Here is a 107,603-nt window from a genome sequence, read left to right as displayed (position 1 = left end):
CAGTTCCTTGGGTCAAGGGGAAAGTGGACTCAATGAAATCTTATTCAGGGGGATAATGCCTGCTAGCCCCAGGTTTAGTGCCCACTAGTAACCAGCATCACTAGTAACCTAGCCTGGCTCCTTAGCTGGTGACTGCAGCCTCTGACTCAGTGTTTGAACACTATTGGGGTTATGAAATACCAGATCAGATTATTTCCCCATCTGACCCAATATTGTCTACTCTCACTGGCAGCATCTCATCAAACCATCAAGTAGTTTATTGGGTTCATTGATACAAAGGAAGGAACTGTACAATACTAGTACAGTACTGACTTTGAAACCAATTTGGCATCCAAATGAGAATGAATGTGAGTGACTGTGCACATTAGTTGGCAAATAAGTCATGGTAGGCTGCTAGTGACTGTTTGAGTTCATGAGCAAAAAAGATGGCTAAGTTTTTCAACTACCGGTACCTAAAACAGCTCCTTGGGATGATAACATGTATGCAGTGCTGGAAGAGAAGCAAATGTATTCAGTGCCAGCAATGCCAAGAAAAGGAATTAACATTTAGTCCTATTTATCATTAGTTTTCGATCACAACCTCTTCATCAACAAAAAACCAGAGATCTGCCTTTATTTTAGTCAGTGAAAGATGGAAAAGTAATTAAGTATGTACAGTCATACCTCAGTTTAAGTAGACTTTGGTTTGAGTACTTTCAGTTTAAGTACTCCGCGGACCCATCTGGAACGGATTAATCCACTTTCCATTACTTTCAATGGGAAAGTTTGCTTCAGGTTAAGTACAGACTTCCGGAACCAATTGTGTACTTAAACCGAGGTACCACTGTACACCCAAGAATCCAAGACTTGGTAGTGTGAAAGTTGATTAACATTTCCTGTATGACTCAAACATTTCTGTTTACAGTTTATTTTCTTCATACTTAGGTTGCTCAAGACTTTCTTCCGTAGACATAATTGTTAGGAGTTGTCCATCTTTCGTGTTTTGACTTGCCGCTTAAATATTCTTTTTATTACAGAAACTTCAGAGTGTTAATTGAAGTATAGATTTGTGTCTATTATTTAGAGTGTATTCAAGCTCCAAGGCAAGATTTAAGCACCATTTTTGCAATGTCACCATTTTAGAAAATGGTCATTGTCGCATTCACTATTCTAGCTACTGTAAGTTGAGTAAAGTTATGGGAAATGTCCTTGGTGGCAAATGTGTAAAATGAAGTTACACACACCTACTTTTGAGGGCCACACACAACAACTTCACATTTCCTCACCCTGTGGTTTTTGTTTAGAAAAATAAGATGAAACTATGGCTTGATACCTTCCTAACTAGGAAGGGAAGCTTCTAATCACATTCCCTTGCAAGTGATATGCCATTGCATCTGAATGCAGCTGTGCTTTTGCAATACTGTCTATGATTTAATCACACACATGCTATCCGATTATAGCCGAGGTTGGGCGTTCCATTTACCTGTGTGTAAAGAAATGTGCAAATGAGTGTGAGCGTATGCTGCCAAGTCTTGCTCCCTCTGGGGCATTGCTCTTCATCTTGTAAGATTGAGGATGTAGGGTAGTTCTGAAGAAAGGGAAATTCTCTACTCATGGAGGCTTCTCACATCATTTAGAGCTTTGCACAGGGTTTGCCCTGAAACTTGTAGAGGGCTGTAAACATAACCAAAGTCAATGTGCCAGAGGAGGCAGGATATTATTATATTACTTTATACTGTGCTTTTTCTATATTTATGTGATAAATAAATAAAATACATGCAGGACTCTGCATAAAGGAGACTAAAGCAGAAAGGTGGTGGGGGGACCAATCAAGGAAAGTGAGAACCAGGATTATCATAACTACTAGAGAAGTGTTAACTTCCTGCAGGGGTCCCTGTGGGCCTGTGGGTGCAATTTGAAAACTGTCATAGGCACCACAAAATATCCATTTGGCAGAAGAAAAACTGAACACCCCCTGAACAACAAAGCAATGGAGAAATTAAGGCAAATTCCCAAAATAAATGAGCTTTAAGAAACCACATTTACAAATAAAAATTGGGTGGGGTAGGAGGTCTTGGTGGGTATCTCGAGAAGTGTCTTCGTGCCATACTTGAGATCCCAGGATTTCCACATGAAGCCTCCAGAAGGGGGAGGTAATGCTCATTTGGGACCCAGTAATGCTAGAGTGAGCCATAACCTGCTGAGGAAGGAGACACTCCCAGCAAATTAAAGTCAAGCCATCTGTAGGCAGTCTGCTGTTGCAAAAAAGAACAAGCTTTTGTATGGGCAGAGCTTGGGACAGAAAATGTGCAGCACATCGTGTGGGGACTTGTAGTACAGTTGTATAACATCTAAGCTGAAAGGATGCTGATACTGTATTGGGGGACATGGCAACAAATGAATGTTAATGATCTTAAATTTACCTCTTCATTCCTAATTCTTATGCACATGGAGAAAATGACCTTCACACACTCAATTTTCAGAAGTCGTCCATATCTTCCCCTTGTAGGGCATCCTTTAGGAATGGAGAATGAGCACCATGCAAACCCATGTTTTACTTCACATATAATTTTTCCTATCACCAACCAGCTGAATAGGTTGGGGTTTTTACACACTGACCTGGTGTGCACTAAGAGATTGGTATAAATAAATAATCCATTTTAACCATGCTAAACAATTTGGATTCCCTTCTCTCCCCTATTCCAACACGTCCATCTGGAAATGACTGTTGCATTGTACCAAGGCAACACGGAAGGGTTAGAAACAGGTTACATTGCAGAAAGCTGACATCCAGCAAGGGGTAGAAATAAGGAAGACAATATAAGAGCAACTGTGGTCCTTGGACCAACAGTGGTCCACAAGTGTCATTCAGGTGGTCCACAGCATGCTTGTAAACCATACAGCATCTAGCACAGTGCATTAAAAATGCTACAATGGGCAGAAAAAATCCACCAAGACCCTTAGCATTTTTCAAGTGGTCCATGGAGTAATGTATTGTGAAGTTTAAATGTTGGGTGTATGGGGTGTTAGGGGAGCGGTAGTACCTCTGATGTGGGACACGTTGTGCTCCTTCTGGGGTAGTTTGTCCACCTTTGGTCCCTGCGCTGTGATCACCTCTCACCTTTGGATCTTTAAATCTGTCAGCATGAGACAGCAGCTATAACTTGGGAAATGGCTATGAGTGGCCGACTAAACCAAATGAGGGTAGCAGATGGTTCTCAAATCCTCGGTGAGCCATGAATTTCCCCTGCAGACAAAAACAGGCTCTGGCGGATTGAGCGAATGAGACCAATAGTGGGTCCAACAGTTAAGAAGGCGGTTATTGCAAGTGCTGTAGAGGGAAGTGAGGGGCAGATGGGGCTCATCAACCTGGAGAAGAAAAGGAAAACTCTGATCCTAAACCTCTGTTGCCTTGTGGGATATCTTTGGGAGAAGAAAGGGCTGAGGAGTAAACCCTACACAAATCTGGAGTAGAGTCCCTAAGATGGTTGGATGGCACCTTCTATGCCTCCTTCCGGCAACTCCTGCAGCCAAGCTGGTGCCAAACGTATTGCTCTGCTTTCCTTTGGGACCACATCAGTGAGGCTTGTCTTGTCATCTAGGCAGCCCATGACCTGGTGCATAGCAGTGGGGTGCGGTCAGTGGGGTAGGGGGACTAGACCAGTCCCCTAAATGTTCCCAGTAAATTAGAGTATTAAAGACTGGTGCCTCCTTCCCAAAGCCTGCGTAGCTTCTGTCCGGCTTAGGGAGGGAGGCGCGATGCTCCGACAAGATCCAACAGACCTTCCGCCACATTCCCAAAGCCCACCCAGCTTTGGGAATAAGGTAGCAGGGCTCCAGCATCCTGTCAGAAGTATTGCGCCTCCTTCCCAAAGCCTGGGATGCTTCTGCCCAGCTTAGGGAGGGAGGCACAATGCTCACACACGGAACGGTGAGCCCCTCCCAAGCTGGCGCCTCTGGCCCTAACTGTTACCCTACAAAAGAATTCACCACACACCACTGCTGCACAGGCTTGTGTCCCAGGGAGGTCACAGTGGTGCTGCTAACACAGCAGTTCGACTTCACCCCCAGAGGCTCACTCCATTGTCTTTCAAGACGGGCAGAAGCCAACAGCCAAATGTTGGACAGCCAGATTCAATGAAAATATTTCCTATCTTGTTGATACTACGTTCCCTCATTAAACAGAGAAAGGAAGGGATAATGGATTGTATTTAGTCTCACACCACATGGTATGTATGTAATAGCAAAATAAAGCAGTTCCCCCTCAGCAATTAAAGAAACCTAGCATTCAAGAACCGGTACTTACTGTTCACTACGGGAAAGTACTATCTTCATGCCTTTGCTTCAAGGCATACAGTATTGTGTCATTTTCAGTCAGCGTAGGAGGAATTTTTCCAGCTTTTTTCCCACAGCATAATGAGTCCCAAAGGCACACCGTGCACCTAATTCAGTTTCCTTCTATGCCTAAGAGCCGATGTGAAATTTGTGGAGCAGGGCAGAATTTCTTCATGTATGCAAAGGTGTTTTGAACCCAGTAGCTGCTTGTTCTGAACATTATTGACACGCCTTACAAGAGTTGAGAGTGGTATTGGGAGAGGTTTCACTTTCCATGGTGTTTTGTGGGCCATGTCTTTCATCCCACTGATACCTCTGATCAAACAAAGTTTTTACTATTTTAAACAACTCAAATCCTCTTTATAAGAGGCAGCATTGGACTGTGCACACACAGTGAGCAGGGTTTTCAAAGTGCCTCTGGCACTGAAAAACTGTTGTCTTCTCTCCAACCCATGTTGTCTTGATTCACTGAAGGATACCACAGTATTAGCTGATTTTTCTCACCTAGCAAAGTCTATCTATAAAGCCAGAGTTCTTTTGCCTACTTTCCCCCCAAATGCATCTCTTACCCTTTATTCCCCCCGTCCTCTTGTATTTGGGGAATGATGCTGGCGATTCAGATAAGAACAGTAGAAACAGTGGCCCATGCTTCCTATTCTTATAAATGTCAGACTTTTTTATTACTATATATCAATTAGACAGCACCAGCATGGTGTTTTACAGAATTTCATAAACGAAAACACAGACAGCTCCCAAGGAGCTTAACTTCTAAAATATGATATTTTTTTTTTTTAAAGCCCCAAATGAGGGGGATTCCAAGCCTGTAGAGGAGGTGGGAAGACAAGCTGGCAGAAAAACATTACGCTAAAAGAAAAGTGAGGAATTAATAAAATCCCACAGCGGGGGGGGGGGGATGAAATACTATGTTGTGCTAGTAGAAACTCGTTTCACAACATATTTTTCTAATTTTGTATCTGAGATAGCTGCGCTGCTGGCACACTTGCAAAGACATTCCATTGAACTTAGCAGGCCCTGTATCAAGGCAAATTTATTTGTGATTAATGCAATAAGAAGGGACACTCAAATCGCTCTTGAGCACTTCCTGTAGACTTCAGTTAAGACAAAGTAGTCCCTCAGGGAACATGGGATTTATAGTCCTGGAAGGCAGGACTACAAATCCCATCTTCCCTGACCATTGGCCATTGCTGGCTGGGGCTGATTGGGGTTAGTGTCATGGGCAGGTCAAGTCAGGGCAGTGCAGATGGAGGACTGGCCAAGCACCCAGGGGAAATCTCCAGTGGGATGTGGGAGCCTCTACACAGAGTGGGGCAGTGTTAGTGAGGATCCTGCAGGGTGAGTAGCTCCTGCAGCTTGCTCTCTTGCCTTGTCCAGGACTGTTGGAGCATCTTTCGGACACTCCCGAGATGCAGTCAGATACTGGGAGTAGTTCTGCCTACCCAGGATAGATGTTTCACCAGCCTCAGCTACCTCTCAGGAAGCATAAGCACTAGGAGAAGCCAAAAGAGAAAGGAACAGAGCGTTCTACCTACTAAGCATGGTGAGAGGTTGTGGAAACGCTTGCTGCACCACAATAAGCCTGTCTAATTCCTATAAATGGGATAGCAAAGGGGTGTGACCATGTTGAATCAAGGTCTCAAGCTCTGGCAGTTACAGCACCTGCCTTTTTGAAAGCTGTATTTAGGACTGACCATGTGTATTGCATGAAGTGCCTTCAGCAATTTGCACGTGTACCACAGTAATCTATACACATTAAGCATTGGTTTATAATTATAAACATTAAAGGATCTTCAGCAAGTGGGAGCCAGGACAGTCGGAGTCTGACAACATCTGGTTGGCTATCCGTGCCAGTTATGCCATCTGAACTTAAAAAGCTATTGTGAAATTGTTGCACAGAGAGGCAGGCCAAGGTCGGTACTTAAAATGCAGATTTGGAGAAGAAAAATACAAGGGACCAGCAGATCCAAGTGTGAAAGACTTGCAAAGTGGTACACTGCAAAATGTGTGCTGCACTTTAAGAACAGAAAAAGGTTATATTTGCATCAGTAGGAAATGATCCTTGGAGGAAACTTCACCCACCCACCGCCAAAAAAACAAATGTCTGGTTTAGAAGAGCAGACCCTCCAAGTGTCCCTATTTTCTAGGGACGTCCCTGATTTAGAGAAGCAATCCCAGTTTCTGATTCGATCCCAGAATGTCCCGCTTTTCCACAGGATGTCACTATTTTCATTGGAGAAATGTTGAAGGGTATGGAGTTATCTGACCCCTGAGCCGTCTGAAGGGAAGGTTTTTAAAAAATGTTTTATTGTGCTTTTATATATGTTGGAAGCTGCTCAGAGTGGCTGGGGCAACCCTGTAAGATGTGTGGGGTATAAATAGTAAAATTATCATTATGGAATGAGCATCGTCCCTATTTTCATCGGAGAAATGCTGGAGTGTATGGAAGAGAGATATCCCTTAGCACTGCAGCAGGGAAGCAACAATTTATATTCCCCATCCGCATCTGCTACAATCCGAATGGTCAGCCTCCCTGACTGATGCTACTTGCATTAACTGTGGTTTGGCCCTCACTCATCCGGTGCTGAGTATACAACACACAGTCTGCCATGTGTCCTGGCTCACAGCCTATGTGGAAGTGTTTGCCCAGAAGTAGAAATGGGTGGGCATGTGCCAGTTTACTAACAAATGGTGACAGGGCTCCCCCCCCCCCAGCCGTTCTCACTGCATGTCTGAAGCAGCACAATACTACTTGAGGCTACACTGTGCTTTCTTAACCTATGTCTCTCCAAACTGTTGTTGATCTAATAGGAAACATTTCTCGCCACATTTCATTCTGACCATCCTTCCTAGGGTCATGGGCCAGTGGTGGATGGGGCCAGGGGCAAAAGTGGGTGGAGCAACAAGTGTTGATATTATTATTTATTTAATATATCATGCCTTTCTCCCAAGTTGGGATTCAAGGGGGCTTGCAACATTTAAAACTTCTCCCCATAGGATCTTACCTGGACCCAGCGATCATCATCTGCGGCCCTTCTTCATATGTCTCCCCCCATGAAAGGTCCAGAGGGTGACAACACGAGAACGGGTCTTTTCTTTGATGGCTCCCCATTTGCGAGAATGCTCTCTGCAGAAATGCTTGCCTGGTGCCTTCATTGCATATCTTTAGAAATTACTCTTTAACCAGGCCTTTGGCTGATTAACATTCTATGTCCTCTTAAATGTCTTTCTGGGAGAATAATAATAAGAATAAGAATAATATATTATTTATACCCCGCCCATCTGGCTGGGTTTCCCCAGCCACTCTGGGCGGCTCCCAATCAAATATTAAAACAATATAGCATTAAGTATTAAAAGCTTCCCTAAACAGGGCTGCCTTCAGCTGTCTTCTGAAAGTAGAATAGTTACTTATTGCCTTGACATCTGCTGGGAGGGCGTTCCACAGGGCGGGTGCCACTACCAAGAAGGCCCTCTGTCTGGTTCCCTGTAACCTCACTTCTCGCAATGAAGGAACCGCCAGAAGGCCCTCGGTGCTGGATCTCAGTGTCTGGGCTGAATGGTGGGGGTGGAGACGCTCCTTCAGGTATACAGGACCGAGGCCATGTAGGGCTTTAAAGGTCAGTACCAACACTTTGAATTGAGCTCGGAAACGTACTGGGAGCCAGTGTAGATCTCTCAGGACCGGTGTTATGTGGTCCCGGTGGCCACTCCCAGTCACTAGTCTAGCTGCCGCATTCTGGATTAATTGCAGTTTCCGGGTCACCTTCAAAGGTAGCCCCACATAGAGCGCATTGCAGTAGTCCAAGCGGGAGATAACCGGAGCATGCACCACTCTGGCGAGAAAGTCCGCGGGCAGGTAGGGTCTCAGCCTGCATACCAGATGGAGCTGGTAGACAGCCGCCCTGGACACAGAATTAACCTGTGCCTCCATGGACAGCTGTGAGTCCAAAATGACTCCCAGGCTGCGCACCTGGTCCTTCAGGGGCACAGTTACCCCATTCAAGACCAGGGAGTCCTCCACACCTGCCCGCCTCCTGTCCCCCACAAACAGTACTTCTGTTTGTCAGGATTCAGCTTCAATCCATTAGCCGCCATCCATCCTCCAACCGCCTCCAGACACTCACACAGGACCTTCACTGCCTTCACTGGTTCTGATTTAAAAGAAAGGTAGAGCTGGGTGTCATCTGCATACTGATGAACACCCAGCCCAAACCCCCTGATGATCTCTCCCAGCGGCTTCATATACCGGTAGATATTAAAAAGCATGGGGGAGAGAACGGAACCCTGAGGCACCCCACAAGTGAGTGCCCAGGGGTCTGAACACTCATCCCCCAACACCACTTTCTGAACACGGCCCAGGAGAAAGGAGTGGAACCACTGTATAACAGTGCCCCCAGCTCCCAGCCCCTCTAGACGGTCCAGAAGGATGCTATGGTCGATGGTGTCAAAGTCCGCTGAGAGATCCAGCAGAACTAGGAAACAGCTCTCACCTTTGTCCCTAGCTCACCGGAGATCATCAACCAGTGCAACCAAGGCAGTTTCAGTCCCATGGTGAGGCCTGAATCCCGATTGGAAGGGACCCAAATGGAGAGAATGCTTTTTTTGTTTATTGTTTTTTATTATGTATTTTGTGTTCTCATTTTGTATTTTTATGCTGGGAACTGCCCTGTAATCTTCAGACGAAGGGCATAATAATAATAATAATAATAATAATAATAATAATAATAATAATGCAAGGCTGTAAGGAGAAATAGCCACCATCTATTACCCAATGATCTCACTGCCCTTTCTACATTTGAGTGCATGGCTTAGAACTGTCTGTTTCATTTAGGTACCTGTTTAGACTGCTTAATGGATGCAGGTGGTGCTGTGGTCTAAACCAGTGGTCTTCAACCCCCGGGCCACGGACCGGTAGCGGTCCGTGGATCAATTGGTACCGGGCCGCCTAAGGATCATTAAATACAATTAAATTAAAATTATTAAATCAAAACAATCTAAATAAAATATAAACAATAACACCCCCTTCAGCGGGCCACAGTAAAATTATCAAACGTTGACTGGTCCGCGGTGATAAAAAGGTTGGGGAGCACTGGTCTAAACCACTGAGCCTTGGGCTTGCCAATCAAAAGGTTGGTGGTTCGAATCCCCGTGACGGGGTAAGCTCCCATTGCTCAGTCCCAGCTCCTGCCAACCTAGCAGTTTGAAAGCACGCCAAAAAGTGCAAGTAGATTAACAGGTACTGCTCCGGCGGAAAGGCGTGTGCTGCTCTGGAGTTGGTGTTCTGTTGTGCCAGAAGCGGCTTAGTCATGCTGGCCACATGACCCAGAGAAACTGTCTGCGGAGCGGACAAACGCCGGCTCCCTCAGCCTGTAAAGTAAGATGAGCACCGCAACCCCAGAGTCGTTCACGAGTGGACTTAATGGTCAGGGGTCCCTTTAGTTTTAGAATGCTTATATTAATTGATAGCTTCACTTCAGGATTGATGGAACATTCTTTCTGTTAACATCAGCTAGTGCTGTGGAAGCTGGAAGAGGAGGAGCAGACAGAGGGTGAAGAAAGAGCTGTGAGTGTAGGGGGACCTTTCCCCCATCCTCTGGACCCCCTGGGAAACTCAGCTGCACTTGGAAATGGGTATGGAGAATGCAGCTGAATGGGACACAGCTGAGGGCAGCCTGAGGAAGTACCATCCATCTGGGGCCTGCCCATAAAAAGCAAGTCTAGAGCAGGCATCCCCAAACTGCGGCCCTCCAGATGTTTTGGCCTACAATTCCCATGATCCCTAGCTAACAGGACCAGTGGTCAGGGAAGATGGGAATTGTAGTCCAAAACATCTGGAGGGCCAAAGTTTGGGGGTGCCTGGTCTAGAGTGAGAGACATGGGGGGATGTCCGCTGTTTCTAGGAACTCTTCTTGTTCTGAGACTTTTGAGAATTTGTTTGGACACTGGGTGAGAACCCAGGGGCCGAGAGGGAGGGTGTGTCAGAGGGAAAATGAATTGATATTGATTTATAGATGTTAGTAACTTTGTATTATTGTAACATTTTTATATGCAGACTAGCTGGCCTGGTCACACGTTGCTGTGGCTCATCCCTGTGACTGCCCCCACCCTGTTCCAACACATGACCTATTCATCCTTGTGATTGGCCCCACCCTGTCCGATCCATGACCTATCCCGGCCCCTCGGCCCAGTCTGCAAAGCGGAAACGAGATGCTGTGGAGAGGGAAGGTTGCCTAGCTGCAGTACCAGTGTAGCCATCACTAGAGGGCGCTGTTTTGCAACCTCTCCTGTGCTCCCAGCATCCCTGGCTGTCTGAGTTTTGTGTTCGGGAACAGTGGGTTTTACCTGCATTACCTGCCATAGGTGTGACATCTATCTACGCAACCTGTATATGGTCACTCACATATTCACTTGGGACATTTGTCCAAATTTGAATGCAATTGGTCAAGCAGTTTCGGAGAAAAGTGGAGACTAACCCACATGGCCAGTTTACACACACACACATATATATATATATATGCATATTTTGTACACCACTTAGAAATGTTTTTAATAAAGTAGGTAGTATAGAAATTAAATAATCAATGGTACTTTTAAAAAATTGTTTGTTTTACTTTCTTTTTGTTATATTTGCAAATAAAAATGCGGATGTTGTGCAATGAATTTTTACTCACCGTAAGTTCATTGAAATTAATTAACATGACAAAGTTGGGCCCAGAAATTTAAATGGGTCTACTCTGAATATCTGGGAATAAGTCTACTGACTTCAATGGGTCATGTATATATAGTCAACTAAATTTTGTTCTGAGTATAAACGTAACAGCAAAGACCTATGCATGTCTACTCAGAAGTAAGACCCATTAAGTAAGTTCCTAACAGCAATGTATACACATTTAGCTGGAAGTATGCCCTAGTTAAATTTTCAGTACAGTACTTATATGCCGTCTCTCAGAACTAACCCTCCCAAATTAACTCAAAACATATTGAAAACACATCTATTAAAATTAGTGGGGTACATCTCCAAATCATAGCTGTCAAGTTCTCCCTTTTTTAAAGGGAAATTCCCTTATACTGAATAGGCTTCCTCACGAGAAAAGGGAAAACTTGACAGCTATGCTCCAAATAAATATGCATAAGTTGCTCAGTAACAACCATCAGGGAGCTGCAGGAAATCATGGCTGATGGCAATTATTTCAAAAACCATTTAATTCCCACTTAGTGTCACTAGATGGCACCAGAAGACTTTTTAAATATTTCAAACACCAATTCACCCGAGCTGTTTTTTAGAATTGGAAAGTACAGTATAAGAAGGGCTTACCCTCTGTGTTTTGTGTGAGTGGTGAGCATGTCTCCTGGCTGAAAGAGAAGCATTCAGAGATGCAACAGACAGCCTCTTCTGTGCCAACCCAAATCTCATTACAGTATTTCGCTAGAGAGCAGGGCTGGCCCAAAACATTTTGCTGTCTGAGTAAAAGGACAAGATTGTGTCCCCTTCCACAGTACGCACAGAAGCTGATCAGAGTAGTGATTAAACCTTCAGCACCAGTGAAGGGACAGCATCTTCCACGGCACCTGGGGGCAGCAAGTTAGCTACATATAAGGGAGCACCTGCAGCTCTGTCCATCAGCAAAGAGCTATAGTCATCATCTGCCTCACTGTCTAATGGTAGGGCCAGCCCTGCTAGAGATGACCTGGAGCTTCAGAATGCAAACTTTCAGGGTTTCCATTGACATCCAAACAAGACATTACAGCTACATGCATACTTCTTAGACGCAGAGCATGGGTTGTGCCAAACAGTGGCACATAGTGGGGACTTTGATTTCATGGGGAAACGCAGTGGATTTTAGGGCAAGGAAGCTGCCTCCCTCCTCAAGCTGCCTAGAGGGGACATGTGGGCTGTGTAAAGACCAGACAATTAAAGCCCAATACTTCTTCCAAAGGAACTATGGGAACTGTAGTTGACCCAGCACAGGCCTACAATTCCCATCATTCTCTGGGGATGTGATGTGCTTTAAATGTATGCTGTGCACACAGCCTTTAAAAAATGGATACAAAAGCAGGCTGCTGCTCCCCTTTCCCACAGGCCTTTACTCAGCACTGCCCTACCAAGCTGGGCTTGCTTTTAGTCTTGGAGCCCTGGGAAAAGAGGTGAGCAAGGGTACCTCCTGCCTCTTCCACTTCAACTTTTAAAACTACATACATTGGTTTGGCTTCTACGTGACAACAACCGAGAGCTCAAGACCATTTACTCTGCATCCAGCCCACTCCCACCGCTGATTGGGAAAGCGATGTACACACCTTAGCCACAATTCATATCTATCCTCTATCTGCCCAGCCATTTCTTATGAAATGCTGTGTTTGGATGAGTTTTCCTGAATTGAGAAGGAAAAAACAACAACCTAGCTGCTTGTAATGTTTACAGAGCCATATCATGTGTACACCACCATATGGTTTGGACTTTTATTCAAGGTTGAACTTTAGCACCTATATTTCTCATTTAAATACCTTTGTGTGAAATATTTTTCTTATTTGCGTGGCTTTACATAGATTAACAGCAACCTTACATTTCAGCGCAATGTCGTCATGCTATCCATTCAGTGTGTTTTCCTTCCTGTCCGTCCCAGAAGTGTTTACCAGAACAATCTGTTGTTAGCTAAGTGCAAAACCATTTCCTTTTTTGTGGTAATGTGTGCACTGGTTTGGAGGTGCTGTGCCTCTCTTTGAATTCCATTCTCTCTCTCTCTGGTTTCTTTTCCTATATGCCTTTTATAATCTTTAATACATTTTTGTAATCCTTTTAGAGTATTTTTCTTTTTACTCTTTTGCACATTTGTATTATATGTACGTGACTGTAAGTTAGAGGAGACATTATGGGTTTACTTTAACCATTTTTATTCTACATTACCCAGATTTGTTTCTGGGGATTCCGAGAAACCTATGCATTACTGTGTCAATGTTTTAGGAACCTTATTTCCTGCTCCCACCCTACTGAAGGTCCTTCCTAAGGGAATGGCATGTATATTTTGCCTTTTATCCCTCTCCCCCTCCCCTCTAAATAGCCATCAAAAGGTTTCATTAGGGCACTGCTAATCTCTGTAACCATCTCTTTCAGGATTAGAGGGCGTAACTCATTTAGTCTGGAGTTTGAGGCTATCAAGCTGTGTTCAAATGGAATTGCAAATATCCTTAATTTCTTTCTACACACCCTAGAAATGTGATTCAGTACTGGCCTTCCTCTGCTCTTTTTGTATGGAAAAGACATATTACACTTGGTTTAATTTTTCTGCCCCAGTTAAGGAATTGGCCATTTCTCTAGAGTCAACTCTAGAGGCAATAATCTCATCCACTTCTCTTTTAGGTAAATGTATTACAGAGCAATGCAGCAGTTGTCTGTTTTCACATTTATGGTGCAACCCGTTTGCTCAGAAGTGAGACCCACTGACTTCCTTTCCTGCAGGTGCACTTAGGACTTCAGCCTCGGTTATCTAAACCTTAGTGGTGAAAACAAAACAAAAACCTTACCAGAATTTATATTTCTCTTAAATGGGGTGAAATATGAATTCAGAGTTTTTTCCCCCTCCCATCCTGTCAGTAACTTTGGGTTGTTTTGTTTTGCATCATGTTATTTAAAGATGCCCTGCAGGGCTGCTCTTATAACAACGTTGTGTAATGCTTGTGGGCATCTCTATTCTTTCGCTCCCTTAGAAAAGCGAGTAGACCAGAACATTTCTTACAGTGTAGAGGCAGGAAGGCGAATTTTCTATATCTAGTACAAAAAAGTGGCTTATTTGGCCTCCTAAAGAGGGGTCTCACACTTCCTGCTAGGGCTGAGCACAGGTTCCAGCTGAATCCCAGGTTTCGAATCAAATTGGGCCAGTTTGGGTCAACTGCAGATTTGGCCTGAACAGGTTGAGGCAGCTCTGAATCACCCAAGGTTGGGTTGGGCCCACTCAGAACAATCTGGGGTTGTCAAAATGGGTGGTGGTAGTCTGACAGCAAGGGGTGGAAGGAAATGTGCAGGTAGCTCCCCCATCCTGACCATGAGGCACACGTCTCCTTTCACCACTCCTGACTGCATGTTTAGTTAGGATTTAAAACCCTAATTAAACATATGGAAAGGAAGGGGAAAAGAAGGGGACACATGTCTCATTCTCCTCACTCTCTAATGTATAACTGCGCAAAGCCCCCAAATCAGTTCAAGTTCTGGATCTGGGTCAGGTTTGCCACAGACCATCCTGGGTCAGATCAGGGCCACTCACAAATGTCAGCTTGAGCCCTGAATCTTACATTGGGGGTAGGTATGCACAGGCTACTGTTCCTGCACCCACACCCCAGGCTGCCAAACAAAAGTTCAGTGGCATAGTTTAACAGCAAACTTGCATTTCTGCACAATATTACCGTGCTAGACTTGGTAGTCTTGTCTATGGTAACAAATGGTGTGTACAAATGTACACATTCTGAGTGGTGAAGCTGCTCTGGAAGTGCACTCACTGCATCCTTGTCAAATGGTTGTTCTGTCGCAAGACTGAGAACAATTAACCAGATCTGGAAGTTTGTTGCAGAAGCCAATAATCCACAACACTGATTGGCTCACCTCTGTAACGCCACAAAACACGTCGTCATCTCCTATGAAGTTCAAAAACCTTTTTTAAAGGTATATGCTACTCCTGTGGATGAAATTAATGAGTTTGAGACTGCAGATTGTAGAGAATCTTCTATTGAAATCTTTATTTGCCTTCAAATTGGAGGTCTTTGGCCCCATAGGTAGGCCTACCTATCTTCTCAATTCAAGGCCAGCAAAGAATATTTAAAATACGGCATTATTTTCCACATTCTCAAGGCTCAAACACATTCTGAGTCTTTCTTTCTTTCTTTCTTTCTTTCTTTCTTTCTTTCTTTCTTTCTTTCTTTCTTTTCAGCGGTTGTGTTTGGGTTTCCAGTTCTTCACAAGGCTCAAATTTATGGTGCTTGTCTTGGTTTTCTTTAATTTCTGTTCCCTTCACTTATGCTAGCTGACAAAGTATTTTTGACCTAATTTACCCAAGTGCTCATGTAATAGGCATTACATTCATCGGTGTTGTTTCACTGCGCACCACGAAGCTACACATCATCAAAAATATGTGCTGTTTTACAGCTGCTTATTCAAATGTTTAATTACTCCGTACAATAAGGTCACCAATAGTTACATAATTTTAAAGAAGAAGCAGTATTTTAAGAAAGTGACCTAGCAATACGGCAAAATAATTATGTTGGCAATCAGATATTATTGTCTGTCTGAAATATAGTTTGTTTGACAGTGTCTGGGAACTCCGAGGTAAATTTTCCTAGTTGCTGTGTTCAATCCACCAGGCTCAAGCACTGTGGCACCTTTCATTGAGGAATGTCCTCCACCTGGAATGTCATCCCTAGGGAGGTTCACCTGAATGAATCATTGCTTGCCTTTCATTGGTTGATGAAAACATAATGTATAAATGTCTTAGGAGAACCTTGGCATTAAATGGTGAGCATGTGTCCTACTTTACAGAAGACAGCCCTATATTTGCAGGCCTGTGAATTCAAGGACAACCTTCTTATTTGAAGGCAGCTTCTATTCGAAGTCTAGATTGAAAATAAAGACCCCAAAGAAGAAACAGCAGGGCAAGGCCAACCTTTAGCACCTGAACAGCAGACAGATCACCTGGTCTCCTTCCCCACTTGGGTGAGACGTATTATAGTTCTATTTAAATCATAGTAATTATTTCTATCTACAGTATACATAAAAATCAGCATGTGCAAATCTGAGTCCTCTTTAGTCCCCTTTTTTGACAATCCATAAGTGGTCACACTATGTTACAGAATCATAGAATCGTAGAGTTGGAAGGGACCATGAGGGTCATCTAGTCCAACCCCTGCAATGCAGGAACCTTTTGCTCAACGTGGGGCATGAAGCCACAACCCTGAGATTAATAGCCTCATGCTCTACCGACAGAGCTATCCCGGCATAATACGCTGCTGGAACATTGTTTTTGGTCTTATGTTTTTGTTCTTCTTTTCTCTGGTGGTTTTACCATTTGTGTTTTGATACTGCTGTTTTAATTGTTTAAATTTTAAATTGTCTTAAGATTTCTGTTGTTGTTGTCCAAGGGGTCCTAAGGACAGGAAGATGGCACATGAAATGGCATAGATAAATAAAACTGATTCATTGTAATCTATGGAGGGCTTGCAAGGGCAGCAGTTGGTGAACAGTCTTCCTCTAATTGTTGAAGAGGGCACATGACTATCATAGTAACTGCCTTTATATTAATTGCGTCACTTTCTCCACTTAGGCTGCAATCCTTGGCAGCCACCTGGAGGTAATTCTCTGTTGCACCATGTGAACATTCCACCAGCACCAGAGGATTTCTACTTCTGCAACAAAACATTCTTCTCACCATGCACCCTATAAATCAGTTCTAGGAGCTCCCTCCTTCTTCTAGAGCATATTTGGGGGAGTTGTGGAACACACACAGGGGGAAGAGTGGGGGGAAAGTCTGTCCCGTTGCAAAAACGGAAATTCTTGTGCTGGGGGGATGTGCTAGTTACCATAATAATAATAATAATAATAATAATAATAATAATAATAATAATAATAATACCATTGAACTCAGTGGAACTTAGTTCTGAGTAGACATTAATGAAAAAATGTTATAAAAGCTGTTGCAATCTCTAAAAAGAGAACACTGCTTGAATATATATCAACATTTTTCCCCTTAATGATTTCAAAGCATCTATAAATGCATTCCTGCCTGTGCCTACTCAGAGGTAAGTCTCACTGAGTTCAATGGATCTTATTCCCCATTAAGCATGTAAAAGACACTAGTGTTTCCTGTTTGTGATCCAGCTGTTCTATTCATAAATGTGGTTATTCTGTGTGGTTTTTCATGATCATATTCTAGAAAATGAACATGAGACTGTCTATGGAACTATGATTTGGAACAGATTCTCCTTTCCCAGGAACTATGATAGTGTGACCTCAGGAGAGGTTTCTAATTCTGCTTTTTTCCCCTTTCTTCTTCACTGGTGCGTTCTGCTTTTGGTTATTACACAATCAAACTCAGTGGTAGGGAAATTATTCCAGTCATTCCAACATAATTTGTGTTCGGGAAGAATTGAAGCCACAGAAATTAAAAACTGTCATTGATTCTTGTTCTGGACAAACCTGTGTGGAATAGCTATAATTAATTACAAAAAAAGCTGCTAAAAACAGTACACAATACCTAGCGTCGTATTGCAACAAGTTGCATATTTCACCTCTTTCCCTGTTATCAGTTCTGATCTCTCATTATGGGTTGTCCTGAAACTATTACTGTGAACATTCACTAAAGGGAGCGCTTTCACGCAGGCACCTTGTACATCATTAGCAGATAAGGGAATTAGCAAAATTGTATGTAAACGTAGGCGTGTATCACTCCGGCTGAGACTTGGCAGTGGAAGATTTGGAAAAACAAGGAAAGCATGCTCCACTCCATAGGAGTTGTAATAGCTCACAGGAATGTTGGCAAGCTCATCCAGGTGAAGACAATTAAGGTATCCTAGCAGATCTGGAATGTGCTTGGAGCAACCACTGGCTGGCTATAAGGGAAGGAAGGAAGGAATGTGTCCTGGTTTGTCTTTACTGGAGCTTGCATAGAGTCAGTGCAAGCCATCTATTTTCCAATACAAAAAAAGGGGGGGGGGATTTTGTGTTCTGACCCACCTGAACAGTAACCATTTCACCTTATTCCGACAGAGCTGATAATAGCCACAAACCCTGCTCTTAATCCTAGCTTAGTTGCATTGTTTTCTGTGGCTATGAAGTGAGAAAATTATCTCCACCAAAATGCCTGCCTACATATTCTGTAATTGTTTTTCATTAAACCCAGCAGAGGCCCCCAGGCATCCATATTTCCTCATGGAAAACACTCTTTGAGTGTTACCTGCTCTGCATGCCTCGCTGCCTAATCACAATCCAGGCCCTTGATTTCTAAGCGGTTAGCAACTCAGCCACAGCGCATTTCCTGTTATTGGTTACTCTACAAGACTTTACCACCTAGGAACTGTGTTTTTCACCTATTTTCACTGTAACTGTCTCTCTCTATATAAGATAATCAACCAAGTGTTATTAAGGGCAGAGTTTCACATTATAAATCAAACAGTTTTCCCATCCTGTCACAATGTCACACCCACCCACCCTGGGAATTTGCTAGTGGGTGGGTAGGAAGCAGGTGCTTAACCCTTCTCCTGACCTCTGATTGTCCCTTGCAAAATTGGTGGGCTGAAACCGAGATGTAGTACTTCACCACAAAGGTGAGATTTTAACTGTGTGCTGTCTGGCCCATATCTATTTCCCTTTGTCACTACATTATCTATATTTTTGGTTTCAGATCCCAGCTGGGGGAATAGGTTTAAAAACAACCTGTGGGTACTTTTTGAAGGAAATAATGGATGGATAGACAAAAGGGTTAAGCACCACTTCACCCTATGTTAGCACTTCATTAGAAATATTGGGGACAGGATTCCATGCTTGCTTCACAATGAGTTGCTCTGCCTTTAATCCTCTAATGAATAAAATGGTAATAAATCATCTAGGTAATTGTGTGTAGAGATAACCAGCCTCAATCTGAAGTGCTATATAAGAATCTATTCAAAAATAATACTTTGATTCCCTCAGGTGGTGGTCAAGATTCCTGTGTAAGTATGTTGTAGAGATGCTGCAGGCTCGAGATCTGCTCAGCAGGTGTCTTGAAAGTGACAAATTGGAATGCCATGCTTTCTAGTCATGGCCAGTTTTTAGAATAATCTTTTTATCACAGGATAATGAACAGAAGGGAGGGAGACAGGGAAATGGGGTTGTGGTTAAGATGGTGTGAGAAAGGATGGAGACGTTTGCTGAAAGAGGCGGCATGGAGGCAGGAGATTCTCCCCCGGCCTGCTGAGTGAGTGTGTGCAGATGGACATTAGGCATATTTCCCAGCCGAAACATTGGTTGCAGGCCTCTAGTCAAAGTGTGAGCTCCACCACACATCTACCAGCTGTAGCTGAACAACAACGTAAATTAAATGCAATTTGTTAATTATTTGTAAGTATCATATGCACATTGTTGTGTCTTTCTGGCTCATTAAATGTTTTCCATTTTGTTGCTGGGTGTTGAGCTTAGTTGTTCTGACTTGAGCTATGGAAGTCCCCATATCTGTCTCTCTGTCTTTCTCTCTCTCTCAGTGAACTTTACCATTGGCTAGACTTCCTAAATTATATACAGGGCTTGACATACTTAACTTCCTAAATTATAAGCAGGGCTCAGCAACAATCATGTTTCGTTACTAACACATTTTTCCCCTCATCCAAATCTACTTAATAGATACTGGGACAGCCATATTTAAGTTGATTTCCTTATTAAGGGAAACACATGGCACGAGCAACAGAATGTTTCAGGGTGGACTGCTTCTCTTCAGGGTGTCCCACAGCCTGTCATGTCCTTTTCCAGGATATTCAATATCACTCTCCTTCCTCCCAAGTTTCCATTCCCCTCAACCCAACCGTTGTCAGTGTTCCAAGTCCATTGGTTTCATCTTTTCATTTGATTATTAGCCATAATGCACTTACCCAGTTGGAGTGAATCAAGTTGAGATTCAATCCAGCTGGAGTGAATCAAGTTGAAACCTCCATGAAATAGCCCAACTTCTGTAACAGAAAGAGGAAAAAATGTTTTAGAATAATGCAAGTGCACCTACAGGTTTTTCTGTCTCTCCTGAAGCCCCCAAAAAAGGGCTTACCGGTGCATATAGTGCATATAGGAATAATGGTTTTCCTGTCCTTTTCTTGAGGACCTCTCTCTTAAGGCAGATGTGTCCTCTGTTATTTGCTTTGACAGGTTCTAGTTCTGTAGCAGAAAGTTATAGGGGCATAGAAAATTTATTGCTTTCCACGGTTCCTCTACACTGGAATGTTGTTCACACTAAAACAATAACTACAACTCATATAATACTAAGTCATATAGTCAAACCAGTAACTGAATTTAGAGCAACTCTCCTCTGAGGAAAGATTTGGGAACTTTTAATTTAGAAAAAAGGAGGGGAGAAGATGTAAAAAAATATGTATGGTATGGAGAAAGTAGATATTAAGAAGTTTCCCCCCTCACAATACTAGAACTTGGGTTCTAGTACTGGACAAGCAATGGACCCACCTCCCAAATATGACAGCCATGTACCTATAAGCTCTCCACTTTCCAGGATTCAATCTCAGTTTATGTAGCCTACTACTGCATCGAGGTTCATCCTGACTCAGATGTAATGGAGAAGTAGAGTTGGCTATCATCTCCGCTCTAACAATCCCAATGACCACTCCTAATGGCTTCATACAGCTTCATAGCACTGGGGAGAAAGTAGTCATCTTCTTCTTCTTTGGTGATCACTCATAGCCAAGTAAGATTGTCTTCCATGAACACGGTCTTAACAGTGAGTCCGTAAGTGACCTTGGAGGCCAATTCTGGATCCACACGTCCTTCCACAGTGGGGAAATAGGATTCAGGATGGGAGTTGATCATGGTGAGGGTTTGCCAAACGTGCCTTCCTCTTAGCATGTTTCGTCCTGAGTTCGAGCGTCTTCAAAGCCCATGACACCTTTGGTAAAGGCTGTTCTCCAATTGGTTTTGATACCATAGTCAATGGTACCAAAAGCTGCTGAGATATAGAGAAGAAAGCAGGGTTGCACAAGTCTGATTTGGTCCCAAACCCAGCCTGAACCTATGGATCCAGATAATCAGTCTTATCCAGGAATGTCTGCAGCCGTTCCTCCAATCATAGAATCATAGAATCGTAGAGTTGGAAGAGACCACAAGGGCCATCCAGTCCAACCCCCTGCCAAGCAGGAAACACCATCAAAGCATTCTTTACATATGCCTGTCAAGCCTCTGCTTAAAGACCTCCAAAGAAGGAGACTCCACCACACTCCTTGGTAGCAAATTCCACTGCCAAACAGCTCTTACTGTCAGGAAGTTCTTCCTAATGTTTAGGTGGAATCTTCTTTCTTGTAGTTTGAATCCATTGCTCCATGTCCGCTTCTCTGCAGCAGCAGAAAACAACCTTTCTCCCTCCTCTATATGACATCCTTTTATATATTTGAACATGGCTATCATATCACCCCTTAACCTTCTCTTCTCCAGGCTAAACATACCCAGCTCCCTAAGCCGTTCCTCATAAGGCATCGTTTCCAGCAGGGCAGTCTTGAGCAGGTCGCGCGCCCTGGTGCTGAGGGGCAGAGATCGCTCCGGTGCCCCCGCCCTTGCAGGGTGCAGTATGGTTTCCGCGCGGCTTTGCCGCGCGGTGCCCAGCCTACCAGCCCGGCACCCTGGTGCACCACCCCACCGGGGGTCTACCTAGAGCCGGCCCTGGTTTCCAGGCCTTTGACCATTTTGGTTGCCCTCTTCTGGACACGTTCCAGCTTGTCAGTATCCTTCTTGAACTGTGGTGCCCAGAACTGGACACAGTACTCCAGGTGAGGTCTGACCAGAGCAGAATACAGTGGTACTATTACTTCCCTTGATCTAGATGCTATACTCCTATTGATGCAGCCCAGAATTGCATTGGCTTTTTTAGCTGCTGAATCACACTGCTGACTCATGTCAAGTTTGTGGTCTACCAAGACTCTAGATCAGGCATGTCAAACCTGCGGCCCTCCAGATGTTTTGGCCTACAACTCCCATGATCCCTAGCTAGCAGGACCAGTGGTTGGGGAAGAGGGGAATTGTAGTCCAAAACATCTGGAGGGCCGCAGGTTTGACATGCCTGCTCTAGATCCTTTTCACATGTACTGCTCTCAAGCTCTCTTTCAATTTTTTTGCCCAAGTGTAGTACTTTACATTTCTCCTTGTTAAAATTCATCTTGTTTGCTTTGGCCCAGTTGTCTAATCTGTTAAGGTCATTTTGAAGTGTGATCCTGTCCTCTGGGGTATTAGCCACCCCTCCCAATTTGGTGTCATCTGCAAACCTGCTCAGGGTGCCCTCAAGCCCATCATCCAAGTCATTGATAAAGATGTTGAATAAGACTGGGCCCAAGACAGAACCCTGTGGCACCCCACTAGTCACTACTCTCCAGGATGAGAAGGAGCCATTGATGAGCACCCTTTGGGTTCGGTCAGTCAGCCAGTTACAAATCCACTGAATGGTAGCATTGTCTAGCCCGCATTTTACCAGCTTCTTTACAAGAATATCATGGGGCAACTTGTCAAAGGCCTTGCTGAAATCAAGATAGGCTACATCCACAGCGTTCCCTTCATCTACCAGGCTTGTAATTCTGTCAAAAAATGAGATCAGATTAGTCTGACATGACTTATTTTTCAGAAACCCATGCTGACTTTTAGTGATCACAGCGTTTCTTTCTAGGTGCTCACAGACCGTTTGCTTAATGATCTGCTCTAGAATCTTTCCTGGTATTGATGTTAGGCTGAATGGGCGGTAATTGTTTGGATCCTCTCTTTTCCCCTTTTTGAAAATAGGGACAACATTTGCCCTCCTCCAGTCTGCTGGAACTTCGCCTGTTCTCCAGGAATTTTCGAAGATTATTGCCAATGGTTCTGAAATCACCTCTGCCAGTTCTTTTAATACTCTTGGATGTAGTTCATCTGGCCCTGGAGACTTGAATACATCTAAACTAGCCAAGTATTATTGTACTACCTCCTTACTTATTCTGGGCTGTGTCTCCCCTGCTGAATGATCGGCTCCATATTCTTCAGGTCGGGCATTGTTTTCTTTTTTGGAGAAGACTGAGGCAAAGAAGGCGTTGAGGAGAAAATAATTCTTTATTACCAGACGAGAGTTCTTATAATCCATTGTTACTACCATCACCAGGTTACAGCACTGGTGACTGCTAGGTAAAGAGGGCAAAGAGGGAGTGGGAAAGATATTGAACTGTACATATGATTTTTCCTAAGCAGCCTGCTCTTTGGCTTCAGGTTTCTAGTACACTTGCAATGGTGAAGCCCCCTAGCCTACGTCATCCATAGTCAAACATAATTAAAAAGATGCTAAGAAATAAAGATAATTGACTGATAGGTGTAGGAATGGCTGTGATGAAATGGCAGTTCCCAAACCTTCAGCGGTGACTGATTAATAGACCTGTCATAAACCTGAGGTGGAAACTGTTGTATTAGAAGGAATTATATACATTTCCAAAGTTTTCATGATAAGAAGTTGAAAGACTGGGGAACTTTGCACAATCAAATGCTTGGAGTTTGATTTTAGAGCAGCTGTGCCAATAGCTAAATTGGAATCATTAGAACGATGCACTCAAGTCTTTAGTGGGTAGGTTTGGCTAGAGGAAAGGTAAGGATCACAAAAAAGTTTTGTTTGGATGACTGAGCTTTGTGGTGAATTGTGGATTAGGGGCCTCACATTCTTGAAATCGTGCAACATCCACTACCATCAGAGGAAATGTTGCTGATAAAAAGGAATGCAGATTTGGGGAATTAGTTTATGCCTCTAAAATGTAAGCAGAAAATCTAATGAAAATAGTTGACGTGTTCTGGAATCAGTATCCTTGAGATTTTAGTGGAGGGGTGGGGGAAATGATTCCTGCCTTCATTAGCAACAAAGCACACTTAACAAAAGGGAGTGTAGCACCATTGAAGACCACTCCACTGAATAGCTAGAGCCACCCTGAACAAAAAAGCAAGCAGCCCATTGCTCCAGGGGGCCTCCAAGAGAAAGGGGATAACAGCCAACTATATTCATTTCTTGGTACCCTAGCCAATGTTAATAGGCCTGGCACTAGGTTTGAGAAGGGGCACTGGGCATGGTGCCTCTGATGGCTCTTGGGTGCCCTGCCTTCCCCAAGCTTACCAAGGAGCAATAGGGGTAGCGGTGGAAGGCAACTGTGAAGTCTGGCAGTGGTGCTGAAAGCATCACAACTCCTTCTCTTTCAACCCAGTGCTGTGAAGAACAAGGCAGCTGCTGCCAGCACCTTCATTATGCCCAATGCCTCTTTGCCTCCCATCCTTGATATAGTGTATTCCAATGTTTGGGGACCAGAGGCATTGGGGATAATCAGGGCATTTTTTCAGCTGGAACTCATCAGAACTCAGTTCCGGCCCCTCTCAGGTGGGTGACATCATTATAAGAGAACAAGGTGAGTTCCGGCATCTCTTTTTCTAGAAAAGAAGCACTGAGGATAATGAAGCTGGTAACAGCGGCAACCACATGCTTCAGCACTTCTCTTTACAGTGCTATACTTCCTGGGTCAGGACGTCGCCAGCACTCCATGTATCAGCACACGCTCGAGGTGGTAGACATTTTTGCCTACCTGGGTTCCACCATAACCAAGAACCTCTCGTCGATGCTGAGCTGGACAAGCTTATTAGCAAGGCAGCTATGGCAATGGCTCACTTTTTCAAAAGGGTATGGGAAAATGTGGTATTAACGTTTGGACCAATACCAAAATGAAGGTCTACCAAGCTTGCGTGTTGAGCATGGTGCTTCATGGAAGTGAGTTGCGGGCAGCTTACAACCACCAGGAGCAACGCCTCAGTACCTTCCACATGCACTCCATCAGGAAGATTTGGGGCATCACATGGCAGGATAGTGTCTCAAATAAAGATGTGCTCTTCTCCTAAGCCCACATTCCCAGCATGTTCGCACTCCTGTCTCAGCGACATCTATGCTGGCTTGGTCATGTACACAGAATGGAAGATGTCAGGATCCCCAGGGATGTGCTCTACAGGGAGCTGTCTTCAGTCACTGGCAAACCAACTCTGTGTTACAAAGATGTCTGCAAATGTGACATGAAGGCTGGCAACATCAACCCCACCGTTTGGGAATTACTTGCGGACAACTGCAGTGCCTGGAGACAGACAGACAGCTTGTGCATTCATCCCATGACCGCTGGGAGGAGTGCAAAGAGAAGGAGCAGCATGGTGCAGCTGCAGCTGCACAACCAGCCGCCTTCATCTGTCCTAGCTTCAACAAAACATGTCTCTCATGCATCGGTTCCTACAGCCACAGCAGGTGCTGTAACCTTCCAACAGTTTCACTTCACCCCCAAAGGCACACTCCTCCATTGTCAACTGAGACAGACAGATGCCCAAGAACAACAACATGGTTAAAAATAAAGGAGGCTGGTGTTAGCCAGAGTGGAGCCTGTGGCCTCTGGCATTTGCCCACCAAGCTGACAATGGCCCTATTAGCCCAGTCATGGCCACATGTGCTGATTTATGCACAATGCTGACATAGCTGCCAAGTTTTCCCTTTTCTCGTGAGGAAGCCTATTCAGCATAAGGGAAAATCCCTTAAAAAAGGGATAACTTGGCAGCTATGAATGCTGATTATGCATATTTGCATACCAAGCAAGGTTTTTCAAAAAGAAAGAAAGTAGTGAGACAGTCAGGGGGCAGAAAGGACAAAGCAATGCTGCCTTTTGAGATACAGTATCACAGTTTTAGGGAGGGATTTTTAGTCGGGTGTGGGAATCTGTTAAATTTTAGTGTATTTGTAATTTTTATTGTTTTTGGTTTTATTGTTTTATTGTGTTTTTTGTGTTTTTCTTTTGTTCTGTTCTTTGCTGTTTATACAGAGGTTTTATTTTGTTTTTAAGGGGAGGGGTCAGGGCTGCCCGGGAGGGGGTCCCAGCAAGCAAAATGGCTGGGGCAGATTCCACAGGGGGTGATGCACTGGGACAACCGATCTCAGTGGTCACGGGTAGGAGGAGGAGTTACGCTAAGACCAGACCATGTCATTACCGAGGAGGCAGACTTAGTCGTTGTCTGAGGACTATCCCTGCCTCCGGGTCTGGTCCTGACCGGACGGATATTGGAATCAGCAAGGGATACCCACATGACCTGAAGGTGCTGCTGTGCAATGCCAGGTCGATGATGAATAAGACCACTGCCATTCACGACCTGATTGTGGATGGAGGATTTGACCTGGCATGTGTGACAGAGACCTGGTTGGATGAAGCCGATGGGCCCGTTCTTGGCGCTGCTTGTCCACCAGGTTTCTCTTATGCACAGCAACCCAGGCCATCTGGGCGGGGAGGGGGGGTTGCAGTGATTTTTAGGAAGTCATTAGTTTGCACCAGGCGTCCTATTGGTAAGACGGAGTTTTCTGAGTGCATGTTCTGGAAGTTGGGCAATAGGGGCAGTACAGGATTCCTTTTGGTGTACCGACCTCCCCGCTGCACCAAGGATTCCCTGCCCGAGCTGCTTCAGGTCGTGTCGGATGTGCTCCTGGAGACACCTAGCTTGGTTGTCTTAGGGGATTTTAACATCCATGCCGACACGACCTTACAAGGAGCCGCTCGGGACTTCGTGGAAAGCATGGCCACCATGGGGCTGTCCCTGAATAAGTCTGGCCCAACTCATAGCCGCGGACATGCCTTGGACTTGGTGTTCACCTCTATGGATGTTGGTGATCTGACATTAAGTAAAAGCGAAACAAAAGAAGTGCCATGGTCAGATCACTTTCTGGTGCAACTGGACTTCTCCGAAACCCTTCCCCTCTGCAGGGAGGTGGGACCGATTCGGATGGTCCGCCCCCGCTACTTAATGGATCCAATTGGCTTCCAGAGAGTGGTAGGGGATGTTTTATCCCATGTCAATGGCCTTTCAGCTGATTCCCTGGTGGCCCGCTGGAATGCGGAGTTAACCAGCGCTATTGACTGTCTGGCTCCGAAGCGCCCTCTCAGATTGCATGGAGCCCGGACAGCCCCGTGGTTTTCCCCGGCGCTGAGGGCGATGAAACAGTCGTTGAGACGGCTAGAGCGCCGGTGGCGGAAAACTCATTTTGAATCAGACCGGACACGGGCTAGAGCTCAACTTCGAGCCTACCAAGTGGCAATGGCGACAGCGAAGAGGACCTTCTTCACCGTCTCCATCGCATCTGCAGAAAACAGCAGCAGGAGACTCTTCCAGGTGGTTCGCAATTTAGCGGAACCACCTGCTCCATCCGGGCCCAGTACGGGCCACATGATCTCCTGCAATGATTTTGCAAAGTTTTTTGCAGATAAAGTCGCTCAGATTCGGGAAGAGGTAGACTCCACCGTGGGAGCAGGGCCAGGGCGGGGGAGTGCTAGAGTCCTGTCTAGTCAAGTTTTGTGGGATCAATTTCAATCTGTTACCTCCGAGGATGTGGACAGGCTGCTTCGACGAGTGAAACCAACCACCTGTCTCCTTGATCCTTGCCCATCCTGGCTTATAAAAGCTAGCCAGGAAGGGCTGGGCGATGGGCTTCGCGGGTTGGTAAATGCTTCTCTCCATGAAGGAGCCTTCCCAGACCCGCTGAAAGAGGCGGTTATTAAACCGCTTCTTAAAAAATCATCTTTAGATCCGGCCAATATGGCCAACTATCGCCCAGTCTCAAATCTTCCATTCTTGGGCAAGGTGATTGAGCGAGTGGTTGCTGAACAACTTCAGGCACGCCTGGAAGAAGCGGACCATTTGGATCCCTTCCAGTCAGGATTCAGGCCTCATCATGGGACTGAAACTGCCTTGGTCGCACTGGTCGATGATCTCCGGCGGGCTAGGGACAAAGGTAAGAGCTGTTTCCTTGTTCTGCTGGATCTCTCAGCGGCTTTTGACACCATCGACCATAACATCCTTCTGGATCGTCTAGAGGGTTTGGGAGCTGGGGGCACTGTCATGCAGTGGTTCCGCTCCTTCCTCCTGGGCCGTGTTCAGAAAGTGGTGGTGGGGGATGAGTGTTCAGACCCCTGGGCTCTCACTTGTGGGGTGCCTCAGGGTTCTGTCCTCTCCCCCATGCTTTTTAACATCTATATGCAGCCGCTGGGAGAGATCATCAGGGGGTTTGGGCTGGGTGTCCATCAGTATGCTGATGATACCCAGCTCTACCTCTCTTTTAAATCAGAACCAGTGAAGGCGGTGAAGGTCCTGTGTGAGTGCTTGGAGGCGGTTGGAGGATGGATGGCGGCTAACAGATTGAGATTGAATCCTGACAAGACAGAAGTACTGTTTGTGGGGGACAGGAGGCGGGCGGGTGTGGAGGACTCCCTGGTCCTGAATGGGGTAACTGTGCCCCTGAAAGACCAGGTGCGCAGCCTGGGAGTCATCTTAGACTCACAGCTGTCCATGGAGGCACAGGTCAACTCTGTGTCCAAGACAGCTGTTTATCAGCTCCATCTGGTACGCAGGCTGAGTCCCTACCTGCCCACTGACTGTCTCTCCAGAGTGGTGCATGCTCTAGTTATCTCTCGCTTGGACTACTGCAATGCGCTCTACGTGGGGCTACCTTTGAAGGTGACCCGGAAACTACAACTAATCCAGAATGCGGCAGCTAGACTGGTGACTGGGAGCGGCCGCCGAGACCACATAACACCGGTCCTGAAAGACCTACATTGGCTCCCAGTACGTTTCCGAGCACAATTCAAAGTGTTGGTGTTGACCTTTAAAGCCCTAAACGGCCTCGGTCCGGTATACCTGAAGGAGCGTCTCCACCCCCATCGTTCTGCCCGGACACTGAGGTCCAGCTCCGAGGGCCTTCTGGCGGTTCCCTCACTACGAGAAGCCAAGTTACAGGGAACCAGGCAGAGGGCCTTCTCGGTAGTGGCACCCACCCTGTGGAATGCCCTCCCACTAGAGGTCAAAGAGAACAACAATTACCAGACCTTTAGAAGGCATCTCAAGGCAGCCCTGTTTAGGGAAGCTTTTAATGTTTGATGGATTTCTGTATTTTAATGTTTGATGGATCTCTGTATTTTAGAATTTCTGTTTTGTTGGAAGCCGCCCAGAGTGGCTGGGGGAACCCGGCCAGATGGGCGGGGTATAAATAATAAATTATTATTATTATTATTATTATTCCAGGACATTACAAGAGAGAAAGAAGATTTAAAATAAAATTGCTCAGGCATTAGTGGACAGAAGGGTGCTGTTTTTCCCCATTGGCAAAACATCACAGATTAAGTCCTCTGAAAGCAAAACATCCCTATAGCTACCTCAAGGTAGCTGGATCCAACTCAACAAATGTTGCAATTTTTGTGCCATAAAATTATCACCTGGAAAGGCTTGTACATTAGAAGATCTCAGAAAGCTCCACACATAGTCTGTGTCTCTTATCCCAAGAAAATATATGTTGTGTGATTACATCCTCAGTGCCACTAATGCAGGGGTGGAGCACCCTTGGCCCTCTGGATGTTACTGAACTACAAATCTTATCAGCCCCAGCAAGCATGGCTAATGGCCAGGGAGGATGGAAATTGTAGTTCAACAGCACCTGGAGGGACAAATGTTCCCCACCCCTGCACTAAGATCTCATGCCAACGTCACATGCTGTTGGTTATATATGGGCTCACTCACTTTATCTCTTTTCTTGCCTTACTATTGTTAACCCCCATGCAATCTTACGTCTGCGCCGGCTGTGGTTCTTTCCCCCTTTTAGCTAATACATTTTGCTTATCCTGGTTTGTGTTCATCAGGATTGTTGCAGCTGAATGCACATGCACATGGTGGCTTATCATTACATATTTATTTATATAATTTATATACAAATCTATGCTCTCTCCGCAAACTGCTCAAAGGAACATAGGATGTTCCCTTATACTAAATCAGACCATTGGTCTATCTAGTTCAGGATTACCGGTAAGCTCTCCAGGTTTCCAGTAGCCCCAATTTTTTTGTTGGAAAGAGAACCTCCATCACAAATATTGTGTGCATAAGACCCTTCAACAGACACAGAAAATGTATAATTATTGTGGAGATAAACCAAGTTAAGTAACTGAGGATCAGAAGTCCCACAGGCTGGGTAGAAGGACTATTGCAGAGAGAGAAGAATCGGCATTCTGCAAAACAGCTACAATTTCTGCTGAGAGCTTTCAGGTTAAAAAAAAAAAGCAATTTCTCTTCTTTTGACCACAACAAGCCTTCACAATCAATGCTGCTGCAATGATACCCTTTCAACTCCACTTGGCTGAACATTCTCTCCAAGTAAAAAAAAAAAAATTAAAAAATTAAGAAGCTGATTGGTGCCCTGATGTGCGGGTGTGACACAAATTAATGATAGCATTGTATGCCTCCTGGCAAAAGTAATCTAGATTCCTGTTTGCTAATGGAAACTCACAGGAAGCAAATTTAGTCATTGATGTCTCAATTGTTAGCCCATTGTTTGACAGCAGAAGCAAATGCACATTTTTGTTGTGTACGGCTTTCTGTTGTTGCTGCTGCTGCTGCTGTTGCTTCTGCTTCTGCTGCTGCTAATTTTAAAACTCATTCTGTTCATCTTGATGTAGGATATACATAGGTAAACACTGCAGTCAAATATATAGAAAATATCCATAAAACCAGTGGCAGCTAGAAAAATATTTTGGGGGGAAACTGGACAAATACTGAAATGCAGCATATTCAGCCACTTGCTTGAAGGATAAAGAATACCACCAGGGTGGAATGGGAGCACTGAAGCCTTGGCATTTTAGAAGTTGTCAAGTACTTAAGCACAAGAGAACAGAAGCAACACATTATGTCAGCTGTTACTCTTTCCCTAATCAGTGAATATTAATGCAGTGTTATCCTGAAGAAAACGGATCACCTTGAGTGTATTAAAAGCAGGGTGTGTTCTCTGCCATTATATAATTTTCCCTGGGATTTTTATTTTTACTCTGTTGACAGACAGTGTAACAACTTTTTGAATTAAGTAAAAAAATAAAAGACAATCAACCCACAGCTTCTACAGTGCAAAGGGTGGTGATGCAAGCTGTGGGGATATAATGACTCCTTGTGATAACATTCCACAATAATCTTGAGACCAACACAAATATTTCTCAGTTACGCTGTGCTCTGCTGAATTCCTGCCCTCTGTTCAACAAGAAGAGGAGCGAGGATACACAGAGAAAGGTTCCCAAACCCCACTACTTTTGGGAGGATTTGCTGCCAAAGACGATTTTCTGTAGAACTATAATAAATCTCAAATCCTACCCAGAAGCTAAGATTTCTGTATGTCTGAGGCTGCAATCCATGTATTTATTCTTAAAATGTCTTAAGCAGAAGTTTCCAGGGTGGTGTAGAAAAGCGTGTGTGAAACTATTCACATAACTTATGAATACTACATGCCGACAATAAGCAGGAGGATAAAAACATAACTCTGAGGAGCAGAGGAGGCAGTTTTAATTAAGATACCATCTCAAATGCCTGAACAAGTAGGAAAATATTTGCCTGGTGATGCTAAAAAGCACCAGACAGGTCGTCTTCAGGAGGGCATTCCGTAGTTGGGACACAGAAAAGGCCCTCTCTCTTTTGTGACCACAAAATGTATCTCTAACCGCATAGAGGGTGTTGGACTAGGACATGGGAGACCAGAGTTCAAATCAGCCATGAAGCGCAGTAGGTGGCCGCAGATCATTCACTGTATCTCAGCCCAACTCACAGGACTGTTGTGAAGAGGGGGTGGGGAGAGCCATATACATTACCTTCAACTTCTTGGAGAAAAGGTGGGATATAAACTGAAGAAGAAAAAATTTGGAGACCTTAAGACACAGTGATATAAGGAGAGGCATTTATTCAGGTACCTGAGTCCCAAGCACCTTAAATTGGGCTCAAAAGCAAATGGAATTCAAACAGGTATAATATGAGCAATGCTGGATATACCAATCAAAAATCTGACAGCTACGCAAGCGCTGCACTAACTGAAGCTTCCAGGGCATCTTACAGGCAGTCCCAGGTATAACACATTGCAGAAATCCAGCTGGGAATTTACCATAGCAAGGTAAATTATGAATCACCATAGCAAGGCTATCTCTGTCCAGGAATAATTGCAGCTGGCAAACCAGCTGAAGCTACTTCAAAGGCACTCTCTGAGCCACCCAAGACTTGTGCTTGAGTGACAATGCTGGATCTTCCAAAACTGTGTAGCTGTGCTCTTTTGGGGGAAGTACAACCCCATGGGGAACTGGTTGAACACCCATTTCAGTCCCACACAAGAACTACCTGCTCACCATGCCTCTGACTTGTCAGGATTTCACTTCAGTGCATTGGCAGTCATCCAAGCGGGCAGTTCTGCAAAGAAAAATTACGAGGGTTTTTGTTTGGTTTCAGAGATCAAAATGTAGGCAGGTTGACATGGAAGCTAATCACTCATTGAGTTTACATTCCTTAGTGGGGCAAGTGTTGGGGAGGGGGACATGGAATGAAATGCTTTATCAAGGGAAATACTTCACCCAGCATGCCATCCATTTTATGGCATTCGGTACATCAAGGAGAATAATAAAAACGCTGGACATTTTGGGTTATAAGCTGAAATCGGGTGACTTTATGACTAATTACAACATTTTTAGATATATAAAAATCAGGGTTCCTTTACTTACTTTAGGGCGTATACAGAACACCTTGTAATAAGGAAGGTTTGAATGTTGCACTACGTGAACCAAGTCCTTCCTTGTAGAGTTAGATTTTCCTTTGCACATGCTCTAAGCAGTAGCCCTCCTTTCCAATTTATTCCTAAAGGGAAATCGATTTCTTCCCCACTCAAAGGCAGTGCATTTCCCCTCTACTGGGTTTTCTGGAGTCTTTAATAGTGGCAACACGGGTAGAAATTCAGCTGGTAAAGCTTTTAGTCACAACACCTCTTTATTCATAGGAAAGCATCATGCACTGAAATTCTGCCTGTCATGCAACTGCTAAAGGACAAGTGTTTTGTCAGAAAAATAAGTGGAAGTTTCAAGCTACTGTAAAAGGTAAAGGTAAAGGGACCCCTGACCATTAGGTCCAGTCGTGACCGACTCTGGGGTTGCGCGCTCATCTCGCATTATTGGCCGAGGGAGCCAGCATATAGCTTCCAGGTCATGTGGCCAGCATGACAAAGCCACTTCTGGCGAACCAGAGCAGCCCATGGAAACGCTGTTTACCTTCCCGCTGTAGTGGTTCCTATTTATCTACTTGTATTTTGACGTGCTTTCAAGCTGCTAGGTTGGCAGGAGCTGGGACCGAGCAACGGGAGCTCACCCCGTCACAGGGATTCGAACCGCTGACCTTCTGATCAGCAAGCCCTAGGCTCATTGGTACTGTGGTCTATTGTCAGCTTTCAGCTTTGAAGCCAGAAGACATCATTTTAGAATCTCTGTATGTCACCAGTTTCCTCAAAGGTACAACCATTTGGTTCAAAGTGATGTCCAAGCTCTTTGAATCTACGACAGCAGCTGTCATGAGTCTCCAGTTTTTGGACCCCCTATGGACCCGGGGTAGCTCAGCCGGTAGAGCATGAGGTGCTTAATCTCAGGGTCATGGGTTCAAGCCCCACATTGGGCAAAAGATTCGTGCATTGCAGGGGGTTGGACCAGATGACCCTTGCGGTCCCTTCCAACTCTATGAAATGCTGGACTCCAGTTCCCATAAGCCTCAGCACATAGGGCCAATAGTCAGGGGTAAACAAACTAGTACAGCAACATCTGGAGGGACGCTGGTTCCCCAACCCTGCCCTAAGTCCCTGCAAGAGGCCTGTGTGATATTTTAATCATGGCTGCAGTCCTGTACTCAGGCTCCCTAAATGTCATTGAAGGTAATGAGAGTTAAATGGTCTTTCTGTGTGTAGAATTCTATTCTTATTGTTATTATATTACTTACACTGATATCTCACCATTTTCTCCAAGGAACTCAATATGGTGTGCATTGTTCTCTCCCTCTTCATTTCATCTCCACAAAAACACTGTGTTAGGTTAGGCTGAGAGGCAGTGGCTTGACCCAAGGTCACCCAGTGAGCTTCATGGCCGAGTGGGGATTTGAACCCTAGTCTCCCAGGTCCAACACTCTAACCACTACACAGCACTGGCTTGTAGACCGGATCTCTACTGAAACATTAGATATTAAAAAACAAAAACTATTGGTACATAAACCTTGCTTATGTGTGACTGGACCTAAAAACTCTTCTGCCGGCACAGCAATGCTTGGATGCATATCAGGTTCCCCCCCCCCCCCGAGGAAATAATGTCCCTTCTGAAACTTAGGTAACTAACTTTCTGCATGACAAAAGTGCTATATAGGATACCCACAAGTGCATGGACATACTCTTGAGTACATCACAGAAACTTGCCACATTTGATCAAAGGTGGGCTTTTTCTTTTTTCTTTTTTGCCTGATGTCTGAAATATTAACATGCTAGTCTGCTCCTTAGTTACTGTTCTATTTGTGCCTGTTGCAGCATAATATTGAGCGCTGGCAAAGAATGTGCAGCTGAACGCCAAACAAAATAGTTGAGATTGGCATAAAAAACAAGACTTCTTACTGCATGTTTTGTCCTGACCTCCCCCACCCTTCTCCTGAGAACCAGTTTTTTTCCTTTTGTGTAAAAGGTGGGGGGGGGCAACAGAGTGAGCAGAGAGGGGAGGATTTGCCTTTCGGCTTGTCCCATGTTTGTAGATTGATGTTCACTCCAGCATAGTGCAGGTGCAGGGAAAGTACACAGCCTCCAAACAATTTTGTTTTGTTTTTAATGTGCAAAATAGAGGGGCAGTGTTGTGGCTTGCTTTCTGTAGTTTGTTTTTGTTTAAATGGGACAGGATGGTTGCTTCAGTAATAATTACTTGGAAAAATAAAAGAACAACCTTTAAAAAGCGGCATAATTCACTGCACATGCCCCATTGAAATCAATAACAGCTGGGCAGGAACCTTCTCCTGCCCATGTCAGTAGTGAACTTTCTCCTGCCCATGTCAGTAGTGAAGCTGTTTCTGTCTGGTTAGAATTTTGCTTGCACTAATGCCGCAAGAGCAGATGAAGCTCCCGTTCAATGCCCTATGCTAATATGCATCGTTAACATTTTCTACTAACAGAGCCCCATTGCTTAGATGGACTTGGAATCCCTTATCTGCTTTTGTGGAATGCAAAAACATATGAAAACCTAAGCACACACAACAGAGCACGATGTCTGTTCAGATCCATTCCTCCACAGAGATTTATGGACCTCTCATCTTTTAAAAAATCTATTTGGAACAAGCTGGCTGGATGTGTTGCAAACACATGTGAATGGGGGCAAATTCAACTGGATGCAATTTCATTATCCAGAAATAAATATTAAGAATGTAAGAGGAGGCCTGTTGGATCAGACCGCAGGGCTATCTAGTCCAGCTTCCTGCCTCCACAATAGCCAAGTGGAAGGTTTTGTGGAAGCCACAAGCAGGACATGAGTGTAACAACAGCACTCTCTCCACCTGTGATTAGGGTTGCCAGACTCAATAGAGGACAGGACTTCTGTGCCTTTAATTGTCCTGCTCTCTTTTGAGTCTGGAAACCTTAAAGAGAAACCAGCAGACCCTTTGTTTAATTTCCAAGCAAAGGGTCTGCGGGTTTCTCTTTAAGGTTTCCAGACTCAAAAGAGAGCAGGGCAATGAAAGGCACAGAAGTCCTGTCCTCTATTTAGAGTCTGGCAACCCTACCTGTGATTATCAGCACTGCCTCTGAATCTGGAGATTCTGTATAACTAGTGCCTGAGTCTATTACGTGTTAAAGCTACCTAACCAAGTGGTTTTTGCCACCCTATTTTGGCAGCAAATTCCATCAATGAATTATGGGCGTGAAAAAGTACTTTCCTCTAATCAAGTGAAATTCCGGATGAACTGAAGGTTCGTTTAAAGGCACTCTTTGCTAAATGCTACATTCCTTAGAACTCTTTCACTTTTAGAAAAGGAAAAATATATAGAAATGTATTAAAAACATATACAATTATTTTGGGTTTGGGAAACGTGAACTGAAATCTGGAAAATTTTCTAAAACAATTTTACTGAATTGTTCCCTAAGGGCCATACCACTCTGCCAAGTATTGGGAGTGGGTTGCGGCAGTTAAAGCCCAGAAGGCTAAAGAGTTGTTTAGTGGAAGCAGGCAGAAAACAATATGTATATGCATCTACAATTCTACATAGTGGCAGTGGTTAAGAAGGCAGAAGGGTTGGTTTACTCTTTCCCTTCTCATGGGGCAGGCTGCATGCCTTCACAGAGAACACTGACTTATTTTACACAGTTCATGGTTGAACCGTTATTACCAGAACCAGTAGAGTGGGCTACAGGGTAGCTGAATATGAAAAAGGACTAGATAAATTTAAATAGAGGGATGAATAACTATTAGAAAGTTCTAAAGATCCATCCTATTGCATGAACGTTATGATATATTCATAGCTGCTGCTGCTGCACTCTTTTCTATCTCTTCCTTGAAACCTCTATTACAACATACCTGCACTGTACAGCTCCCACCCTTCCACCTCATATCATTGGCTGGAAGGGCAGGCACAGAGTGATGATGTCATATCATGAGTTGTATTGTTGTTAAGCTTTGCAGACTCAGGACCCGTCTTTAGCTCAGATATGCATCTGGGGACCCACTTCTTGTTTTCTTGCTATGTATTTGTATGGCTGTCGTGCTGCTGCCGTCACCCACCTTACCGGTAGGTCATTCTGTGATCCAGTAGTAGTTCCCAACCCACCTGCTGTTATAATGGACTTACAAGGGCAGAGGACAAATAAAGTAGCAGCAGTTTCATATCTACAGAAGGCAGAAAATCAGGAAGCTGAGGACCTTATGGCATTTCTGTAGTGATTTGGTGAATTCCTTTTAGCTCCACCTTGAAATTTCATAAATACCATGTGCAGCTTTTAGCGACATTTCTGCTTCCCTTCTTAGCCTCTTGTTTACTTAAGTGTCCCAACTGAAATCTTTGCATAAAGCTCCTCATGTATCCAGATACATTTGTGGTCAAAAAGTTAGGTCTAAATGGAATATTTATGAAATCCAGTAGGGCTGTTAGCACATGTCTGAAAAACTGGCAGAAATTCATAGTACTGTATTGTATGATGAAAGGGCGATGAGGAATGTTTTTCTGTCATTCATGTGGTGGACAGATGAGCAGTGGATTCATCTGGGGCAATTATACTAACCAAAATGTGGTTGGTAAGGGCATAGCTCTCATTTCATGCCATTCCCTTACCTCTCTGAAACATTGATCTTAAAAAGTAAACTTTGCAACAGGGACAAAACATCCTGGAACATGGAGGAATCTGGAGATCAGATACTGCAATTGCTGCTGAAGCCATTAGTTGTGCAAGCTCAGTTTCACAAGGATAGGAAATCAGAGGTCCCCAAAACAGTACATAGCAACATAGGAAACTGCCTTATATTGAGTCAGACCAGGATTTCCCAAACTTGGGTCTCAAGCTGTTGTTGGACAACAATTCCAACCAATCCTTAGCTAGCAGGACCAGTGGTCAGGAATGATGGGAATTGTAGCTCGAAAACAGCTAGAGACCCAAGTCTGGGAAACTCTGAATCAGACCATCTACCTCATCGTTGTCTATATCAACTGGCAGATGCTCTCCAGGGTTTCAGGCAGGAGACTATTCTATCTCTGCCTGGAGATGGCAGAGATTGAACCTGGGACCTTCTGCAGTGCAAACCATATGCTCTACCACTGACCATGGACCACACATGGAATTATTTTACATTTGTTTACTCTCACTTTATTTTGGCATTTATAGCACCAATCAATCAAAGGAACCTATTTCTTTTGAATCTTTCTGCATTTGGTGCCTTTATTTGTTCTTCCCCTAGATTTACTATTGGCAGAATTGATAGTTTGCAACTCTGTAATGGATTTATATATTTACAAAAGCTTTTATTTTTAATTTAATGTTTTATTGCCATTTTTTTGAGAATCCAAATACCAACCAACGTTTGGTTTAAGAAATAACGCACAACGAAGTGGTGCACAAAGAGCATTCTCAATACAAACACAGTGTCACATACTAAAACTCAAATGTAACACGATTGCAGGTACCGGCATCCCTGGGAAGCCAGCCTAGCTATTGGGAAAGGGGCAGGCGTTTGTTCACATAATGAAAAGAAACAAAGTCAAAGCGAAGTTACTGCCTTTTGATATGCCTCCCACAACCCTTCAATGTTTAGTCAGTTGTTCTGACAGTCCCAATTTTATTCATCCAACTATTTCAACAGGGCAAGACTGGGACTTTCAAATGATTCGCTATTTCTGTGCATGCAGCTGTTAACAACAAGGCAATCATATTTTTAATGCATTACCCCCCAAATTCCTTTAATTTAGCAAAGAGGTACAGAGGAAAGAAAAATGATGGATTAACTACTAAATGTCAGCCGGTTGACCCTAGACCTTATTCTAGGGTCAACTATGGTTAAAATCAGCTTATACGCATTGATTACTATGGGTTCTGAAATACAGGGTTTGGGGGGGAGTTTTTTTCCTGCTAATAAGACAGTAACCATATGACTGTCAAACTCAAAGAAGACCCATTGAAACCAATGATAATTACTGAACTAATTTAAGTCCATTGGTTTTAACGAGTATGATTAGTCAGATAGAGAAATAATCCATATTCTAATCTGCATTAGTTTTGTTCATTAACTACTAATAAATGTGCAAGGCCCATACAGGAGTGTGGTGCTAGGTTTCAAGACCAATGAGCATAGCCTTACGGCATAATGGCACATTTTGAAACTTGTGCTTTGCCTTGATTCTGAAGGCTGCAAAAGACTGCATTTTTCCCTGAAAGCTGCATGCCCTCTTTGCAACAGTACTCCACTGTTATTTGTTAAGGAGGACAAAGTCTAGGGATGTCCTTGGCCTTATGGGTAAAATGAGTAATAGTTCAATGCCTTGATTTTGCAATGTTCTACTTTACCCAAGGACTATACATATTTCTTGAAATTATGGGTAAAGCAGATCATTTCAGAAGGGGAGGGGCTTAGAATGGACGGCATATACTCAAGGGTAGCAAACACAAGTATCTTATTGCCTTATTGGCAGTCAGCCCCACTGGTTTTAGTGCTGCTTATTCCCAAGGTGTGTATATGTGCTTAGGATTGCAAACCAAAGCGACTTGCTTGAAAGTGTTTCCCACTAAAATCCATTGGAGGTTACTTCCACTTAATTGGCTGGACCCAGACTTAGTCATGTTTAGAGTAAAACCATTGAAATCAGTAGGAATTCAGGTAGTTGTGGCTAACCCAGTTCCCATGGATTTCAGTGAGTCTGCTCAAAGCATAATATGTCTGAAAGTTTAAAATTTCAGAATTCCAGAAGATGCACGGGGAGTTGCTGACGAAATACAAACCCACCCGCAATCTCACGCTCACTATGGCTCCAATAGCAGAAATGCTTACTGGTATTTTAAGGTATTTTAAAGCATCATGTATAATAATTAATAGTAATATATGATAATATTTCATAGGTCGACAAATTTTTTAGACTTTAGAGTACCTTAACCCCGATGCTCAGCTCTTTAATGCATTTCCTGTTTTTTTAAGGTACAGTATTTTAAAGCACTCTGTATGTATAATGATACCACATTATGGCATTTGATAGATCCTGCAGTGTCTTGGAATGCCTTTACTTTTTCAGCTGGAAAGAACCTACTGTTCAGCCCTCACATGCCTTTCTGACTCTTGTAAAGCTTATGAGAGCATGTGTTTCCAGTAGCTCTTGGCTAAACAGAAGCAAGTTTTCAAGAAGGTTTGTTTCAAGCAAGAATAACTGTGGAGCAATCCTCACCCATCCAACCTCCAGCGATGCATGACAAGCATAGCCAACAAATGCTGATGTAATAGCCCCCAAAGTACAAACACTCTCTTTTATTGTTGTTAAACAGGCCCACTATTCACTGCTTAGGTGGTCAGCTTTTTCCAACCTTTGACCTTTTACCAAAGACCCATTCCATTCAACTCACACTTTCCCCCTGCATGCCTTTGCCCTCTGTCACTGACTTCTGCATTTCGGATTGCTGTATGGGGCTAGTATTTCATGGGCATCTCAGATAAACTGGGCTTACAGATGAACTACTGTGTGCTTAAGATATGGCTGGATGCAAGCAATCATCTGGCTGACAAGAGGGCCCAGCTGCAGCTGAACTCTTGAGCAGGAAAACGAGTGCCTTTAATTAAAGCTCACCTAGTGGAGCATATTGCTTAGCCACAGCATGAAAAGAAAATGAACGAGTGAGAAATACGTTAGAAGCAGACTGAAAGCAATAGGAAAAAGGTTTGAGCAAATAGCAGCTTGTGTCTTTGTCTGCAAGTTAGTTTTAAATTCTGCTGAGAAGTTAAACCAAATTGCTGTCTGATGCAGCAAAGCTGAAGGGTTGAAAGATTCCCCTCATGTCTCTAGGTATGCTCAGAGTGAAGAATTGCAGATTCTTGAGAGAAGACCAGGATCTTAAAAGGTATGGGTTGGTCATGGTTCAGCTTTAAGTGGAGGGAGCAAAGGCCAAAGAAGATCTACCAAAGCAACCTTGCATGCTTTAAAATTAGGTGCTATGTACCACAATCATTGGTGCACCCACAGCAGCATAGCTGCCAAGTTTTCCCTTTTCTCGCGAGGAAGCCTATTCAGCATAAGGGAAAATCCCTTTAAAAAATGGATAACTTGGCAGCTATGCAGCAGGGTTAGCCAACCATGCCCTAAGCCATCCATGTTATTGGACCCCAACTTCTGCTTTCCCTGATTTTAGCTAGCTGCCAGTTGCTACCTTTGGTCAGGCAAAATAGGGGACTGGTCAGGGGCCCCTAAAAATTACTTTACCTAGTGCAGAAATGACTTCATTACAATGGCACATGGGGTTTACAGTGGTTTATTCAATAAAAAAGAACAAAAGCACTATGATTTACAACTGTAAGAGAAATATTGCACATTGCATATATAGCTGGGACTTGCTCTCCAAGTCCGACCAAACCCCACCCCCTCTGCCTATGCAAAAGCTCTCTCTCCTGCACCGGACCAGGCCTCTTTTGCTCTCCGACCTATCAGCCCCCCCCCCCTGCCTGCGGAAAACCTGAGACTCCACTATAGCAGGCCCATGCACTGCAAACTCCCTCACTCTCTGTGACCCACACTCTGCCTGCACAGTTTTGAGGAGGAGCTCAAATACGTGAAAAAAGGCACCCTATTTCAGGTCCAAACAGTTTTCTGCAAAAAAGGACATTCACGGTTTTTTTGGGATGGATGGCAACCCTAGCTGGGGCTGATGAGAGGTGTTTGACTCCAACAACATCTGGAGAATACCCAGTCCTAGGGAAACATTATAGATACTCTGTTGGTCTGTCAGCTATGAATCAAAATATGGCACAATGGGTTGTCCAAAGTGTGTCATGTCATAAGGAATAGACATGCCATACTTTTAACACTATATAATGTGGTGTTGCTTTGTTTCTGTAGATAACATGCATTCAAATGCACATACAGTATTGTACCATATTTACTGTTGTGCTTGAACAGATGTGCAGGCTAGCTAGCTTCCCATGTGCCAGCATTACTATGAAGCCTAGCAACTCACGAAGGATTCAGCTACTATGTCGAAGTACATTTCTGGCAGCACCCATATCATTTCCTGGATTATCTTCCTACCCCAACCCATACCACCCCTGCAAATGCAAAACAGAAGCCATCAGACTTCAGGGAAGGGCTATAGCTCAGTGGCAGATCATCTGCCTTGCATGCAGAATGCCCCACATTCAAGTCAAGTCAAGTCAATTCAATTTTATTCAACTGTCAGTCAGAAATAAACATTTATTTAATTTATGGCATCTCCAAGTAGGACTGGGTGGGATTTGCTGCCTGAAACACCCAGAGAGCTGCTGCCATTCAATGTAAGGTAAAGGACTCCTGGATGGTTGTCCATTCAAAGGCAACTACGGGGTTGTGGCGCTCATCTCGCTTGCAGGCCGAGGGAGCTGGTGTTTGTGGGGTCATGTGGCCATAACTAAACCACTTCTGGTACAACAGGACACTGAGGAGTGCAGGGAGCATGGAAACACTGTTTACAATAGACAATACTGAACTAGGCAGTCCTAATGGTGAGACTCAGTACAAACAGGCAGCTTCATTCCTACTTACTGGTATGTCAGGCCCTCCTATTAGGCAGAGTGAAGCAAGCCACCTCAGGCAGCTGATTTTGTGTGTCCTGTCCTGCAAAGGCAGGAAAGTCTGAAGCTTATCAACCCTTGCAGGATAGATATCGACATGTATTTTTAAAAGACCTACAACCCAAAATGCCCCCAAAATTCAAACGGGACAGAGATTTATCCAAGGCATGTGCCAGAAAATGGGGTCCCTCTCTGGTCAAATGGAGCCAATGGAGCGTGTGGTGGCTCCCCCCCCCTTTTCTTCCTCCCTCCACCTCCTAACAAGGGGAGATTTGAACACAGCACCAGCCGGGCGTTCGCTCTCACACGTGGGTGGAGCCGAGCGAGCCCCCCCTTCCCGAAAAAGCCCCCCTCGCGCCTTCTTCGCCGGTACCTGCTGCCCGATTAGCATAAGCCACGCCTCCCCGGGCGCGCTTAGCAGCCCAATGAGAGGCGCCGCTTGGAGATCGGGGCGGGGGAGTAGGGCACATGCCAGCTACGGGGCGGGGCGGGGCCTTGGGAACTGTTGGGTGTGCGGGTGGCGGCGTTGGCCAGTTTAGCAGCAAGCAGCGTGTGTGTGAGTGAGAGAGCGAGCGAGCGAGCAGAAGAGACAGAAAGAGTTCAGCAGGCGGCGGAGGGGATGCGGCGGCCGCTGCTGATGCCGCCGCTCCTCCTCTTCCTCCTCCTCCTCGCGCCCGGGGATTCGGAGCCACCGGCAGCGACCTGGCGACGCCTCTGAGAGCTGCCTTCGCGTCTCCCGGCGCCCGACAACCTCTCTCAGCTTGCCGGGTAAGGAGGACGGGCGGTTTCGGCTGAGGGGGAGCGCGCGACGGGTATTGGGTTGGCTGCCAACGTCTGTCACTTCTCCCTCCCTCCCCCTGGGTGTGTGTGTGTTTTATTTTTCTCCTGGGGCGCTCTGTCCCCACATGCAGTGGTTGCCCCGCGCGCAGTGAGGCAGGAGAGAGAGAGAGAGAGAGAGGCAGACTCTATGAGGGGTGAGGAAGGAGAGGAGATTTTTCACCGCCGTCGCTTCTTTTCGCCTCCTTCCCAAACTCTCCAGTCAGGTCCTGAGTTCGCTTTTCTGGGGGTTGTGTTATACGCAGACACCACACCACACCTCGCCCTTGACAATTTCCCTTTTCTCTCCCCGCCCTCGTTTCGGGTGCGTGTTTCCACACCAGCCACACTAGCCAGTTCCTCACCCCTCAAATCTCTGCCCTTCCCCCCCTCCGCCCTATTTTACACCACGTAGTTTGCTCAGTTGCTATTTTAGTTACAGCCAGCCCCGTCCCCTCTCTCTTTCACTCCCCCCCCCCGTGTGTGTTTTGTAGCCGGAGCGTCTCCTCCTTTCGATTGTATTTAAATCCTGGGCATGGACAGTAGCAGCGGGAGGAGGAGGAGGTGGACGTGCGATTTGGCAGCTGTGGCTGCTCAGGCATGGGCCGGAGAAAGGGGGCCCTGGACTGCCTTTTGCAGCTGGGAGGAGCGGTGCGCAAGGGGGGGGGGAGTGAGAGGTTGCGGGCGGGCGCGCGCGCGCACCCACACCCCCGCCCGCGCATGGCCAGGAATGCTAGATATTCCTTTGAAAGGGGCGGGGGCGCTCGGGCGCCTCGCTTACTGAAAAGGGGTGGGTTGTTTATATGTTTCCAACTACTCACAATATGCTTGTCAACAATTACTCAGTTTAGTTTTTCTCCCCCTTTCTGTTCGCTGTAACTTGCCTTGCTAGTTCTAGCCTTGATGGGGGAAACTTCTGCTGCTGCTTCCCGTCCTCGTCCCGCCCCCCCCCATCTGTCCACTATTAACTCTGGGCATGGTTATGGGAACTGGGCAGCCGTATGCATTGGGTTTGGAGTCAGACCACTGTAGCCTGCAGGCCTGATATATGCATGAACATGCATAGAGGGTTGACCCCAATATTAATTTAGGGACATTATAGGTTGGTGGGGGAATGTAGGTACAGTAATTGCTTTCCCCTCTTTTGTTGCAATTAAATACTGTACATATTGTCAAGAGTGAAGCTGTGCTCTTCTCTGACAAAGGAGCAATTCAAGAGTATATGTAATCTTAAAACATCTAGATGCAAGTTTTATGGAAAACCCATATCTCAAAATAATACATGATGTAATAGTTGCAAGTAAGTCCTGAAAGCCTAGCTGTTCATGGAAATGTTATTTAATATGCAGTGTGCAGTTGACACCATAAGATTCTAAAACAAGTGTGTATATTCAAAACGAAATAGTTGTCATCTTTTTAAGTGTTTGGGGTGAGAGTGAGCTCCAGAAACAAGCCTGTGATGAAGCATTTTAAACACTTTAAGATGAGAATGATCCTTAATGCAGCTTGTCAGGGCTCCAAAATACAAAACCACAAGAGTTCTCTCTGTATAGCAAGTTCTGCTTGTCACACTACTAGTCATGTTTTAAGAGAAGGAAATGGTTAAGTGGAAGGGGTAAGATTGCAGAACAACTCTGCATATGGCAACTTTGGAAGGTTGCACAAAGCTTTTGCATAACAGTTTAAAGGGAACTTCTCCTAGTATGATCTTCTTTCCATAGGGTTAAGTGAACCAGTTACATTGTTGACATGGTTGGTTTTCGTACTTCGTGACCGCTTCTCAGTATGTATTATCATGTAGTATCATGCATGTTGCTTTAAAACAAAGATTAAGTAGTTGCAGGTATGTTTATGTATATGAAATGCTTAGTGGAAGTGGTCAATTATCTGGCTCTGTCCTGCTTAAAACTATTGACTGTAAAAGGTCTGGAATTCAGATTTAATCCTAATTTCTTGTTTAATTATTTCTCCAGTAAATTAATGAAAGACATTTGTGAATCCAAACTGATAGGTGTTTTTCAGCCAAATCACAGTTTCAAGTATTGCTTGCTTTGTAAAGCTGTGGGAGAGGCATACATTACAGCAAAAGAATTTGATCAAGTAAATGTGTTTTAATCAGCTATTGACAAACCAAACCATCTCTTCAAAAAGCAACTGAGATTTATAAATCACTTTATATTTCAAAAATAAAAAGTAGCTTTTAAAAGCAGAAGTATTTCATCTTGAATTTTTAACAGTATCTCTTTAGGTGTTATGGGGAAATATTGGATTTAATTGATTGTGACATAGAAATTGATTAATTGAAACTTGTGTAAATGAAGTCCTCAGAGGTTTGGTTTAAAGATTTAAATATTACAATTTTCTAAGTGAAATACACAATTTTTTATTACTATAACTCCTTCACATTATTACCATTTTAATATTGACATTGTAATGAGAATACAAAATATATAAATAGAAATAAAAAATGGTGCTACTAGAAAATTCTTAAATTTATTTATATATATCTTGACTGCATCAGACCAACACAGCTACCTACCTAATGAGAATACGTTATCCATATTGTGTACCTGCTAAAACTTCCACTTTGGCCAGTGCTCATGCTTCCATGAAACATGCAATCATTATTTGCAGTGTAACAGGCATGTGTCTAAAGCTGAAGCACGGCATGGCGGCGGGAGCAGTGCCTCGGAGGTGCGTGAGGCGCAGTTGCTTAAACGAAGCTCGCAGCGCGTCCCCAGGGCAGCGCGTGGCTCCAGCTTTCCAGCTGGGAATGGGGCACCAGAGGGATCTCTGAATCACGGCGCTGGATAGGCTTAAGACGACCCTGGAAGTAACCTAACTTATTTTGGTGGTGAAATGCATTGAAATATGTATTTTAGTACTAAAGATGCAGGATTTTTATAAAAATAAATTAAAAAAATCCACACACACCTTTAATTCTAGTGATACTGTGCTCCCCATATCTTTGAAAAGTTCTGAAATCAAGTTTCTTTGTGCTTCGGTATACAGCTTCAAATCTGGAAATGGCTTGATAAGAGTAGCACATTTTAAGATAATGCAGTATGGAATATATTTTCAAATAAATACTACTGTTACTGCTAATATACTTCGGTTATTTTAAGAGTTTGTATGTGGGCTGTGTATGTTGTATATGTGGGATTGTCTTAATAGAATAACGTTTTTAATATGAAAAAAGTGTATTCAACAACTTAACATTATGATGATGTATTCCTGTTCACTTTTCAACTGACTCATATTTGTTTCTTTTTTTCTTCCCTCAGGACACTATTTTGCTTGGCAGATGGACCATAAGCAACACTGAATGTTAACTCTGGAAATTTCATAAGCTCTGCAGTGGCTGGGATGTTGCGACAGAACGGTGGTGGCAACAAGCGTGGTTTAGGATTAACCAAACTGTCTACCTCCAATTTCTTCACCATCTCTAATTCAGGAACCTGGGGGATGGGGCGCAGCACCAAGAGCAGTTCTTTGAGCAGCATTAGCTCCAACTCGGACTGCTATGACAGCACTGTTGTGGACCCAGAGTACATCATGCAACTGGTGAATGATGTCAGGAAATTTGCAGATGTTCTACTTTATTTGAAAGAAGCCATTCTTTCAGAAGGTGTGTCAGCTGCTTCTCAATAACTCCCAATAGTTTGAAATTTATTTGTGTAGCTAATTTCTTACTTGCTAGCATATGAGCAAAGAAATGCTTAGAAGGAACAGTGGCTGTCTTTTCTTGAGTATATTTTGTGGTATACAGGAAGTTGTGGTTTTTACTTTGCTAACTTCCGCTGTGAAATGTTGAGCAGGTTGTTTTGTAAATGGCCACGTCATAAACAAAACTAAAGCTTCATTAAAAAAAACAACCTTTAAAATTGGCATCTGGTAAAAATGGAAAAATGTTTAGACTCACGGACATCTTTTGAGATATTGTTTTTTTTCTTGAGGGGGTAGTGGCACCATCATTTGTTAAACAGTGGCGAAAAGACTGGTGGCAGTGTTGTAGCTTTGGATTTCCTGATTAAGCAGTAGAGGTTTGGACTAGATGGCTTGCAAAGCCCCATTGAATTCTTAGAATTCTGTTTCATACCTTTGAGCTAAATTATGCCAATCTTCCCATTGTTTTGGTGGATAGAGAAAGATACTTCAATTCTTCTTTGAATTCTGATGTTAATGGGTAAGAAACAAGCTGATTATACTTGCTTTACTGGTGATGTACAGTAGTATGATTTAGACCAGGGAAACGGAAACCTTTTCATCCGCAGATCCACGTTTCCTTTTGGTCAGCTTTCCTGGGGCCATTTCCATTGATAGGTGGGAGCAAAAGGCAAAAATGAGTGGAGCAATACTGTTGAACTGTTTGCTAGTTTCTTCACACTTGCACATCCCCCTCTATCCAGGCAAGCAAGAAACATCATTGGAGTTCCATGAACACATTCCAGCCTTGTAAAAACACCAAATGAGGGTGCAAAACAGGGCTGGGAAGGGGTGTGTGATCTGGTGAAAGTTCTGAGGGCTCGACAGAGGGGCATGGAAGGCTGCATTTGGTTACTGGGCCTGAAGTTCCCTATTCCTGATTTAGGAGGTCTGAGTTTATCACTGATTTAGCTTATAGGTAACTAGCTAAATATCTATTACGTTCCTGTTTGAGCTGAAATTGAATATCAGTTTTTATTACAAAATACATTTTAAAGAAATTCATAGCCTATTTCAGGAGAATGCTTAAACAGTTGCTCTGTAAAATGAGTGAAGTAGGTCAGAGTAGCGCTTACTTGAAATAAGGGGGGGAAATCTAACAGGAATAAATATAACTTATAATATTGCAGATGTTGAAACTTTCAAGTGGGGATACTGTTTCTTTATTGTATCCTCTGCAAAGTAAGATCTGAATTCAGACAAGTACGGTAGTTTTCAGTACTTAATGGAACATAATATTCATAATATAGGTAAATAAGAAGCTGGTACCAGCTAACCTGGCATGAATTCCTTTCTAGGAATATTTTCTTTTTCTTTCTTTGTAGTAGATTCAAAGCGAGCATTGTGCTTCATAGACCTGTACCTTAGCAGAATAAATTTATGAGATGATCTGCCAAATGCCCAGTGAGATTGCTTTTGAGCAACAATGATACATTTTCCTTACTTCTTATGCTGCTGTCAACAAATCAACAAGAAGTGTGTCCTTATTCTTTTGTTTGAATTCAAAAGTCCCACGTTCTTGTCAATGTATTATAGCAGTTTTGCCTCATCTAACTGAATTAAGTATATATATCCTTCTACTTTTAAAATCAGAACTTTTCTAAGCTTTACATTTTAAAGGAACACAATGCCATCATCTTACCTATACATGGGCTTTGTTGCAGAATCAGCAAACAACACTATTCCATTGTGTCGAGAGCAAGATCTAGATTGTTAGGCATCAGTGAGATCTAAACAGTACACTATGAGTATGAAACTTGTTTCTGCACATTAAGACTTATTTCCTAACAGTCTTTCCCCACTTTTTTAGGATGTCTGAGCTTCTGTTAATCAGCATACAGATCTCCATTTAGGAGACTTCTGTGCTTTAGGGGAAATAGTGCTGTCAAAAGGAATTCTCTGTGTTGTATCCTAAAGGAGCATTTATACCCATAACCTAGTCTTGACATAAGAGTCATGGTACTAAAATGTAAACACAGAAGATTTGTAGCCTCCTAGAAAATTTAAGTGAGAAAATGCATGCTCCTGTGCTTGTAGGTTTTTAGCTGCAAGTTTGTGTCTCTGTGCCTTCATTTACAGTATGTGAAGGGCAGCTTTGGTTGTGAACCCTACTTGTACATGCCTGTGCAGTTCCAAGAGATAAATATTCCAAAATACATTGAATTTCTGCTTGGCCCAGTAATAGTGTGAATTCGGTTGTAGAATGAGGTGTGAAATTATTTGGATTGGAGATTCTGAAATGGGGGACTGCAAGAATTCAAAGTGAGGGTTGTTGAATGTCTTGCTTACTTCATCTTTTTGCCCTAGACCTTTGCATAACTTCTATAGACAGAAGAAGGTGATGTGGAAGTAGTGATAAATTCTGCTGGCCATTGCCTCTGAACTCATAATGTTGATGTTTGGCCTCAAAGAAAGAATGCAGCCTCTTGAGTTTGGCTCTGGCAGATCAGTACAAATAGCTAGGCATTACTTAGTGAACATGAACCAAATTTTCCTAGTCTCCCAAACCTTTTAGCTGTATGGCTTTTGATTTTGATGACGTTTGAGGATTTGGTAGGAGTTCCACTCTTTCAGTAAGTACAAGTTGTCACTACTACTGCTTAATTGCCATCCTTGCTTGTATATGTTCACACAGGCTATAGATAGGCAGAATGGGATTCCGACTCACAGTTGCTTTCATATGGGCGTGTTGTGGATCATGTGGATCATGTTGTGGATAGTGAAAGTGAAGAATACTTTGGAGGTTGGTGTGTGTTGCCATAGACTTCACAGCCTTGCTGTTTGTGATGTAAAATTGAGCACGTGTGGTGGTCATATTTAACACATACTCCATAAGGTATGATTTTGAACAATGTTATTTGGCTTGGTGATCTACATTGTAGAGGCATAAAATTGTTTGAAACCCCACTCATTGCTTTTTCCGCCATACTGATTAATGCCCAAATAGCTCAAAAGCAGTTGAAGTTGGAATTAATAGGTGGGCTTAATAATACAAACAAGGAAATGCCAATTTATGAATGAAAATGCCAATTTATGAATGTGGATTCATAAATGACAGTATTCACTGAAACTTGGAATAAAATACTCCTAAATTAGTTTTAATTACATTTGTATCCCACCCTTCTGCCAGGAAGCTCAGAACAAGTTGTAGTTGGGTCAGGAAAATTTGGAGCAGGATATACAGTAGTTACTCAACTTGATTAAAACTACCTTATGAACTTTATAGCTAAGCATGGCTTTGCCCAGATCCATGGCTAATATTCTGGTCAATTCATGTAACTGCTGCTAAATGTGAGGGCTCTTGAATAGACTGAGGCACTGCATAGCCGTTTGCTAAAGGAAATAATTGAGTAGTAGTGGAAGAACAGGGAGTTATTGTGCTCTTAACCATTAACTTTTAAAGATTTAATGGTTTGTAATTAAGCTTTTAATCTAGTGACATTTTCAGCTAAATCTTATATGTTGTTAGCATTTTAGTATGGATCAGGTTAAAACTCATAATTACATTGAAAGTACCTAAAATTTTAGCATCATCTAATACTTCAGAGCATGGGGTATGCAAGTAGATTCAATTAATTTATATGCTGATCAATATGCTGTTTCTATCATGGTCATTTTGGCAGCATTATTCCTTAATAATCATGGTTTGTTTGGCCACCTGACACCCAGACACTCACCAAGGCTACAAACGCATGTGGTAAGAGCTGCTTGGAAATAATTTAAATTTAAGAGAAACAAGCCATGGGTAGTTTTTTCATTTGCTGGAAAACTTATTGGATAAACTTGTGGTTTGTTCATCAAACCTTGGTTTGTGTTATGTGTGAACCAGGCCATTTCCATTTAACAAAGTACTCCTATTCTCCAGTGACTCTGTAGCCATGGCATTGGTGAGGTGACCTGAAACAACCGTGGCTCAGTGACAGAGCATCTGCTTTGCATGCAGAAGGACCTAGGTTCAATCTCCTGCATCACTAGGTATAGGTTGGAATGTCCCTAGTCTGAAACTATGGAGATCTGCTGGCAGTCAGTATAAACATATCTGAACTAAGTGGATCAATAGCCTGAATCAGTATAAGGCAGCTTCTAAGGATGAGTGGAAACCCCAGGTTATCAGAATCTTTGAAGCTGTGTGGAACCTGACCTCAGGTTTTTGGGTTGGGGTTGGCATAATTGGGCCACAGTGAAGAATTAAAGCAAGGGGAAAGAAAGAGCCTATGTTCTGATCTGTAGGTCTATATGATCATTATTGGAGGATTCCTCCTCCCATCCCTTCTCACTATGTGCTTTTAAACTACAGTATGTGCTTTTAAAGAGTTGTTTCCTAGGGTGTAGTGTATGCCTGTGAATTTCCTCCACAGAAGTACCAAGCATAGTATTGCCTCTCCGAGAGAATGTAATTACAAATAAATCAGCAAATTAACACTTTTCTCAAAACCAATAATTCTGAAACAATGAGGTAAAAATGCAGCTCTGTAATCCATCAAATCATATTTTATGTAATGGTCACAGACTTCTAGGTTATCAGTAAACCAGATACCCACCAGTATCATCAGGACTTTTACATGGTATGGTTTGGCTGCATATCATAGGTGCTTCAGCTATTATAATATCTTGAAAGCTCTCTTAAGGGTTTGATTGTGCTGAGTAGGACACAGACTCTGAATGGCAGCTACTTAGAATTCCAATTTGAAAAATAGAGCGTTGTGCAATCCAGCTCTGAATCATAGAATTGTAGAGTTGGAAAGGACCCTGAAGGTCATTTAGTCCAACCCCCTGCAATGCAGAAATCTAATCTAATCGGTGCTGGGTATGAAATTAATTCTGTGGCTCCTCTGATACATTGGGTGATTATTATTGAGTAAGGACAGGGTACCACTCCAAGATTAAAATTCATCTGACCATTGGACTGCTTGGTTTTGTTCCATGTGATTTCTGTGTGTGTGACTGGCTCTGTACAGCTACCATTGTGTGCCTTATTAAATTTATTAAATGCTGCTAGGAGTGGATATAGTCCTTTCTGCATGTGACTGAATTGCAAGAGGCAACCACAAGTTTCAATGACTAAGTGAAAATTGCTCCATTATGTGTCCCATGAGTTCTGTCCTTCAGACCTTTTGATAACTAGTAAGTGAAGACATCTAAATATTTATTCAATTCCTTTAGCTCTCTTACAGTGCTTGAAGCTTTATTTCCTCCTGTCTGTGTCTTTAAGCTGACATTTATAGGGCATCCCACACATGCGTCCTTGACAAAGGGAAACTCCAAGCCAAAGGAACTTTATTGCTATATCCAGCACCTGCAAATATGGTAGCCATAAACCTAAGTTTGGTAATCAGTGGAGAGAACATCTAAATATACTTTCTTATTGGATTAACATGTTGGAAAATAACTGTGAACAATTCTGAGAGATTGATTATGCTTCTTCCAAAATACTATCAGGCTAGACTGAGATTCTGCAATAGTGTGGTGGGTACAAGGCTTGGCACAAATACCTGCACATCCTTCCCAGCAAGCCACTATAAAAACCCAGGCAAAATTGCCTGGCAAAAGAACCTCACTGCAAGTGGAAAAAGAAACATGAATGTCAAGCCATTGTGGCTACTAGAAAAAATGTTTGCCAGCAAACATTTGGGGATCTCTGATAGGGGATTATTTGGGAACACAGTACATTTTAAGTTGATGTAGATTTAGGTAAAAATATCAGTGTTAGCCTTAAGTGTTAAAGGCTGTATTCAGATAATTTCAAGAGTACAGTATAATGAATAATATAGCTCTGTTTTAGTGGCTCAGATTAAATCTATGTACTATCAAAATTACCTGTGAAATCCATGCAATAAATGATAGCTTAGAGTTCCAATTAACTTTTACGTCTAACGATCTAGCTGACTTAAATTGTGACCACCACCCCTTCCCCCAATCGCATACTCTGCATTCCTTCTGAACAAATGTTCACTTGTTGCTATAGTGTCAAAGATCAACAGTTGGTAGGGGTATGTTTCATGAGCAAGTGTAGTTAAGCATTTAAACTCAACTCCTGTGGAGGAACTTTTAATACATTTTTAACTTAAAATGTATTCTAGTATAGTATTATTAAGGCAAGAAACTTTGTTAGCAGTATTCTGACTCATTCCTATTTACAGTTTTAAAATACAGGAAATGTTACCCCATTCCCTTTACTTTTTTCAAAAGATGCATGAAATAGCATTGAAAATTACTCTTATTCAAAATGCCATATTAGCTTTCAAAATTGCTCAGAATTTTTTTAAAAATCTGAAACTGGTGCACTCTGAGGCTTTTTAACAAAATGTGGCACTTGAGAGACTTCTATAATTTAGTAAAACAATTTCCTTAGGAATCTTACATTTCTGTATGTACACATATATTAAAGTCTGTATTAGTTTTAAAATGGTGTTCACCACCATTCATGCAAACAGATCCCAAGGACCTATGTAAACTTGGCATCTATTCTAGGGTATGTTTTATGCACTTTTTTGAGTGGATAATTAAGGGTGGTGAGTAATCTCCCTGAAATTTGATTGTATAGCTGTTAGCATTATCTTCAAATATAGGAACATCCTATACCCACTTAGCTTGGGGAAAGCCCCATTAAACTCAATGAGAGATACTTGAGTAGACTCACGGGGTTTTGCTGTTAGGGAAGAAGATGGGTGAAGCAAAATGCTTTCAGGAAGATCTTTTAAGTGCATGCTTAACTTACCCATTGAAACCGGTGTGATTTGGAAGTGCTTCATTTTACTTAGATTATACCTACGAGTTTCGAATAATGGAAGTTGGGTGAAGTCTGTAATAACTTGGAACTTCCATCTTGGTGCTCCTTAATTAAAACTACAAGTAGGTAGATCTAGTACAGTATGTGGTGTTACTGTGTACTCAACCTGACACTGACCCATGCAGCTGTTTCCTCAAATTAGGTAACATTACTTGGATAAATATTTGGGCTGGCATTTGATGTCAACAGTAAGTTGAGTAGTAAATTACTATATATAATTTTTTGTGGCATTACATGCCTTCAAAATGGGACAAGATATAACTCATCAAGAGCACCAGTGATGACTATTCCATTCCACTAGTTGACTGTCCCTGGGAAGACTTGCAGTGGTATGCAAAATTTAAATATATGCCGTCAGTAAGAGGCCAGCCATATGTAGAGTGATACTATAAAAAGCCTCTTAAGTTTTTTGAGTATCACAATGTAAATCTGCATTCTGTTCAGGAAGATTAATTATACCAAAAACAAGAGCTAAATGTTTTTAGTAACCTGTAGTTGCACCAGTTGTCTTCATGTTTTATATGAGAAATATTATCATATAATATTGTGTTAACTGTACACCAGCCTAGGTGTGTGATACTGAAGGTACTCAAACTGAGGTACCGTATGAGTGTAGAAAGGCTAGTTCTATTTACTACTTTGCAGCAAAAACTTTCAGGGTATATGCATAAGGCTTTATTTTTAAGAACACTTCTGACTTTTTATATGCAGCAAATGGTCCAAAGGCATAATAACTATGGTATCTGAAGTTTCATTAAGAAATTTCAAACTAATTGACCTATTGCTATTTCCATATTCAAAGCATGATTGGATTGGCTGACAATTGGCTAACAATCCGTTTAAGTACGCTTCGGTTTGAGTACTTTCAGATTAAGTACTCCGCGGACTGTCTGGAACGGATTAATCCACTTTCCATTACTTTTAGTGGGAAAGTTCACTTCAGGTTAAGTATGCTTCAGGTTAAGAACGGATTTCCGGAACCAATTGTGTACTTAAACGGAGGTCCCACTGTACTTTTAGGCAGGCTAAGGCAACCCCCTTAGGTAGCAAATGTTGGCATGGCATATTCCTAAGTGGCTTCAAATTTTCACTTATTTGGTTTGTTCTTATCAGCATTATATTTTCTGCATCAGGCAGCAAAATATCTTGAGTTACCTCTGCAGTAAGATACTACTTAAGGTTGACAAAGCAAAGTCCACCTCTTTATTAACACTCTGTAATCCCATAATCCTTGCTTTATGTGGTCTTTGCTTAGGTAGACTGGAAGAGAATAGCCTTTTCATTTGTTCAGTTGCTTAGAAAATGGGAAAGTACAGGACAAATGACAGGTTAGAATGCTAAAAAAATATTAATTTCAAACATTAATTGTGTGTGTGTGCATGCTGTGACTTGATTCTTTTTCTACTTTACCTTGTATTTAACATTTGAATATAGCTCCTCATATTAACAATTTATGTAGTAACATTGTTGGGCAATGTGTACACACACACACACACACACACACACACACACACACACACACACACACACACAAAATAACTTTGGCCATGATCCAGAGTACAATACAGTATATACAATGGCCTGCCATTGGGCTGTGTTTGGGGAGGAAAATCAACAACCTCCTCTCCAGCAAGATGAAGTGTTTTCTGCTGGCATCTACTGTTCCTTAGATCCCATTCTCAATTTTTTAAAGGATTCAATCTAGCTAAAGAACCAAATTTCTGGCAATAATTTCTGTGGGTGAAAAGTGAACATATGGTTAGCTGTATCATTTTGAAAGCAATGGAGCTTTGTATTTACTTTTAAAAAGAGCACCACCTATCTAAATCTGGCACTGGGAGTCAGATTTTTTGTGACTCTGAAGTTTAATGTTGGCCACGAGACCAACTAGTGTTTCGATTTTGGCAGCCTTTTGATAAAACAGGTTAATACTTGAAAACCTTAACCTATTCAGTAGAGCTTTTTTTTTTTTTACTTGAAAGCAAGTAGCAGTTCAAAGACTAAAAAAGCTGTTCAAAAATAGTAAGAGTACAAGCCTGCCCACAGAGGACACCCTACATGCATGAATATACAGCAGTTGGGGCTATTGGGGTCAGTGGGAGGGAGATCTGTAAACGTCTGTGTCCCCATACAGCCTTTCTCTGCTTGCTGCATGGTCTGATGGATCAATAACTTGTATCAAGGTGAGAGAGAGAGGATTGGATGAAGATACTTAAGACATGCACAGACCTCCCACTCACCCTGATGGTTTGCTTTGCTTCATGTGCTTCCTTAGGGTGAGAAAAACAGGACTCTGAAATCTTGGGAATTCTCTATGCATAACTGACTGAATTGTTCTATAAGTTGTTGGCTTAAAAAAAATGAAACGGTGTTATACTATATATGACAGTTGATGACTGACTACCGTTGTGTGGTGCCGATAATACTATAAAAATGTCAGCGAAGAACTGTAAGGAAATGCAAGTTTGAACGTAGATAGCTACTTAAATACGTTTGTTCCTTATGAAGCTTCAAAATGGCTTTCTGTTTCTTTTGCATTAGAATTTCTGAACACTCCACATCAGGTAAACAAAATTCCAGAAATCACTCCTTGGTAATAGCACTCCATTTTTAAAAGCCCAATTTTAGGGAGAAGTTTCTAAATCGTATATTGTATTGCTTAGCTTGCTTAAATGCATCTAGGTTGGATGAGACTGGAATATTAAGGCATAAAAAATTCAAGAAGTTAAAGGAATGAGGCATAGAACATTTTGAAATAGATTGATGAAAAGCAGCATTGTGGCAGTGATTCCCCCGCAGTGGAGAGTTGCTCTGTAAATTTAAATGTGAATGTGGAAGAACTGGCTTGCTGGTGTTTGACAAGTTGCCTTACTGAAATACTGAATTGCTTGAGGAAAACGAGGAATAAGGCATTTTTCAAGGATAAACCATAGTTGACAGCACATTTAACTGTAGAAGGTTATCTCTTGCTGCATCTTAAAAACCCTTAATTATTGCTGTTACATTTTGGTTGAAGTAATGGTCGCATGGTACTCAAGACTGAATTCCACTGAGAAAAGGAGACACCTTTTGATCCAGTGTGCTCAAATCATTGCATATTTCCATGTTGGGAAGATGCTTGCAACAAGTAAGTTCCTAAACTCGCAGCTACAAATCTGCAGTATAGAAGTGCTGTGGTTTTTAATAAACCCGTTAGCCTGTAGCTGTCCCACATAAATATCGTAATGAGTTTTTCAATCAGTGAGAGAAGTAAGCATGACAGTTCTGAACAGCTTCAGGTACATTTTAAGAGATGGAATGGCAGACCCTTCCTAGGATCACATTTATGCCACCCTGGGTTCCATGTAGGAAAAAAGGTGGAATTTAAATGTAAGAAATTAATTGTATTGCATAAAAAATAAATACCCAGAGATAATTGGTCAGTTACAGGTTGCCTTTTTATAAGGTCTTCTTTTGATATGTGAGTCAAGATAATATAATGGGATCTTATTTTGCAGTAATCAGTGTTAGATGTTAATCATCTCCTCTGTGCATTGACAGCACATAACTTTGGTTCTCAAAAGGTTGCATAGGCTTCCCATACACTTTGGGCCAGATTCAGAGTTCTTGCATTAATTTACAAGGCCCTAACAACTTGGGTCCAGGATACCTCAAGGGCTGCCTAAACCAGGCTTCCTCAAACTCTACCCTTCAGATGTTTTGAGACTACAATTCCCATCATCCCTGACCACTGGTCCTGCTAGCTAGGGATCATGGGGGTTGTAGGCCAAAAACATCTGGAGGGCCAAGTTTGAGGAAGCCTGGCCTAAACACTTACACCCCTGCCCAATCACTAAGGTCGAAGAACGGGCCGGTCCAACTTTTCATACCAAGTGGACTGTAAGTGTACTTTGACACTGTCTTGTGCTGCACACCAGGGGTGGAGAGGCCAAAATTTGACACCCTGCCCACATGCTGACTTTTCAAAGCCAGGAAAGTGAGGCACCAAGATTGGAAGGAAAACTAGCAATAGCTAGGCTTGACTTAACGTGACTTTGGAAAGGCAGCACAAGTGTTGCTGGGGCCTGGGGAAATGCCAAATGTTATCAAGGGGTGCCCTCAGGCCACATGCTGTACCAGCCAAACTTTGAGGGAGCCACTATTAGTGGTCTCCCGGGGCTCAGAAACATTGAATGAATGAATTTATTATTACGGTCACAGACCAGTTCCAGCCCACATACAGTATCAAGGAAATAATAAAACACGATACATTTGAATTTGCAATCAAATATAACAGGGACAATACAGATATAACAACAATTATAAAAAATATATAAATTAAAACTTAGTTACTAAAATACAACCTACAATTATCATTTAAGGCCTTAGTCATTATGATAGCATCACTTGTTCCCTGAGTTTTATGGCAGTCGCACAGAATTTGGCTACTCTTAACGTGATCTCAGGATCCTTGTCCTCTACCAGGGATTTTAGACATTGAAGTTCGGATTCATTTGAAGATTTCTGCAAAGCAGGGGTAATGAACACCGAACGTATATTCCCATAAAAACGGCAACGTAACAAGGCATGGGAGACGGTTTCTACCTCCATCAAGCCACAGGGGCAGACTCATTCCACGTATGGTTTACCCTCGAATCTGCCCTGCAATAAGGCAGATGGTAGCACGTTGAATCTAGCAAGGGTAAATGACCGTCTGTACTTAGGTATTTGTAATTTTGACAAATAAATTGCTGGGGGAAATCCTCTCCCATTATCTTATTGCTGGGTGGGTGTTTATCCATCTCACTCATGTGGCATTGCAGTTCCACATCCCAAATTCGCTGGCGGATTATTGCTCTAGCTTTCTCATAACCTACAGCTATCAGGGCCTGTGGGGAAAACCCCAAGCCTCTCAGCTTTTCATGCAGTGTAGCTTTCCATTTGGATTGGTAGGAATCCAGTAGGGTTAAGGGTGCCAACCCAACAGGGAAAAAGGTAAGTTTTAACCAATAATGGATCCTCAGAATCCATATCTGAGCACTAACAGAGCCCAACCTCCAAACGGACAGCTATGTTAGACACACAAGAAGGGATCCCTAGCAGGCAGCGATAGAACTTAGTTTGGAATGATCCTAAAAGAGCAAGATTTTTGAAGCTGCAGATCTGAGAGCCATATGTCAGTTATGTTAATATTTTTGCAGCAAATACCTAAGAGGCTGTCGGAATATATAGGCCCCCTTTCCCATAGAGAAATCTTATAATAACTTTGGTAGATCTTCCTGCATTTGCAATAGTATTTTTAACCTGGTAATACCATGAGCCCTTTTCCTGGAAGGTTATACCCAGGTATTTAAAAGATGATACCTGTTCAATAGGTCAATTGTCAATTCTCCATTTGTGTCTCATTCTTTTTTTAGAGAACACTATAACTTTGGATTTGCTATAGTTAATTGTTAGTTGTTCGGCATTACAATAGACAGTGAGAGTTCTCAGAAGTTTTCTTAGGCCTACACAGGAGAAGGAAATTAGAACTGCGTCATCGGTATATAAGAGGACCGGGAGAGGTGTACCACCCAATTTAGGGTGGTGGGCATTTTCTTTCTCCATGTTTCCTACGAAGGAGTTAATATAGAAGTTGAATAAAGTAGGCACAAGGACGCAGCCTTGTTTAATACCATGGTAGGTTTGGATTTCCTTGGATAAATGGCCCTGTCGGTCACACCGGACCCGAGTGTTTTTGTATAAACTGCGGATGAGACGCAGTAGGCGTCTATGTTTGAGGCACTTAGTTTTTCCCAAAGCCTGTCTCGTGATATTAAATCAAAGGCAGATTTAAAGTCTATGAAAGCTGCATAGAGAGATCCTCCTTTTCTTGAGGTATATTTTTCCGCAAGATGTTGGAGTACTAGGCCTTGGTCTAAAGTTGACCAGTTTGCCCTAAAGCCAGCTTGTACCCATGAGAATCTCTGTGTTCAGCATTGTGGCCCAGTTTTGTGGAACTCCCGGTTGAGTTCAGTTGAATTTCCATTCCCTACCAATACTTCTCAAAAAAATAGGACTTTGATTAAAGTCTGGTTTTAATGTTTTAACTGTTTAAAAATCTTTTTTTCTTATTTTATGTGCACCCCTTTTAAATGTTTGTAGTTAAACAGTATATAAATTGTGTAAAGAAATAATTCATAAATGTTCAGAAGCAGCTTTTGAGCACCAGCTGTGTGGAAAAGGCGATTACAATGCCTGTGAATATTTAGAGGGATCTATCTGGCTGCTGTAGAAGCATATTGCCGGACTAAATGGTCCTTTGATCTGATCCATCAATGCCTTGGGTTGAGTGGATATTTTCCCTCTTACTGCATTGCAGTTATCTGTACAGCTGTTTTGCTAGTTTTGTTATTGATGGATTTTGTGGTTTTACTTTATGATTTTAATATAATTTGTACTTGTTTTGTTATAATTGTGATAGTTTTATAATGTGCCTTTGGACCATTTGCTGGACAAATAAACAAACATTAAACATTTTCATGATCAGCAGACTTTCTTGCACTTAGGCGGAACTTCATTGGCTAATTATAATCTTGTACAGAACTCCCTGATGTCTACTAATACCGTAACTGGGCAATTGAGTAACTCCAAGTTACCCAAACTTAAAACTGCTCAGGCTTCTCAATAAATTTGTGGTAGGTGTATGAGTTAACAATACAGTTCTGTGTTTTGCCTTCTGAAATGAGCTCACTTGTGTGTTGGCTGCAAATAAAAATACGTAAAAATTTGAAAAAGTCTATTAAAAGTTTGTTAACCTCATTTATACATACAAATCTTCTACTTGTTAATGCAATTAAATGTGTTGGAAGTGATTCTCATTTCATATAATACTTGTCAGCTTCCTAGCATTTGTTAAGCAATTGATGATTAGATTGATATATTTAATTCATGTGGAAAGGTAGGCTATTTCCAAAATGATTCACTCAATACTCAAGTAAAATATGTTCCAGTAACTGAAAGTTCAAGTAAATAAAAGGATTAGAGCTTCCTGAAGTTTTCTTCCTGACAATAGGGCACTTATTGTGTGAGACTTAGGATGTTTTGATCTGGTCATGTTATTACAAGGCAGCTTTTGACTTGGTGATAGTATGCTAGAACTAGAGGGAAGAATGTATTTAGTACAGAAGACTATGTTTTCATGACTTTAGAAAGCCCTTGACCCATCTTTTGCCCTTGAGGGAATCATCTTAGGGCTTATCCACACTTACCCTTCCTCTCCTCTTTTCAGGCATGGTCTGTGCTTTAAAGCTCTGTTTCCAAATACCCCCTTTTTTGCTTTGTGGCTTTCCCTGTGAAAACCCATTCTTTATAGCTCAATCAGAGCCTTTCCAAATCTTACTATTTTAGGGTCAATTTAAACATTTATCAGAATTGGGTGGTAAAACTTTTCCTGGATAGTTTTGCAGCTGAGGGCAATACGTTTGAATGCCTTCTTCACTACATAGTATGTATATCCACTCACCCATCCGCACAAAACCTAGCATTCTAGGAAAGGTGTTCAACCCAGCTATCTCTATTTTATGCTAACTTGCTTTGTGCAGGTAGGAGAACTGAAGTAATACAGTACAGTGGTGCCTTGCAAGACGAAATCAATTCGTTCCGTGAGTCGTTTTGTATTGAGAAAATTTTGTCTTGCGGTTTTCCAATTTAAACAAATCAAAGCAAAAAAAATGCAAAAAAATTCGTCTTGCGAAGCACGGCCATAGAAAAATTCATCTTGCGAGTCAACAAAAAGATCGCAAAACGCTTTCGTCTTGCGAGTTTTTCGTTGCGCGAGGCATTCGTCTTGCGAGGTACCACTGTATTAAGAAAAGCAGTGCCTCCCAAGTTTTGATCGCAGCTGGTCCTGGGGTCTCAGCTATATATGCCAGTGATATAACCTGGGGCATTGCTTATACATGCAAAGCATTAACTGTATACTATAAACTGCTAAGTTGTGGCTGTGCTACTGCAACCAAATAGGTGACTCTAGATGCTCCATACACTGTTAGTACTATAAGTTTCCAAATTATTGCCCAAATTTCAGTATTTGTCAGTTGCAACAAGAAGACAAATCTTTTGGTATTGTCAATATTATTTTGTGTTATAGCAGCAAAACCTCAAAGTGAGTCAATACCTTCGAAGCAAGGCGGAACTACATCAAAGAGGCAATCTACAACACAGCTATGTCCTCCTTTTGCATAAGAGCAATAGATCCCTGACTGGTTTGAGCCCATCATATAAAGGACATTGAGCCTGTTATTGCTGCAAAGTACTAGGCTCTTGTGAGCTACAAGCGTGTGTCCTGCAAAAAGAGGCAAGGAGCGATGTGCAGCAGATTGCCAGACAATGTGCCCCTGGATAGGACAGGATCCAAACAGAAGTGCTGAAAGCCAGCTTCAGTTCCTCCCTCATGATATACCTCCACAACCACCTCTTGCAGTAATGAGAACAAGGATCCATGCCACAAGACATGTGTGACTTCAGCACTGTGACAATAACAAATGTTACTTCCATATAACAAATGTTACTTCCATGACTATAATGACTACCATGGAATTTCCCTGTTGAGTACTGTGGGGAAAGCCTTTGCTTGTTTAGATCTCAACATATTACAGTCATTCATTGGCAGGGTCTATCCCAAGTCAATGTGTCTTTAGAGCTGAGAGGTCAACATGATTTTCTCATTGCATCAGCTACAGGAGAAATCCTAAGAGTGGAGATGCCCCTTGTATATTGCCTTCATAGACCTAATGAAGGCATTTGACCTCTTCAGCCAAAAAGGACTCTTTACACTGCTCAGCATGTTTGCACTTCTGTCTCAGCGAAATCTAGGCTGGCTTGGTCATGTCAACAGAATAAATAATGGTAGGATTCCCAGGGATGTGCTCTACAGGGAGCTGGCTTCAGGCCTGTTACAAAAATGTCTGCACATGAGACATGAAGGCCCACATGGCAACATCAACCCTGCCGTGTGGGAATCCTTTGCAGATTACTGCAGTGCCTGGAGACAATCAGATTGTGTATCCACAGCAGTGACTAGAGAAGGAATGACCATTGGGAGGAGCATAGGTAGAAGAAACGCCATGGTGCATCTGCAGCACAACTAGACACCATCTGTCCCCGCTGCAACAAAACATGTCTCTCCCATATCAGTCTCTGCAGCCACAGCAAAAGTTATTTGGAAGCATTTTTTCAAACAGAACATCTTGATGCCAGCAACTATTTGGGGTTTTTCAGTCACTTTTATTCCAAAATCTAGATACAACTACTATGTACATAACACATTAGTCAAAATAGTCAGTTTGATATTGTATTACAAAATAATTTAATGTTTTGAACTACAGTATAATGTGGATTTTTATACAGAAGGCCAGTTATAATAAAGCACCAATTTCCAGATCCAGGTAGACTTTCTAAAACAAATTCATTATTAATTGATGGTATTCTGCATAGTGTAGCTTTTATGTATGTGAGATGGAAATATGTACGTACATCTTCAGATTTGTTTGGTTTCCCCCCTCCAGTGAGAAATAAAATAAACACTCTTTTCCTTGTTTAGGATTCCTTTCCATTTTAGTCCCATCAGTATTCAGTAATGTGCAGCTAATAGTGTTTTCATGACTCTCCATTAATCTAAAAGTATATATAGCATTATTTGTATCATTTGTACAGGAAAAGAATGCAGGTGGCTTTCTGGTCATTTTTGTTGTGAGTGTATGTTCCCTAATTTTCAAGAGAACATTCAGTATAGTGTAATGTGTGTTCTTTCCCTTGGGGAAATTGTGTGATGAGTTAAACTTGGATTTTTTCCAATAATTGCAGATCTGTGTGTCAGACAGCAGCAACACAATTCATTGTTTGATCTTTTTTGCTAAGTCTGCAATGTTCATTGGGGACTTTCAAATACAGAAACAACCTGGATTGTTTTATGTATTTTGTACTTTAAAGGATCTGCTAATTACTTTATTTGTCCCAGTGCTATTTTAGTTATTAGAAAAATTATATTTCCGTGTATTAATATTTTCAAACATCTATTTTCAGTGTGTTTGTTCTTTCTTTTAAATATTGATTTATAATGTCAAACTATTTTTTCCCATGTCTACGTTGGGGTGGGGGGAGAGAAAATTGAGGTGCTATGACTTGGACTATATTGAACATTTCAACTTTGTAATAACCAAATTAGAATTAAAATTTGAAGGTTTACATGAAAAATCTCAAACGTTCAGAGAGGGTGTGCATTTATGGAAGAGATTTTCATAGTGCTCTTCCTATACTTGGATCCCTGTGATACAAGTTTGTCAATATGCTCTTAAATTTGAAAATAGGTTGCAATGCAGCATGGCTGACTGATGAGGTGCAGCGAGTAAGAAAGGTTCTCTGAATCAGGACATACCAATATTTTTTTCGTGTATAACACACACACACACACACCCCGTGTATAAGACTTCCCCTATCTCTCTCCCTCTGGGGGGGGAGATAGCTCACCCCCACCTGACCAACGCTGCCAAACGAACACGGCACAGAAACTGCTAATCGTCTGCCTGATCGCCGCTACAACAGCCAATCAACAGCAACACTTGCCGCAGCCGCCCTATCACCGCTGATAACCTCCTGCTCGTGGCACAAACCAGTCCCCCGTCCCCACTCTGCACTATCCATGTATAAGACGAGTCCCAATTGTAAAAGGTATATTACAGTATCAGGAAAAAACCTCATCTTATACACCGAAAAGTACGGTAGATCTGAAAGTAACAGAAGTGGCTGTGAAGTAAGTGGCTTTGAGTTCAATTTCACCCACACATCCACCACTGGCTTAGAGGAGATAACTCTATAATCTTGCTTATGAATACAGTACTTGCTATTCCCACAATATGACAGGGAGAGAGATTTCGGGTTAACATTTAAAAATCAATTCAATGCGAACCAATAGTTTTGGGCTGGGGATCAAAAACCCTCTTTATTTTTAGATTACATTAATGAGAATATGATTTCTGACACCCGAAAAGTGTTATTGCACCCAAACTTGGTAAGATCATATTGAGAGTAGAACTCTTATCTAGGCACTAGAAATGATTGAAAATTGATAAAGATTGAGAAAAGTCAGAGATGCAAAAGCAGTGGCTATTTGTTTTCAGGTCAGGGGACACATTGACCTATGGTCTCTCCTGGGGTGTGGGTGTGTGCTGAAGTGCAAAATTAGGTGAGGCTAAAGTCTAAAAGTGGGTATGGTGAGAACTGCAGTTCTCAAGTCTACCTTCTCAGAGGCTTTTCCAGCAGCGATTCTACATTATATTTGAATCATTTTTATTATTCATTATTAAATTTGGTTAAAATATTTTTAAAGAACTTATTTAGAGGGGGTCTTGGACTCATACCCTTTTGACATAATCCATGGGTGATAGATTGTTGGATTGTTTGGGTCTCATAAACAGTGTCTAGCAAAAGAAGACCTGGCTTATACAACAGTGCTTTTCTCAACTGCATGTAATGTAATTGAAACTGACTTGGCAGGAAGTTGTGTTGAAGCTGACAGGCTTGATTATGGAACTTTATTTTGTGTTTGGATGGGTGGAATCTATTAATTGTGATGCCATTATTGTAAGTTAATACTTGTTAGGCAAAGATATTCCAATTGGAGAGCAGGTAAATTGTGTGTTTAACACCAACTTGGGACTTCTGTGTCTGAAACTGGAAAATAATTGCAGCATCTCAATAAGTTTTTAAGATGATCAACTGGCATTTGATTCTTGCTATCTGACGTGTAAAACCTTACTAAAATGTCATGATATTTTAACTGAAAAGGTCAAAGCCTTTCTAGTACACTACTTGTGTGGTAAAGCATTATTGTTTTCTCCATGATAATATTTCCAGAAAGGCAGTATTTATGGGAAATGTTTTATATCTTAATGTTTCAGCTTCAAACATTGGAAGCCTGAATTGTTGGTCTAGGACCTAAACATATAGAAATTTATTCAGAGTTGGAATTTTCATCATCCTGTTCTTCCTTGGCTTACTCTAATAAAGTAGCTTTGTCTTTTTTGCTTGTGATTTTTCTGTTGACGTTTCATTCAGGAAGGCCATCGTTTTGCCTTGGTAAATCTAGACTTGTGAATAAAAGAAAGGGTTATGGTGGCAAAGCAAATTGGAATGCAGGTAAAGTTTCAAAACTAGAATTTCTGTATTGCAGGTATTTCCTAAAATTCTCACTTGTTTTAGCTATGCCCATAATTTCTTTAATTCAGGAAGATATTTTATCTTGCTGTATTTAAGTTTTGTCTGGCTGAACAGGTTGTTAAAGTTGTTGGTTGTAAGTCAGGTCTAGTTCTTTCCATACTAGTTATTACAAATAAATTATTGTTTACACTGTTTTTCACTGCATAGTATTATAAGCCAGTAACAACAAAACAGTCTGATTCTAAAACAGTAAGTTCCTCAATATGCATAATTATATTTCTTATCCCATGTCAAGACATGGCAGGAGTCAGTATGGTTGCATCTGCAGAGACCCATGGCCTAGGAGAAGCCCCAACACCATAGCTGCCAAGTTCCAGATTGAAAAATCCGGGACCAGCAGCGGCGCAGCACCGGAAGTCGCTTCTACACGACTTTCGGACATGCGTAGAAGCGACATCTGGCACCGCGGCCATTTTGGAAATGGGCACAGCGGCACCAGAAGTCGCTTCTACGCACTTCCGGAAATGCGTTGAAGCGACTTCCGATGCCAGCGCTGCCCGATTTCCGGTGCCCATACGTGGGCAGAGCGGCACCAGAAAGATGGCCGCCGGCAGGAGCTGCTTTCCGGGGGATTTACGGGATATAAATCCATTTGGGAGACCAGCGGGAAACGGTAAGAAAATACGGGGGGTTTCCTGGGGAAAACGGGGTACTTGGCAGCTATGCAACACTGACAAAAGACAGTAGGTCAATACAGTATCACAATTCTTGATGAGTGAAATGACAGGTGTAAACAAAGCAAACAAATCCATAACACTATAGTATGTGAACATTTGAGTTCTCCAGAACTCCAGGGTGGCTAACCTGTGGTCTTGTTGGGACTTCCAACTCTCATAAGCCCCAGCTAACATGGAAATTGTTCCAGGGATGATGAGAGTTAGTCTAGAAACATCTGGAATGTTATACTGTAGATTCTTCAACCCTAGACTAGATAGTAAACATTGCAAAGGTAACTGCTTAAATTTATTTTCAGAGATAAACTGCTGTGCGGTAAACTACTGTGGGGTTAATTGCTGTAGGCCTTGCCTTCTCCGTAGGCCTTGATGCAACTTGAAACATATGTAGTACAGTACCTCTGGAATTCTCTTCCCCTAAGAGTAAAACAAGTCTGAACTTTGTTTTTGATGTTCCTTGAAAACCTGTTTGACTTTTTCTCCCAGGCCTTCCCAAATTAGTCCATTCTATTTCTGAAGCTTTTCGTTATTGTTGGCTTTAAGTTTTTAACATCATTTTATGATTTATATTATGTTTTATATTCTATTTTTGTACATCAAATGTAGGATTTGAACTGCCTTATTTTTATATTTCTAGCCACGGAACTCTTTTAGATTAAATGTGTAAATTGCTTTGTAAAACAGGTGTACGTAACTGATTAAAGGTAAAGGGGCCCCTGACCATCAGGTCCAGTCGTGTCCGACTCTGGGGTTGCGGCGCTCATCTCGCTCTATAGGCCGAGGGAGCCGGCGTTTGTCCGCAGACAGCTTCTGGGTCATGTGGTCAGCATGACAAAGCTGCTTCTGGAGAACCAGAGCAGCGCACGGAAACGCCGTTTACCTTCCCGCCGGAGCAGTCCCTATTTATCTACTTGTACTTTGATGTGCTTTCGAACTGCTAGGTGGGCAGGAGCTGGGACCAAGCAACGGGAGCTCACCCCGTTGCAGGGATTCGAACCGCCGACCTTCTGATCAGCAAGCCCTAGACTCTGTGGTTTAACCCACAGCGGTGTACGTAACTGATTACTAGTTACTAATTACTAGTTAACTGATTACTAAAAGATTAAAGCTGGAGTGTATTTTCAGACAGTATTAAAATGTCTGCTGTGTAATTGTGTTGCCAGTGGTTTAAAGTGCATTGCCTTTTTATGTTTTATTATGGGCATATACATTTGTTCTATACAGAGTCAAACCAATGGTCTGTCTTAGCCAGTGCTGTCTGACTTGCAGCAGTTGTGTATTTGGCCAACATTATTCTCTGTTACTGACTTCCTCACTTTTTCACCAGAGAAATTGGAGCTTGAACTTGGGACATTCTGTATGCATAGCATGCGGTCTACCACTGGGCTATGAGCTCATTCTTTCAAAGGCACCTCCTAAGCTATTATATGTCTCCCTATAAATCAGAATTAGTAGACTTGTATGACATTGAAAATCAGAAAGAAATAGCCATTGGCTTATGTGTATGAAGATACTTTGCTCTTAAGGCAGAATCTTCATGCTTTAATTTAATTTTTTTTATAAAAAATTCCTGCCATTCTTCCCAAAGGAGCCAAGGGTAGCAAAAAACCAAAACAACATGAATACAAATAAAAACAATTTAAAACTTTTTAAAATATTAAGAACGTACTATGCAATCACATAATATCAAGGTTGCCAGGAAGAGTATCTTTCAGCCTGCAAATGCCTTTGCTGAATCTCTCAGCAGCTTTTGATATGATCAGCCATGACATTCTAGATCAGCAGCACAGATTGGGGGGTTGGAGGCACTGTATTACAATGGTTCCACTCCTGTTTTGGGGACTGCTTCTGGAGACTAGCACTGAACAGCTGTACTTTTAGCCTCTGTCAATTGTGCTGGGGTGTGAAGCTGTTGGGAAGTGGCCATTAAAAGATTTGGGGTTAAATGTCAAAAATATGCTGTTGACACTCAGTTCTATTTCTGTCTTATATCTGAGTCAAGAGCGGCCATGCACAACCTCTTTAGGTACAGTGGTGGGCTGGATAATGGACAATAAGCTGAATCCTGATAAGATGGAGGTGTTTCCAGGCTGAGAGGTTTCCAGGTTCAGGGATTTAGGGAGTTTGTTTCTGAAGGGCTTATACTCACTCTAAAGGAACAAGTACATGCTTCTGGTTCCATTGCTTTCACTGGAGGCTGAAGTTTCCTCAGTGGGGAGGACTGCTCATCACAAGCTTCAACTAGTACACCAGTGATTCCTGTTTCTGGATAGGATTAGCTTGCCACTAGAACCAATACATTAGTAACCTCAAGACTGCGCCAGTTTGTGTGGCTACCCTTAAGGCTGGTTTCGAAGTTGCAGCTGACCTGGAATGAAGTGGCTTGGTTGCTGAGTGAGGTGCCTTTCCCAGCACATATAACACATGTGCTAAAAGAGCTGCACTGCTTGGTAGTTTGTTATTTTATTATTATTTTATTTTATTAACATATAAGGCCCCAAATAACCCAAGACAAGATTACCTGAAAGAGCATCTCCCCCCCCCCCCCCGCCCTATAGACTCATTATATCACTACTATGGCTGAAGTAGACCCTGTTGGTTGTGTTGCAACCTCCAGAGTTCCGTTTTGAGGCAACATGGAGATGGGCCTTTATCTGTGTTTGCACCTGTGCTATGGAATGAACTTCCCTCTGCAGTATGGCTGGCACAAACAATGATCTACTTCCATTGCTTATTTTTCCTCTTCGCCCAACCCTTTCCCTCACCATTGATGCCAGTTTTTAATGACTATAGTACTGTAATGATGGTGTTCTGTTGTTTTATGTATGTTTTCTTTCTTTGCTGCATTCTTTTACTGTTGTATACTGCTTTGGGATTTTTTTAAAAATGATAGAAATGTTTTTAATAAATAATACTTCTTTGATCTCCAATGGCTGCCTTCCCAAGGAACTGTAGAATTGTACCCAAAATGATTCCTTATGCTCTGTTCGAAATGGAACTGGAACTGGAAATGTGTTCTTACACATTTTAAGCAGGAGCTAGCTTGTGTAGGCAAAATAGATCCGGTCCACATGACAAACTAGTGATATCGGAGGGAAAACATATTTGCAGTGCTTCATGTATATTTTTATAGTTAAATATTTTTTTAATTTTCTTTTCAGAAAAACAAGATTGTCTGCATCATGTTGTTCATGAACGTTTGGGCGAACTCCTGCGTGTGCTAAAGGCAATCATTAGCAAGCACCAATGTCTTAATTCAGTTGATATTCTAAGTGCTGCAGGAACAGTCATCGCAAAAGTGAAAGGTGAGGAAAAGGAGAACTTTTACAACTTGATATAGTAAATAAAGTTGCCTTGTGATGTAACACAGATGTTGCTGTTAGCACTCCTCCTGTATTTACTTCCAGAGACACTCAACCATATAATTTGCCAGAGGAGGGAAATGCCAAACCAATACCTCAGACATGTGAGGGACTGCTAAATGAGGAACAGAGCTATTCCTCTCTTGATAACACACAGCAGGTGCATGCTAGTCTGCAAATTTTGGGGGTTTACAAAGTTAGATGAACACTGTTTTAAACAGTTTTGTACTACAACAGAACTGCGGGACTTAGCTTGTTCATAGTGATTCTGGAGGGACCTTTGTTTAATTTTCAGCTTATCCAAGTCTTTACTCAGACCAATGCACTCAAATTGCCCAGTGAGAAAAAAGTCATTTACTGCAATAAATTAAAAGTACCAGTCTATTTGTGTTGCATATTTTCATTTAAGGCAGTGAGTTTTATGTCTGTACAGGTAGCAACCATTGAAGACGCGTAAAGTTGGCGCATGATTGCTAACATGTGGGTTATTTTGTACTCAGAAAAGGGCAGAATGGGGGCAGGGTGGGGTGTAATGGGGTGGGGAACACTCCGCTGACGCACACAGTAGCTAGGAACAGAATGCCTGTGCGGAATGGTCGCCACTTGTATTTGAAATATATGATATGCTGGTAACTTGTATGTATACTGTTGGGTAAGATTGAAGTTAGATGTACAGGGTTTATCAGCTTATTTGGAGGAACAGTTGTTGCATAACTTTGGGTTCAAGACGGGAAAGAGAAACCACAAGTGCACGAACAACTATGTTGTGAAACTGTTGTGAAACCGTGAGACTACTATTATTAACAAATAGCAATTCTCGGGAGCTTTGCTGATCATCAGCCAGTTCTCGAGCGTATGTTTAACCTAGCCTCTGCAAGATACTCAGCCTTGGTTTTCCCCTTTAGCTGGTCCTGGAGAAATTGAGACAGCCTCTTCCTTTTCTTGGGTCTAGACAAGGGTTTCCCAAACTTGGATCCCCAGCTGTTGTTGGACTACAACTCCCATCATCCCTAGCTAGCAAGGCCAGTGGTCAGGAATGATAGGAATTGTTGTCCAAAAACAGCTGGAGACCCAAGTTTGGGAAACCATAGTCTAGACTACGAGTAGGGAACCTTACAGTTTCAAAGCCACATTTCCTAATGGCTAACCTTCAAGGGACCCAGGTGGCACTGTGGTTAAACCACTGAGCCTAGGGCTTGCTGATCAGAAGGTCGGTGGTTCGAATCCCTGTGACGGGGTGAGCTCCCGTTGCTTGGTCCTAGCTCCTGCCAACCTAGCAGTTCGAAAGCACGTCAAAATGCAAGTAGATAAATAGGAACCGCTACAGCGGGAAGGTAAACGGCGTTTCCATGTGCTGCTCTGGTTTGCCAGAAGCGGCTTTGTCATGCTGGCCACATGACCTGGAAGCTATACGCCAGCTCCCTCGGCCAATAATGCGAGATGAGCGCGCAACCCCAGAGTCGGTCACGACTGGACCTAATGGTCAGGGGTCCCTTTACTTTTACCTTTTAACCTTCAAGCTAGGGGCACAGGCCAACAGTGAATAGGGTCAAAACAAAAGTGGTAGAACCTATGTAAGCAGGGCAGAGTTGACAGAATACATTTGTTGTCATATATACATGCAGCACATAGAATCATAGACTCACAGAGTTGAAAAGGACCCAAGGGTCATCCTGTCCAACCCCCTGCAATGCATATCCATGCACATGCATGCAATATGTTACTTCTCCTCTCCCAGCAATTAGATTTCACTTTTTAAAAACATTATTCAAATCCTGTTGTCAGTGGGGGATTTTTTTTTAAATGAAGATTGCAGCTGGAAAGGGTTCTGTTGTGTCCAATAGAAGGCTTTTTTCAAGCCAAATTGCTTGGGAGGGAGGGAATGGTATGGGCTATATGGGGAGCCCTCATGGGCTGCATCTACCCCAGGGGCCACTGGCTCTTAGCTCCTGCTCTAAAGACTGTAGCCACAATTACATGCCTACCTCAGAATATCCAGGGAGCTCCATCAGTATTGGGTCTCCATCATGCCATCAGGACTACGAAACAACACAGGATTCGTGTAGATCAGCAGTGGTCAGTCTGTGGTCCTTGGGCCCACATACATCACTGTGCCAAAATCATGTCATTGGAGGAAGCCCAACAGGAGGAGAAAAATAGGAATGGAAGCTGAAATAGAGTGATAGAATGAAGAGGGGGAAAGCTTTCTGCAAGTGTTCAGTTCAGACCGCTGGCAAGAACTCCCCTTCCTCCATCTGTATCAGGTGGAGAGGAAGAAGGTGGAGAGAAGAGATGACATCATCTGCCACTGACTTAACATAAGTAGAATTTCCATAAATTTAGAAGTCACGAAAATACATTTTGGGGGGGAGGATGGAAACTTAGGGGAAATTTTTTAATATATGCCATAGTGAGGACTTCTTTTACAAGCCAATACTTATTTTACTGCTTTAAAACATACAATTTATAACATAAAATCATACTTTCTGGCATATGTATGAATTTTACATTGCACTCTTATGCATAGGGTCATAGAATTGTAGAGTTGGAAGGAATCCTGAGGGTTAGTCCGCCCCATCCAATTTGAAACTATACCAGAACCTGCTTAGTTATGCAAGTGTGCTAGCAGTTTTATTTCTGTACCACCTAAATCACGCAGCCAAATAATTTACTCAAAAATAAGACGTAATTGCACAAAAGATTGCAACCTCAATAGTGTAAATGCCTGAGTTGCCAACATTGAACCCAATGGGATTTCCTTCTGATTAGACATACAGTACATAGGATTGTGTTATTTTGTAGCAGGCTGTCCAATCCATGTCGCAGACCTTGGTAGAGAGGTGGAAAGATTGACCACAAGGGAGGCGCCAACCAAAGGGACAGGAGATGTTAAAGGATACCAGAACAAAGCAAGCAGCAATTCATAAACAACAAAGGTCCTGCATGCTCCTCTTGTGAACATAGTATCACCCCATAAGTCATAGGCAGCCAATATAGTGCCCTTCAGATACTGTTAGATTGCAATTTTCATCAGCTCCATACATCAGAACCAATGATTGCAGGTGATAAAAGTTGCAATCCAACCATGTCTTGAGGGCACCATATGTACTAGGTTCAGAAATGCATCTTGCATTTGAATATTTGAGACTCAAAGCATATGTCTATAACACAAAGAAGCAATTGTTCTCTAATGCTGTGTACTGTCTTACATAAAAATAGAAAGTGAGTAAAAAGTGTCTTAAAGCATTTCACACATTCCAAAAGATAAATTATTTAATAACTTTTTTTTAGTGTCCCTCCAAATTTTTGAGTGTGTCTGTCAGGCTTTCACATCTTATTTTTGGGCCCCTCAAAAGTTTCCTCATCTCCGTTTAAAAAATAGTCTTAAGTCATTAGCCCTAGCACTGTGAATCTTATTTTCATCAGGGATGGAAGTGCTTGTCATGATGCTATCACTGAAGCAGATCTCCTTTTTCAGGATAGAGAAAGCCTTGCTGGCACTACCAGCAAGGTGCTGAAACCACCTCATGCCATACTATCCACCACAGCCAAGAAAGCAGCTCTTACCACCGTTATAGCCTTGAGACATCCCTTGTTTGAAACCACAGAGAGCTGCTGCCAGTCAGTGTGGACAGTATTGAGCTAGTTAGGGTGGCCGCTGTGAGGGATTCCCCGTTTCCCACCCCTCACTGCTTTAACAACAGAGGCTCTCCCTGTGCTTCTATACAAACGGGAGTAAACCTCCAGTGTCCAAATTGAACTTTTCTCCAGGGTACCTCAGGGCTCTGCGTTCGAAACCTATTGCCACCAGTGGGGTCTCCCTCCCATGGATCCTTACTGCTACAATTTGACTCTCCCTTAGGCAACTATGTGGCTCCCTTGGCTTTCCTAACCAGCCCTTTGTATGACAGGAGAAAAGCAAACAGTTTCCTCTTCCACAGGAAAGCTTTGTTCTCGCCTCTTAGTCACACCTCTGAAGGTACTGAGACACTGCCCGAGTCCACGAACGTTTAGGCACATTTAATTTTATTATTTAACTTGAAAACATGGATTTCTCTGGTTCTTAAAAGTGCATATCTTCTTCTCATATAATACAGACTTGTTAATACATATCCTGCATCTTGATAATAACGGTTATAACCTTTCTTCCCATCCACCCAAACCTAACCTCCTGCTCCCTCTCTAACCCTCCACTCCCCAACCGCCAACCCCCAACTGCCTTTCAATTTAAAATGAGAGTCATCTTAGAGATCCATAGTTAAAAGTGGAAGTCAGCAAATGTCTCCTCTTTTTTGCTCTTCAAAAAATGGCACCCTAGTTAGGTTGACCAGTGGTCTGATTCAGTAAAAGGCATCATCCTTTGTTGTTTAGCTGACCAGATGAAGAGCCATAGTAGTTGTTATTTATTAAATTTTTATACCACCCTTCATCTGAGGATCACAGAGCTGTTTACAATATAAAAACACAAAGTTACACACATAACCTGTTTTGTTCATTTGTAGCAGATTTGTTGAAGGATACAGTCTACATTCTGGATCTATACAGTGGTACCTCGGGTTGCGGACCTGATCCGTTCCGGGGTGCCGTTCGCGCCCTGAAAAGTCCGCAACCTGAGCGGCGTTTTTGCATGCGCTCATGGCGAAACCCGGAAATAAACACTTCTAGGTCTGCTGCGTTCGTATCATGAAAAAACGCAACCCGCAGCAGACACAACATGAGATATGACTGTATTCCTAAAGAGTTTTAAAATTAGTCTCACTGAAGTCAGGGTCTGCCTTCAAGCATGCGAGGTAGACTTCTACTCCTATTGTTACTACTTAAATTATCCATATAAATTTATCTTTTGTTGGGGCCCAGGATAAACACTTTTGAAATGCCATTTGCATTGATAATAATAATAGTAATAATAATAATAATAATAATAATTTCTTATTTATACCCCGCCCATCTGGCCGGGTTCCCCCAGCCACTCTGGGCGGCTTCCAACAAAACAGAAATTCTAAAATACAGAAATCCATCAAACATTAAAATACAGAAATCCATCAAACATTAAAATACAGAAATCCATCAAACATTAAAAGCTTCCGTAAACAGGGCTGCCTTGAGATGCCTTCTAAAGGTCTGGTAATTGTTGTTCTCTTTGACCTCTAGTGGGAGGGCATTCCACAGGGTGGGTGCCGCTACCGAGAAGGCCCTCTGCCTGGTTCCCTGTAACTTGGCTTCTCGTAGTGAGGGAACCGCCAGAAGGCCCTCGGAGCTGGACCTCAGTGTCCGGGCAGAACGATGGGGGTGGAGACGCTCCTTCAGATATACCGGACCGAGGCCGTTTAGGGCTTTAAAGGTCAACACCAACACTTTGAATTGTGCTCGGAAACGTACTGGGAGCCAATGTAGGTCTTTCAGGACCGGTGTTATGTAGTCTCGGCGGCCGCTCCCAGTCACCAGTCTAGCTGCCGCATTCTGGATTAGTTGTAGTTTCCGGGTCACCTTCAAAGGTAGCCCCACGTAGAGCGCATTGCAGTAGTCCAAGCGAGAGATAACTAGAGCATGCACCACTCTGGAGAGACAGTCAGTGGGCAGGTAGGGACTCAGCCTGCGTACCAGATGGACCTGATAAACAGCTGCCTTGGACACAGAGTTGACCTGTGCCTCCATGGACAGCTGTGAGTTCTCCTAAAATAGTAAGCATAATGTAACTATAAAAAACTGAAACATCTCCCGTAAGTGCACTAAGTGAGTGTTGTGGTTACTGTGTTAAAACAGAGAGGCCTGGGAGAGTTACGATAGTGATCGTTAACTAAATTGCAATTCCCGAGAGCATTTATTTTGCAATACCATGAGGAGATAAATTTTTCAGGAGACTGGCATAAGTTCCAAAGCTTAAAATCACAAGGCAAAACTTAAGTGAAAAGTCTTGTACAAGGCCTTAGAGACATGGTATGAAGTTTGTGGTTTGTTCCAAAATTAGCAATTCCACTGCCCTGCCACACCCTTTCATTACTCTCCACTTGTATCTGTTTTTTCTTCAAACATCCTGTTACTTAAAAAAAAAACAATCAAATGTAATTAGAGGAAATATAAAGACTTTTAACATCTTGTATTACAAAATTTTGAAGCTTTTAAGAAACTCCAAACATGTCATCTAAAGAAATGTGAATTTGCTTTACTAACAAACACTTGTTAAATAACAATTGCAAAATTGCAGTAATCTCAAGTTTCTGGTGTCTTTGCCCTGGAACAAAGGGCAATCTGGTAGTATTCTACAGCACATACATTTAAATCAGTGAATATTTAGAAAAATATAAAGTTAGAAAATTTATTACATAGATGACAAGTATCCCTTTAGATTGATACGCCAGGTTGTTATATAAGTCCTTGAATAGTGGTTTTGTTTTCTTTAAATGGTGGTTGGTGGCGTATGTTTACATTAATCCTTCCCATTTCTGTTAAGTTGTATGCTCAGTTGAAAATGTAGAGGCAAAGATAGTTGCCATTTCCAGACATAGAAATGGTACTACTACTCATTGTTGTCCGTGCTATTGTGTGCAGCCAGGATGTCCTGGGGAAAGACTCTGTTCAAAGCTGATGTTAAGTAATATCAGTGTGCCAGTAATGGCCGAAAGGAAGGCTATAGGAATCTTTGGAGGGAAGTGTTTCAGGAAGAAGGTAGGAGTCTTGCACTTTATATCTTACATTTGTCCGCTTGCCTGTTTTTAAAAAACGTAAGTGTGCAATCTTTGTCTTGTTTGGAATTTCAGATTATGAACATAGGGCTACAATCCTAAATAAACATAATGGAACTAAGTTTTTGAATTCACTGCTACTGACTTCAAAAAATGATTTGTGCCGTGAAGGGAGCAATGAAGAATTGCTTCCAGAACAGGAAAGTGTGTGCGTTTCTTCTGGCAACATATATTTAGAGAGAAATAGTTAAACAACTTGCATTGTATATTATACTTTTCATTTTCTTGCTTTCTTTCCTGGCCTTCTAATTTCCATAGTTAACCATTTGTCTGAAGTTTGGAAATCGATTTCCTGACAGAATTTTTCTCCAAATGCCTAATGTAAAATTAAATCTTGATTTATATTTGTGTTGGGAGTATTGTAATGTGCAGTTATATATTCATTTTTCTCAAGAAGAAGTCTTAGTGCTTGAATATTATACAAGGGAAGCATACGATTTTAACAAAACTGAAAGTAGTTGATGATACCTGGCATTTTGAAAGTTTTACTCTTTCTTACTGAAAATAATGATCAGTGCAATAGAGGATTGCTTAGTTCAAGACTCATTTGTTAAAATGCTTACAATGAATACAAACATACATTCTAAAGTTTAGCAGAATTGATTTTGGTGCATATTCAATGAATGCCGAAGCATTGTTTTCAGGACGTAGAATGTATGATGAAACTTCTTCCACCACACCTAGAATTTCTGTTTGTCTAACTGTTACAATCCATGTAGTCTAAGTAGCTCATTAGCTTATCATAGTATAATTACTAGAGAGTTAATTTGTATCCATTTACTGGAAAAACTCTTCCTTTCACAGAGGAAGTCTAATGGAATATCCGGCTTAGTATATTTGTTATCTTTTTGTGTTTACACACCTGGCAGGAAACTTTAGTTTTTTTGCACAATTCATGATGTAAGCTACATGATCTTGTTCCAAATAAATTTCTTTCTTACAAGTTTCCCATTTTTAACCTCTAATTATACATCCAATGGTTTTTCTTCTATTCTTCATTTTTAAAATTGAACTGAAGATTGGGATTTGATTCAATGTAATCATTTTACTGTGATTGGTAAGAAGTTCTTCAAAGCAGAAGTGGGAGAAAGTACATGGAGATCTGGTAGATCACTGAATGGTTTGAGATAGATCAGCAAGGATTCCAATTCCCATTTAGCGCTAGCATAAAAATAACTTTCTCCCTTCTAAATTAGGCTTCTGAAATGAATAAATATTGGTGGGAGAGAATCAGGAGCAAACCCTTGTGTAAAAGGATTGTGAACTCTGTTATGGAATTGAAATCAAATTCCTGAGCAGAGCATGTGCTTAGAGGAACCCTGTTCCTTAATTCTAAGTGTATGCTGCCCACCCCCAGACTCCACTGTTTTGCAAACAAAGCAGATGGCACAAGCCTGCCCCTGCTTCAGAGTTTGAAGAAACTGTTTTCAAGCAGCTATCTGTGAAAAATGGGAACTGTTTTGAGGAGTGCCATATGTGCCAATCTTCCTAGGTATCAACATTTTAATAGTATCCTTAAAATTTTGGTCACTAGCGAATGATTGGGATGTAAACTAAACACACCAAAGCTGCTGTTTACCCTGCTATCAGTAACACTTTGCCTCTACATTTTCCACAATAGAGCAAATAGCAGCTTGAGAAAGAGAGATTACAGATGGAAAAAATGAATTTGGTTCACATTTTTAATGAGCAAGCCTAATTGCCAGGCCCAGACTTTTTTTGTAGGTCAGAATGTGGTTATCAATCAGATTATGCACTTCTCTGAATTTTCCCATGCAGTTTTGGTTCAAAACATATGCACAAAAGCATATTTTATGGGGAAATGTGCACAAAAATGTGTATTTTAGGGGTATGTGAATTGAAAAAATGCAAAACTACATATTTTAGGGAAATAATGTAGAAAAAATGCATAGTTTAGGGAAAATGATACAGATTAAATGCATTTAATGCATTAAAAACCTGCAAGAATTGATTAAGTGCATAGGAAAGAAGAATAGAAGAAATAGAGGAATAGGATGAATAGAAATAGATCCATTTATGCCTAGGAGAGAGGCTGTATGATTTCTATTGGGTAAATAGCACAAGGGGAAAGGATTGACCCTGCTCCCTCTGTGGTGCAGTACCAATCCAGATGAGCCATTCTTCCCATCCCACTCTGCAATTACTGGAAAGAAAAAGATTTCCATAATCTTGTCTAGTGGAGCCCTAACTAGTCTGATCTATTATGGGGTATTATTCCTTTATGTAGATTATATTATGTAGATTATATTTTGTTTTCCTGTCTCTGAAAAACAGTTACCACATCTAAGTCCTTTGCTAAGGGAACTTATTATACTTCCCTTCTTGTCATGAGATGTAAAGAATTCTCAGGTCCTTAAGCAGCTTTTGTAAGTGCAGAAACTTAACATTGTTTTACATTGTCAGTTTTCACACATAGTCATTTTAACATGGCATTCCTGAAGAGGGTATCATGGTAGGTAAATGTAGTTTAAAATTGTAGAAAGCAGGCTTATAATATCAGTATACTGCATTTAATGAATATTTGGGCATCTAGATGCTACTGTCAAATTTATAGATGTTCTATGTTCCCCAACAGGTTATATAGATAGCCCTGTGGTTTGTCTTGGAAGCAGTTTCATGGCTTGTGAAAGTACAATCTGATTAATGTACTCTTCTTTGTTTTCTTCCTTAGCTGTAAACTTCAAGGAAGTTAATGAAGAAAACAAGCGAGAAGTCCTAAGTGAGATATTCTCTTCTATTGACACACTGGCATTCACATTTGGCAACATGTAAGTAAAAAATAATTAACTGTTCGGTTTGTTTCCTAAAGCACCTTAAGTCTCACCTTCTTTGAACTCTGCTGCAATGTGACACTTTTGTGTTTCGTCCCTTTTGTCCATTTGTTGGTCTATACTTTACTTGTCCCCCTGCCAATCCTGTTTTGGACTACGTAGATGCTGCTCTTACAATATGAGAAAGAATGGGTATTTGTAAAGTCCTCTGGCTGAGAAACTTAATTTCATTGTGTTCTGGTCCACTCCTTTCTTGTGACTGCTTCTTCATAATCATTTCCCACAGTAGCGCTGCCTATTTGCTCCAGTAATTGCAAAGGTACCTTAAGGGCAAATTAAGAAACTATGGCTGTGTTTGGACATCTTACTAAACAATGATTTAAAATGATTTTTGTTGTTGTTGAAGAAACATGCTAATGCAAGATATTGAAGAGCATAGTCTCCCCCACACACTCTTATGCTTCTTCTGCCCTCCTCTTGTACAAGAGGTTTACTTGGAAGAAGTTTACTTGGATTAGTTTCAAGCAGACCAATTTCAAACTGTGACCTCTGAACCTGGTTTATTCAACCATAGTTAATGTTAATCACAGTTCTGGGTTCTGATGATGCTAGACGGTGCCATAAAGCAGATGTTTCCAGACTCCTCCCAGCTGCCCAGGATGAGGAGAGGGCAAACATACGAGCCTGGGAGGTAGCCAGGCTCACTCACATCTCACTGAGCCATAGTTTAACATGACAGCTGAATGCTTTCCATGTCTGCCCAATGGCTGGGAAAATATACTCTTGCCTTCTAAGTTTGGTTGACTCTGATTTCAGTGAACCAAATCTTGAACTACCAGTATAAAACAATTTGTAGTAAAATAGTTTCACATCTAGGTTTTGTATCTATTTTTTACTTATCTTTTACAGGCGGAGGACGCCTTAAATAAACCCTGAACATTCTCATGTGGTTGTCTGTTCTGAGTATTAGGTAGACATTTTGTTCTCGTATAGCAGGGCAAAGCATGAGTGAATTTTCTTCTGGTTCTCATGGCAGAGTTTCAGACTTCCTTATGGGAGATGTGGATAATAGCTCAACATTGGGTCTTCCCGTATCTCGACAAAGTCAGGTAGGGTAAAAATATTTTTTAAGTTGTTAAAATACATTTTGCATTTAGTAATATTATAGAAGAGAGCAATATTTTTTTGACTATCCAGCAGGATCAGTTTAAAATGATTTTGTTGTTGTTGTTGTAGAAATATTCTAATGCACAACTAAAACTGATGTTTTCTAAGAACTAATAAGCAGTTCCTATCTGTAAATATATATAAGGCCTAATTTAAAGTAGCTTCTCTTTGGAGGTTCTTTACTGTGTTTATACAAAAGTAGTTAAGGTGCTTGGGCCAAGCAGATCTAAAGTAGGAAGCTGCAAATTAATTGCTGTGTCAAATTGTATTAGATGAAAAGTAACTTTCAAGCCCTGTTTGTGCTTCAGCTGCTTTAATGGTACTTGGTAAATTAAGTCAATGCTTAATCCAGGTAAGATGAAGATATTGTAGGTGGGGAAACAGATTCCTCCAGATAGAGATATGCAACTAGTCATAAATGGGGTTGTGTACCTCCTGAAGAGCTGGCAGTTTGGTAGTGAACATGGATGATGCTGACTGGGGATGCTCAGGTGATAGCAGTGGCCAGGAGTGCTTTTTACCAGCTTTGACTGGCTCACTAGCTGAGACCCTATCTGGAGAGAATGCATCTTACTCCAGTTATCCATGCATACTAGTGACATCCAGGCTAGACTGTTATAATGCACTCTATGTGGGGCTGCCTTTAATGATACAGTAGTTCTGAAACTTTGACTGGTACAAAAGATGGCTACCCAACTGCTAAAGGCAGCTAAAGCATATCACACCTGTGTTGCACCACTTGCACTAGTTACCAGAGTGTAACTAATTTACTAGGCCTAATTTAAAATGTTGTTCATTTATTGCATTGTCCTATTTTTATTTTGTTAAATATTTTTATTTAAAGTTTTCTTGGTTTACAAAGGTATGTGCAGTGTCTCCTTTTTTCAAGTTACATTTTCCATATGCCAGTTTCATTTGTTGAGACACTAGGGTTACATTAGGAAGAAAAAGGGGGGAAGAGGTGGAGGGGGGACAGGCGAGTGGGGGTGGGGTCAGGAGGCGACGTTTCTAATTTGCTTAATGTATGTGTGGGGGTTTGTGTCAGCGTCGTTTGTGTGGGTTCTCTTTGCTGTTCGCTTAATGGCACTTGAAAACCTTGGTTGCAGCAAGCCAGCTGATGGGGGGGGGAACAAAACCGGAAGTCTCAAGGAACATTAGAGGAATGGTATAACCAATGTGGTCTCTGTCATTAGCAGAAAATCTTACTAAACAAGTGTCAATAGGGTGGTGCAGGCAGTTCTGCCACACAGGGTGCTGAGCCGATGGAGTGCAAAATTGGCCTTGCACAGGGCATCATATTATAGCCCTTGATGGCTACCCTTATGTGCTTATGAGGCAGCCATCTTTTTTCTTTATCATGTTCCTAGTAGGCTATTTTTTTAAGAGTTGAAGGAAATATTGGAGGCATTGCCTCTCACTCATTTCTTTTGTCCCACTGCAATCTTTCAGCAAAGAAATTTTTGCAATTTTATGTTGGCTCTTTTTGAAGCACCCCAAAGAGAATGGACTGAAAATACAGTGTTCAGTGATGCTTCCATCATATCACCTTCAGCTCTCTGAAAATATCACCTGTCGCCAGCCAGTTTTCTAGTGTGTTGGTAGAGGAGAAGCTAATCTTTTTACCTTCTGTCACATTGAGAGCTTCCTTGATTGACTGAAAGAGGTGTGTAACTGAAGTTAAGCATTTCTAATATGCTTAACCTGCAAGCAATTGGCACATTGTATGTAAACCAGATTTTATGTTTCCACTGATGCATGTTCATGCTTCATTTGTTGCACCCAGTCCACATACCATTTTGCCAAAATTGGCATCTGTTGTGCAAGCATAGAAACTGCAGTAATTGTACTTGTATTTATTGCTCTTGGGATGCTTTGTAAAATGTGTTTGTACATGTGCAACAAACACATGTTGATTATTTGTGACAATTGACGCTGTTAACCCCATACCCAGTGCCCGCCTTATATTCTAAACATTTTAAAAGCTTTTTCTTATGCCTAATAGACTTTGCCTGTCATCATTGTCCAGATTCATATGAGGTTGACTAGCTAGAAAGTCTAATTTTAAATGGTAGTGCATGTTAGTAAGGTTACCTATGGGCGCTTTATAACCTTTTTTGTATTTTCCTTTCCAATTTTATTTTTGGATGCCGGGGGGGGGGGTTCTGTTCGCTTTTACACCATAATGGATATTTGGGCATTTTTATTTCTAATGGAGAAAAATGGCAACAATACTTCCTTTGCATCCACTTTGCATGGACAGGGTACTGTGCTATTGAATTGGAAATATGTTTTCAGGAATATTGTGCAAAGTTTAAAATACACTTGGGGTCATGCTTTGGCTATGCATCAAGTTCATTCATAAATTAGCCACTTTTTTCAGGGGGAATAGTTAACTTACTTTGTTAAGTAACCAGCTCCACCAAAGCTTTAAAAGGCTGTTTGAAAATGTTTGACACCTTGAAAGGCTTTCTATACTACCTAAATTGTCTTGCCTTTTTCAACCATTGTAGATTTAAAAGGGAATGGAGTCACTGGGCAGGAGTGCTTTCTACTCCATTCTCTTGCTATGCCAGTATTGAAAAATGCCACATAGTTAGTATGTTAAGTGTTTAATCATCTGTTTGCTTAGTTGATGCTAACAGCCTGCATTTTATTGAATGCTAGTCTTTTGAAAATCTTTCTGTGGATTCCGGGGGCTCACTGCACGAAAAGGATGACGTACAAGGTTCAGGTAAGCATTACATACAGTGATTTTGGTCTCTGTTATGTTTTTAGACATGTAGAAATAATGTAGACATAATAAAATTTTCTTTTTTACTATGGGGGGAAACTACTGGTATTTAACAGAAGTGAGTTTAGAACTGAAGTTAGCCCCATTGAAATTACAAAACCTCTGTGTTATTAGAAGTTGTAGCATGAACTTCAGCTATTAATACATTTTTTTCCTGTTTAGTTCATTACAGAAGAAAGTTTTATGTTGGCCATATGATTTGTTAGGATTTAATTCTGTGACCCTTTAATTTGTTCTAAAAGCCCTGTCAGTTCAATTTAGTGTCAACTAGCATTTAAAGAGAATCTCAAGATCAGAGCTGCTTTAGTCTCCACAGTTGCCTGATACAAGCTGTGCTGTTGCTGTGTGGTCATGTCTAAAATTCACTTTTTTGCATTTGACATTTTATTTTCAGGGCACCTTAGAGCTGAAGAGATTGATAGTGTTCTCCTAAGGAACGATAATGGAATTGAATCAGCTCTGTCCTATGCTAAGGCATGGTCAAAATACACGAAGGATATAGTTGCATGGGTAGAGAAAAAGCTTAACTTGGGTGAGTGGTTCTTTCTGGCATCTAATGAGCTTTGTCATGATGGAATTAAATCTGTTGTCAGGATTGTGCTACAGACTGTCAGTAATGTGATTTCTAAATTAGTAGCTGTTCACTGAAATGAGTGGAACTGTTTCCTGTTTCCTGTGACTGAAATATTTGTAGCAAAATAGTGTCTGTGTACTGTTAAATGAAGACTACAGAGAAGTTTATGCTTGCTCTTACTGCTCTCACTCACTATGTAAAACTGGTCTTCCTTCCCTACAGAAATGGAATGTGCTAAAAGCCTGGCAAAAATGGCAGAAACAACTAAAGCTATTCTTGGCTCTCAGGTGAGTGTTCACTTAATAAAAATGCACTGCTAATAATATACACACTTTTCTGTTGATTATGGAAGTTCCACTGAATTCTTCTTTGCTGTTTCCTTTATTTGTAGTTTTTTTCTATTTAAATTCTGATGAATATTCTTCTGGCTTTTTTTTTTTTTTTGCTACTTGAAAGTAAGAAAAATTAAGCAAACTTTTTTCTTTTCTTTTACAATATTTTATTCATTCTTACAAGTGCAACTCTGGAACTAGGTTTTTTTAAACTGATCATTTTGTCTTACTAGAATGAAGGTTTACGTAAGGTTATTAAAGTAATGTAACAACTTAATTTTGTCACGGATCTGTCTAAAGCACTTTTCCCACTTAAATCAGTGGGAGAAATTGACCTGGAGGGATACTCTACTAATTTACATGTCTTGGCTTACAGGATTACATGCCATTCCAATCAATATTCATAAATGCGTTCCAAAATGATGTAGAGAACAGTCAGCTCTGGCAACAAACGGCATCAGCTCTCCAAACTAATAAATTTGTTCAGGTAAAACCAATTCTATTTAAAAGCTTTTTTACATGCATAGCTCACAGGCATATATATTTTAGCCGTTGACATTTCCTTACACAGTCATTGGATTTCTCTCATGTAGCCACTCCTTGGAAGGAAAAGCGAACTGGATAAACAAAGGAAGGAGATCAAGGAGCTTTGGCAACGAGAACAAAAGAAAATGGTTGGTATATTTGAACATAATATATTGTGGGGGGCATTCAGGGATGTCCATCTGCTTGCATAATGGAAATCTTCTTCCCCCAACATCCCCCTGTGTTTCCCCAAAATCTGCTTTGTAGGTTTGGGGAATTGTGGAACTGATTTATGGAGGAGGATTTATAGTGCAGGAAGAGAAGCCCCATTGCATGAGAAGACTTCACTTGTACTATGTGGGATATCACCCTTTGTTTCAGATAGAAATTCTAAACTTCCAATCTTACCTGCAGAGCATACAATATAGGCATTCAGCATACATTACTTACTGTAATACATTGGAAAAGTTTACATATTTTAAAAAGAAAAATCCACTAGTTACAATTTTCTTCACATTTATGGCATAAAGGCCACAGTTCCTATGCCTTCCCATACTCCCATTCCCACAGTCCAATGTCTGGATGATGATGATGATGTGGATGATGATGATGATGATTAAAAAGCTTTGAGTTAGAATATAACGTGTCACATTCTACAACATGGAAACTGCTAATATTGAGATGCTTTCTTTTGGAATGAGCAGCAAGAACTGGAATCCACCGTTAAAAAAGCAAAGCTATTGTATCTTCAGCGGCAAGATGAATATGAAAAGGCAAAATCATCAACTGTTCGTGCTGAAGAGGAGCATCTGACCTCCAGTGGGGGTATTATTAAAGATGTCAGTAAAATTGAGAAGAAACGAAAACTTGAAGAGGAGGCTCTCCTAAAGGTAAGGAAACTTCTTTAGATGTGTTAGCAATGAAATGCAGTGTTACACTAGTTCTTGGAAAGATGTGATTCATAAGACATGTTGGCTTGTACTTGTGAAATTATAAAGTGCTTTTCTCATAGACTACTAAAGGTAGGGTTTCTTTAGGTATTTTAATAGGAAGTTTCTTCACCATCACTCATTCTTTATATGTTTAATTTGTTGTAGGCTGAAGAAGCCAATGAACATTTCAAAGCCAGCATGGCTGAAGTTGAAGAAAAACGAAATGATCTAGAAAATTTCAAAAGTGATATCTTAACCCAGCTACGGGAACTTGTTTATCAGTGTGACCTCACACTTAAAGCTGTAAGAATGTGTTCCTTGTGTTCTAGATGAGAAGAAAATCATTATTGTTGGACTATCATGTGTGAAAATGATTTGAAATATATCTCTGAAGCATTATAGCCAACCCTGCTGGTATATGGACTAAAGCAATATTGGTTTTATTTGGGCCAACCTATAAGCTGTGGTGTAATAGTGGAACATGAACAACCCATGCTCCTTCTACATTTATAGTTTTAGCACAAACCATAGTTTGCCAAGCTGCTTGAATTAGAAGGCTGTGCTTATTGTTCGTACTCCCAACCCAAGACTAGAAACCCACTTCAGACCATGGTTTCACATTCTGGTTTGGAAGGCTTGGCAATTATAGCTTTCCAGTTCAGATGCCCTGACAAAATCATGGTTAATGCTAAACAGGAAACTGATAGTTCTGGTTACAGGTAGGTAGCCGTGTTGGTCTGGATCGAAGTAAAATAAAAAAATTCCTTCAGTAGCACCTTAAAGACCAACTAAGTTTTTATTTTGGTATGAGCTTTCGTGTGCATGCACACTTCTTCAGATACAGGAAACTGATAGGAAAGCCATGAAGAGAGGGGAAACAGGCAAGTCCATGACTCATTGCTCATCTTCCATACCCATGGTTTGGAGAACTGTCTTAATGGTGTCTGTATGATTGTTTCATTCAGTATATTAGTAATTTTTAAAAGTAGTCTGAAGAACTGTCTAAACAGATCCACTTGCCTAGTTCAGAGGTAATGGGGAATGAGGCTTTTCCATAGTGCTGAAAGAGCTGCAGCAACCCTTTGTCTTGTGCACCTCCTGCTCTCCTCTTTCCTCGCTGTGAGTTGGAGATCAGAAATGCCAGATTCATTGGTTTTTCTTTATGTGCATTGGTACTAAGTAGAGAATCTCTTCATGTTCCTTCATCTTGAAACAACAGTGAGCCCAACCTTCAGAGCCTTACCTCAAAAAGTGGCAAGGGGGGGGGGGAATACAGCTGCAGCTTTGGTCCGCCTTACCTTTGACTTAAAGCGTCTGTGAATTGAATGATAATAGCTTGTAGTAGATTAAATAGAATACTATTGTTCCTAGCACCCCGTTTTTGAAGTCTGTCCAGAATTGAGTGGTTTCCTGGTACTATGATGTCAAGCACTCTGAATTGCTAAATAGTGCTGCAAAATTTCTCATAAAACTAGACAAGCTTCACACAACATGTGGCAAAAGATGTTTGTGAATGGTTTTTCCATGAAGTTGTTTATTTCATAAATTGGAATATCCATCCAGATAACATAAGTTTCCACAGCTTAATTATAGCAAGCCATTCATGGAAGGCAGACAACATCAGGAAGACAAGCAGAGGAGTTCATGAGGTTATGTATTAGTATAAAGTGTCCATTTGTCTTTGGGAAGAAAGGCTTAGAATCTTAGATGATAGATCTGTTTTGTATACGGTACATACTTGTTATTTAACTTAAGACATACATCAACTTATGTTGAATTAAAGGTGACACAGCTTTTTTGTAAATGTGGATGATATCGAAATGGAAGGGTTTAGCATTAAATTTCTTCTGCAGCTATGCCTTGCATATTAATCCTTAACTTTATAATAAATAGACCTAAGCAGCATCTTGAACGAGAGGCTGGCCCATATCACATTTCTAAATATGGAAGCTTGAGGCTTCTAGTCAACTACAAACACTGCAATTTGTTTATATTCTCTCTTCAGATTTCTGAATACCGATAGACTCAGTTTTTCAACATTTTATAGTTCTCTTTTCTTTCTTTTTTTGGTTTTGCTGATAAGCAAAGTGGCTTCCATGACTTCTACCAGTTCTTCTTCCCATTACAGCTCCCTGTGCCCACATCCCATGCTATACTAGAGGGTCTCCAAAACCTTAGGAAGGGCTTTTTCAGGCATCTAGGGGGCTTAAGCAAGGTGTGGTGGGAACAACCTGTTGTGTAAGCTGAGTTACACTCATGCTTCTTTGGATCCAAACCAGTACCACTACAGGCAATCAGAATTCACCCTTTTGCTGACTTCTATCAGTCTCACAAAACAGAGGTTGGTTTAACTATAAATACATCTTGCATCCACATGCTTTCTTGAAACCTAAGTATACTGACAGAAGGGAAATGGAGAAGTTTAATAAAAGTTGAACAAACTATGACAGAAATCTGTAATTGTGATTGGTGACATACAGGCTAGTTTGTTTTTTAAAAAATACAGTACCTGAAAAAAAATCATTTGTGAACTATTTTTGTAAGTTTTAAGAGATGCAGGGAATATTTCAAACCTTTGTTTCTTGAAAAATCTCAGTTTCAAATATCTTTTTGTTCCACCCAGGCAACAGTTAACCTGTTCCAGATGCAGCATGCCCAAGTTGTGTCTCTACCAGTTAACTGTCAGTCCCTCTGTGAGAGTGCCAAGCTTTATGACCCAGGACAGAAGTTCTCAGAGTTTGTGAAGAATTTGCCAAAAGATGATGTTCCCATTGAATCGGGTTCCTTTGAAACTCAGAGCTCCCAGGTTGGAGGGTGAGAGCTCAGATACCATCTTCACTTACTTGGCAGCAAATGTGAACAAAATGCTAGAGGAATGCAGATAGAAAATAAAAGAGTGAAAGAACTTGTTACTTTAATAAGTCAGGCATTGTTGAAAAATGAATGGAAATGGGTCCTAAAAGACAGGTGACTTTTCATAGTGTAGAACAGAGTTTAGTATTTGTTGTTGATTTTTGCTGAGGATTTTTTTTTCATTTAGCCAAAAAAAGAAAGATATGCAAAAGGTACCTCAGCTTGCACAAGTTCTTGGCTCTCACTTAAGTTCGTTGTCCACCCATTTGCGGCAACAGTTGATGCTTATCACTATGTCTATTCTTGTTGCTGAGCACGAGAATTTGGGACAAGTGGGACTTGCAACAAAAAATACTGCAGGGTGAGGAATTCCTGGTCAGGATACTGCATTCTGTTACATCCTCTCTTCCCATTTTCCAGTCGTCCTCCTCCCACCAGAAAGTCAGCATTCTGTGGCTGTTGAAGATGCTCAGTTCTCATTGAGATGTTTTGGTGGTTCGACCCTAAAAGCTATTTTGTCTTTTAAAAATATTGTACATTAAACCTTGGGGTTTCCAGAAGTCTGCTAAAAACCTCCTCTTTTGAGCATGGGTGGTGCCATTTAGATTACATAAGCAATGTCTCCGTCTGAGTATTGGAAATATGGGGGTGGAATGATGGAAGCAGTATTCAAAGTTAGGCCTGTCAGACTGTTCCTGTGTGTTTTAATACCTGATGGGCTCTTACACTGCTTAACCTCTGCAAGACATTCATAAAATCCTGGAAATGTTTTATTTATAAAAACTTTTGTTTGCAACATTTAATATCAGTATTAAGTCCGCTTTGGAACTTGATTAAATACTCATTTTTTGTTTTCCGTTTCAAAAAAGCTGAATATAAGAAAATGTAACTCTTTCAAAAGTTCTTAACTTAAAGCTTGAGGTAATAATAGCCAGGAAATTTAAAGTTAGTCTTGGGATACTTGTCTGTAGACTTCCGGCCTGTCATTAATTTGTCTTAAATCCATGCTCCAACATTTCCAGAGATAAAAGGGGCTTTCACCATGCACTTCAACTAAGTCATCCAAAGAAAGCACCTGTTTTAGTCTTTTGTCTTGAGCTCTCTCATGATAAATTACTATTATGATAGATAACTAAGTTGTTAAGGCTATTACTTAGGGAAACACGGGCAGCTTCTGTTGTGCTGGGAGGAGAAAAGCTGATTAAGCATAGACTTCCTGCTGCTGAACATGACTAATAAGCTCTTTCTGTATTTGGATGTTGTGGGTTTTTTATTATTATCTAACATTAGGGTGCAAATATAAGAAGGCAGTGGAAGTTGCATTTGACAACTTAATTACAAAAGACCCGTGCAGAATTGGTATGCCTTATACCTTAATTGCAAATTGAATCAATAAACTCTGCTGATGGATAAATGCTGTAAGCACCAAAAGCTTACGTTTGAAAATAAAATACCGGATGAAACAAATTTCATCCTACCACAGAGAGTCCCACAACTAACTAATAAATATTATATGCCCTTGTTCTTTGTTCAAACACATACACTCATTTCATTTCAAAACAAGGCAAAAAAGCATAAAATCCAACTCAGGACATGCTCTAGTTGGACTAACCTGTCCCCTCCATCTACTATCTACTGTCCTGTGGGAACGATTCAAGAGATGGGGGGTGGGGGCAGGCAAAGACACATTGGAACCTGCTAAGGTGGATATTTCCAAAAATAAAAATGCTTTTTCCTCTCCCCAGGGTTTTCAGTAAACGATCAAACAATGTCCATACATCACAAGGAAATTTATCCCAGTGCTCAGGAGATTTTCCCGCTCAGTTACTAGAAGACATCACAAGTCCAAGCTGTCATCGATCTCAAAAGATTGGAGAAAAAAGATCATCAAGCACCACAGATGTCTCTGGTAATATTTTAGTAGGTTTCTAAATCTTAATGATAAAGTACGGTAGTCTTCCTTTAAAGGTCACTACAGTAACTCATTGCCAGTACTCAGATGGTTATCGTAATAAACAAAAGATCATAATTAAATTAAATTAAATCTTTTTAGGTTATTGCGGTTTTGCTTTCTGTTTTGTTTTGTTTTGTTTTTCACTGATTTTTGATTTTAACATTAGTACTTATTTTGGCAAACCAGATAAAATATGACTAGAAGCTGAATAAGTTTATTCTGCTTCCAGCACAAGCCAAGCAGCAAATGTAGAAAATTGTTGAAATGCTTGTATTTTAATAGTACAAGGTTGACTTAAATGTTTTATTTCACCATTTGAGTTCATTCTTTTTCTTTTCTTAAAGCTGTGCGTGGCCCCCCACCATTCAGATCCTGGTCAGTTGGTAACCAGAGTGGAGGAATGTGCAGTGATTCTGAAAGTGCAGGAGGAAGCAGTGAATCACGGTCTGTAGACTCTCCATCTGCAAGCCCAGGTACAGAGAATATTAATTTTCAAACACTAATAAAATCTTGACAATGAATAGTATATATTGGGTGAAATTTCCAGTTTCAGTGGCAGTGGGCAGGGGAAGGCATAACGAGTGGACTGACTGACTGACTACCATCTGGGGCAGATGCTAGATGTTTGACCCCTGTCCTCCACTTCAGTTGTCCCACTCTCCAGAAGCTACTGGTAGTTTAGCTGTTGAGCATTCTGATCTAGTAGTGCTGTTGTTGAAGGCCACACCAGTCCATGCTGATCATGTGTAGCCACAATTTTATCATGAATGAAGGGGCTGACCTAGTGTGCATAACGAAAACTGGGATGGGTAAGCTGGGTGGCCCTCACCTGACTCAGGTGGGGGTCAAGTGGTGGTGTTGCTATTATCCATAGAAGAGAGATAGTCTGCATTGGTTTGGGGTCAGAGAGATGGACCGGGGGTGCTTCTAGTTTATTAATTACCCTGTTACCTATCAGCATCTTGTGAGTTTGCTGTGATGGTCTCTGGTGTGGCATTGGAGGACCCAAGGACAATAGACTTGGGTTACATCAGTATCCACAGAGACTGCAGTTGGGCCAGCTTGGGACTTCATGGTCTTGGTGACAGCCATGGGGCTGTGTCAACTGGTCATCAGTCCAACACATTGTGCAGGGCACTGTGAGCATTTTCACCCCTCCCATTCTGAAAATCTGGTGATATCTGCTGTTGAGAGGGAACAGTTAGGAATTGTTACTTTGTTGTTTTTCAGTCCTGACTCTGCTCTCTGCCGTGTGCTGTGTGCAGTTTAATATCTTCTGTAGACAAGATGGCTAAGTGAGAGGCTGTAACACTCACAAAGCCAGATCTGTAAATATGCAGTAGTTAATAGAAATAAATGAGGAATGTTTTGAAACCTCTACAAATGCTTCTGCTGTTCACTGCTGATTTGGTGCTCATAAAGCCCAGTTATGAGTCCATGATTCCCGGGTGTATGCTGAAGGTGTTCCAGACGTCCTGCCCAGGCATAGGGGCCTAAGAAGACCTGGACAGATCCTGGCATTTACCCACATATGGTAGCAGGCGGATGGTTGCTGGTAGCAGACTGGTGGTTGCAGATGGCTATTGATGGTTGGATAATTGGATGTTTCTGATCCATTTCCATCTGATGCTGCACATCGGAGTTGAGCTGTGAGCTGAAGCTGTTTTTCAAGCTGCTGTTTGATTTACAGAAAGGTATGTTGCTGGCTGCCAGGAAGACAGCAGAGACGCTTTTCCAGTTTGCCTGTTAATTGTGCTGAGTGGGGAGAGAAGTTGCTGAGAGAGTCAAGAGTATTTGGGGTGCATGAAGGGAAGTGTCTTGCTGTTAACTAAACACAGGCATGGCTTCTGCACATTCTGGCCAGATGTCTCTATCTTTTCCTCTCCTTACACCAGAGACCTATCCTACATGGCAGGTCAAAATGAAAGCACTTTTACAAAGGGAAAAGCTTTACCATATTATAGAAGATGACCCCCCTAATGAGGATGATGATGGATGGCCAGCGTGGCATGAGGCAGACATGAGAGCCAGGGGGACAATTATTCTGAGTGTCCAGGACCAGTTGTTGGTCAACTTGGAGAACCAGCAGACTGCACGGGCTGTTTGGAATAAACTTCGAGATATGCATCTAAGACAAAATGCAGGATCCAGTGTGCTTTTCTTTAAAAAGCTGTGTAGGCTGGAATTGCAGAAAGATGGTGATTTGCCCAGCCATCTAGCCCAATTAAAACGTCTCAGACAGGATCTTGTCCAGCGAGACTTAAATATTTCAGAAGCTGTTTTTGCAATGCTTATCATAAACAGTTTGGATGAATCTTATGATGCTGTAGCTGCTCAATTGTCGTCTTTGCCCAATGACCGTCTAACAGAAGATTATGTGTCTAGCGTGCTCTTGAATGAGTGGGATCGCAGACAGACTGCTAGAGAAAGCAGGGACAAGGCTGTTGGAAATGCCTACAAGCCTTCAACAGGGGAAAGTGAAAGTGTTGCAAAAGCTCTTAAAATGCGCCGCTGTTTTTCTTGCGGAGAGGTCGGCCATTTTAAAAATCAGTGTAAAAACTCTTCAAAGAAGAAGGGCAACTTCAAAGGCAAAGGGGGAGGAGGCCGAAAACCCCAAGGGCCAGCTGCATCAAAGGCTTTGATTTCACGCAGTTCTAATCAACTCACACGTTCTGTTTTTGTTGTCGACTCAGGAGCCACAAGGCACGTGGCCAATGATAAAAATCTCTTTCTTCATCTTGAGAAACAGGGAGGAGCAATTCATCAAGCGGATGGAACGACTATTAAAAGTTTGGCTCAGGGAACGGTTTCTTTGCAGAGCCTTAATGCAACAGTTAAAAATGTTATGTATGCTCCTCATTTGCAGGATAATCTCTTGAGTGTTTCTCAGCTAGACGCTCAAGGATTTAAAGTGGTGTTTGCAAACTCTCGGTGTGAAATTCTTCGAGACAACAAACTCATTCTTTATGCTAAGTGTGTTGATGGTTTATATGTATTGCCTTTTGTTACAGGTACAGCTGCTGGAGCAACTAAAGAAACTGAAAAGGCGTGCTGTAATATATCAGTAGATAAGAATGAGAAATTGCATAACCATTGTATTCATGATTATCATCGTTTGTTTGGTCATTTGCATTTCCAGGCAGTAGGTAAAATGCAAAATATGGTTGAGGGCATGAAAGTTCAAAAGTGTCCTTATCATATGAAATGTGTCTCATGTGCAGAGAACAAAATTAAGCAAGCTCCCAAAGGTACAAAATCTGGGAGGGAGGTTAAGAAACCTTATGAGATTGTGCATGCAGACTTGGTTGGACCTCTAGCGCTCTCTAGAGGAAACTCATGTTATTTTTTGGTTCTGATAGATGCCTATTCTAGATATGTTTGGGTCTATATGTTACAAAAGAAGTCTGAAGCCTTCTCTAAGTTTCAAAAATTTTGTGCATGGCTCAGGAATGTTCACGATGAGCATGTACGTTGTCTTTTCACTGACAGGGGTGGAGAATTTTGTTCAGAACAGTTTGAAAACTTTACTGCAGAACAGGGCATAGAGCACATGACTGCCACGCCCAGATCTCCATGGCAGAATGGTTTATGTGAAAGAGTAAACCAGACCTTGCAACAAGGAATTAAAACTCTGTTGCATGATTCAGGCCTACCCAACCCCTTCTGGGCTGAAGCTCTATCGTGTTTCACCTATATTTACAACCGCAGGTATCAATCAGCCATTGATTGCACCCCATACGAAATGCTGTTCAAAAGGAAACCGTTTGTAAAACATTTAAAAATTTTCGGTTCTGAAGTTTGGGTGCACACTCTGCAAGGTGACAAACTGAGCAAATCTGGTCAACATGGCATTTTTCTAGGTTATGAAAAAGGTTCTTATCGTGTGCTGATGACAGACACAAACACAATTAGGCTGACCAGAAGCATGGATTGTAATCCAAAATGGGACAAAGTTGGCATTTTTCAATGTCATCCCATTTCAGATGATGAGGTGGTGAAACCAATTAACAAAGAGGCAAAACCTGTAATTGATGCTGATGGTAGCACAGATTCTGACACTGATACAGATGATCAGAATGAAAAGACCTCTTTTAAGAAATCAGATGGGTCTGACACTGATCTAGAGGTAGAATCTTTGCCAGATACAGGTCACCATTCTCCCAAGGAGGAGGAACCAGACCCAGAGGATCCCAGAGTATTGCGTAGATCTGAGAGAACTACCAAGGGACAAGCACCTAAACGATTTTCTAAAGAATTTGCTAAAGCTGCTATTTCAGATATGGCTGCCACTAGCAATCCAAACTCAGTTTTTGAACCAACTAACTACAAAGAGGTTCAAAATTTACCTGAAAAAGATGCCGAACCTTGGCTTAATGCCATGAAAGCTGAATTGAATTCCCTAAAGCAAAATGACACGTGGGAATTGGTTCCAGTAGAACCAGGCATGAAACTTGTAGACAGCAGGTGGATTTACAAAACCAAGACTGATCAGACTGGTAAAGTGGTCAGATATAAAGCCAGATTAGTTGCACGTGGTTTTTCTCAAGTTCCTGATCAGGACTATCATGAGACATATTCACCGACAGTCAAATTTGAGACAGTTAGGCTGTTGATGAAAATTGCTGCAGAAGAGGGCATGACCATATCTCATCACGACGTAAATACTGCGTTTTTGTACGGAATTCTCAATGAGAGTATTTACATGTCACCGCCAGACGGAGTGCAGATAAAAAAGGGAATGGTGTGTAAATTAAAAAAATCCCTGTATGGTCTAAAACAAAGTGCTCGATGCTGGCACACTAAGCTGACAGAAGTGCTGTTTTCCTTAGGTTTCCAGCAAGGAAAGGCTGATTCTTGTGTTTTTGTTAAAGAATCTAACCAGCACAAATTGTACTGCATTTGTTTTGTGGATGATATTTTGTTTTTCTGGAAGGATGCAAATATTTACAAAACCACTCTTGCAAAACTGCAAAAGCATTTTGATATGAAAGACCTAGGGGAAGTCAGCAATTATCTCTCACTGGAAGTAGAGAGAAATAAGCAAGGTGATGTTTTGCTGCATCAATCACGTAAGATCAATGATGTGATTGAAAAATTAAATCTGACAGATGCCAATTCTGTAGACACCCCCATGGTCACAGGGTACCAACATGATACTAATGCTAATGTTTTTCCTGACACTACATTGTTCAGAAGTGTGTTGGGTAAACTTAGTTTTATAGCAAGGTGCACAAGACCAGACATTGCTGTTAGCGTAAATTTGCTCAGCAGATATGTAAATCAACCTACAGTGCAAGACTGGAAGGCGCTGAAACGCATAGTTAGGTATTTAAAAGGCACTATGCATTACAGGTTGAAGCTTACTAGCCAAAACTCTGGAGGTCTTGAGATCTATGCCGATGCCAGTTTTGGTAGTGATACAACTGATGGCAAGAGCACCTCAGGTGTGTGTTATTTGTACAATCAGTGCCTATTTGATTGGTCTTGTAAGAAACAGGCAACAATAAGCATGAGTTCATGTGAAGCAGAACTCAACGCTTTAAATTTTTCCCTCATGAATGTAGAGTGGTTATTGCAACTATGTGAGGATATGAGAGTTAAAATTTGTTGTCCAATTCAAGTTTATCAGGACAACAAAGCCTGCATAGAACTAATCCATTCAGAAGGGTGCAAGCAAAGAACAAAACATTTGCTAATCAAATTGCACCGTGCCAGAGAATGCATTCAGAAGGGAGTTGTAAAAGTCTCATATATGCCAGGGAAAGAAATACCTGCTGATGCTTTGACTAAAGCTGTTAATAAGGAACAACTTGGTATATATGTAAAGAAATTGCTTTTGTGCTAGATTTTCATAATGGTCAGAATGAAAAGGGGGAGGTTGTGAGCATTTTCACCCCTCCCATTCTGAAAATCTGGTGATATCTGCTGTTGAGAGGGAACAGTTAGGAATTGTTACTTTGTTGTTTTTCAGTCCTGACTCTGCTCTCTGCCGTGTGCTGTGTGCAGTTTAATATCTTCTGTAGACAAGATGGCTAAGTGAGAGGCTGTAACACTCACAAAGCCAGATCTGTAAATATGCAGTAGTTAATAGAAATAAATGAGGAATGTTTTGAAACCTCTACAAATGCTTCTGCTGTTCACTGCTGATTTGGTGCTCATAAAGCCCAGTTATGAGTCCATGATTCCCGGGTGTATGCTGAAGGTGTTCCAGACGTCCTGCCCAGGCATAGGGGCCTAAGAAGACCTGGACAGATCCTGGCATTTACCCACAGGCACACCCTTGAAGTAGTTTTTACCTCCAAGTGATATAAGGGATTGGGTGTAATGTGTTTATGTGCAATCTTGTCATAGTTGAACCATTATCTGGTAAAGTTTGAACTAGTGGTGACAGTTTCCCCCCTGTAATGGTGGTGGGCTCGTTCGGATGCCCCACCCTCAGAGGCTGATGTAACCTGAGGAGTTCCTGAATGCTCTGGAGGAATCTTCCAGCAGAGAAAGCTGATGATCCTATAGAAGCCCTAGTTTCAATATGGAACAAAGAGATAAAACAGGCAGTTGATGTGATTGCTTCCAATCTTCCTCTATGGTGTTGCAGAGCCCAAGTTTCTCCTTGGTATTCTGGGGAGCTTTGGGCTATGGAAAATCACGTGAAGACTAGAGTGCAAGTGGGGCATGTCTCATTCTGAATCCAACCGAACACTGGCTAGTGCTCATAATCATGCCTACTATGTGGCAATGCAGATTGTGAAGAACGCTAATTTTGTAGCTTGCGTTACCTCCTCTAGTAGCTGGTTGGTGGTTTTATTGTGAACCATCTGAAAGTTACTGACTCCCATTGTGGGTCTGCTGTGACCAACTGACTACACCCTTTGAGGATAAAGTCACATAACTTTGGAGTGAACTTGACTCTGCATTTGTTGCAGTTCCGGATGAAGTACCCAATGCCAAGAATCAGTGATATGTTGTGAGATCAGTTTCAGGTTATGCAGGCAGCTGATGTGGACAAGGTGTTGATGGTCACACACCCAATCACATGCCCTCTTGACCCCTGTCTCACCTGACTTATTAAATATAGGAGATGGAGTTGCAGGAGGTCATACTTTCTGCCTTGAATGAATTGAGCACATGGCCTCTCCTAAAGAAACCAGCCCTGGACCTCTTGGACTAGAATAACCATCAGCCAGCTGCAAATACCCCCTTTTCGGGGGGAAATAGTGGAGAGAGTTGTGGTAGGGTATCACCAAGCATTCTTGGATGACAGATAGTTTAGATTTGTTTCAATCTGGGTTCAGCCTGGTCATAGGACTGAGTTTCCCTAACAGATGACCTTACAGAGAGCTGGACAAGGAGAATTTGCCCTTTCTCTTGCTTCTTGATCTTTCTGTGGCTTTTGATACCACTGACCATAGGAATAGGAATTGGGGGCACTGTGATACAGTGGTTTCTGTCCTACCTATGAGGCAGAGTCCTGAGAGTAGCACTGAGATAGTGGTTTTTTTTAGCCCCCTGGTGTTTATGGCCTAGTCAAATTATAATACAGTAATCTTTTGAATGCCTTTATATACTTGTTTTTAACTGCTTTTGTAAAGAATTTCAATGTTTTGTTTCATATACGGTATATTGTAAACTACTTAGAGGTTTTCTTACATTCAAGCAGTATATAATTTTAAAATAAATAAATAGAATTAAATAGGCGGCTTCTTTTAAAGTCTGAAAAAAGCCTTGCCTCTTTCATAGGGGACTTTAAAAGAAGGCTTCCCCGGACACCATCTACTGGTACCATGTCATCTGCGGATGATCTCGATGAAAGAGAACCACCTTCACCTTCAGACTCTGGTAATGTATCTTCATAATTGAATTAATAATTTGCTGTAAGTAGGCTTCATGGTATTAATCATATTTGGATGCCCTTCCCAGAGTTTTGTTAGAAGAGAGTAGGGAACCAGAGATAATTGGAATGTTTGCCTTGTCGGATCAAAGAAGTAGATTAGTGTATCCTCTCAGCTTAACATACACTAAGAACTGGAACTCTTTTCTCCAGTTTAGAAAAATTTAGGCTTAACTGCTTAGTTATAATGCCAATGTTTCTGCTAAATGCCTGCTTGATAGTAGAGTGGAAAGTAGTAAGCAGCTTCTCTTCTGGCTTGCATGATGCATTGGCAGGAAACTTCAAAGGCCACCATATGTTTGAGCTTGTAGAAATGCATGACTGGATAAAGGTGTTTTTTTTCTTTCAAAAACACAAGTACAAGATTGGGAGCTATTCCATATAATTATTAAATGATTCAAATTGTTCCTCAGCCCTTCTAAGGCTGCAATCTTCTACATGCTTGCTCAGGATTATGGTCTCATGTCAAGGCCTCGCTTCAGAGTATCTGAATGGAAACATGCAAATATATTAGGAGGTAGAAAAGTGTGAGTGTGTGTGTCTATGTATGTGTACACACACACACACACACACACACACACACACACACACAGATGTCTTTTTTATTTACCTTGGTACAATTTTTAAAATATACAATTCAGAGCTAGAGCTGTACAGTCAACAGCATTTCGCTGCTGTCACTGCTTGCCTGCTCACCTGTCAAAATGTCTCACAGGCAAGCCATTACAGTATTGTATATTCTTACAATAGTGACCTCTGGGTGTTGTTTTATGTAACCAATAAACATATTTCAGTGTATAAAGAACTTGTTTTTCTATTACGCCATTCCCCCCCCAACTTAATACATTAAAGAGCTAATAACAGAATTTGTGTTCTAAGGTTTGAATGATCTAGCATCTGAAATGACCAGTTCACCTGGACCTTTTCGAAACACTATTCTATCTAAGGCAGCACAAACCCACAAACTGCGGAAGCTGAGGGCTCCATCTAAATGCAGAGAATGTGATAGTCTGGTGGTATTTCATGGAGCAGAGTGTGAAGAGGTAAGAAATTCAAGCATTGATTGGCTTCCTTGAGGGAGGCTGTGTTGCTGCAGTCAGATCATGTGAAAAATTTGGTCTCTGTAGGTTAAAGGGCTTCTTTCACTATGAGGTGCTCTGGAGATGTAAGCTAATTGATTGGAAGGAGCCAGTGCTGGTGTCAGGGCATTTTGCACCTTTGATGAACTCCCAAGTTGCCGCTCCCCTCTTCACTCATGACCAATTGAATGGCTCAAAGCCCCCACCCCAAAAAAACTCTGCTAGGTTATCCAGGCTGCAACCTGGAGCTCATTGAGACTAAGACCCAAATATCATGTTAAATGGGAAGTCCAGTATAGGTTCTTGTAATTTTTTAAAAATGCAGCTTTGGGGGTTGCCAAGTGGATTGAAGTAGTAACATGTTTTCCTGTGTAGAGATAAGCACTATGTGAAGAAAAAAAATCATGTTCAACACAAATGCCCGTTAAGTTTATACATAAGTCAAATGGAAATTTGTTCACCATTTGGCCCTTGCCCATCTTGGCTGATTAAGGCTGCATGAGCAAAACTGAGCCCTCTCCTTATTGTCATGATTAATGAAGCTTTGGCAGAGATGTCAATGCTTGTATTTTGGATCTGCCCCACTTTTAAGAGCCTATTGGACTCAGCTGATCTAAAAATTATCTGCCCTTTTAAGTTTTAAGACAAGATGCTATTGGTCTGCTATCCTTTTGAACCAGGTTTGAAAGGACCTTCATTTCTGTTACATTTCCTCTAGTGTTCACTTGCCTGTCACAAGAAGTGCTTGGAGACTTTAGCTATTCAGTGTGGACACAAGAAACTCCATGGAAGACTTCATCTATTTGGAGTTGAGTTTACACAAGCTGCTAAAAATTCCCCAGATGGCATCCCCTTCATCATAAAAAAGTGCACCTCTGAAATTGAAAGCAGAGCCCTAAATGTAAAGGTAAATATTCAGTGAATAAATGAATCAACACCCCTGTCTTTAAAATAGCTTACATTTTGGTTTTGCAAGTACTTACAACTTTTCCTTATATAAAAGGGTATATATCGTGTGAATGGAGCCAAATCAAGAGTTGAAAAGCTTTGTCAAGCTTTTGAAAATGGAAAGGACTTGGTGGAATTATCTGAACTTTATGCACATGACATAAGTAATGTTCTTAAATTATATCTTCGCCAGGTAAATATGCATAATTCTCTTGTTTCATTTGACTAGCAAACTACGTATAAACAGGGAGGCTTGCTGTTTTTTAGTTTTTCATATGTCTTAATTTTGAAACACTTGGTGGGAGGATTCATCTTTGATGTTGCTGCTTACTTGTTACTTACACCCAATGGATAGGGAAAAGGGGCAAGTAATACTCCTAAAATGGGTAAACTTTTTTGTCTCTGAGCCAATGAAATTGCTCCCTACTGGCTTATGGGAAGACATAGTGCTGGATCCTAATTCTGATGTATTAACCATATAAGTGTTAGATTTTTAACAGTTTGTATTAATGCTAGGTTGCAAATTTGCTTCAGTTTTTTTAAAAAACTAAGCTGTATTTTAGTAGCTTCTTTTTAAGTAAAACCTGAAAGTTCCACTGATCATGTCAGGTGCTGCATAGCATAGGAGTGGACTTAACCATTCTTTTAATGAGAGACTTCCAGAACCCTTATGAGAAAACACTTGTCTTAAATTGCATTTGTTGTGGCACTAAAGCCAATATCACTAAAATCAAGCAACAAATTTGACTGGCTGTGGATTTTGGGGAGATCATTTAACAAGCTGAGATGTTGAAGCAGATTGATTCCGCCACCCAAGAAGCATTCTAATCCTTCAGAAAATGTTCCTTGAGAAGCTAGTTGTAATAGGCTGAAAGCACTTGCCTTTTTGCCAGTGAAGCTGTTTTGAAATTTTGCATGGGCCACAGGCGATACCTAACTTTGCTGAAGGTCAAGTGAGAATGCTGTATGCCCATACTCAATATGAAAAGGGTATTTTATATTCTTGAATTAATTACAAGGATTTGGTTTGATGGGGTAGTTTAAATTTAGCAGCAAGTGTACTGAAAAAGACTGTTTTCTCTCTGTTCTCTATACCCTATTTGTGGATGTCTGGTAGGTTTGCAGAAAAGGAGACTTGCCAGCCTATGATGTTGCAAAAGGACAGACTAGTGTCACTACCTATGGGACTCTTGTTGCTGTATTCCTCTTTTTAAAATATATACTATTAGTGAACAATTAAAAAAACCTAACATTTCTGTTAATAATTTGGATTTCTTACTTTATCAAAAAATACAGCCTCATTTGCTTGCAGTATCTTACTTACGCAGAGGCTAAGTGACATCAGTAAAACTAAAGCTCAGAAGCCTCTCAAAAAGGAACTAGACTAGACATCAGGAAGTAATAGGAAGGAAACAGTTGAATTGAGCTAAAATTGAAGTCTGAAATTTATGGTGTTCTTTCCCTCAGCTCCCTGAACCTTTGATTTTGTTTCGGCTTTATAATGAATTCATTGGCCTTGCAAAGGAGAGCCAAAGTATTAATGAAGAACTGGATATGAAACGGATGAGCCCCAGGTCCAAAAAAAGGCAGTCAGTATGTATTGAACTGAATAGGATCATTCTTAAAATCAAAGATCTACTGAAACAGCTGCCCGCACCAAACTACAACACACTCCAGTTTCTTTTAGGTCATCTGTACAGGTAAGGAAACTTCAACTCAGCCTGTACATATACATTCAGAAATATGCCTTAAGCATGGGTCTATTTGTTAACAATAAAGATCTGTGCATTTCTTGTAGCAAGCAGTATTTTTGTTGTGTTCCTAGCTGGTGGTGTGAGCATATTAATATTAATGATGCTTAATATTTCCTTCTCTTTCAACTTGTTAACACTAATTGGATGATGATGATGATGATGATGATGGTATTAATAGTGAAATTAATGTGGAGATTTGGGTACTGTTGGTTTTGTAGTGAATGTACCATGTTGGGTTCATAGCAATGTTCAAAATGCCTCTCTGGATTTTGTTCTTTTATGCAGGGTTACTGAGCAATCCGATGAAAATAAAATGTCTGCAAGCAACCTTGGTATTATATTTGGCCCAACTCTGATCAGGCCACGTCAGACAGATGCTACCCTTTCTCTCTCTTCACTTGTGGACTATCCATATCAGGCCCGGGTAGTTGAGCTCCTCATTACCTATTATGAGAAGATCTTTGATATTTCGCCGCAGCCTTTATCACCTGCACCTCGGTTAGAAGACAGTGCTGCTTGCGCTAAAAGTATTTTAACAGCTGAAGATAGAGATCCATATCAGCAACAAAAAACGTTGCCCTGTGTTGCTGTGAAAGAAGTGAGTGTCTGCTGTGAAACAATAACTTTCATTTACTGCATTGAACTTGTGCTGTGTATTCAGCCAATTTTTAATATTGCTGTTATTGACAGAGCATCCAGTTGGTCCAAAATGAGAGGAAGGATTCAGAGGCTAGTATATCACTTGAAGAACCAGATGGCAGCAAAGACACCCACCAGAACTCTGATGCATTAGTGACAGGTTAGTGTTTTGCATTTCTACAGTACAATAGATGGATAGAAAAATGAAGCATGTTCACTACATGTCATTCTTCGTTAAAGGGACAAGTATTGACATTTGCTATGGAATCCATAGAGCAGATTGAAAATGCATCGGGCTTATAGTCACTATCACACTAGTTGAGATGTAACTGTTTATGTTGCTGGCTATGTTCCTGTTTCCTAGAATGGAACTCTAAACTTGGACCTAAACAGAGTCTTGGCAGAAGAAATTCTCCTTCAGAACCCTCTCCTGTCTTGGTTTTAGAAAACCACATTGCACCAGCAAAAGAGCCAGGTCAGTTTCTGAATTGCAAGTATTCATACAGCTATCTTGCTATCCTTCAGGTTCCTGTATGTTCAGGTAGAAAATAAACCTTTTGTTATTACGACTTCTGTTGGTGCAATGAAAAGAAGCCAATTCTCAGTTGACCGCTTACTGTCTCAGCATATCACGTGTGTTTAAAAAGCACATTGTTATGAAGCCTTTTCAAAGGGTGGTTATGCTGCTTTTGAGTTATTGGCCATGTTTGGACAGTCAGGTCTCAGTTCAGTAAGTGGAGATGTGAACAAGCTTCATCTGTCTACATGCAGCTGTTTTACTCAACCCTTCACAAGAAAAGGGAAACAAGACAGGAAACTGCTGTTACATCCTAACAGCAAGCAAGCCTGAAAATGAAGCCATGGCTTAAAATTGGCTTCCGTATCCTGATTCGTTTAGACAATATTAATCATAATTGCCAGTTCAAACATAACAGGAAACACTTTTTCAGTGAAAAAAATGCCTTGAGTTCTCTCAAGTAACAGAAACCTAAAGCTAATTTGCTTTGTTTAAGTAGATAAAATGTATGTAATTAAGAACTGTGTAACACAAAGGCATATATAGGCCTATGAATAAGTCTAGTAAGAGACCTGTTGGTGCAGACCAAAGACCCATCTAGTCTAGCATTCTTTTCTCAAAGTGGTTGACCAGATGCTGATGGGAAGCCTGCAAGCAGATCATGATTGCAATAGCACTCCTCCTGCTTGTGATTCCCAGCAACTGGTGTTTATAAGCATACTGCAAATAGTAGCCATTGTCAGCCTTAATCCCCCCCCAATGAATTTGTCTAAACCCCTTTTTGAAGCAATTCATGTTCATAGCCGACTTGTGGTAGGAAATTCCTTTGTTTAAGTATGCACTGTGTGAAGAAGTACTTCCTTTTTTTGTCTCATTAATCTTCTAACATTCAGCTTCATTGGATGTCCCTGGGTTCTAGTATCGGGAGAGAAGGAGGAAAACTCCCCATCCCCTTCATAACTTTACATAAATAGACGTTTATCAAATACTAATTTTCTTGCATTATAGTAATGATACCCCTAATGTAAATAATCTTGTGAGTGAGGTATAACAACCATTTTTTCACTCTGTTTGAAAGAGAATAATATGGAGAGGGATAAAAATCCAAAGCAGCTGTTTAAAGCAGTATATTTATACTTGCTGGCCAGATATATTTGTCTTGTATTAGCTTTTTCCTGAGGTCTGTAAAAAGGCTTCCTTCCTTTCCCAGAAGATACTTTTGATTCCTCCCAGGCTGATTTATCCTAACTATTGGGTTGCTCTTGTGAAAAAGTTGATAGAAATAGAACTAAGATCTCTCTTTGATTCTTATCCAGAACTCTTTAAATGGAAGCTTCCTCCATGGCTTATATAGTACTATAATCCTAAACTGGAGGTATGGATACAGGTACAAACCTGGGTGATTAGGTGCTGCAGTCTTTAATGCAAACTGTTCTACCAAAACTGGCTCTGCAAGTCCTTAGTCTGCCTTATGGAGTAATAACAACCAGCACGAAGTGAAAAGTCTCTTTGTGGTCTGCAGGTGTCAAATATTTTGAAACAGTATGTCTGGCACTTTTTATTTTATTTATAAAAATATTTAAATACAGCAGTATCATAAAAATATTTAACAGCCGTTTGCAACAATCTTGAAACATAAAATCAAACAATAAAATCATTAAAAGTTAAAAACACAAAGAAATTAATGGCAATATTGGTGTTCTCTGCTTGTTCTCTGAGAGGTGTGATCTTCTAAAATAGACTGTATATTCCTGCGTATAAGACTACTTTTTAACCCAGGAAAATCTTCTCAAAAGTCGGGGGTCGTCTTATATGCCAGGTTGTATTTCTTATACGGCGAGTATATCCCAAAATCTATATTTTAACTGGAAAAGTTGGGGGTCGTCTTATAAGCTGGAATATACAGTACTTAGTTGCTATTCAAAGTTAATGTTATTCAAAGTTAATGCTTTCTGGTAGCAAACTGACAGTCAAAATAAATGTTTTTCTTTCTTAGGCAATGCTGTGGCTGCAGTTTCAGATCCAGATAATGAGCAATCTCGCCCTCAAGTTGAAGATGGTGTTAAGGCCAGTCACCTTTTTAGACCGAATCGTCAAATAACCAAAGTTCAGTTACGCACTCATAGGACAAAGCCAGTTGTTCGTCCTGTGAGTTTACCTCTAGGTCAAATGCTTCCTCCCTGTGTTTTGAATGAGAGAAACTCACGAAATGCAGGTCTAAGTACAGAAAATATTGGCAGAAGTCCTGTAATTGAAGAAGTTTCTGAGACACAGCCACTTCCAGCTGTAAATGCCGGCTGTAGGCTTTCTTGCTTTGACCCACAGACTCTGAAGAAAACTTGGGACAAGCAATATAAGCAGTATGATATGACTGCAAGGACAGCAATGATTATGACTAACATACCGCAGGAGAACCGAACACATGACTCTGTAAACTCAAGTGCCTTAACTACACATAGCAACCTTGCTAGCAACTCAGTAAATGCCATACTTCCCAATAAGCCATATACGGTACCTGTCAGGGCTGCAAGGGCAACAGCAGAAGGACATTCCTCAGACTCTAATACTCTTGCTGCTTTCAGAACACCAAGAACTTTGCAGCCACCACCAGGGACATTCTATAAGCCACCACCCATCAGTAAGGCCAAACAGAGTGATGAGAGCTTGGCACCCAAACCATGTGCAGCAGTCGTCAGAGATGAGACTCCACAGCTAGTAGTGAATCCCGGGCTTGTCCAAGGCTCCTTGGCTTCCTCTGGCCAACATGCAAAGCAACAAAAACCCACTTCTGAAGCTCTTTCCCCTACAGACTTGAAGCCCACCTACCAGAGATTAAGGCCAAAGAGGATGCAAGAGCTAGAACACAGAGAAGCTCACTTTGTATAGGGTAACAACTGCTATACAACCTTTCAATGGGGAACTTTTTTTTTGTAGAGGATTTCACCTTTGTGCCATATATTGGAATTATTTTTATATATACCTGTATAGACTTTTAAAAATGTGGGATTTGTTTAAAAAAGAAAGGAAAAAAGCTGTGAAGAACCATGAAGTTATTTTTTTCATTCGTTAGATTTTTCTTGGAGAGTATTTCAATGCATTCCAAATATAGAAAAAGTTAATAAGGAGGCACATTCAAAAGCCCTATAATCAAATTTCATGTGTGGAATTGTACTCTTGCTTGTGAAAGCCAATTTCGTATGCATGGGTGCAGCAATGAAAGTAGCCACTTTCTCAGAGTAAATGATTTGTCAAGACTTCAGGGTATATGAAATACAGCTACTTTAATTTAAGAATAAACCAAAGCTTGAAGCAGTGCTCTTAAGTGTCTGTAATCAGTTCCCTCCCCCTAACTCTGTGCAATGAAATGCGCCAGAATAGACTGTGTACTGGCCAGCATGGCCTTTGTATATTGTGTGTGAATATACATATATAGTTTTATATACCAATTGATTTTTTTTTTACTATCTATGTTGTCGCTTAAAAGTTGTTTGTACAGGAAAGATGCATTATTAAGCTTTACTATAAAAATATTTAAAAAGTGTTCTCATCCAGTTACCAAGTGGTTTAAATGCACAAAACCTAGCTGGCTTATTGCCTTTCAGTAGAAAATAATGTGGAAGTTCCTTGTTACAAATAAGCTATCATTCCCCCCTTACTGTAGAAAGCTCCTTTTATTGTTTGGAATAGATGAAGAATACAGGCCTGAGATTTAGTGAAATAGATAAAAATAACCAAAAAGCCAGCATTTAGTAAGTGCATTGAATGGTTTTTTTCACTCTGTATTAAATTGTTTTTATATGTACACTGTTGCTTTAAAAAATATACATTAACATGTTAACGTTTCACTGACTTCATGTATTCTATTATGCCCTTCATCTTACTGTATATAGAGCCATTTACATGTTAATATAATATACCATGTATCGATATATACACTCAAGTTTCTTTAAAATTATTCTGTACAGATGGGTTTGTATTTCTGTTGCACATTAAAATGCTGGTAATGTTATGAGTAAATCTTAAAAGACAACAGTAAATGGTGGGGGTAACTTTCTTTTAACAAATCTGCTTTTAGACAGATATTTAAAAATTAAAAGGGGTGGATGTCAGTACTAAATTAATGGTGTATAAAACCGTTAGTTCAGGGGTGGGGAAACCACAACCCATGGGCTGGAGAGAAGCTCAGCAAGATTTTATCCAGCCTCTGGGGGCCCTCCCAACCATCAAGTCTTCAGTACATCCAGAGGGAGAGCATCATTTATGATGCTGATAGACAGCCTGTCTGTGGTGGGCTGCAGGTTTTCCTGACATACTGTTGAAAAACAGTATTCTTCTAGAGCAGGCATCCTCAAACTTC

General features: G+C 41.5%; 1 protein-coding gene across 4 annotated transcripts; it reads left to right on the top strand.

The window, feature by feature from the left end:
* The first annotated feature begins 42,680 nt into the window (after positions 1-42,680).
* ARHGAP29 (Rho GTPase activating protein 29) lies at positions 42,681-107,271 on the top strand. Of its 4 annotated transcripts, none has more exons than XM_035121517.2 (24): positions 42,681-42,942; positions 46,275-46,618; positions 69,558-69,701; positions 79,194-79,290; positions 80,330-80,402; positions 83,125-83,191; positions 83,646-83,783; positions 84,048-84,112; positions 84,534-84,644; positions 84,751-84,831; positions 85,387-85,572; positions 85,780-85,917; positions 88,238-88,428; positions 90,213-90,376; positions 90,766-90,894; positions 98,159-98,257; positions 99,189-99,352; positions 100,107-100,295; positions 100,392-100,529; positions 101,804-102,036; positions 102,376-102,688; positions 102,781-102,889; positions 103,094-103,204; positions 105,243-107,271. In XM_035121517.2, exons 2-24 carry the CDS (start codon positions 46,357-46,359, stop codon positions 106,130-106,132), a joined length of 4,092 nt encoding a protein of 1,363 aa, XP_034977408.1. In that variant the 5' UTR covers positions 42,681-42,942; positions 46,275-46,356; the 3' UTR covers positions 106,133-107,271. The 4 variants fall into 4 exon arrangements, with proteins under 4 accessions (XP_034977408.1, XP_034977411.1, XP_060132702.1 ...); XM_060276719.1 differs by lacking the exon at positions 42,681-42,942 and adding an exon at positions 42,957-44,773; XM_035121520.2 differs by lacking the exon at positions 103,094-103,204.
* Positions 107,272-107,603: the final 332 nt, after the last annotated feature.

This window comes from Zootoca vivipara, chromosome 7 (assembly GCF_963506605.1).
Source record: "Zootoca vivipara chromosome 7, rZooViv1.1, whole genome shotgun sequence".
NCBI classification, from domain to species: Eukaryota; Metazoa; Chordata; class Lepidosauria; order Squamata; family Lacertidae; genus Zootoca; species Zootoca vivipara.
The sequence above is the reverse complement of the archived record's forward strand: the minus strand, read 5'-3'. Positions and strand labels throughout refer to the sequence as shown.

Excerpts from the sequence above, each read along its gene's own strand:
- ARHGAP29 (XM_035121517.2), top strand. The coding sequence starts at position 46,357 with ATGTTGCGACAGAACGGTGGTGGCAACAAGCGTGGTTTAGGATTAACC. Across the intron at positions 83,192-83,645 it reads GGATGACGTACAAGGTTCAG|GGCACCTTAGAGCTGAAGAG; the intron begins GTAAGCATTACA and ends TTTTATTTTCAG. Across the intron at positions 98,258-99,188 it reads ACCTTCACCTTCAGACTCTG|GTTTGAATGATCTAGCATCT; the intron begins GTAATGTATCTT and ends TTGTGTTCTAAG.